This window comes from Hemiscyllium ocellatum, chromosome 21 (assembly GCF_020745735.1).
Source record: "Hemiscyllium ocellatum isolate sHemOce1 chromosome 21, sHemOce1.pat.X.cur, whole genome shotgun sequence".
Taxonomy (NCBI): Eukaryota; Metazoa; Chordata; class Chondrichthyes; order Orectolobiformes; family Hemiscylliidae; genus Hemiscyllium; species Hemiscyllium ocellatum.
Window position 1 is genome coordinate 56,102,223 of NC_083421.1, and position 144,179 is coordinate 56,246,401.

A 144,179-nucleotide genomic window follows, 5' to 3' on the forward strand; every position below is an offset into this window, starting at 1 on the left:
ACCCAGCCCATATCCCTCCAAACCCTCCCTATTCATATACCCATCCAGATGCCTTTTAAATCTTGCAATTGTACCCAGCCTACACCACTTCCTCTGGCAGCTCATTCCATACACATACCACCCTCTACTACTACATGTGTGGAAAAAGTTGCCCCTTAGGTGTCTCAATCTTTCCCCTCGCCCTAAACCTTATGCCCTCTAGTTCTGGACTCCCTGACCCCAGGGAAAATACTTTGTCTATTTACCCTATCCATGCCTGTCATGATTTTATAAATCGAAGGTCACCCCTCAGCCTCCGCTCCAGCCTGTTCAGCCTCTCCCTATAGCTCAAATCCTCCAACCCTGGCAACATTCTTGTAAATGTTTTCTGAACCCTTTCAAGTTTGACAAGATCTTTGTACAATTCTAAATTCATAACTTTTTTCTTTTGGAAAACGACAGCAAATGAATCATGACGCATTGTCCAATATGATACACTATATAAACATCGGATATCTAGCCTTCTACCAAAGGTCCTCAGCATTTTCCAAACCCATGACCACTTTCACCTAAAAGGATAAGGGCAGTAGTTAATGGGAACACCATCACCTTCAGGTTCCCCTCGGTGCCACACTCCATCCTAACTTGGAAACGTATTGCTGTTTCTTCAGTCACTGGGTCAAAACCTTGGCATTTGCTTCCCAATGGCATTGTGGGTCAATCCATAGCTGGTGGACTGCAACAGCTTTACTTCATTATCTGCTGAAAAAAAGACCTTGGAATGCGGGTTCATAGCTCCTTGAAAGTGGAGTTGCAGGTAGATCGGATGAGTGAAGAGGATGTTTGGTATGCTTTCCTTTATTGGTCAGAGTATTGAGTACAGGAGTTGGGAGGTCATATTGCGGCTGTACAAGACATTGGTTAGGCCACTGTTGGAATATTGTGTGCAATTCTGGTCGCCTTATTGGAAAGATGTTGTCAAACTTGAAAGGGTTCAGAAAATACTTAGAAGGATGTTGCCAGGCTTGGAGTTGAGCTAAAGGGAGAGGCTGAACAGGCTGGGGCTGTTTTCCTTGGAGTGTTGGAGACTGAGGGGTGACCTTATCGAGGTTTACAAAATTTGAGGGGCATGGATAGGATAAATAGACAAAGTCTTTTCCCTGGGGTCGGGGAGTCCAGAACTAGAGGGCATGGGTTTAGGGTGAGGGGGAAGATATAAGCGAGACCTAAGGGGCAACTTTTTCATGCAGAGGATGGTATGTGTATGGAATGAGCTGCCAGAGGAAGTGGTGGAGGCTAGTATGGTTACAATATTTAAAAGACATTTGGATGGGTATATGAATAGGAAGGGTTTGGAGGGGGCTAGGTGCTGGCAGGTGGGACTATATGACTACCCCAAGGGCAACACACCACCAATGATTTATGCATACCAATCTCAAGATGGCGTCTAAGGATTGCTGTCCCACTATTGGAAGGAGGTATCTGTTCATTACTGACGGTGGGAAAATGGGAGAGAGGAAGGAGAGGAGTCAAATAGGCCTAAAGCTTCCTTTTCAGAAGAACCAAAGACCAGTGAGCAAACCTACATCCAGAACCATAAATGTTTGTCTGGCTCCTGATCGGGATCAGTCAATTCCTCAACTCTTTTTTTCCAAAAAGATGTATGTTCTTAATGTAAATGATATTTTCACACTTACATTTCTTTCATTTCAACAGCAAAAAGGAGCCAGTGAGAACGTGCACAATTCAAACTACAAAAGGGAATAAGCAAATCCTGGCTGACAGTGCAGGAATCTCTCAGGATTTGCCACAACTGAACATACCAACTCTTTCAGGTTAGCTCTAGTAACTTTTCTCTTTTATTCTGTAACAGGATTAGGGTGTCACTGGCTAGGCAGCATTTATTACCCATCCCTAATTGCCCAGAGGGCAGTTGAGTCACCCACTTTGCTATGGGTCTGGAGTCACATGTAGGCCAGACCAGGTAAAGATGGCAGACTTGCTTTCCTAAAGGACATGAGTGAACCAGATGTTTTTCCAACAATTGGCAATGGATTTAGAGTAGTCATTACTCCTTAATTCTCTATTTATTGAACGCAAATGCCACCATCTGCCATGGTGGGATTCTAACCCAGGATCTCTGGGATTAAGTCAGTGACAATACCACTGGGCCATTGCATACCACATAAGGGCTGTTGACTCTCTTTTTTTTATTTTCTAGCACCAATTCAAATTGAATTTGATGTAAGGTCAGAAAATAACTTTATTTTGAACCAAAAACTATCTTGAAGTGTGTAAACTTTTTTTTAAAAAAAATCACAACACTAGCTTGTAGTCCAACAAGTTTGTGTGGAGGCGCTCTTTCGAAGGTTTATTCGTCTCCACATAAACCTGTCATAAACCTGATGTTGTGGTTTTGTTTTAAACTTTGTCCACCCCAATCCAACACCAGCTCATCCACATCATGAAGTGTGTAGGCAGATCTCTAACTTGTGCAGAAAGGTCTCCTTAATATGAAGGGAAGGACGATAGCATAAGTGAGGTTAATAGACTGTAAATCCAGAGGCCTGGACTAATGAGGTGGAGACAGGACTTCACATTGCACAATGTACACTAGGAGAGTTTTTTTGTTTTTCCTAATTTATTAATTGGTAAATGTGAAACAAAATGTCAGCCTCATTGACAATCTTGGTTTCACATTACAAGGACCCAGCTAAGTAGTTTAGCACCGAAAATTTTTCCATCTTTAATATAACCTTGGATCCAAAGCGATGCAATTGTCGAGAGGTCGATTCAGAGTTGGTCAGTTTGTATTGAACGACTCGTACAAGAAATACCTCACCAACACCATCTCCAGAGCGTTTGTGTATGGCTAATGTTCACCTTGCCCATGGTGTGCACATCCTAGGAATGCAAGGAGATACATGAAAACTGTTTAAAAATCTTTATATAACATTTTCAGATTTTGCTCAGGATAAAAGATGGTTTAATAATTGGCAACTTGATTGCAATGTTAGAAATTAAACCAATCACTTTTCAAACTCTTGTAATAACGGTCAGGTGGTTTTAACCTGTTTGCCCTATTTGTTTTAAACAGCAAAAATAAACAGGAATTTTTGTTTTTTTTTGTAGAGCAGCAACCAACACTTTCAGTCATTGGATGTGGCACATGTTGTTCAGAAGAACCAATCAAGTGGTTTACAACACACCCCAGTGCAGATCAAAACCAACAAAATCTTCTGACCACAAGTTCTGAAATGCTTGATCCAGTTTCACAAGATGGGTTTGTGTCTCAGTTGCAACTTTTGGGGAGGAGAGTTTCTCAGTGTTACATCTTCATACATTAACTAAGTACTAATGTATTTTCAGCTCTACAGTGGAAAGACCAAGTCAACCAGGTAATCGGAGTTCTGACATTCCAGATGACTGGAAAGGCATGCAAGGTGAGGTTGCATTATGCTGTGAAATACAGCAAATCAATACTGTTGTAACTGGCAACTTCTTCAGTCATAATTAGACAGTATGGAAACAGACCCTTCTGTCCAACTTCTCCGTGCTGACCAGATCAGCTAGGAAGGATTTGAAGAGTTAAAAGCAAAGAGGACACAAGCAGTTTTTTAGCAAATGGAATAAAGGTGAACCCTAAGCTTTCTATAGGTATGTGAGGAATAAAAGGATGACTAGGGTAGGAGTAGGGCCAGTCAAAGACAGAAGTGGGAAGTTGAGTGTGGACCTTGTGGAGATCAGAGGGGTGCTAAACGAACATTTCTCATCAGTTTTCACTCTGGAAAGAGAATATTGTAGAGGAGAAAGATTAGGTACGAGATATTAGACTCCAAAGGATTGAGGTTAGTTACAAACAAATCAATTCTCGGAGTGAAAGTAGACCAGTCCCCTGGGCCTGATGGGATTTATGAGGATTCTCTGGAAGGTTAAGGAGATAGCAGAGCCTTTGGCTTTGATATTTGAGTCATTGTTGTCTATAGGTTTAGTACCAGAGGATTGCAAATGTTGTGCCCTTGTTCAAGAAGGGCAGTAGAGATGACCCAGATAATTACAGACCAGTGAGCCTGACTTCTGTTGTAGGAAAGGTTTTGGAAAGGATTATAAGAAATAAGATTTATCATCTAGCGAGCAACAATTTGATTTCAGATGGTCAACATGTTTTCATCAAAGGCAGGTCATATCTCTCAAACCTCAGTGTTTTGAGGAGGTGACCAAGCATATAAGATGACGGTAGGGCAGTTGGCATGGTATACGTGGACTTCAGTAAAGCCTTTGATACAAGTTCAACATGGTAGGTCGTTGGAGAAAATTCAAAGGCATGGGATTGAAGGTGGTTTAGCAGTTTGGATTAGAAACTGCCTTTCTGAAAGAAGGCAGCGAGTGGTGGCTGATGGAAAATATTCAGCCTGGAGTCCAGTTACTAGTGGTGTGCCACAAGGATCTGTTTTGGGACCACTGCTGTTTGTCATTTTTATAAATGACTTAGGCACAGGTGGATGGATTAGTAAATTTGCAGACGACACAAGTCGGTGGAGAAGTGGACAGTTTGGAAGAGTGTTACAGGTTGCAGGGGGACCTGGATAAACTGCAGAATTGGGCTGAGGGGTGGCAAATGGAGTTCAATGCAGCTAAATGTGAGGTGATGCACTTTGGGAAGAATAACATGAAGGCAAAGTACTGGGTCAATGGAAAGAATCTTGGTAGTATGGATGCGCAGGAGTCCATGTTCACTGATCCCTAAAGGTTGCCACCCAGGTTGATAGTGCTGTTTAGAAGGCATATGGTGTGTTAGGTTTCACTGGTAGAGGGATTGAGTTTGAGCTGCAATATCCTGCTGCAACTATACAAAATACTAGTGCAGCCACAGTTGGAATATTGTGTACAGTTCTGGTCCCCATATTTCTGGAAGGATGTAGAAGCATCGGAAAAAGCGCAGAGGAGATTTACGAGGATGTTGCCTCGTCTTGAGGAAAGGCTGAGACACTTGGGTCTAAGGGGGGAATTTGATAGAGACATATGATCAGAGGATTAGATAGGGTAGACAGTGAAAGCCTTTTTTTTTCCCTAGGATGACGTCCGCTTGTATGAGGGGACATAACTACAAATTGAGGGCTGATAGATTTAAGACCGATGGCAGAGGCAGATTCTTTACTCAGTGGTAAGGGTGTGGAATGTCCTGCCTGCCAATGTAGTTAACTCAGCCACATTAGGGAGATTTAAACAAAACTTGGATAAACACATGGATGATGGGATAGTGTAGTGGAACGAGCTGAGAATAGTTCAGTTTGGTGCAACATTGAGGGCCGGTTCTGTGCTGTATTGTTCTATGTTCTGTGATATCCTAAATTAATCTAGTTCCATTTGCCAGCATTTGGCCCATATCTGTCTAAACCCTTCCTATTCATGTACCCATCCAGATGCCATTTTAAATGTAACTGTACTTACCTCCTCCCCCTCTGGCAGCTCATTCCATACAAGCACTCCCTCTGCAGGAAAAGTTGCCTCTTGGGTCCTTTTATATCTTTCCCATCTTACTTTAAACCTGTGCTCTCTAGCTTTGTAATCCCCTACCCTGGGAAAAAGACCTTTTTTGCTATTCACCCTCACAATGCCCCTAAATTTTATGAACATCTAAAGGGTCAGCTCTCCAACTCCAATGAAAAAAGCCCCAGCCTATTCAGCCTCACCCTATAGCTCAAACCCTCCAAGTTGCATCCTTTTGTAAATTTTTCTGAACCCCTTCAAATTTTTAACATCTATCCTATAGGAGGGAGATTTAAATTTTAAATACAGTATTCCAAAAGTGGTCTCACCAACATCCTCAGCAGTGCAACATGACCTCCCAACCCCATGCATGTGTGCAAATTGTCACTGTCTGCAAGCTATCAACTTGGGTCAAATCCCATTACGAAGTATGAACTCTATAGCACAACATGTTGCTTCTGCCTTTTTAGCTCATTCTGTCAATTCTCACACTTGAAATAAAATCCCATTCCTCTGACTTCAGTAATGACATTTAACTTTCTCAGTATTTATTTTAACTTATTTGCAGCCAATAATATTTAAGATCTGGAACTTATTTTTTCTGGAGTCAAGATATTATGTGGGATGTCTGTAACTTTAAGTCATAGCATGTCCCTTCACTGAATCTACACTGTCTTAGGTTGCTGTACAGGTATCACTTGCATTTTGTTTAGAAAAATTTAACTCCTTGATGTGAAGTTTATGCCTTAGAAGAAAAAGCATGTTTCCATCTATATCAAAAAATACTTTCAAAGTGAATAATCCTAGTTCTTCTAGCCCCTCATAAGCAAAATCCCTAATTTCTACCAAACTGAATTTTTCCTATCATCTTGATGCACTTTAACAAGTGAACCATATTAAGTATCCAAATGTCACCCTAGCATTTAGAAGCCTTCATTCTTGGAATATCTTTAAAATAAATTCAGCTTTTGAATAATAAGTGAATAACTGACCTCCCCTCTGCATTTAATTCCATCCAAATTCAATTCATTGGAAAAACTAAAATTGCTGGAGAAACTAGTTTGGCAGCATCTGCAGAGAGGAAGCAGAGTTAATGTAGAGTCCAGTAATCCACCTCCAAACCAATGTGGCCAAATTGAGTGGGAGGGAAGATCTTTCCCTGTATTTGACTTTACTATTTATTATGCTGAATATTTGCATATCTGACTCATCATGCAAATATCACTAGGTGTAACAGTTTGTAACTGTAACATGCTTTCCCATCTATTCCCCACCACCCACCCACCACCACCACCATCACTGAAATAACTTGAGTGGAAAGTGGGCTTAACTTTCTACATGACTATCATTACAGACTCTGATAATTCCACCACTGCAAATGAAAGCTCGGAGATTCCAACATCAACTATGGATCAAGACAGTTCAATTCTCACATGTCAGGCTCCTCCTTCAAAAGTAAAGCCTGAATCACAATCATCCCAAGCCCTGGATTTAAATGGGCTGATGACTGAGAAGTCACTGGGAAACTGGCCTGAAGTGGATTTGCCAGTAACAACAAACGAACCATGTCCTGAAGAAGTGGCTATGGTGGACTTGATCTTCTTAAGTTTATAACCAATTTAAACCTGGATTATTTTCAAATATCTTGTCTAATAAGTAGGCATTTCTGGTGCAAATATTACTCCATGTTAGGGAGTTATAACCAAGGGTAATTCTGTTTGTGGAACTAGTTACTGTGCCATAGCCCCACACTTTACTTTTGAAGTAGGCACTAGTTAAGTACGTGCAGCAGCTAACCAGTAGACTGTTTTGAATTAAACTGCTATGGCCTTTGGGGGTCATCGATTCAAATGTTTTTGCAGGAACTCTCTCACTATTTGAACTTGGTTATGAAGTAGTTTTTTTTTGAGCAGAAGTAGTTGTTGTCAAACAGTAAATTCAAATGATTAAATGTCCTCTGTTTACACCATTGAGAATTTTGTTGCCACAATTGCTCTGGTTACTACCATAGGTTTGTAAGTGTTTGTGGAAAATGACTTTTTCAATGCAGTGTATCCTGTTTCCAATAACTTGAATACTTGGGGTAAAATGCTCAAAGCTGTAATAGCTTCAGAAATAATGAAGCAGTTGAACTGAGCTTTCAACTTTATTAAATACTGTACAAATTGAACATAAGCCATTTAAAAATAAATCTGCAAGTTTTGTCACTTTCAGACAACTTAGTATTGTACATTTAAGTAAACTTACTGTGATCCTTCAAGGTAAAGGTGCTGAGTCCAGATGTGTTCCTTACAAAGGGTAAAATCAAAAACAGACTCTTGGTTTTTAAAAAAAAATAATTGCCCACTTTTTAAGATCACACCTTGTGAATGATGAGCTTGAAGCAGGTTAGCAAATGAAAATAGCAATTCTCAATTTAGAACCATAATGCACTAGTGTCTTACAACTGTACAGCTGCATGGCCAGAGAACCCTAAGTTGTTTTTGACTCCTGATACTTAAGTGAAAAATACAATGGATACCATTCAACCTGATTTGAAGTTTGATTTGCTTTTTGCAATGTAACTTGGCTAGGAATGAACCATAAGCTCCTCTGCTCATCCTGCATTCTAATAGAGGCTGGACTTAATAGGTTAGGAACATCACTGTCTACATGGATACAACATGACACAACCAACTGCTCTTTAGTTTTGCTAAATGTTTGTGTAACCCCTAAAAACAAGAATTAGAAAGTGCTTTACAAGTTTTGGTCAACTTCAAACTTAAAATTTCACCTGTTTTCCCTTACTAAGTAGGATTCTAGCTGCTTAAACTATCTAATGGTTGCATAACAATCTGCATTTCCTTTTACCTTCGCTAAGGGAAGAAACATCAACTAGAACCTGCTGAGTTTTTCAAAACTTGAGCAGACTTTGAAAGTCTTTATAATTGAAATTCAATAACTAAAGTGAGTCTCCATACAACTGAGTCCTTAACCTTCACTCTTGCCAAACTTGTGACAAGATCTACACAACCTCAGATATTCAAACAGATTCTGGCTTTCACTTCCATTTTCTTGGGTCAAATTTTGATTTTAAAATCCAGACTGAATCTGCTATGGCTTTATTACAAAGTCAAATATCCATACCTTACTGTCACACTGCAATTTTAAAATGAACTCATGCACCATGTAGGAATGAAAACATCTGCTTCAGGTGACTGATCATTGGTTTTATTTATTGACCCTGAACCAAAGATTTTTTTAAGTTTCAAATAGTTGTAATTTCATTTAAATTGCATAAATATTGGCAGATTTATCATGCCTGCACAGGTGTCAGAATAAATTAGCTTCTTTAAAATAATACTTACCTCTGTGGATCACTTACTCAGCACTGGGTGATAAGGCAGCAGGTTTTAAGGTGGCTCTAAGGTGTTCCTAATATATTGTTCCAACTTTGCAAGAAATGCAACTGCTAGATCTCCATAAATGTTTACATAATGTATAAAATTGCTAGATTACATAATGCACTTATTACAGAAAGTACTCCTGTGTATGCCACTTAATCCACTTGGAATCAAACGATTGTCTTTTTATAAAGAATGCTATTGTAAATGAATAAACTCTTAATTCTGAAGAATTCACCAAATGTGAGACTCGCATTGTGTCATCTTCACTACACCGACTCCACCTCCAAGCCGTCTGTAATTCATACTTCCAAAGAGCCTGAGGGAATAAATAAATTCAAAATTAAAAATTTAAATTGAGTACTGCACAAACTAAATAAATAAACCCATTGAAATCTTGTTTTGTCTATTACTTGAAGGAAAATAGTATTGGAGAGGACAAAATCCTTAAATAACTTGCATGAAAAATAGAAATTGGTAATTCATTCTTGTCTGATTAATTCAGTAAGATTTTAAATTTAAACAGTAGTGAGTGCTAGATTTATGCTCAAAGCATTTGAGATTCCGTTGATTCAACAAGATTGAAAGCAGCTAATACATTGCCAAACTACAGATTTGTAGTTATGTTACAAGCTACCTATGGAATGGGAGTGGTAGAGTAAGTATATGGATACTGTATTGTTTTCCCTTTTGCTGTAATTTATTTTCCCATCAGTTACTGAGATGAATCTGAATAATCTAGACACTTTACTTTGCAATGTACTGGTTGCAGTAGTAGAACCACATTCTTAGTCACGGTGATTTTGGTCATCGACAAGTAGCATGTGGCTTGATGTGACTATCATAACCACCATGTACTGTTCAAATTTTTCACTCTACCATAACGTTGAAGGATTTATTTGTGAACAAACCAAGTAAGGCTGACTTATTCACTGTGGCATAGCTGATAGATATGCTGGTGCCTGTAATATGGGATTCTACTGTTGCACAGCATGTACTAAGTAAGTTGTGTGTTTAAACTAAAAATATTTCCCACAGATGAAAAACAAAATCACTTGTAGCTTCGATGGCACTCTTTGTTTTGGCTGAACAGTTTAAGTTAAACCCAAAAGAACTGCAGATGCTGTAAATCAAATGAAAACAAAAGTTGGTGGAAAAGCTCAAAGTCTGGTAGCATCTGTGAAGGGAAGTCAAAGTTAACATTTTGGGACTAGTGACCCTGCCTCAAAGTTTAATTTACAGAAAGCCGAAATTGCAGAATCTAGGTTTGCAACCCAGCACCATACCAAGGAAATTGAATTGTAGGAGGTGCCATATTTCAGACAGCACATCAAGTGGCACAGTGGTAAGCACTACCACCTCAGCGCCAGTGACTCAGGTTCAATTCCCGCCTCAGGTGACTGACTGTGCAAACTCCACACATTCTCCGTGGGTTTCCTCCCACAGTCCAAAAATGTGCAGGTTAGGTGAATTGACCATGCTAAATTGCCTGTAGTGTTAGGGGCAGGGGTAAGCGTTGGGGAATGTGCTTCGGTGGGTCAGTGTGGACGTGTTGGGCCGTAGGCCCTGTTTCCACACTAAGCAATCTAATCTTAAAAAATCCACATTCCTATACGCGTGGGCAAGTGAAAATGCTCGCAAGTGATCTGATATGACCCTTTTTAGCTAATCACTTGGGCCGCTGTGAAATGGAAGAGATGCTGAAGTTAATTCAAGTTTTTGTGCCTTTTGGATCAATCAAGGACCTCTCTCAAATGAAACTGAAGAATGGTGTTGATTCACAGCAAAGGATTTGAGTTACACACTGGCATTGGAGTCTCAACCTATTGCTACTGTATGTCAATGTACTTCATGAAATTAGAATTTCTGGAAAACTTTTGTTTTTAACAATACTCAGTATTTATTGCTGTAACTGAAGCCATTTGTACTGTATATGTAGTTCTGTCTGTTCCATTCTGCAATTGCTGAACTTCACGAGTTACAAAAGCTAATCAAAAGGCTCAATTTTTCATCTTTTGAAAGTCTAACTTGGTTATTTATAGTTATTTATGCTGAATGGAATCAAAAGGAGGATAACATCTAATAAAAGCAAAATACTATAAATGCTGGAAGTCTGAAACAAACACTGAAAATTCTGAAGAATCTCCAGTCTGGCAGCATCTGTGGAAACAGAAAGCATTAATAGTTCAACTCCAGCTTGACAACTCTTCTGTTCTGAAGAAATCAATGGATTTATTCCTCTCTCCACAGATGCTGCCAGACTTGACATTTCTCCAGCATTTTCTATTTTTGTTTGAAATTAAAGCTCCACTTCTCGGGAGTAGTAAGCATTTGGACGTGTTTGTACCTCCAAGTATTTGCATCAGGATCAAATACTTCAACAGTTTTTAAGTAGGTTGTACCATCAAAACCACCAACTGCCATCAAAAGTCCATTTACAACAGCGAGACCAACCTGTGTAGGGTAAGAAAAAAAATCAATTAAACATTTTTAATTACTTGTTAAGAACCAGGGTGTTGACAGTTCATCAATAAATAAATGTTAATACAAGCAACTTGCTCGTAAAATAATGTTAAAGTATCAGATAATGTGACAAAGGAACAGGATTATCTGAGGGGATAATCAGGCACAAGGAATGAAATAACTTTTTTTCCCTTCAAGGTGGTTGATTGGATTCTATGAGGGAAAACAAAAGTTATTTCATTCCTTGTGCCGGATTGTCAGCAGTTAACTGCTAACACTAGATTGTGGGCATCTATCTGCTCAATAAAGGTCACTGTACAGTGAACAAATGAGACTTTGTCTAAATAGATGAGCTTTGATACCCAGACATCAGCAGCAATGCTACACTCGCAATGTCAGAGTTTTCTACAGTGGGAACAGGAGAGCGGGGTATATGTGTGGGAGTTATGCAGGGATTGGGGGGAATTCAGAATATAAACAGCCCTAGTATAAATTTTGTCAAATCATTTGATGCTTCATAGATGTACAAATTGTATTATTCAATGAGGGTACAGTACATTCATGCCCCATTTTCATTTTTATGAGGCTCCACATCACAACCAGCAGAGATGGAACAGTGTACATTTGTCAGCTTGTGTTAGAATGGCACTCAATAAAAGACATTTATTTTCTTCGGAAGATTGAAGACTTCACATTGGTGCCAAGAGGAAATGCCTTTTCAATTTGATGATGTTGTACAGCATCAGAAATGCAAACAATGCTGGCTGCATTGAAAAAGATGAAACACTAGACATCCAGAAGTTACAACAGATTAATTTCTGGAACAGTAAATGAAATTGCACCCGTCACCCATAGTAGCTGATCTGATGGGGTTATACTCTTATCTGCTGTTCATATTTTATTAGATTCCATCCTGTTTGAAACAAAGCTGCAGTTCTGAGATGGCACTTTCATACTAAGAGTCTGTGGTCTGCTAAATACATTTTCAAAAGCATGTACATGCAACACAACTGAGCTCAGTGCACACTTACCCCACTCCGTCTGGAGGTCATAGCAACCACTGGAGACCACTGATTGGTTCGAAGATTGTATCGCTCAGCACTGCTAAGCTCAGTTGTGTCATCACGTCCTCCGACTGCATAGATCACGTCCTGGAATACAGCACAGCCGAGATGCTTTCGCCTTGTCCCCATGGGCGAACAAGGAGACCAGCGATTCTCCTGAGGAATGAAGCGTTCAACTGAAAAGTATAAACATTCCATAAACCCAACAAGTTAAATCTTGCTGCAGTGTTGGAGTAAAACAAGTTATTGGCGTACTGTAATATTGATATATTTTAAATAACATATGCGATACAAAAAAAGTTACTTTCCTGAGAAAGACTGCAGGCTTTTATTTGCAATAACATTTGGTATACCTGTAGAGGTACTCCCAAGTTCATATAATTAAGATAGGAAGGATATCCACCCATTTCAGTTATAGGAACAGGAGGCGGCTAGTCAGACTCTCAAGGCTGCTGTTATTCAATGAGATCATGGATGATCTGTGGCCTAACTCTACGTACCTGCCTTTGAACCATACTCTTGAATGCCTTTGCTTAATAAAAAAATCTCAGATTTAAAATTAACAACTGACCCAGCAACGCCTGCTGTTTGTGAAGCAAGTTCCAAACCTCTGCCACCCTTTGTATACAGTAACATCTTTCCTGAACAGTCTAGCCCTAAATCTCAGACAATGTCCCCGATTTCTAGAAACCCCAACTAATGGGAATCGCATCTTTATTTATTCTGTATTTTCCCTTTTAAATCTTGAAGACCTCAAATCACATCATTCCTTACCTTTCTAAACTGTAGAAAAAAGGCTAATTTGTATAATCGCTCCTCATACTTGAACTTCAGGAATTAAGTTATCATCCATATAAACCTACATTGTTCTTCCTGAAAGGCCATTGTTTCTTCCTAAGTGTGGCACCCAGATCTGTTCTCAGTTTATAAGTGGGTCTAACCAGGACTGTGTATAACTCCTACATCCTTCTACTCCAGTCCTCTTGATATCAAGGCCAGAATTCCATTAGCTTTCTTGACGTTTTCTGCTTGTGACATGTTAAAGATCTGAACTCCCTAAGTCTCTTTGGACATCCACTGTATTTAACTTCGCACCATCTAGAAAGTGCCCTGATCTATCCTTTTTCAGTCCAAACTAGATGATCCCACACTTGTTTACACAGAACTCCATCCACCACAGTTTTGCCCATTCACTTAATGTGTCCATTTCCCTTTGTAACTTTATGCTATCATCTACACTGTCTCTAATACCATCTAACTGTGTCAACAGCAAATTTGGATATATGACTTGCTCTGCCATTTTCCAAGTCATTAATAAATATGATTATTTGAGGCCTTAACAGATCCTTGTGGGGCAGGATTAGTTACATCCTGCTAATTTGAGCACCTAGCCATTATCCCTATTTTCTGTAGCCTGCCATTTAAATCAATTTCCCAGCAATGTCAGTAGCCTGCCCTCAATTCTGTGGGCTCCTGATGTAGTTGAGTCTTTCATGCAGGATTTTATCAAACATCCTCTCGAAACCCATATATAGACAACATCTATTGATTTTCCCCGGTCAACTAGCTTAGTCACCTCTTCCAAAAATGCAATGAGGTTGGTCAGGCATGACCTAATTGCCACAAATCCATGCTGGCTCACTGTGATCAACTTAAAATTTCCAAGGTGTTCAGTTACCCCATTCTTAATTATATAGACTTCAATAATTTTCCCACCACTGATGTTAAGCTAACTGTCCGTAATTCTCTGGTTTTCCATTTCTGTCCTCCTTAAAAATTGGGTGACACATGCAATGTTCCAATCCAGCGGGTTAGCTCCTGTATCTGGGGAACTCTGAAGATTATAGTTAAAACATCTACAATGTGCTCCATTATTCCCCGTTAACACCCTCGGTTGGAAACAGTGCCGTGCCGGGAATCTGTCATGCTTTAAAATTCCATTAATTTCCTCACTGCTGATGTTTTACTAATGTTAATTTTATTCAGTCTCTTTTCTTGTCAATTTGCTGTATTCTATCATTCAAAATGTCTATAATCACAGATAACCACTTTGACATCTTCTATGAAAGGATAAGGTAAGCGTGAGATTAGAGAGCTGGCACAGTAGGATGTTGTGGTTCTGTTCGCCGAGCTGGGAATTTGTGTTGCAAACGTTTCTTCCCCTGTCTAGGTGACATCCTCAGTACTTGGGAGCCTCCTGTGAAGCGCTTCTGTGATGTTCTTCTCCCAGACTTTGGGCACAGTAGGATGCTAGTTAAGGAGTCAGGTGTGTAATGGAGTGTGTAGGATAGGTCACGGTGGGTGCAAGCAATCGGGCTTGGCAAAGTGTGTGGCGTTTGGCAGGGAGTTCAATCTAAAGGGGGGGCTGTTACCTCCCAGAGGGTTTTGCAGTTCCTGAGGGTGTAAGACATTTGCGGTTCAGTTGGAGGTGTGAGGGGTAGTTGAAGGTCAGTTGAATAGTTTCTCTGGAGTTAGGTTAGGTATTAGGTAGTCTAAATTTTGCCCAAGTTACTACCTACTTATCTGAGCAGAACCCTCAGAATTGTGATTTAAATGAATACTTTGGAGATTTCCAGGCACAGTGGAATAGCTTTGCACAATCTTCAATTTCCCAGGCCATTCCTTTGGAGTCTGCTAAGATGGGGATTCTGTCGAGTTCCTATACACAACACCTATCTACGCTTCAGAAATGATTATCTGGTCATCAGAAATTTCTCCAAGTTGTATTGCTACAATTTAGCTCGAAGCAATACTCCACATTTACATTTTTCATGCTGCTCGCACATTTATGTTCTACTTTTATTGCATCTGCTGTTTTGAGCATACATCTAAGATCTCATGGCAGTATGTGAAGAGTAAAGTAGGTTGCCAGATGTCCTGACTAACATTTATCCTTGGCCCATGACCACAACAACAGTCCACTTAGTCATTCGTCTCATCGCTGTTTCTTCTGTGTAAACTGCCAACACATTTCTTTGTTTCACAGCAGATACCACACTTTAAATAAATTCACTAGCTGTACACACTTCAGGATTCCAGAGATTATAAAAGGCACTACACAAAACGTGAAGGTCCATCTTTCTTGGCAGAAAATAAATTCTTAGTTTGCTTCTTTCCAGACTGAAAGATCCAAGTTTCTAATATTGTAACTACAACTCCATTCTCCATGGGATCACTCTCTGAACTGATTCCAGTGCTCAGGCGGTCCCAAGTATCTTGTTGAACTCACTAGAGGACACAGTGTTCAGAAAAGCATAAAACTGAGTTTCTCTGGACAACTTCTGACTCGCAAAATGTATTCTTTTGGTTACAAGTTCATTGTTGTTGCTATGTGCAATACATTGCATCGGTCTATATTCAATTCTGTTTAGCATTTTCCTACCTATGGTCAAATATCATTCAAATCATCTGACCTCCCTCTCAGCTGCTTGCTCAGAAATTAAGTGACCCTCCTAGTTTGGTATTACGCCCATATATCACCAGACATTTTTAGTTATGAGGTAAGCCTAGACATACCAGCCCTGATTCCTGACAACTCTACTCCATTTGGAGCAACTCCCTACAATTTTACTTCCTTCAGTCCATTTCTAAGCCCAAATCCAAATATTGCTGACATCAAACGGCGGCCTTCAATGCATTGCTTTGTTGGATGTTTTTTGGAAGTCTAGTTGCACTATAATCATAACGCTTTTCACAATGCACAAGTGCATTAACATTAAATTATTAAACCAGGTGATAGAAAGATAATGTTTTTGAAAAGATCACAAAGTAAAATTAGTTTGTTCTTCAGCCTCAAAACACTACAGCTACAGACCATGTTATATTGCATAAATAGTGAACTGGGGAGAAACATGGTCAGTTTTTTTGAAGTGTTAGTTTTAACTTAACATTAGATCAAAATAAAATGATAATTCCTGAGAGGCACCAGTATTCCAAACTAGCCTAATCTCCCCAACTATGAGAAGGATCCAGAGAACAAATTTGAATAGTTTGTACATAGTTATCGATGGATCTCAAACCCAGACACAAAACCAATATGAAATTATGTTAAAAAATTACTACTAAATTACTAATCTCATTTCAGGACGGATGTTGTGGAGAAAGTGAAAGACACAACTACAGTAGCGCTTCAACATACGAACGACCCCGTTCACGTACAAATCGGTTTACGAACAGGATTGTACGTAAAATTTTGCTTCAATGTACGTACGAAATTCAAAGTACGAACAAAGGTACGAACGCAAAAAACCTGTGTGCAACCACATGGTTTCATTGTTCTGCTTTGCTACGCACTTATTGAACGCAACAGCTCTCAGGCCCCGTGTGATCTCATTCAGTTCGTCTTCGGCGCGTGCGCTGTGAACAGCCATCCAAGCATTCTTATGGTATCCGAACAATGGGAAAAATTGATTCATTTTGTGAACTTTTCTGTTCATGAACCGGGTCCCGGAACGGATCAAGTTCGTAAGTCGAGGCGCTACTGTGGTTAAGTTTTAAGGTTACAGAGAATTGGGATGGTAGACAGAAGATTTAAACTCCATCTGACGATTCTTTTTAAAAGAAGAACACATTTTAAAGGACTAGCATCACCACCTCTAATGTTGATGAGGGAAAGATGAAAAGGTAAGATCAGTCTGTAGTAGATCTATTGTTGTGACTAATCTCAATTATTTTGTTTTGACATACATTACCTGTATTCAATGGAGATGTTCCATCTGAGCCCCCAATAGCATAGAGATGTCCACCAAGGACTGCCACAGCCACCCCAAGGCGCCGAGTGCTCATTGGGGCTACTCTCATCCATTTATTTTCCTTAGGATCAAACCTGGCAAAATAATAAATGGGCTACAAATTTGTATCTCTCTAATCCTATGAACGTATTGTTTAAATCAACCCTTTAAGCAGGCAGTGTCACAATAAATGCTGTATGTATATAATAGTCACGTAGAATTCAACTGAGACGCTTCTTTTGGGAAAATGGCATGAGTTGACCTATTCATCGGCAGCGGTTTTGATGGGTTGGCACTTGGACTGAATTTGGTCCCAAAGGGAAATCCAAAAAAAAAGATTGTGACAATCAAAATAAAGTAAAAAAAAATCAAAAGAATTAATGTCAAAAATGTATTCATTTTCCAATATTACAAGGTGCATACGTTTACAAAGAAACAAAATCATTAACATCTCCAAAACTGTACTTTAGTTCTGAAACTGTTGAGTTTTGATCCCTACAAAACCAGAATCAATTTTTATATCAATAATGTTGTTTTCAGGCCAAAAATAAAATAGTGTAGTTGACTTCTACACATGTATTTTCAGTAACTTATTGCCCTCTCCTTACATGCATGTTTTGCCAATGATTTGCTTTCCTCACCACAAGAGAGGATATCTGAAGTTGCTAATGGATTTCTGGTCACTGTCAAAGTGTTTAACTTTTACATATCAATCTGAACAGCAAGTACAACGTGATTCCCCTAGTGTCAGTCATGTCCAATCTGGTTCTCACTCAGCAGTCACACACAATAATGCAGTACGGGTCACTGGGTAGTGAATGATCGGGAGTAGACTCCAGATTTCCTTTTCTTAGCTTCCAGCTCTAGTTAACAATAATGTCCTAGTCTGAGCAAACCGAACCAAATATAGACCAATTCTTGAACTTGTTAATATAGTTATTGATAAGCCAGAGGAACTCTCAGCACTTATTTACCGCAATTAAAATATGGGATTTTATTAAAATATCAGGAGGGGTCTTGACGAGGTAAATGCAGAAAGGATGCTTTCTCTCATTGCAGAATCTTGAACTGGGGCCACAGTTTAAAAATAAAGGGCCTCCTATTTAAGACAAAGATAGGAATTCCTTCCTTCAGAAAATTATTAATGTTTACAATTCTCTTCTATGGAGAATAGTGAAGGTTTGTCCTTCATTAAAATACTGGCCAAATTGGAAAGATTTTTGTTTGTCAAGGGTTAGCAAGGATAGTCAGCAAAGTGAAGTTGAAGCCACAATGAGATCAGCCATGATCTTACGGAATGACAAAGCAGGCTTAAGGCACCAAATGTCCAATTCCTGATCCCAATTCTTTTTGATCTTTCATTCTTAGTCATGTTCAATTGGTTTAAACACCACAGCTGTCAGTTCATCCTGCAAAGTTTGCTTGCTTACTGCCCAAGTACTTGGATGTGCAGATGAACAAAATCCTCTTTGGAAGCTCCGAAATGTGTAAGGGATACTCTTGGAAATTAATAAGGTAAAACCAATGATTGTCCAGCTAGGATCACTGAACTTCAGAATACTCTGGAGTTTAGTGTGATGAAAATAGCATATATCAAAATGCCTACCTCTCCAAATCCGATCAATTAAACAGTTTCTTTTTCGGTGCAATTGTAGCTTGGATTACAAACATGCCACAAATATTTTCATTCATTCACTCTCAGAATTTGGGCATCACTGGTAAGACCAGCCATTTAATGCCCTTCCCTAACTGCCTCAAACAGTGATGGTGTTGAACGGCAGCAATCTATTTGGTGAAGGCGCACCCTTGTTGCTGTTAGGCACCAAGTCAGCACGATATGTGGCTTGGAGGGGAACTTGTTTAAGTAGTGGGGTTCCCATGTTGCCTTTGCCTTTCGAGGTGGTACAAGTTGACTCTGCCCAAATTGTTACTATATCACTTTGCACTCAGAATAACCGAAAAAATTAAACTTACCTTCTCTTTCCCATCCTATAACCTTTAGGCAATTTACATTCATGTCAAATTACTAATTAAAGGTCACATTTCAACCCTTACAAGCTCAACTCATGTACCAGGAAACTATAGGGTGAGCAGCACATCACAACATCAAACATACTGCCAGAAAATACATGGGCAGAATTAACCTATTCAGACCATCAAGGTGGCTCAACCATTTGATTTTGGTTGATACGTTTCTCAACTTCATTCTCCTGCCTTCTCTCCCATAACCCTCGATTTTCTGACTCATCAAGGACCTCTCTCTGTTTTAAATACATTTAATGACTTGGTCTCTGCAGCAATGAAATTAGATTTCCTACAGTATGGAATCAGGCCCTTCGGCCCAACAAGTCCACACCGACCCTCTGAAGAGTAACCCACCCAGACCCATTCCACTACCCTATATTTACCCCTGACTGATGTACCCAACACTATGGGCAACTTAGCATGGCCAGTTCACCTAACCTGCACATCTTTAGATTGTGGGAGGAAACCGGAGCACCCAGAGAAAACCCACACAGACACAGGGAGAATGTGCAAACTCTACTTAGACAGTCACCCGAGGTGGGAATCGAACTTGGGTCCCTGGCACTGTAAGGAGGCAGTGCTAACCACTGATTCACCTCGGATTCACCACTCTCTGGCTGAAGAAATTTTTCCTCATCTCAATAAGCCGCAAGTTTCTTGATAGCACCATAACCTATTAAACGGAGGCTCCATCATTTGGAGCTGCAGAGTTTCAGCAACCTCTTCAATCAATCGTGATCGATACCAAACCACGAATATTTGAGATGATCCAGTCTTCAGGCAGCACCTGTCTTACCAAGACAGTGTTCATTGATTATTTCAGCATGTTAAAAGGATGTGTGCAGGACAGCTTGAAGTATCAACTAAATCTGATATGTGCACGCTGTAAATCAGACCTGCTCTCAACAATTCTGTAAGATATAGAAGTTTTAGTTGACACAGCTGCCCATCTGTCACTCTCCTCGCAGAAGCCAAAGCTCTGACTTTAACCAAAGCTCTGACTTTAACCATCGCCAGCTTTTCCCTTTATATTGTGCATGAAACTCAGGAAACTCTTCTATTGCGTGGTTAGAACAGCTAAATGAGGAAAGAGAACTGAATAGACAGAGGGTTGCTCTGTCTCAAATGTAAGCAAACAACTCATCTCCGTCAGTGACTAAGACATCCTTCAGGACTTACCGTTCCACGATATTAAGGCAGGACACTCCATCCTGACCTCCAACGGCATACAGGTACCCTCCAAGTACAGCTACCCCTACACTTGTTCTGCATGTGCTGGTCGGAGCTACATCACTGCTCCACTGGTTTGTCTTTGGGTCATACCTTAGCAATAGAAGAGAAATAATTGAGGAATTAAAACGCAGGGGATACGCAAGCAAACTGAAAGTTCTAACACTTGTCATTGTTCAGAATGTATATGTAACTATTACCAGGACACCTTTTCTTCATGTTCTGCCTTAGACTGTTATCAGGGAGACTGACAGAGTTAGTCCTGAAGGAATGGAGCTACGGTAGGGAACAAAGTCAGTGGCTTTGGCCTTCCCAATATTTAGAATGGGAAACTGTTGATTATCCAGTACTGCCTGTCAGACAAACATGACTGAAATTCAGAGTCAGAGATGTCAAGGTTAAAGTTGCATTTTGTCAGTGCACGTACAATCTTCACTTCACAATGGACAAAAAAAAGTCAGCAAAAAACAAAAAGGGGGAACTAGAAAAGAATTGGCAAAACATAAAACCAAAATATTGTTCCGTTTCTTTTCTCAGTTGACATTGCCTTGACAAGAAAAATCTTCAAGTATCTAATCAAAACAATCCAAGGGACTAAACAATTACTTTAGAATTGCTCAAGCTATGGATGACAAGAATACATGTGTTAGGGCTGAAATTTAACAGCAACTGCATTACAGAACTGTCCACTCTCTCAGAATCATTAGCATTTCAGCAACTGTTGCAGTTCTTGTTAATAACTGAATGTTGGAGGCATCTTATGAACAAATTGCTCAACTTTCAAAATTTACCATCCCAGCTATCAAATCAAGATTGTCTCCCGAACAGAAACACTGGAGGAAGAATAGCCGCTGTGAAGGATCTGCTGTTCATGGGGACAAATTCAATACATAAACAAGATTTGCTAGTTAATACTTTTTCTCCAAATGTTTTGAGTCATTAGATTTTATTTCCTGATTACACAAGTAAATGCTCACACACAAACAGATTTATGTAACGATTATTTAAAGCAGAAGTCCAGAGGCTGACAAATCTTAGGAGAGATACCACAAAGTGAATTAAAAGGAAGTCACGGGACATGTTTCCCAACTTAAGGAAGTGTGAAAACATTAAGTACACTTATTACCGGTCAGAAAGCATTACTCCTGCAGTAAATTCACAGAAGCACACCAATCTGGGACCAGCTGTTGTTGTTACACATTTTCAAAAACAAAGTGTTATCTGCCCTGGAGGTTCAACGTGGCTAAATGGAAATTAGCCCTTTGGATTAGTTAGGGAGGCAATCCAGAGTGACCCAAGTACACAGTAATAATGAGTTGGTAGTACTTTCTCAGAACATATTCTTTGAAACATTTTAAAATCAAGTTTCCTTTCTATAAAGATGCATTGGAAACTAAAGCTGACATTGAACTACAGTTCTCTGCTTCTCGAATGACAAATTAAGTCAGTCAGTCAAAACGGGTGACAGCTTAAACAAACAGCCGAAAAGTTGTACATTGCCTACTACATATTTCAAGCAGACAACCAATCTGTCAACTGAATCCCAGCACAAGTTACTATTCCCTCAAACCTTTGTTGACACTATTTAGTAAACTGTAGAAAATAGGTGAAATATCAGTCCAAATGACGTACTGTCCTTTATCAAATTCAAAGCTGGTTGGATGAAACCAGATGTTAAGACATGGCAACACTGTTTTACTCAACACCAGCAGTTCATGAGCATTTAACTGCACAGTTTGTACCATTTCAAATGAGCTTTCATTCTGCAGATAACAGCAACTAAATCAATATCTCTATTATTGTCCAAACAACTAGATGAAGGGTACTCAAAAAAAAAGCAAACATTGAGTCACATATTACTTTTGTTCAGAATGTCCTCTCCAAAGAGGAGTCATACAGACTCAATATGAACTGTTTCTCTCTCCACAGATGCTACCAGACCTGCTGAGTTTCTCCAGCACTGTCTGCTTAGATTATAGCTGACAGGTTATGCTGGAATCAATCTTTATTCATTGCAATCTTAAATATTATAAGATTGTTTAACCTGACCACACCACAGTCTCTCTTCACGTGAGCTGAAATGTAATCCCAGTTAACGTCCATCATCTGCAATCAATTAACACGCGATTGACAACTGGCATTTAATGCAAGACAACTTCTGGTCTGCTTCAGCATGTGGTGTTTACACCATTACTGCAGCTATTGCAAAGCCAACCTTTTTACGAGATGCCCTTTGAAGTAATAGAAACTTAGGAACAGAAGTAGAGCATTGTCTCTCAAGCTTCTTCCAGTAATCAATTCTATCGTTGGCTATTTCACCAGTCAGTCATACTCCACAGGGAATGGAAAGCATTCTCAGTTCTGCTTTTCTCAAAGCAGGAGGTGGGTACCAATTAGCATGACTTGAGCACCTTAAAATTTAAATAAACTGCTCTCAAATTCCAATGAACTGTAAATGCACCTCAGTTTTAAACATATATTGTCTTGTACCTTTTGGCTCAGATGCTGGTGCACAACCAAATACAACTCCAGTTTAGTAGTATTTGAAAGATTGGAATTCCTTCTGACACAAGATCAGGTTCAGAAATCAATGTTATGGTGAAAAAATTAATGACTATTTTAAACACTAAACAACACCTGCTAGCTACTCAAATTTCCTCACTATTTTGGGTTGGCAATGTTCCAGCTTTTGGCTTGAAGATTTAAGTTCCCACTCTCATTTCTCCCAAAATGTTTAACTGGAACATACTTCAGGAGGGTTTACTTAATACCTGTTAATACAATGTTAAACCAGTAAGTTTCATTATTGAGCTTAGACAGTAATCTGTAGGGTACTTAGCCCAACTCTGGAGTATGGATCAGAGTTACTGATCAGAAAAAGGAACCCTAGCTGATACTTCCTCCACCACGCCCATGCTATAGTGCCCAACTGATATCCCTACTCTCGCCAGACTGAAATCAACTTACATCGGAATTTTAATCCACACAGCTCAGTCCCAACGAGGCCATACTGCAACTGCTTCATTATTGTAACTCAAGAAACAAGGAACAGACTTTTGTTTCTTCAATAAATAGATTATTTAGCAGAACATTCAAAGTTACCTTTCAACGCTGTTTAAGTAGGAAGATCCATCGTGACCTCCAACAGCATACAAAAGGTCATCCAGAACGGCAACACCAACACCACACCTTCGTTTAGACATTGACGCCATCATCCGCCATTCATGCGCCTGAGGGTCATAGCGTTCGACACTAGAGATTGCATCACCACTGCACCAACCACCAACTGAAAACAAAAAGGCAAAACAAAAAAAGTTAACAAATGCACATTTTAAAACTTCAATATTCAACATGGTCACATCATGGCCTTATCCTTTCCCTTGTCACTATCTATACAAACAATGCAGCTGTTTCTATTGCAGGTAACCTGGGGGGTGATATAAAATAGATCCATATCATTACACAGAAAATAGAAGCAGGATGCCATTCAGCCCTTCCAGGCTTTTCCATCAACTATGTTAGCTCTGCAGTTTTATTCAGCTCAATAAAAGGATTAAAGTTTTATTAGCCATAAATTGACTAGATATTGATACATCAGTACAGGAAACTATTGCGCTCAAACGAACAACTTACAGGAAGTGATTTTGGTACCATTTCCTATTGACTCCACTGTTAACTGTAGTGCAGATACATTTATATGCATGATGACAACACAGCTACTGAACTACAACATACAAAAGTGTCATGAGAATCTGAAATCCGGATAAGATTCACAGAAAGAATTGATAATAACAGCCTGAATTTTCCGTTTGACACTAACAAGACTAGTCGTTAAATGTTATTTCTGCTTAAGAATGACAGTAGCTTCTGTTAATCCCATATAGGTATGAAGTGCAGCAATCCAAGAAGTTGCTGACAGTGATTCCCTGATTTTTCAGAGATACAATCAGAATGCAATCAGTGATTTGACATGAATTTCAACTCCTGTACGATTCTTGCCAGACACTACAATCTGTAAGTTCCCCTCAGAGAAACTCACCATCCTGACTCGGAAATATATTCCTCATTGCAACGGGGTCAAAATCCTGAAATTCCCTCCCAAAGAGCACTATGGGTCTACCGAAAGCACATGGCTGGTCGCCACCATCTTCTCAAGGGCAACTACCCATGTCCCACAAGTGAATTAAAAAAAGCTAAACTGGTCGAGTAAGGTATAACTGAGCTTCTAACAGTGTACCAAATCATAATTACTATTAGGCAACTGCCCTTGTTCTGAAAATCTAGTTTTAGATCACTACCTCGAATGCAAGTAACCTATAAACATAGAACCTATGATATTTCCCATAATCATGTCACAATCTTTATTTTGATTATTTACTGAGAGAAAAAAAATAATGAATGGTAATCAGTACTTTTTATTTTCTGATTTGCTGCTTGTGGCAATTCTTCCATCAGATTAGTTGCTCAAGCAGCTTGATGATCTCATCTCCTCAGTACTGGATGGTGACTGATGCTAGAGGTTAGTAATTCATTGTGGGCAGCTATGAAACAAGCAGGGAGCATCGCTCTTTTGACTACAAAACCATGTCATTAAGTCTTTAAGAACAAGTTAGGCATTTTGAATAAATCACTGTTCTCCCTTACCAGCAAAAAGCACTTCACCACATCGGATGGGCTTGCGAGGTCGTGTCCGGGGGCCCTGCATTAGAGGTCTCTCCTGTGGCAGGAGGAGATAATTTTTTGCCTCGTCCAAGAGATCTCTGAGAAATGAGAAAAATAAAAGTCACCACTGAAAACAATGAATGAAAATTGTTCATTAAGAATTGGAGTGAAGACAGAAAAAAAAATGTGCCACACCCTTTAGTCTTCCCAGTGTCTGTGCGCACCGGTTTCCTCCCACAGTCCAAAGATGTGCAGGTTAGGTGAATTAGCCATGCTAAATTGCTTGTAGTGTTCAGGGATGTGGAAGTTAGGAGCATTAGTCAGGGGTAAATATAGGATAATAGGGTCGGAGAATGGGCCTGGGTAGGTTACTCTTCAGAGGGTCGGTGTGGACCTATTGTCCCCACACTGTAGGGATTCTATGATCTATGAAACAAAAACTATTACTTCAAATGGATCATCTATCTTAGAAAGAGAAATGCTGAAAAGAGATGGGTAAGACTTGGCAGAATTTGTTTGCATTTTGTACCACAACCTGCAAATTTCATCCATGTCAAACATAACTTGACTTTTATCACCACTCCTTCATGGTCACTGGGTCAAAATCCTCGAAATCCCTTTCTAACAGCACTGTGTGTGTCCATATATTCCAAGGATTGCAGTGGTTCAAGAAAGCAAATTGCTACCATCTCCTGAAAGACAATTAGAGGCAAAGCCTACATGCAATGAACTAATAAAAAGTTTAAACATTTAGATCCTCTGGAGTACAATCCAACATTCCTTCACATCAGAAGAAAAAGAGTTTCTGGAGTTAGCATTTGGCAATTAGGACGCAGATGCATATGGGTGAACCTCAGGATCAGCTGCAAAATATTTCCTGGCAGACAGCAGCAGCTAATCAAAATTAAAATACCCTGGTTGCTGGAAACCAGAAATAAAAACAGAAAATCTGTAAAATACTCAACTGCTCCAGCAGCAGCTGTGGAGAAAGAAGGTGACATGACCTTTCACGTTAAGGCTCTTCAAAACTGAAGGAAGGCCAAAATGTAAAATTTTCAGTAAAATGGCAGGGAGACAAAAAGGAAGATTTGTGGTAGGGTACAGAGCAAGAGATAAGGGACAAAATAGCCTTTGGTGGAAAACAAAAAAAAAGGCAGTAACGATTGAAGTTAAGAAGCAAAACAAAAAATGTCCACACTGAATGCGAATGATAGAACATTGAACAGCTGTGCCTGAAAGCAAACAAAAACCAAAATATAAAACCAGCACACGCAGAGAAGACACATAATAGGAATCAGAGCTTATAGTCAGAGTGAAGCATTAGTCGAGCAACATTTTTTTAAAAATGCCAGAAACAGAACTAGACCAATTTCAAAAACTATGACATTACTGCATTTATATGAAGAACCTTCCAATGTGAAATTAGTAAAGAAATAAAGTATCTGAAGTAGTCTTACTTGTGCCTTTCAGCACCCACAAACGGCACTTTTAAATCAAGGGATGCACAGCTTTTGACTTCAATAACTAAAAAGGCAATGATGGGCAAACATTTTGGGTTACACACTATTTATTCAGCGAATTAAATAAAAGTACAAAACTGACAGCTTCTCATATCTTTAAAGGAGGCTTACACTCTCTAATAAATAATTACAACCTCATGATAGCCCTTAAAACAAAATTTGAGAAGAGTCAGAACTAAATTTTAAAACATTCCAAGTCTTGTTCATCTCTTCTCAGGATTTCTTTCTAAGATAGATGGTCTATTTTAAGTAACCAGTTTTTGTTTCACTTCCAAATATCATAGAAATCAATTAGTTATATTCAGAGGTATCTTTCATGGTTTATTCAAGAGGCAAATTGCACATTTTATTAATGCTTGCCTATACTTGCTCTGTGCAAACCTGCCCATAAATCTGCTCCAGTCAGCAACTACTTTGACCATTTGAATACTACTAGGGAAAAGCATGTTCTCCTATTGCACTAATAGCGATCGCAACTAATTGTAAATTTAAAAAGATTTTCACAACACAAGTGTTAAGTGAAGCAGGAGTTTCACAATTTTCTCAAACATTTTGTTCTTTAGTCAGTGGTTCCAGTGTGTACCTTCCTGTCTGTGCGGAGGAGAATGTCTGGGCAGTCACTGCTGGATAAGTTCACTCAAAACAAGACTGCAACAAAATGCGTTAAACTTCAAGGTCTATTATATTCAAATAGAATTCATAAGAATAATTAAAATATTTTGACACAGCAGTAGGTTTATACAAGACAAAAAAATATATTCTGTATAGTAATCTTTAGTTAAACAACAATTCTTTGAGAGGAAAAAACTGCAATAAATTGGTATGTTTAGTACTCACATCTTGGAGATTTATACAATTAGTTTCTCAAGTTAAAGACATATCTTCCATCATAAATGCTCACTGCGGCTTCTAATGTATTTAAATAGAAACCATAAAATGTACATTTACTCTAATGTAGCAATTTGTCAATGAAGAAATGCTGGTGCTGCTGTTCCATTCAAACTGCTTATATAGTTGACAGAACAGCCAGAATGGAATATTTATGCCTTGCCTATAAAAAAAATTGCAATGTGGATAGAGTGACCATGAAAATGGCACCAAAGGTCACATGCCTTAAAAAAAGCTCCAGGCAATTAATACCATGTGGCTTTTGAAACTATATTTGAAGACAAGAAAAGGAAAGGATATATAAATGAAGGAAAGTTTAGAAAATACCAACTTGATAAATGTTGAAACATTTACGGCGGCACGGTGGCACAGTGGTTAGCACTGCTGCCTCACAGCGCCTGTAGACCCGGGTTCAATTCCCGACTCAGGCGACTGACTGTGTGGAGTTTGCACGTTCTCCCCGTGTCTGCGTGGGTTTCCTCCGGGTGCTCCGGTTTCCTCCCACAATCCAAAGATGTGCGGGTCAGGTGAATTGGCCAAGCTAAATTGCCCGTAGTGTTAGGTAAGGGGTAAATGTAGGGGTATGGGTGGGTTGCGCTTCGGCGGGTCGGTGTGGACTTGTTGGACCGAAGGGCCTGTTTCCACACTGTAAGTCTAATCTAATTGTTTTTATGTGGTCAGAGCAATTATAACCAACCATCAAAAAAAAACTTGAACTCAAACATGGGACTGGATTTCATATAAGGTGTTGCAGTGGGAAACTTGATGCTGGCCTTCCTGGTTTTGCAGGGAGACCCCACATCAGTCTCCAGTCAGCGGGAAAACTCAAGTTGGGGAAACATGCCTACTTGCTTTCAGTTTGTCAATAAGGCTCATTATGAAACCTCTTTCAAAAAAAGCACTCAGTGTCCAATTGAGAGACCTAATATTAAGCAAGAACGATGGCTGCTAAAATCAAGTCCCTGCTCTTGCCTTGGACCAACAGTCCCACCTTCTCACTCTCCCATTTTACCCCACTTCCTCCACACCTGAACAAAGACCTTGGAGTGCAGGTTCACTGAACCATAAAAGTGGAGTCACAGGTCAACAAGATAGTGAGGGCAGCATTTGATACGCTTGCTTTTGGTGAGTGCATTGAATATAGGAGTGGGGATGTAATGTTGCAGCTATACATGACATCGGTTAGGCCACTTTTGGAATACTGTATTCAGTTCTGGTCTCCCTGCCATAGGAGGGATGTTGTGAAACTCAAAAGGGTTCAGAAAAGATTTACAAGAATGTTGCCAGGGTTGCAGGGTTTGAGATATAGGGAAAAGTTGAACAGGCTGGGGCCGTTTTCTCTGGAGCGTTAGAGGCTGAGGAGTGATCTTATACAAGTTTATAAAATCATGAGGGGCATGGATAGTGAGCATAGCCAAGGTCTTTTACTACAGGGGGAAGCCCAAAACTAGAAGGCAACAGTTTAAGATGAGCAGGGAAAGATTTTAAAAAGGACCTAATGGGGCAGTTTCACAGAGGGTGCTGCATGTATGGAAGGAGCTGCCAGACGAAGGAGGAGGCGGCAGCTGGTACAATTACAACATTTAAAAAGCACCCTGATGGGTATATGGATAGGAAAGCTTTAGAGGGATATGGGCCAAATGCTGGCAAATGGGACTAGATTGATTTAGGCCATCTAGTCAACATGGACAAGTTGAAACCAAGGGTCTGTTTCATAGAATTTTATAGCGTAGAGGTGGCTATTTGACCAATCATGTCTGTGCCCAAACCAGTTCCCCAGCTAGTCTCATTCTCCAGCCTTATCTCCATAACCATCTAAATTCATCACTTTCAAATAGAAATCCAGCTCTCTTTTGAAACCTCATATGGAATCTGCTTCTACCATTATCCTCGGCAGTGCATTCCAAACCTTCACAACTCTGAGTAAACAAGTTTCTCATCAGCTGACTCCCACACTCTTGCTAATAATTTTGAAACGGTGACCCCACCCACTGACATACCAATTAGTGGAAACAAAATATTCTTCATTACTCTGTCAAAATTGTTCATAAAAGTGAACATCTCAATAAGGTCACCTCAAACTTCTCTGCTCCAAAGACAAATGCCAATGTAAAATGTGTGCGCATGAAGTACGGATGATGTCAACTGACATTTGAAATAGTTAGAGAAAGATTTAAAGTGCAAAAACCAAGACAATTACTGAAAGCTTGCTAAGCAAGAGGAAAACAAAAACCCATCTCTTAAGCAAAACTGCTGCACATCTCGGACTCTGACTTTTCTCCCACAACCTTTTACCCTGATCTCATTCATCTGTGCCCTAGGTCCCTCAGCAATTCTGATGAACCAGTAGCTCTTTGCAGACAGGATTTCCAGAGGAGATATCACAGACGTTGCTCAGAAAATAAAACAGCTTTTTTCCCCCTACTAAGAAAGCTTTTGCTCATCAATCCTAGGGAAGGCTCAAAGCTGGCTACTTAAGTGCTTGACATACCTGAACAGTATGAGTGTATTCCCTCAAAAGAAACCTGGGTTCCACACCAGCAGTCTGTGACTGGTGTGTTGAACTGGGATCAAGCACATTAAATTCTGCCCACAATCTCAACTTGAAAGATGATTTACATGCACAACTATACAAGTGCATGATGTCCGTCAGCAAAGAAATTATTAGTGATGTCTACAGCACAGTCTGCATTTGAAGTAACAAGCTCTCTGGGTGAGCAGCTGGGAGGAATGCACTTCAAATGAAGAAACTAACAATATTCCTCATGTTGTTAGTAGCAAGAACGGTGGAGCAGGAGGGAAAAGGAAAATATTTTAAATTGCTGGAGTCTCTGCTCCATTTTCCATTGGGGAAGAAAATAACACCATATTTAAAAGCTGTATCTTGATTAAAACACATGGTAAAGGAATCATATAAATATCAGGATTCCTTTTGTTTTGATCTATACCCAAATGTAGGGTAAGAGAGCACAGAGAAAGAACAAGGGAGGGAGGGAATCATTTTTCTGTCAGGATGTTATTTACTATATCAATTCTCATGTCTTGAAAAAGTAGATAATTCCAAACGTACATTGATCTTTTAAAAAAAAAATTTTAAACTATTGTTATCGCAGTAAATACACCACCTCCTCATGAAAATGTTACCTCAAGAAGCATTACCCATTGAAAAATGTCTGATTACACACAACAAAATTAAGACAGAAATAATAAAGCTAAGAGCAGCTAGAAATAACTATTAACTACCCAGCTAGTCTCATTCTCCAGCCTTATCTCCAGAGCCATCTGAATTCATCACTCTCAAATAGATATCCAGCTCTCTTTCGGAACTTCATATGGAATCTGCCTGCACCACCCTTCCAGGCAGCACATTCCAAATCCTAACAAGTCTGAGTAAAGACGTTTTTTGTCATCTGACTCCTACTCTCTTGATGATAATCTTGAAACCGTGACCCCACTTACTAACATACCAATTAGTAGAAACAGAACATACTATTTATCCTTTCAAAATTGTTCATAAATGCGAACATCTCAATAACAGGTCATCTCAATCTTCTCTGCTCCAATGACAAATGCCAAATGTAAAATGTGTGTGCATGAAGTACAGATGATGTCAGTAGACATCAGACAGTTAGAGTAGGATTTAAAGTGCAGAAGATCAAGAGGATTACTGAAAGTGTCCTCAGTCAAAGAGAAAAAAAAGTACCCTATTTCTCTTTTAAGCAAAATCTTGCCTTAGAGCAGCGAGCCACTGATAAACATGAAAAAAAGAAACAGAACAGTAGTTCTGGAACAGGAGACTGCAATTTCAGCCCATTTTGTTTTATAACCACCACAGGCTTTACCAATCATAAGGCTATATAGATCAAGCATCTCTAGCAGATCCACCAAAAGCAAACAGCAACCAATATCATTGCTCAGACACAAAAATATGGAACCTGTAGTAGCAAATGGATTTTACTTACATAACACAATTAGACTGAACCCACTATCGTGCATTAATGTTGTATTTTACTGTTATGAAGTATTGACAGTGATCCCAAATGAGACATCATGTTTGACTCAGATATTGCTGTAAATATCTGGAGATTTAGGAGAAATGCAATGAAAAGGTCCGTACACCTAGTTCTGGTTGGAGAAGAAGGAAAGATAATCGAAACTTAATTGGTAAGCAATTTCCCTTTGGAAGAGACTTAAAACTGGCAACAGGAGAATATTAATAAATGCATCTTTACTGGGAAATTATACTTCATGAAAAATAAACTTTGGATCAAATCAGTTGACATCATTTAGAATGTCAGTCAGCAGCTCCATGTATTTAAAAAAAACTTTTAAGTTTCTCAATGCGGAATTATGCTGCTATTTGGAGAGCACAATTTTCCAGCAATGATGTACAGGACAGAGTTTTAAATGAAAACATCAATCCTCAGTGATAAATATCAAACACACTGCTGAAGTACAGAACATCCAGGGTCATATTTCAGCTGAGCAGTTATTTTTCAGAACATATAAACATCGTGTTAACTGCAGGCATGTCAAGTTGTGCTGGAGTTGATGACAGTTCCATTATAAATGGCCCTGGGAGGTATTAACTTTGATTTAGCAATATTAGCATCGTGTTATTTGTATTCTGACCAAATTAGATGATTAAACAAGATGAAATTTTAAGTTATGCTTTTGAAGTTAGTGAACAAGTTTTAAAAATACGGAATGGTAGTCCATTAATGGTTTTTAAATTCCTATCACACATTCAATTCATAAAGTTCAGAAACAAAGTTTAAACGTCATAGTGTTTAAAGTAAAGAAAACAACAAGTACCCGAAATGCTTTATAATCCTATAAACCACTGAAGGACACTTGTAGAAAATCATTATCATACAAGTTTCACAGTTGTTCGTGTCAATAGTTGCTAATGGAAGGTATTTGCGGGTCCCTCAATCTACAGACTTATTTTGAAAAAGAAATTCAAGTAACAAAACAGGTTCAAGTTATGAAAGAACTTCTGAAAAAAAAAGTAACCTCAATATGTATTCTTTTCCAACAGTGTGTTTGGAATTATCAGAAAGTTACTGAGCTGAGCTGATATTAACGGTCAAGATAGGACTCCTAAAATGTAATTGTTAAGCACCAAGTTAAAACAAATTTAGTCAAAAAAAGGCAAATTTTTGAGTTGTTACTCTTTAAATCATTGGAGTTCACCAACTATGAGCTTTTGTAAGCAGGATTACAACTATCAGTTTCTGCTCTAATTCAGAAACCAAAACAAATTGATCCTGCTCTTGAGTTATCATTTTCCAGCAACCAGTCAACACAGTGCCAGGACTATCATTCTAATCTATTAGAACTGAATGGATTGCATGAATTTATCTGATAATTTGAGATTTGATTACTGTGTAGTTAAAATGTCATCGTGGTATGCGTTGTATACCTTTTGCTAAGATGGCAGTGAAGTGGGACACTCCAGCTGGAGATCGCCCACTCTGCCCATGCATTTTCTATTTTCTCTCCCTCTTTTCCTCCCTTATCTTGGCCTCGGCCGCGCGGCAGTCGGCAGCTCTTCCAGCAACCACGAGAGGGGACACCAGAGACCAGTGTCCCGCAGCAGAGCACGGCAGCAGTCAGTGGCCAGACTAGATGGTTGCCCCCTGTACTGGTCTGCTGTGGAGAACCTTTTGAAATAAACTGCCATGTTTATCTTTTTAACTTTTTTACTGACCAATGGTTATGCTGTGTAAAGCTGTAGTGTAACTTTTTTTCATTTCTCTACTCAGTAACAGGGTGGCACTGAGTGTTGGGGACATTGTTACACTAACTAGTCTGCAACTGAAGCAGCTGTACAGAGGTTCCTTTGAATCTAAGATGGTGCTGTAAGTGGAAATGTATCAACTTTGTATATTACTCATTTGGAGTACAAGTGAAAATAAACTAATTTAATTCACATCAATTCAATATTGTCATGGACCTTCATAAAAGCTACTGTCGTCACCAGATGGCTGCAGTTATTAAAGGGCCAGACTAGCTGATGCCAAAAGCCAAGAGTTTAATTTGCCAAGCCAAACTATATCATACAGTCTCAAATCAATATAAGTGCTGAAAGATCATGATAACTAACAGAAAGATGGTAACACGGATCTCTCAGAGTTCAAGAATAACTTGAGTCTATGCCATTATGTTGGGGCTGCACAGTGGCTCAGTGGTTAGCACTACTGCATCACAGCGCCAGGGACCTGGGTTCGATTCCAGCTTCAGGCGACAGTTTGTGTGGAGTTTGCACATTCTCCCCGTGTCTGCGTGCTCCAGTTTCCTCCCGTAATCCAAAGATGTGCAGGTTAGGTGAATTGACCATGCTAAATTGCCCATAGTGTTCAGGGATGTGTAGGTTAGGTGCATTAGTCAGGGATAAATATAGGATAATAGGTTAGGGGAACAGGTCTGGGTGGGTTACTCTTTGGAGGATCAGTGTGGACTTGTTGGGCCGAAGGACCTGTCCCCACACTGTAGGGATTCAATTATTCTGAGGAAAAAGAGTCTAGCACTGAACAATATTATCCTTTACACACTAGACTTCCTGTACTGAAGTTATCATCAGTGAGTAACCCCTGAAATACTGCAAGTTACTCCACAATGCTGTAAATAGTTCACCAAATTGTACAACACAATAAAAGGATGCAAAAAATCCCATTATAATTTTGCAGTGTTTATTCCCATTTTACAAAGTGTACCCGGAGTATTGTACAGGAGTAAAGACGTGCATACTTTGAAATTTGTAAAGAGTGGCCCGCAAAATCTTAGCTGTCTGAGGAAATGTATTCAACACTTATTGTCAAAAACTAGTGTGACAACTCTTCAACAAATACTTGTTCCTTCATTTCATGGGCCAGTGAATTTGCTGTTGTTTCTCCTGAAATCCCTAAATTATACTGACCTTTTTAACAGCTCATTTTATATTCATATTACAAAACAGCAATACAATTGCTGGCATGACAGCAGGCTATTTTTGCCCTTTCGTTATGTTGTACAATTTCAATGGTATATTTACTTTACTTTGGAATAGTACTTCACGGGTTATGAACCATTGTAGTTGATGTTAATGAGACATTTGTAAACTCGAGAAGAGAGATGTCTCTTTCTGCACATTTCTGGCAAACAATAAGCAGGTGACAAACTTTTTTTTTTAAAAAAAGGGAGCTCTTGAAATGTGTTTAAACTTTACTATGATAGTGGAAGGAGTGAGGCTAAGGCAGTGAAGTGTCTGGTCTCAGCTGTGCGCATTCTTCCATTCAACACAAAGATGAGGAAATTACTGTCTTGTGGAAGCAACTACAGACTCAGCTCTGCTCTGTAAATCCACATAGCCAGACAGCTGCACAATGCAGTGACTTGTTCAAAAAAGGTGGAAGTTCTGGTTACTTCAAGAAAGAATGCTGGAGGTCTACACAGTGCTTAGGTATGTTAACATACATTATGTAACACATTAAAGATTCATATCCAAAAAATGTTCATGTTTACTAGAGGAAAAGTTTCATGGAAAGAGCAAGTCAAAAGGGATTAAGGCATTCAGTAGTTGAACCACATAGATCATGAAAGCACAAAGTTCAAAACTCAGTTTAAATGGCATTATCTGACCTTCTTGCCTATGATAGTAAGTCTACTGGTTAGCTTCAGTTCCTGGAGTTAAAGCAGTCTGTCAAGGGCAAGAACAGTTTCCCTAATGTGCTCCATGTCATCAAACAACCACCTGAAACAAGGAGTCAAATGAGCACATGGCTTATTTGGGTGAGGTTTTACAAGGATCTGCAGTTTCTGGAATTTATGAGTCTGATGGTAGAAACATGCACCGTCAGGCAGATTGAAAAGAAGATTTTACTGAAACACCACTGAAAGCACGATAGAATGATAATGCCCAAAAGCATCAACGTGAAAACAATACAATTCCATTATAGGTTTAACCTTCACTTCCCAAAAGAACTAACTTAGACCCAAATAAACATTCAAATCTTATAACAAATTGCTTTGACATATGCACTTTCAATGTGGATAGTTGCAAGGAATTTCTTTGCTAGCTCCCCTCATCCCCAAAACATGGCTACATTTCAATCATAAAATATCTATGACTTCACAAAATATCAATGCCATTTTAAAAAAAGGGACAAAATTATCACTGACTACCATTTTAAGTCATTTTATTATCTAAAGATGAGTTTGTGCTGGTAATAAAAAGCTGAAAATGTGTTGCTGGAAAAACGCAGCCGGTCAGGCAGCATCCAAGGAACATCCTGTTCCTTGGATGCTGCCTGACCTGCTGCACTTTTCCAGCAACACATTTTCAGCTCTGATCTCCAGCATCTGCAGACTTTCTCCTCGCTGGTAATAAAAAGTCAAGACAATTATCTTGACCTACTTAATGAACAGAATAAGATCTAAATAGCTAATCACACAACATACATTTATGTTAAGACCAATTGATTTATAAAGCAGGACTCAGCTATGGTGCAATCCCCTATGCCCACCCAAGTGTAACGTAAATAGCAAATTCTACTCCTTGTTCTATCATAAAAAAAAGAGATAGGTCTTTAAGTGCAACATTTCACTGTTAAAGCCTGATCTATATTAAGAGCAGGCCTTAGACAAGAATGTTCTATGTTGGATACCTAGTCTGTGCAGAGTCAGTAATTTTCAAGTGGATTGATTGATGGTTTTACTATCAGGGTTAGATAGAATAACGGCTGGGGTTCCCTTATTCTGCAACTAAATAGTTGCTTCTGGTGCAAGTGCATGTGAACATGAGATGACGACAAAATTAGGTTTGCCTAACATGGTAGAAAGGCATGATTTACTGATGATTTGCCATTATGATGCTCTGATATTTACATTAGCTCCCATAGTATATGGATGAAGCATGGGTGCCGTAGTACTGAAGAATTCAACAAACGTTTAATACAGCTCCCGATATTCACATGTGTATGCTACAATCAACACTTGTGTGTCGGTGCTCAAGCTAAGCAATTCAGATATACTGCAGCACACAAAATAAGTGAGTAGGAGTAGAACATTTGCCATTGTCCATCCAATATCATTCCTTCAATAACATTTTCCAATCCATCATAGCCAATTGAAGCCTCATACCATCATAGCTTTCCTTATTAATGGTCAGGGCCCTAGCCTCAAAAATCAACTATTTCATTCTTTCCATCGTGATGAAGAATTCTATCGTGTTATAGTTGCTCATCTCCAAGGCGTCTCCCACAACTACATTACTAATATTATTTTCTCATTGTATAATACCCAGTCTAAGCCGGTGTTCTCTAGTTGATTCATTGGTAAAGTAAACCATCCTATATACACTCCTCTACAGTATTGCATCCAAATTGATTTGCCCAACCTATATGCAAGTTAAAGTCACCCATAATTGCAGATGCCCATTACTGCTCATTCCACGGAGATGCTGCTGGAGACCAGTAAAATGGAGACGCAGACCTTTGTACCATTAGATCACATTCCATGACACACTGCTGACGTCAGGAGCATATCTCTTAGAAGTTGCACATCTGTTGTAAGACAATACTACTGGTATTTACTTTGAGAGGTACAGTCCTGTGGAATTTTACAAAACAAATAAACTAGCAGAGACTGTCTGAAAACCTGTGTGTTTTAAAGATCCTCTCATGTACAATATGACCTACAGTGTTGATGATAAACATAGATATTCATAGATACACCACCTGCACATTTCATCACTTTTGATCAAGGTGTCAGTCCCAACCGTGCCAACCAGAAACTTAGGGCTCAACAATGGCAAGCGAACGTGTTGCAAGACCTGGGGAAAATAATCAAAAAGTAGGTACATAAATGAAAAGAAAAGCATTGATCAGCTACAATTTTATTCAATCGCAGGGCAGGCTTGACGGGCTGGATGACCTACTCCTGCTCCTAATACTTGTTATTAAATGCTTTGCATATTCATTGGAGGTACAGGCTAGAAGGCCAAAGGCTGCAAAGTCTGTTCGGATTATTCTACTCGTAGCACAAGACTTTTGCTATCTTCAAATTGAAAGACTATCAGCAGTGAGGAGTGTAAAATTGTTTCAATTTCTGTTGACTTCCTCAACTTGGTCCAGGTTATGTTGGGCAGTGTAAAAAAGCAACTCAAGAACATGCCTCATCGCCAACCTCAGAATATCATTAACATAACCTGTGAATTCTCATATCAATCTCATTCTGCAGAATGCTCTGTAGTGTGGACTTTCCCCATTACAAAATCAAACTTAATTTCAATACTGCAGGCAAAGGGCTAGTTGCAAGATCCATCTGAAATTGTCTTGCACCATGGGTCATGAACAGTACTGCCATGGAAGCAATTCAGATCACTTACTGACCTGCATTAATTAAAGCCAGATGATCTGAATTGTCAACACTCTGGTCTCTTGTGGAACAGACTTGAGGGGCTGAATGGGCTACTCCCTCGTCCTATGTAATCACACATGAACTTGCAAGCTCCTGCATTCAATACCATTTTTGACAGATCATATCCTATTCCTCCTAATCTTTCTGACACACTAATTTTTAAAATGTTCTGTACACTTGCAATTAAACATCTTGGGAATGAGAGTCTTCCCAATCATATTCACTTTACGAATGGTGACAAGTATAAATTGAGCTCAAGTGAGTATCAGTTTAAAATTTGAGTGAAACAGTGAAGGAAAGTTTATTGAAATGAATAGTAGCAGGGTTAGGAAGAGGAGGAGGAAACAGCATGGCATCAGTGAATTGCTCATTTGGAAAGCCCACATAAATGGCCTCCTACAGCTTAACAATTCTATACTTGTGGTATTAGACTGGCTTTCAAAAACTCAAAATTATCCATTGCCAGCTGTATTTTCAATATTACAGTCAATTAATGCAAGACAGTAGATGATAATTTCCACTATTTACGGTCAATTTTCCAAGACATAAAATATCTTACAAACATGTGAGTGATGGATTTATCCAGTTTGACAATTCTATAACCTTTTCACTGGCATGCCAAAGTTCCAAATGCTAATTCCTTAATAGTCATTAATATTTTTCAAATCAGAGGTTTCTTTATAGTTCTAACCAATTTCTCTTTCCTTTTTTTCCCGGTTTTTGTTTGCAAAATGTTAACCAGGGTAAGTAGCATTAATGTTTCCTTGTTGGATATCCAGTATCAATAGTACATACTTTTAACTCTAATTTAGCACAGAATAGAACACCCTTTATCGTATGGTATGACATCTACTTTCCACACCATCTATAAGGGGTTCAGAGCAAGATCATTCCTTAGCGCCAAATTTGATGGTGTTTAAACTCGGACATAGGAACAGAGTGGGAGCGAGACTGGTTAAATGTGCTTCCAATGATGTAGGCATTTGTCCCATTAATCACAGATCAATTCATATCCAGATATCCGAGACAAAAGGACAGCAAGCTTTTCTCCCCATTACCTGGCTTTACCATCCTCTGGTTACCTGAGCAAGTTGTCCTCTCCTTTCCTGAATGTTGTATTTGACCCATGATACAACAGCGCTATAGACCTGCTCCTCACTTCGCACATTCAATTCATCACTGGAAATTATATCAATCATCTGGTTTGCTGGCAGCAGCATAAATTCCTCACTCTCCATTACCTGCACAGAAGGAATGAGAAATCCAAAGTTACCTGGAATCCAACTTCACTTTAAACTGCTATCACAACGTTGCTGCCAAGGCAGTCAAAATTGAGCAAAAATACAACAAGGAATCTTTCAGGCTTGTGCAAAAGGATATTGAATAGAACAACATCTTTTGTATATTCAGATATAGATGTTTATAACAATGTGTACTGAGGTGAGGATTCATAAAACCGCTCTGTGGATTTAGCAGTTAAGTTTTGATTTGTTAGGTTGGGATCTCCATGAAGCTGTCAGAAATTTTCAGCTGACTTCTGAACATGCACACGTATAAATTTGTTATGTTACAATGGTAAGGACAAAACTGGCACAATGCATCATACATTACAACAGAGAGAATTGTTCGTGATTTCATAACCCTTTCCTTCCTTGGGAAAAGGAGAAGCTACACTTCAATTGTGTCACCTTTGGGAAATGGCACGCCCTGAAATTTCAAAGTAATTGTTGTTATTGAAAGTGGTTTGGCAGATGTTGGTAAATCCTTAGCTCCTTTGATTTTGTGGAGATGCCAGGCCCTGATTACCAACTGTGTGTAATAGTCCCCAAGAATGAGGACAATGCTTGCTCTTGACAAGAGTCTGTGATTGAAGATTTTTTTATAAAACCATGGGGAGACTGTTGCACTGCATCCTCTGCACCGTTCTAGCTGATAGGAAACTCTCCAGCTGTTTGATACCTGTCAGAAGCATTTCAAAGGTATTTAGAGATTAATCATCAACGTGTTTGATCAGGTTACAACACATCTCCTACAACCATCAAGTCCCAAAGTGGAACTTGAACCTAGAAATCATGAACAGTTCTCTGTTGTAATGCTCGAGACATCGTGTCAGTTTTGACCTTGCCATTGTAACATAAATTTGTATGCATGCAGTTCATGTTCAGAAGTCAGCTGAAATTTTCTGACAGCTTCACTGAGGTTCCAACCCAGCAAATCAAATTGAAGAAGAACACTATCAGTCAGCCACAAGACCTATTGGCCAGGGCAGCAATTAACCATATATACAAAAGCACATTTTTAGATTAGATTAGATTAGACTTACAGTGTGGAAACAGGCCCTTCGGCCCAACAAGTCCACACCGACCCGCCGAAGTGCAACCCACCCATACCCCTACATTTACCCCTTACCTAACACTACGGGCAATTTAGCATGGTCAATTCACCTGACCCGCACATCTTTGGACTGTGGGAGGAAACCGGAGCACCCGGAGGAAACCCACGCAGACACGGGGAGAACGTGCAAACTCCACACAGTCAGTCGCCTGAGTCGGGAATTGAACCCGGGTCTCCGACGCTGTGAGGCAGCAGTGCTAACCACTGTGCCGCCCACAAATTCTTAAAACTTCAGTAAAGATGCTTAGTCATGACTTGCTCGTGTCTTTACAATAATGATAGCATCTGCACAGTCAAGCATGATGGATGCACTTCAAGTGAAACACAGCTAGCTTCCCAAGGCAGTGCTCACCAAGGGGCTAAGATCAGGAGGATTAATATCATTCTGGTATTACTGAGGTGTAACCAGGCCCACACTTTTAAGTTACAAGAGCTTACTGCCATAACTTTCTGGAGTCAATTACAGGTTAATGCCCATTTTAAATCAAATGTCAATAAGAATGGATTTCCTTTTGCTCATAGCTTTGTTTTAAAATTTAAACAGACAGCAGTTATTGTGATAAACTATCAAGTAGCATTACATCTGATAACAGGAGTTGAGGATGTATTTAAAGTTTACTTGTAACTACTTATATTTGCTCGGTTTGATAAAGATTTAATCAGATGCTGTTAACTCTCCTACATGTCAATTAATATTTTAAACAATTTTTAAAATGCATAAGTGTACCAAATACTACAGTGCGAGATGCAGACTGCAGACATACCAAGCATATCTCCTGGTTTGTCTTGTGTTATGTCAGCCAATTTTAGGAAGACAGCAGGCAAAGGATGCCAAGGGTTCTACGATAGAAGAACTCCACGGTCATTATTCCTAATCCCTGGATAAATTTATCCTTTTAAGCAACATCTGTTCATAAATGCATTTCCAAAGGCCTTTATATATCTAGAGATTTTCAAATTGAACAGCTATTGATGACAGAAAAGAACAGTTATTAGAAGTAAGTTATTCAGTAAGTTATTAGAAAACATAAGTACTTTTCTACATATCTGCTCTCCATATTGTCAGGACAATGTATTAATGTTAAAAAGTAAAGAGAGTTGGAGAAGGTTCCTTGTTTTTAAAAACAATGTGTAAACTGATGGTTAAGGCAGCATCCAAGGAACAGGAAATTTGACGTTTTGGGCAAAAGCCCTTCATCAGGAAAGCTGATTGGCCAGCCACAAAATATTGTAGCTATAAGAACTGATGAAGGGCTTTTGCCCGAAACGTCAAATTTCCTGTTCCTTGGATGCTGCCTGACCTGCTGCGCTTTAACCAGCAACACATTTTCAGCTCTGATCTCCAGCATCTGCAGACCTCACTTTTTACACTAAACTGATGGTTAACACAAGCATGACAGGCTGTTTTGCTGTGCAACAGGCCTTTCCTTCTGGAATTATTCCAACAACGTAAAATTACAATGACAAGATAAAAACCATTACATTTTCATTGGTTTAAAAACCAATCTCAAACAAGAAAGAAAACAATTAACTGCACTCTACAAATTGGAATGTGCACTTTGGAACTTAATGCTGATATTAGCTTTTAAAATTGGCTGCATTATTTCAGTCTTTTAATCTATTATTTGTCGATGAGATATGGGTACTGCTATAAACCAGCATACATTTGCTTCTTTCTCATTGCCTTGGAGAAGCTTGTAGTGAGCTGCTTTCTTGAACCACTGTAGTCCGTAGGGTATACGTACACCCAGTGCTATTAGGAAGTGTGTTCCAGCATTTTGACCTAGCAACAGCCGTATATTTTCAAGTCAGGATGGTGAGTGCCTTGGAGGGGAACTTGCAGGTGGTAGTGGTGTTCCCATGCACCTGCTGCCCATGTCCTTCTGGGTTGGTAGAGGTTAATGGCTCTGAAACTACCACAGGAGTTTGGTGAGTTGTTATAGTGCACCTTGTAAACAACATACACTGCTGCCATTGTGCATCAGTGGCAACAAGGATGGATGTTTAAGAAATGGTGGTGGACGTGGTGTCAATCAAACAGGATGCTTCTTTCTGGATGGTGCCAAACATGAGTGCTGTAGGAGCTACAATCATCCAGCCAAGTGGAAGTGTATTTCATTGCACTCTTGTCATGCCTAGTAGATGGCAGACAAGTACTGGGGAGATAGGAGGCAAGTTACTTGTTGTAGAATTTTTAACCTCTGGCCTGTTCTTACAGCTACAATATTTTGTGACTGGCCAATCAGCTTCCAGTCAATGGTACCCCCAGAATGTTGATAGTGGGTGATTCAGTAATAGTAATGCCATTGATCATCAAAAAACACACCTAGACCCTCTTTATTTTTTTGGAGGCGGTCATTGCCTGATCACTTGCATGGCATAAATTTTATTTGCAACTTATCGGCCCAAGCTGGAGGGTTGTTCCAAGTCTTGTTGCATTTGGACATGACTGCTTCAATATCTAAAGAATTGTGACGGAAGGAATGCCTTTGGTGAAACAGTTGAATATGGTTGGGAATAGAATATTGCAGGAATGCTTCAGTAGTAATGTCCTGGAGCTAGGATGTCTGACCTCTAAGCACCACACCATCTTCCTTTGTACTAGGTACCACTCCAACATGCCAAGAGTTTTCTCTTTCAATGTCTATTGATTAATTTGGCCAAGACTTGTGATGCCATATTCTGTTAGATGCTGACATGTCGTCATGGGCAGCAACTCTCACCTCACTTCTAGAGGTCAGCTCTTTTTTTCATTTTTGAACCAAGGGTGTAATGTGGTCAGATGCTGAGTGGCACTGACAGGACCCAAGCTGAACCGTATTCGACGATGTGAATGTCACATTTATGTTTCTGCAGGATGCCTCGTCATGACGAGTAACTGAAGGTTATTGAGAATGGGCAGGGTTCATTCATAATACTATCAGCAGGAAGTGTCACAAAAAAAAGCAGAAGGACTAATCCCAAATGTTCTCATTCCAAATTGCTCTAATACTGCGGCTCAACTGTTGAGTTTTATGATGACAACTTTGGAGTTTAAGAAAGCCTGATCATTTTTTAAAAAACTGAAGCAACTGAGTCACAGCAGACAAGCAAAGCATACTTTCTTACCTCTTGGAAGTTGTGCTGTGTAAACTTATCTGCCACCCGCAGCAACTCGCGACAGGCGTGAGTGTCAGCAAAAGCCCGAATTCCCAAACAGTTGGACGGATCGAGCTGTCTCTTTAAAAACTCACAGCAGGTTTCCTGGATCTCCATCAACTGCAACAAGCAAGCAGCTGGTAGCAAGGTCTGCACATTGTTCTCCTCCACAATGATCTGCGAGGTGTATGCAAACTCAATCAGTAATTCCATGGCATGCTCATCAATGTCCCTAATCAGAACTTCTGTCTGCCGACTTTCTGCAAGTTCACTGGTGAACATTGCATGGAAATAAGGACTGCAGGCTGCAAGCACCACCCGGTGGGCATAGATTTTCTTCAGCCCAACCACAAGCACAACATCACACAGGCCCTGGTTTCTCCTCAGTTGATTAATGGCATCCAGAGTGAGTCGGGGGTGTTTGTCGGAGACATAATGCATGCGTGCAGGCTGAGGCAGGCCTTCGGGAAGCCGGTTTGGATCACCAGCTGTACATCGGCTGGTCACATCCATTCCGGTCACCACTGGAGACATGCACAGATCTGAAAGAGGAAGCAAAGTAATCAATTCAATATTCGGATAATCCATCCAATATTCATTAATCTCCATCCACTGCCTAGTGTGATAAGACCTCAGGTAGACCTGCTCAGAATAACACATGATATGGCCACAATAGTCCGGCTTTGATGAGAAAGTTAGGGGTTTTGCCTTAAGTTCTGCTCCAAGACAGATTGGAAACTGTAGTGTTTAAAATAGCGATTTGTCCTTCCAGGACAGTTCCTGTCCTTCATAACCAAATAACCAAAATTCCAGTTGCAGGACTTCATTTCAAGTAAAAATGAAGTGTGAATGCCAGATACATGGGCGAACACTAATCTCAGAAACAGATCAAACCAACTTTTTCACTTAAATGTTAAAAAGATTCAGGAAGCTACAACTTCTGCATCAAGCCATGCACTTATTACGTAGCACTATTTCCGCAATAAACTAATCAGCTCAACTGAACAATACCTTTGTCTATGCTATGCATATCAGCCCCCTCTCATAAACCTACTTACAGTCAGAGTCAGATGTACAGCACAGAATCAGACCCTTCGGTGCAACCCATCCATGCCGACCAGATATCCCAACCTAATCTAGTCCCACCTGCCACTACCCGGCCCATATCCCTCCAAACCCTTCTTATTCTCATACCATCCAGATCCCTTTTAAACGTTGCAATTGTACTAGCCTCCACCACTCCCTCTGGAGGCTCATTCCATACACACACCACGCTCTGCATAAAAAGTTCCTTCCCCCTCACACATTATCTGGTTTTACTCTTAGCTCCCACAGTCCAAAGATATGCAGGTTAGGTGGATTAGCCATGCAAAATTCCCCAGTGTCTAGTGTCACAAAGCTGTTCCTTGGCTCAAGGAGACTCTGCCTTGGGTTTTTCTCGGAGGCGTAATAAACCAGCTCCGATCAGTCTGGTTTGGTACAGAGATGAAAAGGATTTTGTCAGGCCTTTTGTTTACATGTAAACAGATGAGACTTCAGGCCAAAGTGGTCATGTTTTAGACGTGAGTTGAATAATGAAAGGGGGAGTGGTCAGCTCTTTAGCGGAGCAGTTTAGTTCAATCCTAAACTGGTTGGGAGTTCAACAGTGAGCTGTGTAAAAACTCTCTCTTTCTGCCCTTCAACTTCAACCTGTAAGCATTTGTTCAATTTATACTGGTTTCTAAAGGGAGCTTGCTTATTGGGACTGCTGTGTATATTTGGAACGATTTGGAGATGCTGGTGTTGGACTGGGGTGTACAAAGTTAAAAATCACACAACACCAGGTTATAGTCCAACAGGAAAGCTGCTTTCCATTAAACCTGTTGGACTATAACCTGGTGTTGTGTGACTTTTAACTTTATATTTGGAACATCATAATTAAGTCTGGTTTGGGTAGATTGATTTCTGTAGGGGTTCTTTATTCTGTTCTTTGTGTTTCATTGTGTAATTTTGTGAATAAATTTTTGTGTGTTTTAAACTTGCTAGTCAACCTCGCTAACTTACACCAGGTAATTTTCACTGTACACTCACTGAAACAAATTGCAAAGTTATGGTCTGGGCTGCCTGCTTAAGAATGTTTTGAGTAGTCTGGCCTAGTCCATAACACTAGAGATGTGTAGAGTGGATTAGCCACGGGAAATGCAGAGTTACAGGGGCAGGAGGGTTGGTTTGAGCTCTCCTGAGGGTCGGCATGGACTCTGATAGGCCAAATGGCCTGCTTCCACATTGTAGGGATTCTATGTATCCATGCCTTAACTGAGATTTGTAATGGTTAATACCAATTCTAATTATGCACTGGGAAGGAATCTTTTCCTGGGTTTCCTAGAATTTATCAGTCATTTATATTATCATTAATGACCCCGAGACTTTCCTCTCTATGACAAGGAAATATCTTCTCTAAAGTAGACTATCACACCCGGCCATCTTAAACAAGCTCCAGTCACCCCCGTGTCTTCTCTTACCCTGAGAAACAAAAATCCCCACCTCTTCTGATCAATTCATCCCCTCTGTGCTAGTATCATCCTCAAGAAACTGTTTTCACACCTTCCTTCAGTGCCTCTGGATCCTGTGCATAACTTGAGGACCAGAACCATGCATAGTACATTCAGTGTAACTTAATGAAGATTATGTACAAGAATAGCATAAAGTCTACGCTTTTCAATACCATCCCTTTAGAATAAATCCCACCATTTGATTTGCTATTTTTCTTTAAAGAATAAGGTCTACTTAGAGAACTGTTAGTACTCCCCCCCATCCCGGTTTCTCCCCCTACTCCATTTAGATTCCTTATTGAAGAAGTATGATCGCCCCATTACAACAATGACACCTCATGCTTATCTCTTTTTAAAATCATTTGGCAATTGCACTCCTGTAGTGATCTTCCTCATTCTCAAATCCACATCCCTGTTAAAGTGTTGTCTGTGAATTTTGAAACTGTACTTCTGATTTCCAAGTGCAAATTATTTCTGTAAATTGTGAACAGTTGTCACAGTACTAATCCTTCTGAAACATCACTTCCCACCTTTGGTATACCTGAATAGCTATTCTCAACTCTGAACTGTTTGCTTTCTATTCTGATGCCAACTTGCTTGCTGTTCTGTCATTTGTCCATATTCCATATGTTGCAGCTAGCTTGTAAAATCAGGAATGTAAATAAAAATCACAAGTTATTCTACTCAAGTACACAAGATAGAATTCTGGGCTCAGGTACAGAAATATATAATTTTACAAACAAATTGATCTAAATATACCTAATCCTCTTAAAATGTCCAGACGTAGAACTAAATTCACTAATGAGGATCTGTGCAATAGATTAACTTAATATTTGAAAGACGGTCTCTAAAAACCTTGCAAAACCTTCAAACAAATAGTTTTCATGCATCAAAAACAAAATCAACTTGTTTTGAAGCCATTAATCGCCGAATGTTCACACTGTTTTTCTCTCTGCAGAGGCTGCCAAGCTGGTCGGAATTTCTCTAACACATGCTTTTATTTGAACATAGGTTTGTCTGTGATAAAATGCTAAAGTGTGCGGACTCAAAATATTTCGCAAATCTTGCCTCCCACAATGACTCATTAATCCCCATCAGTCTCCAGTTTGCCAATTTTTGGAATTTATTGTCACAATGCAGAGATTGCAGACAAAGTGTCTTTTCAAGAAAGAAAGGGTCACGTTGCTCTTGCCCTGAAAATGATAATATTCACTTGAGGGGTGACCAACCCTCCATGACTATTGTGTGTGCGCAAGAGCCTAGGTAGCATTGGCAGGCATAGTAGGCACATGAGCTCAATCAACTGCTCACACCCTTCCCCTCAATGATCAACAAACAGTATGAGTCAAGGGAGACTATTATTCCATTTCTTCCCTACACATTTATAGTATCAATGAAGTAATATAGCATAGAAGAGACCATCGAGTATGCACCAACCTATTTCAGTACTTATCTGTAACCTTGAGTGTTATAACATTTCAAGAGCTTATCCAAGTAATATTTAAAGATTGCAACAGGGCATAATTTTAGGGTGAAGGGCAGGGGATTTAGAGGGATTTGAGGAAAACTCTTTCACCCAGAGGGTGGTGGGAATCTGGAATGCGCTGCCGGAGGGTAGTAGAGGCAGGGAACCCCAGTGCTGTTTTGAAAAAAAAGACATGGATGAGGCACTTGAAACATCGTAACTTTCAAGGCTATGGTTTTGCTAATTTATATTCTGCTTCCAAGTCATTTGTCACTTTCTCCTTTAAGGGAATCTGGTAGCCAATCTATCAGACCTGATAAAGACATTAAGCAACCAGGAAACAGGAACATGCTCTCAACCGCTTTCAGTTTTATTGAAAACTTTAAAAAGTTTTACAGAACAGAATGCAGAATACTGGTCACATAAACAAACACAAGGCTAAACGGGAACTGAAAGAGTGACGGAACAACTTCACACCTGCTGTTTGCACTCCAAACAAAACAACTAAGAAAGTAGCAAAGGAATGCTGAAAGCAGCTGGACAAAAGGTGTAGGTCACAGAAATATGCTGAAAAGCTGAAATACCCTGTTCTTCTGCAGCAAGTTGCTTCAGGCAGTTAAATAAACAGACCACAAAAGATAGCAGGATCAATGTCCATTTTGAACTGGTTCATTCATCTCTGCCAAGTAACATTAAGTCAATCATCTCTGGATGATGGCAATTTGGGCAAAGTACAAAACAACACCTTCAGAAGAGGGTTGTCAAAAAATAAATTAAGCATTGATAACCTGGTTTATGCTTGTCATCTGGACTGCAACACCTCAAAACATCAATGTTCATTTTCCCAACACAACATTTACATAATCCTGATTCAATGCCCTGAACTAAATAAAATACAAGAAGCAAAAGGTTATTTTAAAAATGACTGCACATTGTCAATTTTGGATAAAAGACTCCATAGGAGGTACATAATACTGCTTTGTGCTTAAAATGAACGTGCCATAAGTTCTGAACACAAGCAGCCTAAATCTAAATTATGTCAGGCAGCCTCCAAAGAGCAGGAGAATCGATGTTTCGGGCATGAGCCCTTCTTCAGGCTCATGCCCGAAACGTCGATTCTCCTGTGCTGTCTGACCTGCTGCGCTTTTCCAGCAACATATTTTCAGCTCTGATACTCCAGCATCTGCAGTCCTCACTTTCTCCTCTAAACCTAAATTATGTCTTTGCTTTTCAAAGAGAGGAGGTATGTGGGCAGAGCCACACTGGCACTGAGCAGGTTTAAGTGATGGGGATAGCAATGAGGGTTAGAGAGAGATGATGATGATGCAAACATGCACTGGCTCAGACATCTTCTGCAAAGTAACAACAGCAAGTTAACATTGCTGGCTTTTGTCCTTTTGGAAAATATGGGGACAGGGTGAGAAGGACAAAAAAATGAGAAATAACTTATAACTCATAAACCCTCATAAGCATCAAATCCACACTTGATTTTTAAAGAAAAGCTCAGATGGTATTTATCAGGAGGCACCATCCACAAATGAATGCAAGGCGGCGCAGGAGGAGTCCATTCGGCCCATCGCGCCCCTACTAGCACTGCCGGCGAAGCTGATGATTTTTCTTTCCAAAGTATTTATTCGAGTCTCCTTTGCAATTCCCTTCCCCATCCTCAAGACCACTTCCAGTACAGGCAGAGGTCGGCCTCTGAGAAGACCACTCGCTTATTTTTTTTTATTTTTTAAATTAGAAAGAGACGGTTAAACTTACCCAGAAGGTGGCCTGAGGCCGGACACTACTCACTGGCTCAGCTGCAGCATCCGAGCCTGAGCCTGAGGCAGCGGCCCGGGTCCCCCAGCTCCATCTCCCTGACACTCACACGCCGTGACAGAGTGTCCCAGGCGGACACCGGTGAACAACTTCCCCTCAATCCGCGGGATAACGCCGTCTCTCCATCACGACTCGCCCCCGTCCGCTCCGCTCCCCACCCCTCAGGGCACGCGCGCTCTCCACCCAAGCCCCACCCACCGACCGTCTGCATTGGCTGTCTACGGTACCGGCCTCCTCATCCTGGGTACTGGTTGGACAGGACTGCAGCCACCCAGGGCCCGCCTCCCGTTCTCTAATGGCTCGCCTCAGTGCCCGTTTCCTCAATACGCATTATGATTGGACAATACTCCCGCGGACCGTCCCACCCAGGACCAGACCGCTCACCATCATTGGTGAATATCCCCGCCAGTCTGTCTGTTCTGGGCTTCAATTGGAAGTTGACTTCCGTTGACTCAATCAACACCACCCCGCATTCGGATTGGATGAGGAAACCGTCAATCACGGTTTATAACACGCCCCTCATTCCCATTGCGTACTATCGCTGTCCGTCTCCTCATTCCGCATTGCCATTGGCCATTACAGCCGCCAATCACACAATCACCATTCGGCCTCCTAGTGTCTGGTGACTGTTTCATCATCCCTTCTCCTCCTGGACCAGTTGTTTTGTAGAACGTTGTTGATGTCCTCCAACTCTTCCCATGAGAAAAACATTCATTAAAGTTCATCCAGAATATTATGTACACTTCTGTGTACTGCATTATGGCGTCACAGAGTTGTTACCACACGGAAAAAGGCGCTTAAGCTTGTGGTCTCTGTGCCAGTTCATTAAACATCCAAAAATAAACAAAATGCTCAGTAGGTATGGCAGCGTCTGTGGAGAGAGAAAGCAAAATTCACAATTCTGAGTGTGAATGTGCTACTCCTTTAACAAGATTATGCAGTCCTTGGTTTTCTTTCAGCGAGGTCGTCAAAGCAGTGGCTTGGATGGGTTCTAGGGCCAATTTGATCATAGCTAACAGATACTGCCTCAGACACAAGGCTTTCAAGTTTTAAAAATCTTGTAAAATGAAAGGGGAGTGGCCAGTTCTCCCAGCTCAGGTTTTCTCTGGTTTGGGTAAAAAATGAGGTCTGCAGATGCTGGAGATCACAGTTGAAAATGTGTTGCTGGTTAAAGCACAGCAGGTCAGGCAGCATCCAAGGAATAGAAAATTCGACGTTTCGGGCCTAAGGGCTTATGCCCGAAACGTCGAATTTCCTATTCCTTGGATGCTGCCTGACCTGCTGTGCTTTAACCAGCAACACATTTTCAACTTTTCTCTGGTTTGGTTTGGTTTGCAACCATTAGTGATTTGAGGCTGCTGGTCCAAGAAACAGCTATATGGAAGAGGGTGTTCCGTGCTGCCATGTCTCTCTGACATCTCTCCTGTAAAACCCTGTGTTTGATTTTTCCTTTCGTGCCAAGGATTACTTATGGGGATTGTTGCAGGAATTTAGAACAGCATCATTAAGCTGGGATGATCTATTGGACTTTAAGATAGGTTACGTTATTCGGTATTCTGTTCTCTATTGCTTGTGCTTCATTTGGTAATCTTGTAAATAAATTCTGTTTTGTTTGAAACTGAGTGGTTTGACCAGCTGCACCTCTCCTGAAATATCCAATTTACACCTGCTTAAAACATCTAGCAAAATTAGGGTCTGTGCTGCTTTCTTGAAATGTTTTGAGGGGGTGTTGAGGTTTTCCAGCAATTTTTGTTTTTGTGCCCCGAATAGAGTCATAGAGATCTTTGTTTTATTTTCATGAGACATCTATTTGTTCTAATTCCACTTTGCAACACTTTGCCCTAGATATACAGGAACGATGTGAACATGTTGGCGAGAGTGCAGAGTTGATTTGAAAGAGTGGTCCCACGAATGAGAAATGTCAGTTATGTGGATAGATTGAAGAAGTTGGAATTGTTCCCCTTGGAAAGAAAAAAGGCTAAGTGTGATCTGACCGGGGTTTTCAAAATCATGCGTGCTTGGACAGAGTAGATGGGGAGAAACTATTCTCAGTTGTGAAAGGATGAAGAACTTCCGGTCTCCCTATTGTTGGAAGTATATTGTGAAACTTGTACGTGTTCAGAAAAGATTTATAAGGATGTTGCTAGGGTTGGAGGGTTTGAGCTATAAGGAGAGGCTGAATAGGCTGGGGTTATTTTCCCTGGAGCATCAAAACCTGAGGGGTGACTTATATAGGTTTATAAAATCATGAGAGATATGGATGGGGTGAATAGTCAGGGTCTTTTTCCCGAAGTGGGAGAGTCCAAAACTAGAGGCCATAGGTTTAAGGTGAGAGGGAAAGATTTAACAGAGATCGAAGGGGGCAACCTTTTCACACAGAGGGTGGTGTGTATATGGAATCAGCTGCTAGAGGAAGTGGTGGAGGCTGGTACAATTACAACATTTAAAAGGCATCTGAATCAGTATATGAATAGGAAGGGTTTAAAGGGATATATGCCAAATGCTGGCAAATGGGACTAGATGAATTTAGGATATCTAGTTGGCATGGATGAGTTGGACTGAAGGGTCTGTTTCCATGCTATAACTAGAAGGTGCAGATTTAAAGTGATTGGCAAAAGGAACAAGTGTGCTGCAAGCAGAAACATTTTCACATAGTGAGTGGTTAGGATATGGAAGGCACTGCCTGAATGTGTGGAGGAGGAGGCTCATTCTATTAAGACATTCAAGAAAACATTAAACAATTAATTAAATCCAAATAAGGGGTATAAGGACAAAGCAGGAAATTGACAGTAGGTAATGAAGATCATATGAAGAGCCAGAACAGACGCAGATGGTAAATCTTTTGATGCATAAACTTCTGTGATTCTGCAAAGTTTAGATTGAGATGTGTCAGATGGTCTTAAAAGTAAAGTTGGCCAACTGTGTACAACATAGACATTTTTAAGTCTCATTTGTGAAATGTAAGTTATAACACTTTCAACGTACTTCTGACAGTTATCTCACCTGCCGCATTTAGTCTTATGCCTGTTGGCTGTAATCTCTGCTCCTTCAGCCATGGTAACCAGTCTAAAAGGACAATAATACATTGATCTATTTCAAGCACAAAATCAACTTGATGTCCATGGATGGAGACAAGCTCTGTCCCTTCTGGATTGGCTAGTATCCATAGAAATGCTTCATCAATTGACATATCTCATCAAATAGTAGGATCTTTTCCAATAGTGGTGAATGCACTACTGAGTAGATCTCTTTACATGTGAGATATTGCTGTTTCTACTGTTCTAAAACTGTGCCTTATCCATGCATCTTCTGAAACTGACCTACTGTTTTGCAAGTTAGCATTCCTAACTGATAGCTGAACATTGTCTGCGCCTGTAAGACCTTGTGGTCCCGCAGTGCTGACATTTCTTTTTACATAAAGTGATTGGCTTGTTTCCTAAAAAGGCTTTTCATGTGCCTTGTTATATTGTCCTTATCTAATAAGGTGAACAGACTCTGCTGCTCTCTTAAGATATTGTTGATCTTCTCCTTCCTTTATCTATGAGTCTTACTAGTTTCTCATTCCAGCAAAATTTGAATACATTTAGAAAATTTAAATCTTCCTTTGGGCAGTAAGAAATCTGACAAAGTTTCATTAAGAATTTAAACATCAACTCTATCTCTCATTAAATCAACACTCGATATTCACTTAGAAGCTAAACTCTGTTAAATCTTTCTCATTCAAGAGTTTCATTTGCTCTTAAATTTAAATCATTTTTTCAATAAAATTTTTTTCAAGAGGGTCTACACTTCTTTGATGTTTTTCCTGTTAATAATATTATCTGCATTCATACCCATTGGATATAATAGTGTACGAGTCTTAATTTAGTTTTGAAACAATGTTGTATCATAAGGATTGATGCCTCATTGAAGTCCAATCTTGTGTTCACTATGGTACCTGCCTGCCCTTATATTTACTAGAAAGTATTATCTATTTCTTAATTTCAACATATTGATGAATCTTCTAACTAGAAAGGAATTTTAAATCTGTCTCATATCAATGCTGCTTTAAATGTATGTTCTTTGCTTTTACATCCACCAATGTTTTTTTAAATTGAATGACTGCGGAGCTAGCTAGAATCTGTACTTCAACAACGTTGCAGTATTTCCTTTATTTGCTCAGCCTTCTAAACCTGTTTCTGTAAAACTGTTTTGAATTATTCAATAAAGCTTTCAATTATATTGTTGGTTGCTTTGAAATAATTTACTAATTTCAAGCTTTTTAAAAATCCATCTCTCTGTAATATCGTAACTCTATACTGCTTAGTGGGTTTGCCCACATTTTCAATCATCATTATGATACTTACTTGCTTTTTCTCAGCTATTCCCACTTTCTGGAGCCAAGAGTTTTTCAATTTTTCTTAAGCAAAATGGATGTTTTTCTGCCTTTTACAATCTAAAACAGCAAGTACTTTGTTCTACACGCGTTGTTAAGTAAAATTACTTTGGTGTTGTGTTTATAAATCTTCTTGTTAAAATCACAGTTTAATTCTGGGTCCCAGTCCTTCTAAATCTTTAATTTCTCTTGACTTCACTTCTTCTGCTACCTTGTTTCACTGGATTTCAGGAAATTTGCTCCTTTCCAGCTAAAATAAATCCTGAGACCTTCACAATTCTGTGGTGCTGGTAGAAATTACTTTCTGGCCTTTTCAGTGTCCCTTGCAGCTGTGCCTCATGAAACCTATTCTTGAAAAATCTCTGTTTCCTTCCCTTGCCTTATGTCTCTGACACCTTTACATTCAGCTGTCCCCTTTCCCTTAGGAATATCTAACTTGAACCCCAGAGCCTTATTCCTTCCTTGTTCCTTACAGAGTCTTTTTTGCAAAATCTCGGTCCTTTCATAAGAATGGCTGACCTTTTCTCTCTTTTCCTTGCCCACTGTCTTCTCCCTGAGCTTCTTACCAGCATCTTGCTGAGATTTTTGGCTTTTGAGGGTTCAGCTAGCCTTGTTACTGCTTCCAGGACTGTTGCAGTGTCTTCCTGCAGGTAATTGTTAATTTCTGATTTTTATGAAAAAAATACTTCCTTCTGTATCTACTGGAATTTTCTCCCCTGGTTGTGGATTGCAGTAAAGAGTTCAAAACCACAACACAAGTGCCATGGTTGAGGTAGTTCACTGCCACTAATCCTCCTTCATCTTTATATTCGTATAATCTGTGTCTGGACCCTGTCTAATTTTGAACAGCTGGGGACATACCAGTGGTGAGTCTAAACAGAAGAGACACTTATTTTAGTTAACAGGATGGTTTATCGCATGTTAGCAATAACTATACAATTATAATAACCAAGTTTATAATCTGGCATAATCACTAAGGAACAGTACAGAATGCACCAGTTCCTTGCAAAGGCTAGCAAAGACCTTAACCTCTTCCACCAAAACACTGTAACTTCTTCAGATTTATAGGAACTAATGTGGCTTCAACCTTTACTCTTTTAGAACCATTACCTTATTTCTTGCCACAAACTCATTCTAGGACTGTACCTACTGCACTTATGGTCACAAACAGCAATTGATAGCAGGGTTATCGACAGATATTTAATCAGAAAAGCAATGTTACAACTTATTTGTGATAGCTAGGATCTGAATGGACACTAAAGCCCTTCAACTCCACCTTAGTCACTTAATATCCAAATGATTTGAAAAAATTACCTTTCCATTTTTATATAGAGTCATTGAGATGTTCAGCACAGAAACAGACCCTTCAGTCCAACTCGTCCATGCCGACCAGTTATTGCAACCCAATCTAGGCCCACCTGCCAGCACCTGGCCAACATCCCTCCAAACCCTTCCTATTCATATATCCATTCAGATGCCTTTTAAATGTTGCAGTTGTGTTAGCCTCCACCACTTCCTCTGGCAGCTCACTCTGCGTGAAAAAGTTGCCCCTTAGGTCTCTTTTATATCTTTCCCCTCTCACCCTAAACCTATGCCCTTTGGTTCTGGACTCCCCCACCACAGGGAAAAGACCTGTCTATTTATCCTGTCCATGCCCCTCATGATTTTATAAACCTCTATAAGATCATCCCTCAGCCTCTGCCGCTCCAGGGAAAACAGCCCCAACCTGTTCAGCATCTCCCTATAGCTCAATCCTCCAACCCTGGTCCTATCCTTGTAATTCTTGTCTGAACCCTTTCAAGTTTCACAACATCTTTCCAATAGGAAGGAGACCAGAATTGCATGCAATATTCCAACAGTGGTCTATCCTGATGAAGGGCTTTTGCCCGAAACGTTGATTTTACTGCTCCTCGGATGCTGCCTGAACTGCTGTGCTCTTCCAGAACCTGGTTTCCACATCTGCTGTCATTGTTTTTACCAATGTCCTGTACAGCTGCAACATGACCTCCCAACTCCTGTACTCAATACTCTGACCAATAAAGGAAAACATACCAAACGCCTTCTTCACTATCCTATCTACTGGCGACTCCACTTTCAAGGACCTATGAACCTGCACTCCAAGGTCTCTTTGTTCAGCAACACTCCTTAGGACCTTACCATTAAGTGTATAAGTCCTGCTAAGATTTGCTTTCCCAAAATGCAGCACCTCACATTTATCTAAATTAAACTCTATCTGCCACTTCTCAGCCAATTGGCCCATCTGATCAAGATCTTCTTGTAATCTGAGATAACCTTCTTCGCTGTCCACTACACCTCCAATTTAAATATTATTTATAAACTGGATTTATTCTTGTTTTCATGCATTTTCAAAGTTTTCTAATTAATCTGACCTCCAATGCTATCACACACACCCCTCTGGAACAAGTGAGATTTTAATCCAGACTTTCTGGTCCAGATCTAAGGCCAAAACAATTCCTCTGTAAGTACTACCTTCTGTCACTGATGGACAGAAATGAACAGCTGGCCTGTTCCTAGAGGCATGGCACTCATGCACAGATTCAGTCAATAAGCACATCAACCTGGACCCAATATTACAGCGGACAGCTGGAACTGACAACCGGAAACGGCAGATTCAAACCACTACAAATGCCGGAGGAAAGATCACAGAAGCGCTTCACAGGAGGCTCCCACCAGAGGATGTCACCTAGACAGGGGACGAAACGTCTGCAACACAAATTCCCAGCTCGGTGAACAGAACCACAAGAATATTTGGGGTCCACTGATCCTCTTGTTCCCGATTAGACAACAGCTTCCCACAGGCAAACCAAGCCTTTGCAAGTTGAAACCTGTTGCTTTGTTTCTCACAATGAAAGTGTATTCATAACCATGTTCAGATAATGAAGCACTTCTTGGAGAATACATGAAATGCTCAAAACATTCTTCCAAGGAATCAGAAAGCCACAAGTAACGTGTCTTCAAACTGAACCATGCAGGGTCAGCCGTCTATTCATATTTATCCATTAATGAACAGTATACAAAAGTAAAATAACATCATTAAATAATGAATTAATGATTTTTCAATAGGACTGCGAGGTTCTCTCTTACACAGACCTTCAGTAAGAGATGCTGTAGTAAGAGACCATAAGACCATAAGACATAGGAGTGGAAGTAAGGCCATTCGGCCCATCGAGTCCACTCCGCCATTCAATCATGGCTGATGGGCATTTCAACTCCACTTACCAGCGTTCTCCCCGTAGCCCTTAATTCCTCGAGACAACAAGAATCTATCAATCTCTGCCTTGAAGACATTTAGCGTCCCAGCCTCCACTGCACTCTGTGGCAATGAATTCCACAGGCCCACCACTCTCTGGCTGAAGAAATGTCTCCGCATTTCTGTTCTGAATTGACCCCCTCTAATTTTAAGGCTGTGTCCACAGGTCCTAGTCTCCTCGCCTAATGGAAAGAATTTCCTAGCGTCCACCCTTTCCAAGCCATGTATTATCTTGTACGTCTCTATTAAGTCTCCCCTTAATCTTCTAAACTCCTCTTAATCATCTAAAGAGATGTGAGTTTTGGTTCTTTCATACAGTTTAATGCCTTTACCATATCCATAGATGTAAGATCAGAAGTAGGCCATTCAGCCCTTTATGTCTGCTCCATAAAAGACACTTGGGTAAATACATGAATAGGAAGGGTTTGAAGGGTTATGAACCAAGAGCAATCAGGTGGCAATAGTTTAGTTTGGCATGGACCGGTTGGAATGCAGGGTTGATTTCCATGCTGTATGACTCTAAAACTCAGTCAAGAAGATCATGGCTGCTTTGACAGTCCTTCATTCTGTTTTCTTGCATTTTCCCCAAAACTCATGATTCCTGTACTGATTAAAAATCTATCCTTGTCAGCCTTCCATATATTTGGCAAACTAGCCTTCCATCCCTCTGCGATAAAAAAAATTCCTCAGATTCACTTCCTTCCACGTAAGGAAATTCCTCCTCCAGTGTCTTAATTCTGAGATTATGCCCTTTGGTCCTGCATTCTCCCATAAGGGAAATCAACATCTCAGAATCTATTCTGTCAAGTTCTCCTAAGAATTTATGAATGTTTCATTCTTCTGTATTCCAAAGAGTACAGGCCCAACCTACTCAGCCTTTCCTAATAAGACACACAGTCCATATTTGGACCAACCAAGTCAACCTTCTCTACTCTGTCTCTAATGTTAGTATACATTTCCTTAGATAAAGGGACCAAAACTGATCACAGTAGTTCAGCTGCATTCTCACTAGTGCCATAGACAGTTTTAACCAAACCTCCCTACTTTTATACTCTACTTCCTATAAAATAAAGGTCAATATTCCATCTGCCTTCCCCATGACCTGCTGAACTTGGATATTAGTTTCTTGAGTCATTGACGAGGACTCTAAAACCATTCTGCTTTGTAGCTTTCTGCAGTCTTTCTCTATTTAAATAATATTTAGCACCTCTATTCTTCCTGCCAAAGTGCACATTTCCCCACATTTTATTCCATCTGCCAAGTCTTTGCCCACCTGTTTGACATCTCTATGTCCCTCTGCAGACTCTTGTGTCATCCTCACCACTTGCTGTCTCCTATTTTGTAGACTTGGCTATAATACATGCACTTTCCTCAACTAAGTCATTAACATATATTGTAAATAACTGGCCCCAGGACTGATCCCTGTGGCACACCATTTGTTACAGGCTGCTGGCCTGAAAATGCCCCCTTTCCCCAACTTCCATTCTCTCAATCTTCTATCCATGCTAACATAAAGTATCGAATACCATGGGCTTGTCTATTATCAAGTAGCCTCATGTGCTTCCTGTTTCACTGTGGGTAACACAGTGATCCAGTGGTTAGCATTGCTGCCTCACAGTGCCAGGGACATCGGTTCGATTCCACCCATGGGCAACTGTGTGGAATTTGTGCATTCTCCCCGTATCTGTGTGGATTTCCTCCGGGTGCTCCAGTTCCCTCCCACAATCCAAATATGTACAGGTTAGGTGGATTGGCTGTGCTAAATTGTCAGTAGTATCCAGAATGTGCAGGCTAGGAGGATTTCCTTGGGAAATGCAGGATTACAGGGATGGGGTGGGTCTGGGTGGGATGCCCTTCGAAGGGTTGGTGTGGACTCAGTGGGACAAATGGCCTGCTTCCACAATATAGGGATTCTAAGATTATCAAACACCTTCTGAAAATGCAAATAAATAGTACCCACTGCTTCCCCTTTATCTATCCTGCTTGTTACCTCCTCACAGAATTCTAATAAAGTTATCAGGCATGATTTCCCCTTCATGAAGCCATACTGACTCTGCTTAATCATATTATACATTTCTAAATACACTCTTATTACATCCTTTATAATAGACTGTAACATTTTACCAATAACAGGTGTTAAGCAAACTAGCCTATCGTTAGGAGGAGAAAGTGAGGACTGCAGATGCTGGAGATCAGAGCTGAAAATGTGTTGCTGGAAAAGCACAGCAGATCAGGCAGCATCCAAGGAGCAGGAGAAGCGACGTTTTGGGCATGAGCCCTTCTTCAGGAAACACACTTGTTTTTGTCTCCTTCCCTTTTTAAATAATGCTGTTACATTTGCCAGTTTTTACATCAGGATTAAATGCCACACTGTACATGAACAGTTGTGAAGAAGGGTCACCTGACCCAAAACATGAACTCTGCTTTCTCTCCTCAGATGCTGCCAGACCTGCTGAGTTTCTCCAGCAATTTCTGTACTAGTTTTGCATATTAAAGAATGGTGTTTTATGTAGTGAAGATACTTCAGGGATGGTGTAATCTATCACTGGCAACAAAAAACAGAATACATAGGGATGACATCCTAATGAACAATTAATTATATAAAATCAGGGCTGGTGGCACTGTTCAGATCCCAACACTACACAACTCGATTTGCCATAAACAAAAGTTAACCTATTTCAATCAATAAATCTTGTCTTAGGGCTCGTTAACAGAATATTCTTGATCTTGTCACATCATCATAGAAAAGCCCAACCAAGGGCACTGCTTGTCACTGGCCACTCGGATGTTTCCTTTCTTCCTGGTGGTGGAAATTAAATAAAGATTTGTGCACTTTGTGTCTCTCGCTGTGTCTCACACCTGCGCAGACACACCATGGGTGCTGGGGAAAAAATAAGCACTACCGCAGTTAGGCGGTAGTGTGGGGGTTAATAAGAAAAAAAAGAGAAAAAGAAAAAAAAGAACAAAAAAAAAGAAAAGAAGGAAAAAAAAATAGATACGCCCAACCAGGGCAGCATTTTTCAATTGAAAATAAGCCATTTCAAATACAGTAATTTATCCTATTGATCTCAGGTACCTGAAATGAAACTATTTGGCTTAACAACTATTGAAATTATGATTTATATTAAGTAGTCATTGATAAATATCATCATTGTAGACTCCATTCATTATACATTCTGTAATGAAATAAACGTGATCGTTGTGTTGAATTCCGGTTGTTGTACACAATATTCATTTCGCTCAGGGAATCCTGAATCATTATTGATTTCTATCTAATTAACTTGGCTCTGTAAGTCCTGATATTCGATATTCAAGATTATCCATTGCCTTTTTGGTACTAAATAATTCACCTGGTGCAAGTTTACTTTCAACGACACAACCTGCATGGAGAAGGAATAAACATCTAGTGAAGAAATGTACATTGTAGTTTGTTTCATGTTGTGCAAATTCAGATAAGCGACCAAACGAGAATGGAAATGTTTGCAATTGGACAAAGTCTACCCTGAGTGATATGTTGTCTGTGTTTCACCTGATTCTTGTTCCCTTTCCCAGGTATTTGATCTGTAAGCAAGCTATAGGATTTCATTCCATGACTCTAACGGGGGAATTGGGCTAACCAAACAATATCTTCCTTCATTTTGAAATTGCGCAGTAAAGTTTGGCGCAAGATACCAGACCAACAGATGGAGAGCGGCAAAACCGGATAATCTGTCCATCGTTGAGGCTTTATTCATCTGGAAGGTGATGTGATTGAGCTGACCATGCAGGTGAGCGTGTTGCGATATTTTACCAAGAAGTATTGAATCAGGCGCAACATTAAAAGACTGCAAATTGGACAGGTCAGAATGACTTGCCTCAGAGAGCTGAGGGGGTAGAGGCCTTAAGGCTGAGGTAGATTCTTGATTAGTCAGAGAATCAAGGTTTACAGGAAAAGGGCAGGAAAGTGGACATGAGGAATTCTGGATCAGCCAAGATTCGATCGAACAACTTGAGGGGATGAACAGCCAGCTCCTATTGTTAATTCTTATGGTCTTATGGGACAGTAAACCAACAAAAAATATTACACTATCTTAGCTTGGCAACACCTAAAAATAAGTGAAGAGAATGTTACTCATCCAGTAACTGTACATTTTTACAGTTTTAGTTCCATTGAAGATGTTTGAGAATCAGAGAGGCTCCCAGAGCTAGAAAGATGTCCATTAGTGTTGATGTCAGCTTTACATAGAACATAGTACATAGAACAGTACAGCATAGCACAGGCCCTTCGTCCCTTGATGTTGTGCCGGCCTTTTATCTTAATCTAAGATAAGACTAACTTACATACCCTTCTTTGTACTAGCTTCTAGTGCCTATCCAAGAGTCACTTAAATGTCCCTAATGTATCTGACTCTACTATCACCGCTGGAAGTGCATTCCATGCACCCACCATAAAGAACGTACCTCTGACATCTCCCCTAAACTTTCCACCAATCACCTTAAAATTATGCCTTCTTGCAATAGTCATTTCTGCCCTGGGAAAACATCTCAGGTTATCCACTCTATCTATGCCTCTCAACATCTTGTTATGAAAAAGGGCTAATTAATAATCTTGTTATAACAAAACATTTAGGGATGTGTGATACCAATATGAGAGAATTTTGCATAACTTTTGAAAGCAAGGTTGTTCAATCTGAAGCAAGGATGTTATTTGAATAAGGGAAACTGTGAAGTCATGTGGTAGAAATTGTCTGGGATGGACTAGAAAATAAACTAAAAGGTGTGGCTATTCACAGACAGTAGACCTTTAAAGAACTACTACATAGTTTACAGCAAATGTGTATTGTTTTGAGATGCAAAAACTCAAGAAAGGTCTGTCAACCATGTCTGACAATGAAAGTTCAGGATTGTACGAGATTAACTGAAAAGGCTGATAAATTAGCCAGAAGTAGTAACAAAATCTGAGGATTTGAAAGTTTTTAGAGTACAGAACAAAAAGGACCAATAAACTGATAAGGAAAAAGAGAAAAGACTACAAATGCAATCTAGTTAAAAAAATGAAAGCGGACTGTGGAAATTTCTACAGGCACATAAAAAGAAAATGTCTGACTAAGACAAATACGGATGTCCCCTTGCAGGTAAAGTCTGGAGAATTTATATGGGGATTAGAGCAGTAGCAGAGTAGGTGAATGATTGCTTTGTATCTGTTTTCACTGAGGATGATATGAGAGATGTCCCATAATTAGAGATCCAAGTGACTATAGAGAATGATGTCTTGAAGGGAATAAGTATTACAGCAATAAGAAGGTTGTCCTGGCAAAATTAGGGAGGAAATGACCTAGTGTTATTATCACTAGACTATTAATCCAGAAACCCAGACAACTCAGCTTCAAATCTCACAATAGCAAATGGGGGAATTTGGATTCAATTAAAATCTGAAATTAAAATCTAATGATGACCATGAAACCATTGTCAATTGTCAGTAAAACTCATGTAGTTTCCTGAAAGGAAATCTCCCATCCTTACCTAGTCAGGCCTACATGTGACTCCAGACCCACATTGATTCTTTACTGCTCTCTGGGCAATTAGGGATGACAATAAATGCTGGTCTAGCTAGTGACACTCACATCTAATGAGTAAAAACAATTAATGAAGCTGAAAGTTAATAAGTCCTCAGGACTTGATCAGTTCCATCCCAGAGCACTGAAGGAGGTGGCTGTAGAGATAATGAATGTATTGGTGATGACCTACCAGAATTCTAAATATTGTGGAATGATCCTATGGATCAGAAGTTTGCAAAAGTCATCCTATTATTTAAAAAACGAGTGAGAGAGAAAGTAGAGAACTACAAACCTGTCAATAGTGGGAAAAATGGGAGAATTGATTATAAAGTATGTGATAAATGGACAATTGGATAGCAATGATCTGATTGGGCATAGTCAGCGTGAATTTACAAATGGGAAACTGTATTTGATGAATGCATTGGAGTTTTTTTTGAAAATTTTACTAATAAAATTGCTGAAGGGGAGTTGATGGATGAGGTATTCTGGGATTTTCAGAAGATGTTTTAATAATGTTCACAACTAGAGGTTATTTAGAAGCCATAGAGCTCTTAGGATGGGAGGTCTTGTACTAGCTTAGGCGAAGGATTGACTAACAGGCAGAAAACAGAGTGGGAATAAAACTGGGTAATTTTTATGTTGGCTGGCTATGACTAATGGGTTTCAGCAAGGATCAGTCCTCAGGCACTATTGTACAAAATATTATATCAATGATTTGGAAATGGGGGCCAAATAGTTCCAAATTTGCAGACAATATAAAGTTGAACAGGAATGCGCATTGTGAGGAAGATGTAAATTGACTTCAGAGAGACTTGGACAGGCTTGGTAGTTGGGAAAGAACATGGCAGATGAAATATGATGTGGAAAGATGTGAAATCATTCACTTTGGTTGGAGAAACAGATGTGTGGACTATTTGTTAATTGGTAAGAGGTTGGAAAATATAGATGTAGAAACGGACGTTGGTGTCCTTGTTGCTAAGTTACTGAAGGCTAACATGTAGCAATTTGCAGTAAGCTATTGGGAGGCTAAAGGAATGTTAGCTTTTATCATTATACGATTTGAATACAGGAGTAGTGAAGTCTTGCTTCAATTGTATAGACAGGCAGGAGACTGGAAGAACACAGCAAGCCAGGCAGTATCAGGAGGGTCCTAAAGAAGGGTTACACCTGTAACATCGACTTCTCCACCTCCTGATTTGGATTCCAGCATCTGTAGTTTTTAAAAAAATCTCTAACCTCAATTGTATGGAAGCTTGGATAGACCACAGCCAGAGTATTGAGTGCAATTTTGGGTTCTTTGCATCAGGAAGACTGTTATTACCACAGAGGGAGTGCAATGAAGGTTCACAAGACTTGTTCCCAGATGGCAGGGAGAGCTTGAGCAAACTAGACCTGTATTCTCTTAGAGTTTTGAAGAATGAGTGATCTCATTGAACCCTATATAGTACTTAAGTGCAGGTGTGATCCTTCCTCCGGCTGGGGAGTCTAGAACAAATGATAATAATTTAAAAATAAATGGGAAGCCATTTATCAAGATAACGAGAATATTTTTTACATTGAGGGTTGTGAATCTTTGCAATTCTCTACCCCAGAGGGACAAAAGTGAAAGCTATTCACTTTTAAAGTAGAGATTGATAAATATTAGGTTATCAGTGGCGTACAGTGCTATGAAGATCGAGTGGGTAAAAGGCATTGATATGTTTGATTATTAATGACCATATTAAATGGCAGAGTAGGCCTAATGGGCCTTCTGTTGTTCATACGTTCTGATAAATATCAAACTTAAGAAAACAATATAACTGTGCTGAGATGAATTGAAGTCAAATGATTGGTTAGAATATAAAGAGCAACACAGGATAACTAGAAGGTTATTTAGGTGGTAGAAGTTGGAGTATTAGAGGAAGTTAACTAGGAATATTAAAAACAAATAGCAAGAATTTGTACAGGCACTCAAAAGGAAAAGTGTAAATAAAGTCTATTCGCTAGGGAGTGAGAGCAAATTACTAGTAAATAACAAGAAAATGGTGGAATGAATGAAAAAAATGTTTTGCTTCTGTCTTCTCTGTGACGAATACTTAATGATGCATTTAATGTTAGGGTTCTGGTGAGTGTTGCTGAACAGAGACCTTGGAGTACAGGTTCATAGTTCCTTGAAAGTAGGGTCGCAGGTAGGCAGGGGAGTGAAGAAGGCGATAGTGAGGACTGCAGATGCTGGAGATCAGAGTCAAGATTAGAGTGGTGCTGGAAAAGCACAGCAGATCAGGCAGCATCCGAGGAGCAGGAAAATCGACGTTTCGGGCAAAAGCTGTTCATCAGGAATTTCATCAGGGGAGTGAAGAAGGCATTTGGCATGCTTGCCTTTATTGATCAGTGGGACTATAGGAGTTGGGATGTCAAGTTGCCATTGGACAGGACATTGATTAGGCCACATTTGGAATATTTCATTCAGTTCTGGTCTCCCTGCTATAGGAAAGATGTTGTTAAACTTGAAAGGGTTCAGAAAGGATTTACAAGGATGTTGCCAGGGTTGGAGGGTTTGAGCTTCAGAGAAAGGCTGAATAGACTGGGGCTGTTTTCTCTGGAGCACCAGATGCTGAGGGGTGACTTTATAGAGGTTTATAAAATCATGAGGGGCATGGATAGGGTAAATAGCAGGGTAGGAGATTCCAAACTAGAGGGCATAGGTTTAAGATGAGAGGGGAAGGATTTAAAAGGGATCTAAGGGGCAACTTTTGCATGCAAAGAATGGTGTGTGTATGGAATGAGCTGCCAGAAGACTTGGTGGAGGCTGGTACAATTGCAGCATTTAAAAGGCTTCTGGATGGGAATATGAAGAGGAAGGATTTAGAGGAATATGGGTCAAATGCTGGCAAATGGAACTATATTAATTCAGGATATCTGGTCAGTGTGGACTGAAGGGTTTGTTTCTGTGCTGTATGACTCTATGGCTCTATAGCAAAAACATTCCAGTAATATCTGTATATTAGGAGGTAGCAGGGAGGGAGTAACATTGTGATATTACAATCAGAAGGGAAGTGATGCTAAGCAAACCGTTGGAGTTGGGACTGGAAAGTTTCTGGATCCAGTATGTTGCAAGGAAGACTTCAAGAAGTTGTAGACCAATATGGTTGGATAGGGGAAAAGTCTGGCAGATAGAGTGCAATGTGAGAAAATGTGAAGTTGTTTACTTTGGCAGGAAGATTAAAAGAGCAGAGTGTTACTGATACAGAGAACCCCGGCAAAATTCCGAGTCTGGAGAGATTTAGATTTTCTAGTGCATGCGTCATAAAATGTTAGCATGCCGGAATAGCATATAATCAAGAAGGTTAGTGGGATGCTGTTCTTTATTACAAGAGGAATTTAATATAAATTAAGGGTTAATTTTCCTGTTCGGGAACATTCCTGAAGAAGGGCTTATACCCGAAACATCGAATCTCCTGTTCCTTGGATGCTGCCTGACCTGCTGCGCTTTTCCAGCAACACATTTTCAGCTCTGATAACTCCAGCATCTGCAGACCTCACTTTCTCCTCATCTACAGTGAAAGCAAATTGGTGTTTGTTCTTTCATTGTCTGGAAAGGTGACATAATAATTTGTACATTTGACATAGTAATAAATTTTGAAAATTGAAATAATATTCCATATGAATACAGGATCTGTTTAGTCTTACATTTTCTCTTGCATTAATAAATGGGGAACTGGAGGATGGGGAGCTGGTCAGACAAAGCAAGAGAGATTGGCTGGTATGAATGGGAGGTACTCTTCATAAATGGGGACATTAAAGATCCATTAAATTGCCCATTGTTGATGGCATTGAATTAGAAAATAAAGTTTGAAAATCCTATAGCTTTTGAAAGGACACCCTCATTCCTGAGAAAATATAAAGAAGAAAGGTGAAGATTGAAGCTGGTTAAGAGAAATTATACATAAATTAGGATTTAGAGAAGAAGAAGTGATCCTGTTTAACCCGGGGACTTAACAGGGTAGATGCTGAAAAGGTGACTCCCCTTGTGGGAGAGACTGGAACTAAGAGTTCCTCAGATTAAAAAGAGGGGTTCTCCTAGTTAAGGTAGAAGATCATAAAAAATCAGCTTTGCTGAGCAAAGCTCACCGTGTCGCCTTTTACACATATATGAAGAGAAGTGAGGTTTGCAGATGCTGGAGATCAGAGTCGAGAGTGTGGTGCTGGAAAAGCACAGCAGGTCAGGCAGCATCCAAGGAGCAGGAGAATCGACATTTCAGGCATAAGCCTTTCACCAGGAAAACAAATCAGAAATACACATGTATATTTGGTATTTGTTATTGCTCAGGGTTATCTATAATTGTTTTAACCTTTAATCCTGATGAAGGGCTCTGGCCCGAAACGTCGAATTTCCTGTTCCTTGGATGCTGCCTGACCTGCTATGCTTTAACCAGCAACACATTTTCAGCTCTGATCTCCAGCATCTGCAGACCTCACTTTTTACTCGAAGATTTTAACCTTTAATGCACAATATTAGCAGGAATAAGCACCCAATGGGTGCATAAATGGGTGACAGATATTACGTTGATGAGAAATGAGATTGAATGACAATAAGCAGTATTTTTTAAGAATATTACAAATGGAGTGGGTTTGTTCAGCCTGACGTTCTTTCTCTTGTTTTGTTTTTCTTCAACCAGCTTTTATTCTGTAGGCTTCGTACTCATCAGTGGTGCTTCCTTCTCTTCAATGTGGCTCTGTTCCATGCCTTGCTCTTTGGGGCTGACATTGTGGAAGAGTACCTGCTACAGTCCTCTCCAAACACCTATACAGATGTCCAAACTCTGGACATCCGGGAGAGAGCGAGGAAACTGGACATGGGCCAGGTCAAGGGAAATGCCTCCAGGTATTTTCGCATCAGCAACACAGATGCTTGCAGTCACAGCAACCTCTTTCTCCTGGCTGTTGTTTCCAGCAACGCAGGAAACATGACACGGCGGGAGGTCATCAGGAAGACTTGGGCTAATGTGAGTCAAGTGCAAGGTTATGGTTTGTTAACGTTGTTTGCAATTGGGATCCCTCAAACGCAGGCAACCCAAGAGGAGGTCAACAAAGAGTATGCAAACCACAGGGACATCATCCAAGGCACTTTCCCAGACTCGGCCAACAACGCTGTCCTTAAAACCATTATGATCATGCGTTGGGCAGTGACATTTTGCCCTAAAGCTCTGTTCATTCTGAAATCTGATGAAGAGACTTTCGTCAATTACAGAAGCTTGGTGGAATACCTGCTCAGTTTGAAGAGACATGCGGAGGATCTCTACATTGGGAGAGTCAACCACCAGGTAATGCCCATTCGAGACCCTCTGAGCAAACATCATGTGCCCATCAGCCTGTATTCGGGCAAGTATTACCCCGACTACTGCAGCTCGACGGCCTACGTCATCTCGCAGGATGTTGCCCGTAAGGTTTTTGTCGCTTCTGTGGCGATGAAGACCTCGATGCCTGAAGACATTTATGTCGGAATTTGCGCCAGGAAAGCTGGCGTGGTGCCCATCCACAGTTCCAGGTTTTCTGGGGAGAAGCACATTCGCTTCAATCGCTGCTGCTACAAGTTCATCTTTAGCTCTTTCGGGATGAAAAGCGAGGAGCTGGATGAGGCCTGGGAGGAGATTAATGACAGTAGGCCATGTACTATGTTAGAAATGTATTATGGACTCATCAAGTGCAAGGCATTAACCTATCTGGACAAGCTCACGTCACATGACAGCATGGAGTCAGAGGAGTCGGTCCCTCCAAAACACTAACTATTACGTGATCAGCAGGGGCGGCATGGTGGCTCAGTGGTTAGCACTGCTACCTCACAGCGCTGGGGGGGTCCAATTCGTGCCTTGGGCAACTGTCTGTCTGACGTTTGCACATTCTCCCAGTGTCTGTGTGGGTTTCCTCCGGGTGCTCCGGTTTCCTCCCACAATCCGAAGGTGTGCAGGTTAGGTGAATTGGCCATGTAAAATTGCCCGTAGTGTTAGGTAGGGGAATTAGGGGTAAATGTAGGGGAATGGGTCTGGGTGGGTTGCTCTTCGGAGGGTCGTTGTGGACTTGTTGGGCCGATGGGCCTGTGCCCACACTGTAGGAAATGTAATGTAAAAGAGTAAACCCCATAAGCGTAATTTGAGATACAGCACTCATCTCAGTTGAATGGTCATGGGTTCAAGTCCTACTCTACAGAAACATTTTATTACCCAGCACCTATGGGACCAGGAAAGTGTCAGCTGATCAAATATTCTGCAAATCAAGAGCTGTACATAACCACAGTAAATCCTGTCCAAGTGAAGCTTCAGAACATTAATATCCCTCAAAGAATCATTGTAAAAACATCAACAATTCTCCTAAAATCAATGTAAAAACACACAGGAATAGAAATGTAATGCAGGGGTTATACACATCATTGTTATACTTTATTTACAGCATAAATACTCAGATACTATGGTAGATCACAGTACTTGAGGTAAATAATTTTTGCTGATTTATCGAGAGCGCTGGTTGATAAGGTGACGGTTAAAACCAAGTTTGCTATCTAACTGAGGCTGAAGCTGTCGGTGCAGTACTGAGGGAGTGCTCTGCTGTCAGAGGTGCTGCCTTTCAAGTCAGCTGTTAAATGCTGACCTGTCCACCCTCTCAGGTAGGCCGCAAAAGATTCCCCCACACTATTACAAAGAGCGGGGAGGTTCCACAAGTCACATTGGAATCTGCTCATTATCACATTGCTGTTTGTGGGAGCTTGCTGTGTGCAAATTGGTTTCCACAGGTAGGATCCTCCCATTTGAACCATCAGGTCTGCATGGACCCTCTAAAGAGCACCCCAGCCAGACCCCAACCATGGATAACCCACAGACCCCTGAACACTATGGACAATCCACATAACTTGCACAGGTCTGGACTGTGGGAGGTAACCAGAACACCCCAGAGGAAACCCGCACAGACATATGGAGCATGTGCAAATTCCACACAGGCTGAAATCGTACCTAGGCCCCTGGCACTGTGAGGTAGCAATGCTAATCACTGAGCCACCATGCTGTGCTGGCAAGACTTCCAAAGATTTTATGATTGGCTCTAAGATTATTTAGATTGTTCCTTGGTCATGAAAGGTACTATGTAATACATGCTTTTTTTTTCTCTCTCTCTCATTGTCTCTCTGCCTCCATTTGTAAATTCGCCTGTCTATTTTGAAAATATAATCTCACTTGAAAATTAGGTTTCTTTGTGAAACCTTTCTGTCTGTCCCTGTTTATCTGCAGGTTTTACTTTCCATGAGTAAAGAATACGATGTGAGATCCACCAACCTCACAGGCCTCAGTTGGTGCAACTCTAGAGACAAGCACTAAGATATGTACAACAGTGGCCCCGGAATGGGTCTCTTGCCTCTAATGGGGGAGAATCTGACCTCAGATCATTTGCCTCACTCTGTAGAGCAGCTAACCTGAGCAGGTCAATGGAATGAGCATCTCACATTAATCAATGATTATCAAAGCTGACGTTGCAGTAATGGTCCCAGCAAAACTCCTCCTGGTAAGCAGACATAATCTCTATCAAGATTACTTTCTTTCTAGTTTCCTGTTGAGACATTGAACTGAGGCACTGTATGCTCTCTCTCTCTCTCTCTTTCTCTCTCATGGATGTAAAATAACCCAAGGCAGGATTTTTGGAGAAAACAGGGGACTTCACCCTAGTTTCCTGACAATTATCTGTCTTTCAATCAACATCAGGCAATGAGATTTTTCACTTTCAGTTAGATTTCTGTTTGTTGCTGAGTGCAAATTGCCTACTGTGCTTCCTGTATTACAACCATGAATTCATTGAAAAAGTGCTCCACTAAACTGTAATACACCTTGTGATGTCCAGTCTTTTGAAAGATCCTTTTGAAATGCAGATTTTTCTTTGTTTGTTGTTTTCCCAATGGATGTTGCATTGCTGAAACCATCAGGAATTTCCAGCAAATGCACAATGTCCATATGGTTTTGGTTTAATCTTCTGAAAATTGAAAACAATCTCAATCAAATATACAATTATGATACTTTTGTTGTTGTATTGCAGAACTCCCATTCTAGGATAGGTTATCATTAATCTTCAAACAAAATGTAATATTTGAGGCTCTATCATTGAATATATTATGTTTGCAGTTATGTTGGAAACTATTTTAATTCTTAATTTAAGGGCTGTCCATTGACTGTGTTTAAAGAGTGCAGAGAATAATATTTTGCTAAGGAATCATTTGTAAATATTAAGTTTGACAAAAGTGTCCAAATAGCGCACATGAGGTGTCCAAACAAAGCTTTGAACGTGCAAGTCCTTAGCTGAAACAACAGGTGTTCCAACTCAACAAGGGTGAAAACGTTAACTCAGTTTCCCTTGTCTGATCACTGCCCTGACCTTGCTGGAACTATATTTGTTTGCATGCTTATTTCCTTGCACAAGGACAGTTTCACAAAGTCAGTTTCACCTCCTGCAAGATGAAAGCAGCATGTTGATCCCATCATTAAGTGCAAATAATGATCACTTCAGTAGATAACCTATACTTGAAAAGTCACACATCACTAACATCTGGAGAGATGGTTAGAGGAGAAAACAAAGAGGAAAAATGATCAATTTTCAATATTTTTAAATAATGAAGTGAAAACAAATAAACACTTTTCATTCTTGTCAAAGCAGTGATATAGTATTTTGAGCTGTCAAAGAATTGTTCAGAAGATTTGTAGCCCTCATAACAGCCTTTGTTTTATCCTTATAATGGTTTAGAATTACAACATTTTAAACTTGATGTTTGTTTGGCAAATCTGTGTCTTAGCATCTGTATTGAAGTTTCTGGGTGTGTTTTAACATTTATCTATGGTCACCTGACAAGTAACAGATTAAAATGTAAGAACATGTGATTGCAATCTGAAGCTGAATGAAAGTGTTGCTGTGAATTCTGAATTTAAATTACAATAAAATGTGTTATTTTACATGACCATTTTTATCAAAACATTTATTAGATGTGGAAGAATGATCAAAGGATGTAAAGAGAAGAGCTTCATGAATCACCCAGTGATATCTGGGTAGCTGGTACAGTCGGTCAAATGTGAAAAAAAAAGAAATTTGGAATAAAAAATGTCAACATTGTTGACAGGATTTCTAAATGTTAGCCTGGATAACATGTATCACAAAGAATCATGTTCATGTTGAGACAGCTGTCTTGAAATTTACTAACAACACTAACAGCTGTATAACATTAATATCACAGATTCACACATATAGTATGGGTTTATTAACAATACACAAACTGTATAACAACATTTACACACATAATATGGATTTATTAGCAACAGTAACAACTGTATAAGATCAAAATCACAGATTTACACACATAATACTGGTTTATTAACAACACTAACAACTGTATAACATCAATCTCACAGATTCACACACACAGTACGGGTTTATTATCAACACTTACAAACTATAACATCAATATCCCAGATCAACACACATAGTATGGGTTGTGTATTTGCTGATGCCTTTGCATATCATATACACATAGCTGACTAACTGACTGAAGACATGGTGGCTCAGTGGTTAGCACTGTTGCCTCACAGCACCAGGGTCCCAGGTTCAACTCCGGCCCTGGGTGATTGTCTGTGTAGAGTTTGCACATTCTCCCCGTGTTTGCGTGAGTTTCCTCCCACAGTCACAAAGATGTGCAGGTCAGGTGAATTGGCCATGCTAAACTGCCCATAGTGTTAGGTGCATTAGTCAGAGGGTCTGGGAGGGTTACTCTTCAGAGGGTCAGTGTAGTCCACACTGACCTGCTAATAAATCCGTACTATGTGTGCAAATCTGTGAGATTGATGTTATACAGTTGTTAGTGTTGTCCGATGAGCCTGTTTCCACGCTGTAAGGAATCTAATCTAATCCATGGCACAGTGAGAGTGACTGAAAGCCTTTATACTGGAAGGTCTCATTAGTGGCATCATGTAAATGTCTTAAAGATACAGGTTTGTCTGGTGAGAATCTTTGCCATAATATAACAATTGCACGGAGGGAAAGATTACAAATCAGGTGAAGCAGCTTAAACATGGTTTTTCTTCACTATAATTTCAGATGTTTTCAAGTGTTAATACAAGACCTTAACAACACATTTTTGTTGATCATTGTATTCACGTGCAGGCTGAATTTTCTAACCAATATGTACACCTATCAGCAGTTATTGGTGCAGTCGAGAAAAAATATTTTTTGCAAAAGGATGTATTATGAGGGATTGCGGGTGTTAACTCCATTTATGATTCAGCAGTTGGTTGAACTACGTGAAACATTATTTGCTATTTATTATCACAAACCATGCATTTTTTTCCCCCGGAGAATACCCAGCCCACACCATGCCCACATGGACATGAGAGTCCTGCTTCAGGCTTCACAGACCAGCCCACGCTGTAGCCTCCCTGTCTCTGAAGACACCACCGCTCCAGAGCCTATCAAGGCCTGTTGGTAACTTGAGATCTATGTACACCAATGAGAACGTGGGATTTATTTGTGCCCCGAGATGTTTGCCCTATTATGGGGAACAGAGGTTATCATTGACAGTCAGCATTCGTACAATTATAACTTCTCAGAAATGTTATGATTTGGATATGCCGGTGTTGGACTGGGGTGAACAAAGTTAAAAGTCACACAACACCAGGTTATAGTCCAACCGGCTTAATTGGAAGCACTAGCTTTCGGGTACAACCACCTGATGAAGGAGTGGCGCTCCAAAAGCTGGTGCTTCCAATTAAACCTGTTGGACTATAACCTGGTGTTGTGCGATTTTGAACTCAGAAATCTTAAACCAGCATGCATTGTCCAATAGTCCACCTCATACGGACATTGTGACAGGCCATTTGGCCCCCTGAACTTACTCTGCAATTCCTTTACATAAGGGCGGATCTGATTTGGTTTCAACTCTGCTTTCTTGTCTGCCCCACACCCACCTCCCTAAATCTGTGACTCTCTGGTGTCCCACCAAAAAACCTATCAAACTCAGCCTTGAATAAATGTAAAGATCCAGCCTCCCCCTACCATCTGGGGAGGAGAATTCCACACTTAAATCGCCATCTGAGAGAAAAACACTGTCCCCTCATCGAATCTTAAAAAGGAGACCTCTTATTCTGAAACTGAATCCTCTTGTTTTAGTCTCCCTCACAGGGACAAACATCCTCTAGGTGTCCACCCTATTCAGTCCTGTTAAGATCTTATACATTTCCACAAACCCACTTTATCTGGAGACTGCACCAGTTTTTGATTTGCTATATACAGTGCCACATGGGTGGCACAGTGGCACAGTGGTTAGCACTGCTGTCTCTCAACGCCAGAGACCCGTGTTCAATTCCCGCCTCAGGCGACTGACTGTGTGGAGTTTGCACATCCTCCCCGTGTCTGTGTGGGTTTCCTCCGGGTGCTCTGGTTTCCTCCCACACTCCAAAGATGTGCAGGTCAGGTGAATTGGCCACGCTAAATTACCCGTAATGTTAGATGCAGGGGTATGGGGGGGTTGCACTTTGGCGGGTCGGTGTGGACTTGTTGGGCCGAAGGGCCTGTTTCCACACTGTAAGTAATCTAATCTAAGAGAGCTACAGAGATTTATTTTGGTTTGTTAAAATTATGTGGTGCATTAAAATGATTGGGTAAAGCTGTCACACTCTTGAGTGCTGCCTTTTCACTGAATCATCAAAATGGGGTCCCCATTGATCTATTTTCCCAGGGGGAGCTGCAAAACACCATGGCATTACTTGGGAAGGGTAAGAACATTCTCCTGGTCAACATGTATCCCTCAGCCAACATCAGTAAAATAGGTGATCAGATGATCGTAATGGCGGATGTTTGCTGTGTGCACATTAGCTGCCCTGTTTCTTACAATAAATAAATATAATTATTTCCCTTGACCAAGTGTTGCAGACTGGCACATTCCAAGGTCCAGGACTATGTGCTGAGGGACGCACTGAGCCCTGGTGTAGCTGCCACTAAGGTACAGTGGGGAAAGACCACCATCGGAGACTTTCTACCGAACTTAAATGGGGGTCCGTTCAATTATCAGACCCTCCTGGTGCTTCAAGTATATCTAACTTACAATCCTGTGCAAGTATGAAATGCTTTGGGTTTGTTTGTTGGATAGAGTCAAAATCTCATGTTTGCTTCTTCATATGTCACTGTACAAAACTGAACTGCTTCACATTAGATTACTTACAGTGTGGAAACAGGCCCTTCGGCCCAACAAGCACACACCGACCCGCCGAAGCGCAACCCACCCATACCCCCACGCTTGCCCTTACCTAACACTACGGGCAATTTAGCATGGCCAATTCACCTGACCCGCACGTCTTTGTGACTGTGGGAGGAAACCGGAGCACCCGGAGGAAACCCACGCAGACACGGGGAGAACGTGCAAACTCCACACAGTCAGTCGCCTGAGGCGAGAATTGAACCCGGGTCTCTGGCGCTGTGAGGCAGCAGTGCTAACCACTGTGCCACCGTGCCGCCCAGGTATATACATCAAGATATTGTTATGAATAAAGTATATGTTTGAAATAAATAAACATTGTGGTCATAATGTTGCTACTGAGTTTGAGTCCCACTGTGGAGACGCTGGCAGTTCCAGTTTAATATTGAGGGAGTGCTACCCCCCTCAAGTGGATGCTAATCATTCCAAGGTATTATTTTGAAGATCAGCAAGGGAGTTCTTTCTGGTGGTTTGGTCAATATTTATCCCCCAACTAACATGGCTTTAAAAAAATCTTGATGTGGAGGTGCTGATGTTGGACTGGGGTAGACAAAGTTAAAAATCACACAACACCAGGTTATAATCCAACAGATTTATTTAGAAGTACAAACTTTCAGAGCACTGCTCCTTCATCAGCTCGCTACATGATGAAGGAGCAACGCTCCAAAGGTTTACATTAGTGAGCTGATGAAGGAGCAGTGCTCTTCAAGATAAACCCTGGTGTTGTGTGATTTTGAACAAACACATTTGCAATTTGTGGAAGCTGTTCAAACTGGTTCCTGCGTTTCAATAAAAAATGCCTCAAGGAAATAAGAATTCATGAGTGTAAAAGCACTTCTCAAGGTTGTGAGAGGTGCTGTACAATCCCAGAGGCCACAGTGTCTCTTTCCCGAGGAAGTGCGAATAGTTGCAGCATGATGAGATAACTGAACGAGCGTTCAAAAATCAGAAACTCGGCATTGGGATCAAAGTGTCACAATTAAGTCCTGTCTCCTCAGATGGTGAGATGCACAGTTTCACACATTTGCATCTTCTAATTTACTTAACTCGCTGGAACTAACTTCCCGTTCCAAAGTAACTTCTGCCGAGTCAAAATGCTCAACACTTCAGATAATTGACAGCAAAAAAAAATCAATGATCTTGTCGCTATATGACACAGTGCTACATTATGGAGATGTGGAAAATAGGGACGGGAGTAGGCTATTCAGCCCTTCGCACCCTGCTCTGCCACTGAATCTGATCATGGCTGACCATCCAACTCAGTCCCTTGTTCCCACTTTCTCCCCATACCCTTTGATCCCTTCAGCCCTTATAATGAGATCCAATTCATTCTTGAAATGACAAAGTTACTTTTGCAGTTATAGAGTCATTGACTCATACAGCACAGAAACAGACCCTTCGATCCAACCAGTTTATGCTGAACATCATCCCAAACTAAACTATTCCCACCTGCCTGCTTCTAGCCCATATCCCTCCAAAACCTTTCCTATTCATGTATCCATCCAAATGTCTTTTAAACATTCTGCTCCCAGTTCTTCTACTGCAAAGGAATCACCACAGGAAACATCAGAGACAACGCTATCTGCATTAACTATCTGCATTAACAGCTGAGTGAGAAACAGTGTCAAAGACAGGATTTATTGAGTCATTGCATCACACCTCTGGACGAGAATTTGTGATCACCAGGACTGGTTGGCATTTCCATTTCTTTCACCCTGAGACGAACAATATTTCTTCATTTCTTTGCCAGTGGCCTAGCAGCTAATCAGGAAGGCTAATGGAATGTTGGCCCCTATTTCAAGGTGAGTGGAGTAGGAGAATGGGGAAATCTTACTGCAACCGTACAAGGTGCTGGAGAGAGACCACATCTGGAGTATTGTCTGCAGCCTTGGTCTCCTTATTTAAGGAAAAACATAATTTCATTGGAGGTAGTTCAGGGAAGGTTCACTGCTATGGAGGAATTACCTGATCAGCAAAATCTAAACAGGTCGAATCTCTACTCCCTGGAGTTTAGAAGAATGATAGGTGAACTCACTAAAATATATAGGATTCTCAATGGGCTTGATAGGATCAATGCTGAGAGGAGGTTTCCCCTCATGGGCAGAGTCTAGGACCAGAGGGCATAGTCTCAGAATAAAGGGGAGCCAATTAGGAATGAGCCAAGAAGGAATTTCTCCTCTGAGAGGGTTGAGTCCTTGGTACTCTGTGGCATTGAGAGCTATGGGGACAGAGTCATTGTAGATATTTAAGGCTGAGACAGATAGATTCTTGATCAGTCAGGGATTCAAGGGTTACAGGGAAATTGCAGCAATGAGGACATGACAAATCAGGCATGATCCTATTGAATGGTGGGGCAGACTTAGTGGGCCAAATGGCCACTCCTGTTCCTATTTCTAATGCTTTTATGGTCTTGTGGATCATTCCAAGGAGCTATTGGGGATCTTTCTTTTTTCAGTGGCAACAACTCACATCCTCCTCAGAGAGGTCACTGCTGCTCTCTTCACCAGAGCCAGCCGCCAATCCATCTCGTTCCTCTGGACACGGAGGGTCAGGCAGTGAAGGCAATAGGATTCTCAGTCATTGCTTGTCTCACACAGGGTCTGGGTGTGACCGATGGCACCCACATAGCGATCAGAACCTACCGCCAGCAAGCAGTCTTCATCAAGAGATAAAGATACTACTCCCTTAATGTGCTAACCATTTCTTATCACAACAGCCAGACAATGCAGGGCTGTGCTAGATATCTGAGGAGCTCCTGCTCTGATTTCAGTGCATCGAGTATAGGAGTTGAGGGGCCATGTTGCAGTTGTACAGGGCATTGATTAGGCCACTTTTGGAATACTGCTTGCAATTCGGATCTCCCTCCTATCGGAAGGATGTTGTGAACTTGAACGGGTGCAGCAAAGATTTACAAGGATGTTGCCAGAGTTGGAGGATTTGAGCTATAGGGAGAGGCTGAACAGGCTGGGGCTGTTTTCCCTGGAGCATCAGAGGCTGAGGGGTGACCTTATAGAGGTTTACAAAATCCTGAGAGGCATGGATAGGGTGAATAGACAAGGTATTTTCCCCAGGGTAGGGCAGAAGGGCAGAGGTTTAAGGTGAGAGGGGAAAAGATATAAAAGGGACCTAAGGTGCAACCTTCTCATTCAGAGGATGGCACGTGTATGGAATGAGCTGCCAGAAGAAATGGAGGAGGCTGGTACAATTTAAATATTTAAAAGGCATCTGGATGGGTAAATGAACAGGAAGGGTTTACAGGGGTAGGGGCCAAATGCTGGAAAATGGGGCTGGTTAATTTGGGGTATTGTTGGCATGGACGAGTTGGATGAAGGGTCTGTTTCTGTGCTGCATTATTTCATGGGTCTATGAATAAATGTTTGATCAGAAAAGACATTGAGCATCCTTAGGGGATGTCCAGAAAGATATCAGAATGCTGATTGGCACATGGCTCTCAAACTGTTCAAAGCAGTAAGTGTGATGCCAAAGATTTCCTGTGAAGGATGTGAGACTATGATGGATACGTTTGACATATGGACCATGCTGTATGAGCTGCTGCTCATGATGAATGTTACTACCACTACCCTCTTGAAGTGATGGAAACTAGAGGGTCTGCTCAGTCTAGCACGTAGGAGAGGAGGGCGGGTTTACAGGTTTAGGGTAGGTGGGTGAGTCTGGCTGGGATGCTCTTTGGAGAGATGGTGTGGATTTATTGGGCCAAATGGCCTGTTTCCTCACTGTAGGGATTCTATCAAAACCACTTCCTGGTCCAATGTGAAGAGGCTCTTGTTGTTAGCAAGATGTTGTTTCTTGAATGTTAGCAGCTAGTAATCATTGACATTGATCTGATAGACATTGTTGCAGAGACCTGGAGGAGGACCCGATGTTAAAATATCAGTCCTTCCAGACCTGAAGCTGTTCTGTCTCCAAGTTAGTGGGCGGCACGGTGGCACAGTGGTTAGCACTGCTGCCTCACAGCGCTGGAGACCCGGGTTCAATTCCCGACTCAGGCGACTGACTGTGTGGAGTTTGCACGTTCTCCCCGTGTCAGCGTGGGTTTCCTCCGGGTGCTCCGGTTTCCTCCCACAGTCCAAAGATGTGCGGGTCAGGTGAATTGACCATGCTAAATTGCCCATAGTGTTAGGTAGGGGTAAATGTAGGGGTATGGGTGGGTTTCGCTTCGGCGGGTCGGTGTGGACTTGTTGGGCCGAAGGGCCTGTTTCCACACTGTAAATCTAATCTAATCCTCATGAAGTCATCATAGTGGGCGGTGCTTATTGCACTCCTGAGTTTTAACCCTTTCAGACCCTGTCAGACCACAGTACTGAACATTCTAAAGTACTTTTAGGGTCTTTTTGCATCCTCAGGTTATCTGAAAGTACTCCACAGACAATGGGTTAGGGCTCACGTTTTACTCTCTCCTTAAAATGCTCACCTTTCTGGCCCAGTGCACTTCCTCCTCACTCACTGAGAATGTCTCTCCACCTCCCATGGTTCTCCACGGTCACATGGTTCTCCACGGTCACATGGTTCTCCACTGCTGCTGTACACATTCCCTCACATTCAATCCTTCCGATTCTCTCGTGCCACTTTGAGGACCAGGCCATTGTTGTAGCTGGGGGAGGCCAGGATTACTCCTGTGTAATAAGACCATAAGACATAGGAGTGGAAGTAAGGCCATTCGGCCCATCGAGTCCACTCTGCCATTCAATCATGGCTGATGGGCATTTCAACTCCACTTACCCGTATTCTCCCCTTAGCCCTTAATTCCTTGTGACATCAAGGATTTATCAATCTCTGTCTTGAAGACATTTAGCGTCCTGGCCTCCACTGCATTCTGCGGCAATGAATTCCACAGGCCCACCACTCTCTGGCTGAAGAAATGTCTCCGCATTTCTGTTCTGAATTGACCCCCTCTAATTCTCAGTCTGTGTCCACGGGTCCTAGTCTCCTCGCCTAACGGAAACAATTTCCTAGCGTCCACCCTTCCCAAGCCATGTATTATCTTGTAAGTTTCTATAAAATCTCCCCTTAATCTTCTAAACAATGAATACAATCCCAGGATCCTCAGCCATTCCTCATATGTTAGACCTATCATTCCAGGGATCATCTGTGTGAATCTCCGCTGGACACGCTCCAGTGCCAGTATGTCCTTCCTGAGGTGTGGGGGCCAAAACTGGACACAGTACTCCAAATGGGGCCTAACCAGAGCTTTATAAAGTAATGAGACATATCATTGGGCCAGCAATCCAGGAAGGAATATTGTGTTTTGCTCTTCCCAGGAAGGCAAAAGCCTTGCTCTGCAAAAGCTATTCTGCATCTTCACCAACGAATTCTGTCTTTGCTTTTCTGCATGCAACCGTCTGAGAGCCTGTCAGTGGTACAACTGTTAAACAATTGTACACAATGGTGCCTTTTGCAAATAATTCTTCACTGTTCTAGTTAGTCCCATAGGACTGGAGAATGAAAGATGGACAGTATTTTCAACCAGGAAAGATATGACCTGTAATGCAATGGCCACATCTTGGCTCCTCTCTCATACTCAGCAAAGTGACTACCTTCAGCCAATTCAATACATAGAACATAGAACATAGAAGGATACAGCGCAGTACAGGCCCTTCGGCCCTCGATGTTGCACCGACCGAATCCTACCTAGCCTATACTAGCCCAATAACTTCCAAATGCCTATCCAATGCCCGCTTAAGTGACCATAAAGAAGGAAAACTTAATCTTCTAAACAATGAATACAATCCCAGGATCCTCAGCCGTTCCTCATATGTTAGACCTATCATTCCAGGGATCATCTGTGTGAATCTCCGCTGGACACGCTCCAGTGCCAGTATGTCCTTCCTGAGGTGTGGGGGCCAAAACTGGACACAGTACTCCAAATGGGGCCTAACCAGACTTCATACAATTTTGAGAAATGCCTGAAGGCACTGGATACTGCAAAAGCCAAGGACACCAACAATCTTCCAGCAATAGTACTGAAGAGTTGTGCTCCAGAACTTACTGTACACTTAACCAAGCTGTTCCAAGACAGCTAGAACACTAGCATCTAGTGTATAAGGTGAAAGATTCCCCAGGTGTGTCCTGTATACACAAAGCAGGACAAACTCAATCCAATTAATTACCACCCATTTAGTCTGTTTCAGTCTTCAGTAAAGTAATGGAGGAACAGGAAATTCGACGTTTCGGGCCAGAGCCCTTCATCAGGAATGAGGAAAGTGTGTCCAGCAGGCTAAGATAAAAGGTAGGGAGGAGGGACTTGGGGGAGGGGCGATGGAGATGTGATAGGTAGAAGGAGGTCAAGGTGAGGGTGATAGGCCGGAGTGGGGTGGGGGCGGAGAGGTCAGGAAGAAGATTGCAGGTTAGGAAGGCGGGAATCCCTCGAACTCAGCAATCTTCTTCCTGACCTCTCCGCCCCCACCCCACTCCGGCCTATCACCCTCACCTTGACCTCCTTCCACCTATCACATCTCCATCGCCCCTCCCCCTAGTCCCTCCTCCCTACCTTTTATCTTAGCCTGCTGGACACACTTTCCTCATTCCTGAAGAAGGGCTTATGCCCAAAATGTCGAATTTCCTGTTCCTTGGATGCTGCCTGACCTACTGCGCTTTTCCAGCAACACATTTTCAGCTCTGATCGCCAGCATCTGCAGTCCTCACTTTCTCTTCCCAGTAAAGTAATGGAATCAACTGCGCTATCAATTGGTACTTACAGAGCAATAACCTACTCACTGTTGCTCGGTTTAGATTTCCCATTGACCTCATCACAGCCTTGGTTCAAACACGGACAAAGGAGCTGAATTATAGAAGTGAGGGGAGAGTGACAGCCCTTGACATCCAGGTCACATTTGACTGAATGTGGCATCAAGGACCCCTCGCCAAAATGGAGTCAGTGGGAATTTGAGGAAGAGTCTCGAGTAGTTGGAGATGTGCCTGGCACAAAGAAGGTGGTTGTGATGTTGGAGACCACTGTCTCAACTCCAGGACATCCCTGCAAGAGATCCTCTGAGTGGGGCCAGCCTTCTCCAACTGCTTCATCAATGACCTTCCCTCCATCATAAAGTCAGAAGTGGGGATAATTGCTCAATGTTTAACACCATTCATAACTCTTCAGATACTGAAGCAGTCCATCTGCAAGATCTGGACAATATCCAGGTTTGGGCTGACAAGTGGCAAGTAACATTTGTGCCACATAAATGCCAGGCAATGACTATCTCTAATAAGAGACAATCCAACAATCACCATTGACATTCAATGAATTAACATCACTGACACCCCAATTCCCCCATCATATTCCTAGGGGTTACCATTGACTGTAAACTGAATTGGACTCACCATTTAAATACTGTGGCTACAACAGCAGGTGAAAGATAGGAAATCCTGCAGTGAGTAACTCACCTCTTGAGTCCCCAAAGCCTGTCCACCATCTACAAGGCACAAGTCCAGAGTGTGATGGAATACTGCCCACTTGTCTGGATGGGTGCAGCTCCAACAACACTCAAGAAGCTTGACACCATCCAGGATAAAACAACCCACTTGATTGGCACCACATCCACAAATATTCAGTTCCTCCACCTCCAACACTCAGTAGCAGCAATGTGTACTATCTATAAGATGCACTGCAGAAATTCACCAAAGGTTCTTAGGCAGCTCCTTTCAAACCCATGACCACTTCCATCCAGGAGCAGATACATGGGAACTCCACCCCCTGAAAGTTCCTCTCCAAGCCACTCACCATCCTGACTTGGAAATATCATTTGTCATTCCTTCAGTGTCACTGGAACAAAATCCTGGAAGTTCCTCCCCAATGGCATTGTGGGTCTACCTATATTAAATGGTCTGTAGTGGTTCAAGAAAGCAGCTTACCACCACCTTCTCAAGGGTAACTAGGGATGGGCAATAAATATTGAACCCAGTCACGTCCTCTGCATGATTAAAAAATATGTTGCCTAGCTCATGAATCTCTGTGTGGCTTGTTGCTAAGACTTGAGTAGCAGCCTTGTGTTCTAATGATGTGTATCACTGAACAAGTTTCGTATTTAGGGGGAGGTACTAAGGAGGGAGGAGATTTGTTCCATTGTCTCAGCGCTGGTGACAGACCTTGCTGGACTCCTGCATCTGAATAGTGCCTGTGAGCATTGAACTGACTGAAATGACACAGAGGATGAGCACCAAATGTTACAGGTATGATATTGGCAAAAGCACATTATTAAATGGACTGCTCGATTAGTTAAATGTAAATGTGTAAAATTTGCATTGAAATAACAAATCTTTATATGAAGAGATAAATATTTTTGTTATTCTTAATCACTTAGTTTTCACAATTGATGTGTTGACAATCAAGTTTCATCCTATGTGGGTTAATGGTTAACTGATTGTTCTTTTCCTGAAATATCCATGCATAAAATAAGTGTCATGAAATGCTGGGATTGTGATTGACATAATAGATTTGTTCAACCTAAATTAAATATCCTTTGTATAGATGTCAAAAATATTTTCTTCCCAATTAGCTCCTTGCCATGTGAAGGTTTTATTTGTTGAGGTCTTGCAGTGAGCTCTATTTAAATTCTCCTGACACCACTCGACAGTCGCAACCTATTACTTTTTGGTTCTTCTGTCTAGAGTATGCCTTTGCTTTTCCTGAGCTCGTGCGCCTCACTTTATTCCTGATATTCATTGTGAGCAGGTCGCTTTCCCCATAGCTGTGTGTCAATGGTAGTTTTGATTCAAAGACAGAAAGTTCTGGGAAAACTCAGCAGGTCAGGCAGCGTCTTTGAAGAGAAAAACAGAGTTAATATTTCAAGTTTAGTGACTCTTCATCAGACTGTTTTTCTCTCTCCTGAGATGTTGAATTTCTCCAGTACATTCTATCATTGTTTCAGATCGCCAGCATCCACAGTTCTTTGTTTTATTGTGGTTTTGATTCAGTCGGTGAACTTCCATTTTCGAATCGAAGAATAGAATCCCTACAGTGTGAGAACAGGCCATTTGGCCCAACAAGCCTACCCTGACCCTCAAGCAGCAAAATCTGTGTTTCGGGCAAAAGCCCTTCACTCCTGATGAAAGACTTTTGCCCGAAATGTCAATTTTCCTGTTCCTTGAATGTTGCCTGACCTGCTGTGCTTTTCCAGCACCACACTCTTGGCTCTAATCTCCAGCCTATGCAGTCCTCATTTTCACCCACCCAGACCCTTGTACATCTCTATGGCTCTACTCCTGACTAATGCTCCTAACCTACACATCCCTGAACACTGTGGGCAATTTAGCGTGGCCAATTCACCTAAGCTGCACATCTTTGTGACTGTGGGAGGAAACCGGAGCACACCCACGCAGACACAGGGAGAACGTGCAAACTCCACACAGCTACCTGAGGCTGGAATCGAACCTGGGACCCTGGTGCTCTGAGGCAGCAGTGCTAACCACTGAGCCACCGTGCCACCCAGAATTTCACTCTCTTGCTTTTGAGGAGCACTTGCTAGCTGCCGATGGAATGACTGAGAATACACATTCAGCCCTGCAGGTACTGAGGGTAGAAACCCACCTCCCACCAGGTTGGGACATGGTGTGCCCATATTTTACTTCAATGCTCCACTTGAACTTTTTGCTGCTCTTTGATCCTTGAGATGAACTTTCCCTTGATAATTAAACACATCGCGCTGTTATAACTCATGTTTACAGAGGAACCTTAATTATCTAGCATTCGATGATCTAAACTTCAGATTATCCGAATAAGACTGCAAGGTCCCAATGCTTGGGTAAACTGCGTTATCCGGCATTCGGTTATCTGAACATTCAACTATCTGAACAAAATACACCCTGTCTGTGTCGTTCGGATAATCGAGGTTCCTCTGTACACCTTCTTATTACAAACATTCCACGGGTGATCAGCAAATAGCCTCCGCATGCTGCTCATGACAGGTTTGAATTAATGTTTCAATCCCCTCCATTCCTCCCCTGAAGGCAGCTCACTCACGTCGCCATCCTCAGGCTGTGAGCCCAGAATGTAAATATTTCAAGGGGCTTTCATTTTCAGGGAGCTCGAGAGGCAAACCCAACAATAAAGCAAGGCCACACCCTTGCAACCACGTTCCCCTCCAAGCCTTGGACAGACATCAGTATTCCTTCTTTGACCCTGAGCAGATTCTGGGAATCCCTGAGCAAAGGTCTGGAAAGCATCCTCAACACATGGACTGCAGTCACTGAAGAAGGCACCTGTAATGGCTCTGTCCTCAGGAACCTTCTACCCCTTGACCCCGATATCTGCAGGTTGAGAGTTGGTCTGTACAGTCATCTGAAGGGCAGAAAGCCACAGTTCCTGCCATGGGCAGGACATCCCATGAAATAGTGGGATCTGGTGAGCAGGACTGCCAATGCAATGGCACAGTGGCTCAGTGGTTAGCACTGCTACCTCACAGTGCCAGGGACCAGGGTTCACTTCCAACCTTGGGTGACTGTCTGTGCAGAGTTTGCATATTCTCATTCCTCTGGGTGCTCCGGTTTCCTCTCACAATCCAAAGAGGTGCAGGTTTGGTGGATTGGCTGTGCTAAATATTCTGTAGTGACCAGTGATGTGCAGGCTGGGTGGATTAGCCATGGGAAATACAGGGTTAGATGGCTAGGGTACAGGTCTGGTCTGAGTGGGATATTCTTCAGGGGATCGGTATGGGCTGAATGGCCTGCTTCCACACTGTAGGGGCTCTATGGTTCTTTCTTCTTCTGTCTCCTCATTAAAATGTTGCAGATTAGCTGTGGATTTGTGCATGCTCCAGGCTGGGTTAAGAGCAACTGATGTTCCTGGGAAAGAGGGCTGAGCTGCAATAGGGAATAATGGAGAGTGTGACTAAACCGAAATGATGGACAGAGTGACTCCTGCCTCCCTCTTGACATGCTGAATCTTGACCAGATTAACACTGGGACTGAAAAGTTGCTGCAACATGATGGACTAGTTGCTGTCATTCTGGTGACAAGCCTCCTCAGATAATGGTGCAGAGCTTCAGATTGTATTGAAAGCATTCACCTTTGGCCTTGCCTGAAATTGAGCCATTTGTGAAATGAGGGAACAGGGCTTGGCAGGAGGAGTCTTGTCAGTTCAGTACCACCTCCTCAAGGTCAACTTGGGATGGGCAATAAAAGATGGCTGCCTTATATTGGTACAAGTAACTCCCTCTTAGATGATCACTGCATTAATCACAATATTCCCCTGGCTTGTATGACACAAGGTTAGTTAACACAGCATATGTTGGGGTTCTCTACTCATTTAGTTTAGCTGGGTTCTTAAAAAAAATAGCAAAGGCATCATTAGTTGCAATGAGAAGCCTCATCATTTGTTATAATTGGGGGGAAAGGGGGGGCTGCCTATACTAATACAAATTTATCATTGAGATGATATCAGCATTTCTTTAGGGAGCACGCGCTTTGTTTGATGGAACATGTTTGCATTTATTATTCAAAGGGATAAATTAGTCTGCCTAAAAAAATACAATGGCAGGCTCCTGGTCTTGTGCCATTTGATAGAGCCTGATGTTTCAGATTTCTCCTAACTTGTGAAGCTGCCAGGTGGCGAACACCTTCAGCTGTCAGTTCAGGATCAGCCTGCACGATTTCAAATTCCCATCAAGACATGCAGAGGTGCACTGTACTGTAGCAGCATTTTCAGCAGCTTGTTCAATTATTTATTGTTAGCATTTGCTGTAATGTGACGCACAAATTAGGGATACTGTTTTTAAAGCGCAAACATTTAAAGTTTGTATTGGTTATAACGCGCCATTAGCTTAAATGGTGCTGCTATTATGCAACTTTCTCATAACACAAGATTACACAAGAATGGAACAACAGCATTATTAGCAGAACTTACTGTAAAGGCGTTGGGAGGTCATGTTGTGTCTGTACAGGACATTAGCCACTTTTGGAATACTGCATGCAATTCTGGTCTTGGGGTGACCTTATAGAGGTTTATAAAATCATGAGGGGCATGGAGAGGATAAATAGACAAGGATGAAGAGTGTGCAGCCACTGAGGAGCAGGAGAGTCGACATTTCAGGCATATGCTCTTCAACAGGAATGTGGGGGTGGGGGGGGTCAAAAGTGCTGCGAGATAAATAAGAGGGTGGGGGTGGGGGTAGTGAGGAGGTTGCTGGGAAGGCAATAGGTAGATGCAGATGGGAGCTGATTGTGATAGGTCAGAGGGGAGGGTGGAGCAGCTAGGTGGGAAGGAAAATGATAGGTAGGACAGATCAAGAGGGCGGTGCCGAGTTGGGGGGTTGGATCTTGGGGCTGACTACTTTTACTTCACCTCCCACTCCAGCAAGGACATGCAAGTCCCGGGCCTTCTCCACCGCCAAATCCAAGCCACCCGATGACTGGAGGATAAACGCCTTGGAACCTTCCAACCACACAACATCAACATCGATCTCGCCAGCTTCCTCATCTCCCCTCCCCCCACTCACTCATCCCAGATCCAACCCTCCAACATGGCACCACCCTCTTGAACTAGCCCACCTGTCCATCTTCCTTCCCACCTATCAGCTCCACCCTCCCCTCTGACCTGTCACCATCAACCCCCCCACCTGCATCTACCTATCACCTTCCAACCTACCTTATTCCCACCCCCCACCATCCTATTTATTTCTCAGTCCCCTTGCCCACACCCACATTCTTGATAAAGGGCTTATGCCTGAAATGTCAACTCTCCTGCTCCTCGGATGCTGCCTGACCTGGTGTGCTTTTCCAGCACCATACTTTTCGAATCTGACTCTCCAGCATCTGGGGTCCTCACTTTCTCGAAATACTCAAGGTCTTTTCCCTGGGGTGGGGGAGTCCAAAAACTAGAGGACACAGGATTAAGGTGACGAGGAAAGATTTAAAAGAGACCTAAGAGGCAACTTATTCACGCAGAGTATGTTGTGTGTATGGAATGAGCTGCCAGAGAAAGTGGTGGAGGCTGGTATAATTACAGCATTTAAAAGGCATCTGGATGGGTATATGAATAGGAAAGGTTTAGAAATATGTGCCAAATGGTGGCAAACAGGATTAGATTTAATTTAAGACACCTGGTCAGCTTGGACGAGTTGGACCGAAGGGTCTGTTTCCACGCTGTCCAACTCTATGACTCTATCTAATTTGATGCATTTTATAAACTCTTCAGTCTTCCTGTCCATGTGTCCCATGTCCTGTCTGCCCACCTGCACCACTGTCCATTCAACTGTTAGTGTGTGTGTCCTTGTGCTCATATCTATCAGTCTATGCATGTTCACAAGTACCTAACTGTCTGTCCATGAGTCAAGGTGCAAAATTATATCCACATGTATCCCTCGAGAGATGGTTCAGTGCATGTACATATGTGGATATGTAACCGCTGATTATCTGATTTGGAGATGCCGGTATTGGACTGGGGTGGACAAAGTTAAAAATCACACAACACCAGGTTATAAACCAACAGATTTATTTGGAAGCACTAGCTTTCGAAGCATTGCTCCTTCATCAGGTGGTTGTGGAGTATAAGATTGTAAGACACAGAATTTATAGAAAAAGTTTACAGTGTGATGTAACTCAAATTATATATTGGAAAAGACCTGGATTGTTTGTTATGTCTCTCATCTTTTAGAATGACCATGTTGGTTTTAGTTCTTTCATATGCAAGTCGCAAAACTCTTTTAAAAGTTACATTCTCAAGTGAACTTTAACAATTGGGTGTCGTGTCAGCCCAGATAATGTATTGAAGGTGTTAGCTTCCCTGTGTGAGACTGTCTGTGCCACAATGGTCAGACTGATTTTAATCTAAAAAACGGATTTATAGATCCTTACAAGGATTCATGCAGTTTTTGAGCAAAGTAAAATGTAATTCTGCAAGTACAAATTCACCCCACAAACTTACATGTTGGGTTTGTGTCCACATGAAAGAACTGAAACCAACATTGTCATCTAAAAGATGAGAGACTTAACAAACAATCCAGGTCTTTTTCAATATACAATTTCAGTTACATCATACTGTAAAGTTTTGCTATAAATTCTGAGTCTTACAATGGTGTACTCCACAACCACCTGATGAAGGAGCAGCGCTCCGAAAGCTAGTGCTTCCAATTAAACCTGTTGGACTATAACCTGGTGTTGTGGGATTTTTAACTGATTACCTGATACTTCTGAGAGAAGAGGGGCTGCCAAATTAACAAAGGATGGAATCTTATTGAGGTCTGACTGACACGAGCTTTACTGAGTTGTGAAGGAGAAGTCCAGCAAGATCTATCCCAATGTTAGGAGCAACGTGCTCCATCTTTTATTTTTTATATAAACAGTGTGGTGAGATCCTTGCGGGGCTGTGTCAAAGTGACAATTGACAGGGATTGAAGCTCATTAAATGCCTTGTTGACAGCCCAACTCGCCTCTGTCGTATTTAACCTCACATCTGACCAAACCTGCCAAAGAAGATAGATGCGAGAAAACGCAGCACAGAGATCAGAGCAAGTACCTGGAGACTATAGCTCACCACTTTCTCTGAAGGAGTTCCATGTTAGACACAACATTTCAAGACACACACCATGGGCACTGACCACACATCCACAGATGTTGGCATCCAACATGTGCCAACTCCAAAGTCCTTCATGGCATTCCTCCGATCCACTTACAGTATGCCACATCAATGCCACACCTTGGAATACACTAACAATTACCACTGTAATGTTGCAGCAAAGATGTTGTGTGCTCAAGGACACACACCCTACTCAAGGACTGAGCCAAAGTAGACAAGCAGGAGTCTGGAAGAACTCAATACGTCAGGCAGCATCAGGAGGTGGAAGACTCAACATTTCAGGCGTAGCCCTTCTTCAGGACTAGGCCAGGTTGCACTTCAACCTGGTCACTTGCTTTCTTAACATCCACTCACTCTGAGTTTAACTGCTGGCTCATAGCATCGCGAGCTGGCCTTGCCTTTTATCACTTTGCCCCCTCAGCCAGAGATACTTGCCTTACTATTTAGCGCAGACACAAGGGAAAGGGTCTGTTCATGGTTGTTAGCAGGACCTAGTCAAGTTAAGAGAAAGCAGAGTTAACATTTCAGGTCCAGTGACCCATTCTCAGAACAGATGAAGAAGCATATGAAGACCCTTTGAAAAAGGGTCACTGGACCCGAAAACATTAACTTTGCTTTCTCTCGACAGATGTTTGCCGGACCTGCTGAGCTTTTCCAGCAATTGATGTTGTTGTTTGTGTCTTTCTCATGTGATCTCTAGACAACAGTATTCCTAAGCAGTGGATCCACAATTCTCCTGTTTTGCAATTAACATTTGTTGAATCTTCATATTTATTTTGCTTCACAGTTCACTGAACCCATGTCACAGCCTTCGGGACAAACGTCCCAATGATTATTTCACTAAACTGAATCGGATAAGGCAGCATCTCCAGAGAGAAGATAAGGTGAGAATTGCCCAGAATGGAACTGACAATATTCTCATCTGATAAAACATTGAGAGCTGGAAATCTGAAATATAAATGCAACACTTCCAAAAATAACAGTAATTTAGTCAGCTTCTGGAAGAGTAAGATCATTTAGCATTTCAGGTGCTACACTGAACAGGGTGCCCCAGCTAAAATCCTTTCTCTAATCTTCCTCTTTGTAGTTGACTGACTAACCTATCACAGATTTTTAACAACTTCTGCTCATGAAGCAAAGTCAGATAAGAGACAACTTGGACTTTCCATCCTCTGCATCCACTGGGGATTTTGTGGTGCAGTGGTAGTGTCCATATCTTTAAGCCAGAAAGTTCAGGTTCAAGTTCAACTTAAAAGTTAGATTTACCTGTCATCTCTATCACTCTCTATTCTCTCTAAATATGAGCAGGTCCCTATCTCATTGAAAGGTTGAAGATGCATTTTTTCTTCGCAACAAGGGTAGAAGATCAAGTGCCAGTCATGAATGTGGTTGGGTGGGTTTATAGGCAAGAAGGATAATGAACCTAGTGGAGACTTAAACTCATAACCTTCTGCAGCAAGACGGTTACCACAGAGACACAGCTTCTGACACTGACTGAACACTTCCATGATTAATGAGAATCAAAGGTAGCAAGGGACATTGCTAGCAAGTCCTTCATCTCCAGTTGGGATGGCAACTGTACAATGTACCTCATTTGTAAACATATTGTCTAATATAGTATGCACTTACTTTTTATTCATGGGCTCCTAAAATTGTATATAGCAATAACAATTTGGCCATTTAAGATTTAAAGCACCTTGGCGTACAATCGCAGTTTGTGATTTGTTTGAATATTTTAAGTGAAAGTATGTAAAAGAAAGAGAGATTTGCCATCTTTCTATTTCCCCTCAATGTTACCTGAGAGTTTTGCACACCAACCAAGCTGGCGAGTAAAGCAACCAATGACAATGAGTGTGTGGTTCTCCATCTTGGATTCTCCCCTTCAGTGTGACCTGAGGTGTGAAGTGTGAAGCAAAGAGACCACATTAAGGCCCGAAATTATCACAGTCAGAATAAAATGGATGGAGTGGCTATGGGTGGGAGCAGACATTGGCAAGAGGAATTCTGAAGGAGGGTCACCCTGATATTTCTCTAGCTCTTCAGTCCAGAAGCAGTAATTACAAAGTTGTCCACAATCTTGACCAGGGTTGCCCAACTCTGGTTGAAGGCATTCCAAGAGATTTCATCACATGACCTCCAACTTCCTCATCTCCATCCTCCTGGAATTGGATATTTAACACATTGATCCTTGTGAATCACTTTGTCTCCAAACCAATTGGGAAGTGCATTGCATATGTCAGTTGTTTAGAAATTTCCCAACTATCAGTAAAATCACTCAAAGTTCCCATCTCCAAAATATTTGTAAGCGAAAATAAAAAGTGCTCAAAGAGAGTGAAAAGATAACATTTTCCTTCCCCAATGTTCACAGGAATGCCCAAGAAACTAACCTTTAGTTCCTGGGAGAGTCCTGGAAAATCCTGGACTGCTGGCAACCTGATGAAGGGGCAGTGCTCCGAAAGCTAGTGCTTCCAATTAAACCTGTTGGACTATAACCTGGTATTGTGAGATTTTTAACTTTCTAACCTCAATCCTCATTATCCGTGAGGAATAGGGCATGGACGAACCATTAATACAGAAAATCACAAATACCTTTTGATAAAGGGATGGCGTGGTGGCTCAGTAGTTAGCAGTGCTGCCTCACAGCACCAGCAGATTTGGGTTCGATCCCAGTCTCAGGCAAGTGTGGAGTTTGCACATTCTCCCTGTCTCTGCGTGGATTTGCTCAGGTTTCATCCCCCACCCCAAAGATGTGCAGGTCGGGGTGGATAGGCCATGGGAGATTGACCATAGTGTGCAGGGATATATAGTCTGGGTGAATTAGCCATGGAGAATGCAGGGTTACAATGACAGGTGCTGGGTCTGCTTGGAATGCTCTTTGGAGGGCCACTGTGTGCTGAATGGCCTGCTTCCACTCTGTAGGGATTCTATGATCATCTCTTATGTAGCTCTCCTCATGTACAGTGAAGAACGAGATGACAAGAATAAAAAATGATGGGGTCTTAGGTTTACCTCAGATGCAGGTGTATGTGCAGAAACCAAACCAGTGTACCAGCACCAGTCTGTGAGGCCTCTAATCCTCTGGAGCAGGGATTCCCAAAGTTGTGGTTTAGACCCTCAATGGGGTTGCCAGCTATAGAATCCAGGTTGTGGTAACTGTGGAGCTGAGACCAAGTTACAACTGTGTATTCCTGTTCTAACAAGCCATCACTCTCACTGGCAGTTATGAAAGTGTCTTCAGGTCTTTTAATGGGGTCTCAGTGGGAAAAGGTTTTGGGAAGCTCTGCTCCAGAACCAACAAAGTCACGAGACATGTGTTCCTGACACTGGCCCATTCAGAGAATGAAGTCTCACTGGGAAGCTACTAGCTTGAAGCAAAACAAAACATGTTTATTTCAAAGGAGAATCCTGGCCTCAACGTTTTTGACGAGGGAAAAATCTCTAAGTTTTTAAAGCATCATGAATCCCACCCGTGAAAAGAATCTGCAAATAACTACAGGCTGGCATCTCGATGGTGGAATGGGGCAATAGTGAGTGCCATTTGCTGATACCTTCCCTGTGACTGGGGGAATGATCTATGTTCCCTCAAAGGTCCAAGGCAAGTGTGACCGAGCAATGAATGAAAAGGGCCACATACAACAACTGAACAAATAGAGGCAGAACATTAGAGATGACCAACAGCTATATGAATTGCCTGGAAGACTTTGTTCCATCAGTATCTATTTACAGGCCAGTAAGTACTTCCATTAAGCGTACTCAGCTCCCCAAAGCAGGAGATCTATTGACATTTTACGTTGGAAACTCAAGTGTTACTAATGCGTTGTATATAATTGCATCGATCATAATTTGTGATCTCCATTCATAGGCATCTGATCATTGGCCTGCTCTTGGAGGGAATGTGAGAGCAGTTCACCTGCAGGCCCTCACTTCGAGTACAGATGGGGAAGGTGGACTTTTTCTATTAGAAGATTTAAATGTTTCCAACCTCCATCAGGTAACATATCCTATGTTCCACTTGAGGCCCCTGTCTTTCAACTGACCTATCGCTTAACCTAGTTTCCTGGTTCATTGAGGTCAGATCTGTTATCAGGCCCTCATAATTTTCCTTATTTAAGTTTAAAACACTTGTCTTAGATCCACACTTCTCTTCCTTAAACCGAATGCAAAATCGAATCATATATTGTGATCATTGCTAACCAGGGATACTTTTACTGTGAGGTCATCAGTTAATCTTGTCTCAGAGCAGATTATCCTGCTCTCTGATTGGCTCTAGAACATGCCGTGGTCTTAAAAGTATTCTCTGAACCCATCATGCAGACTGCTGTAAAGATGCAAGAATGGCTCGCACCAAGGCATCAAATTTGGTTAGCAACAGACTGCTGATTGGTTTGTGGAATTGTGACCAGTTGCAAATGCCAATGGTCATCAGCCTGGCAACAACAATCTGATTGGCCAGCTTATTGCTGCAAACAATACTGGCAGAAGTCTTTGAATTGTTGAATGGGCAGGTGGTGTATTGCCATCCTCTAAAAACCCAAAGAAAGCCATTTTATTATCTTCCGCTGGTTCCTGTAAGCCATTAACCAATATGTCAGAGACTGTACTATTCATGAAACAGTTGCTCTGTGCCTCCTATGAAAAAGTTAGAGAGCCAGAAAGAAAAGATCAGCGAACTGAAGAAGTTGGGAGTGAAACAAGATATCGAATCCTGAGGAGTGGCGCTATTAAACTGTCTAAACTCCCTAATATCTTATCCCTCCACCCATAGCACCAATGGTTTTCATCCGTCTGTGTTTATCTGTGTCTGGGCAGGGGGTGGAGGTGTTCAGAAGGGGTGTAGAGTTTTACCTAGCAGACTTGTACGTTGATGGTTCATTGTTATTTACGTAGTTAGAATTTATTTATTTGTAACAGACAGTAGTTCTTGTTAACTACAGAAACGTGGACCATATATTTGTTGACCTAATCTGTAGGGCAGGTAAGTAAGGGACTGGCTTTCCTTTTCTGATGACTCTGGGAAAAGCTGGGCTTGTGTTCACTGCATGACCCCAGGGAGGTGTAATACTACCCTTGACAATCTGATTGGTCCAATATATATGTGGATTAAAATCACTCATAATCATTGTTGTGCCTATCTCACAACCCATACGATTGTTTCTTGCATATTCCATCCTACAGTATGGCTGATGTTAGGGGTCTGTAAACCTCTCTCACAAGGGATTCCTTACCTTTACTAGCTCTTAACAAGTTGGAGATGATGGCCTGGTGGTGTTATCACTGGGCTCTTAATCCAAAAACCCAGACAATGTCCTGGAGACCTTGGTTCAAATCCCACCATGGCTGATGGTAGAACTTGAATTCAATTTTAAAAAAAATCTGAAATCAAGAGTCTAATGATGGCTATGAATCCTTTGTTGGAAAAACCCATTTGGATCACTAAGGTCCTTTAGGGAAGGAAACTGCCATCTTTACCTGGTCTAGATTACATGTGACTCCAGACCCACAGCAATGTGATTGGTTCTTAACTGCCTCCTGAGCAATTACAGATGGGTCACAAATACTGGTCTTGCCAGTAACTGTCTCATCCCATGATTGAATTTTTAAAAAAATCAACCCAAATTGAATCAATATGCTGATCTCCAGAACTAAGATCATCTCCCTCAATTACACCAAAGCCATCCTTTACTAACAGAGCTACCACTCCACCTTTATCTTTATATCATACATTTTTGAATATTATGGTGCCAGTTTTTGGCACCTCATAGCAGTATTGTGTGCAGTTCTGGTCACCCTGTTATAGGAAGGGTATTATTAAACTGGAGAGGGTTCAGAAAAGATTCTCCAGGATGTTGCTGGGAATGGAGAGTTTGAGATATAAAAATAGGCTGTGACTTTTTTCACTGAAGCATAGGAGGTTGAGGGGTGACCTTAACGAGTTTTATAAAATCTGAGGGACATAGATAAGTTGAATAGCAAAGGTTTTCTTCCCCAGAGAATAGGGGAGTTCAAAACTAGGAGGTGTAGTTTTAAAGTGAGAGGAGAAAGATTTAAAAAGGTCATCGGGTAATTTTGTTTTGCACAGAGGGTGGTTGATATGTGTAATGGACTGCCAGAGGAAGTGGTCAGTGCAGGGACAGTTACAATGTTTAAAAGACATTTGGATAAGTACATGAAGTAGGAAAGGTTTGGAGGGATATGAGCCAAGGGCAGGCAGGTGGGACTAGTTTAGCTTGGGAGCACGGTCAGCATGGGCTGGTGGGACCGAAGGGTCTGTGTCCAGCTGTATGATTCTATGACCCTATAACTTGGATTAATATTTTGGATATCTCAAGTCAGATGAATAAAAAAGGAATAGATCTGACATAGAACTACAGAAAAAATACATCCAACATGGCATGGACCATTACCCTCACTATGTCAGTGACTGCAGATGCTGGAAACCAGATGCTGGATTAGTGGTGCTGGAAGAGCACAGCAGTTCAGGCAGCATCCAAAGTGCAGCGAAATCAACGTTTTGGACAAAAGCCCTTTATCAGGAATAAACCTTTATTCCTGATGAAGGGCTTTTGCCCGAAACGTTGATTTCGCTGCACTTTGGATGCTGCCTGAACTGCTGTGCTCTTCCAGCACCACTAATCCAGAATCACTATGTCAGTGGTCTATGTCAGTGTTAACAACACTCCCACTCCTTTTCCTCAACACTTACCAGCTGATTCTTGCTAACATGTTAATTGATCAGTTGTTATGGTAACAGAGTGATTAGGAGAGATGATTGACAATCAGATACAACAGCTGGAGCTGGAAAAAAGCAGCGGTTTCAGGAGTGGGGAAGTTGCAGAGCAAGTTTGAGGAACTTGAAAGCTCCAGTGGACGAACGTCAGAAAGGAATCCGAATAGTTGTTTATTCTGAGGTGCTTCTCCTTCACTTTCCATCTTCCCCTTTGTGTTCAATCATTTCCACCTTCTCTTACTATTTATACTCACTTACGTTACATGTAATGACTGATCCCAAATCTGTATGACCTTGTAAATCTGCACCACTGTCATTACAGCTGGAGAATGGGACCCTTCACAAGCACAGCTCAGGCAATGAGCAAGAGAATGGAAGGTGCCTGCCTCTCATTCCAGCCAAGAGGATGCCTGCCCATCTTAGGTCGAATCTCAACTTCCGACAATCTTCCACACATCTCACTGGATCGATCCACAACTACACTTCATCCAATCACTTTCACAGGTCACTAAGGTTGGCAAGGAAGGCACCTGATCTGGTGACGGAGAGGACAGGGAAGCTATCTTTGATGGAGAAAAAACACTTCAGAAACAAAAAGGTAAAGAAATGCGTTTAATTCATGTTAAGTAACTGTACCTGGAGCAAACACCACAGTCAGTGAGAGGAGAGGATTCACTGTGATCAACAACAATTAATATTCATAAGGCATCATTAAGGTATAAAATGAACTGAAAAGCTTCGCAAAGATAATTGTCAAACAAAATGCAAGCCTGAGCCAGAAAATGAGATATTTTCAGACAGATAACCAAAGAAGTAATTTTTAAGGAGTGTCTTAAACGAGGAGAATGTGGTAGAGAGGAAGTAAGGTTCAGAAGGTTACTCCAACTCCTGGGGCCTTAAGAGCTGAAGGCAATGATGAAGCTTCTAATTTAAGATTTACTTAGGCTTGCCATAAAGAGGACCCTTTTTGATGTGCACTTCATGTTCAGTGTTACTGTTTAAGAGGCTCCATCCATGTGGATGACCAGCAGATACATCTATCAGAGGTTGTAAACACAACCATATCCTTCACAAACATATCTGTAACAACAAATAAGTGACTTTTCAGCAAAAGCAAAATATTGGAGATGCTGGAAATCCAGAATAAAACTAATTCCAAAGGAGAGTCATACTGGACTCAAAATGTTAACAGGTTCTCTCAGCACAACTGCCATGCATTTCTCAAGCACCTTCCATTTTTATTTTATATTGCTTGGTCTGTTTCTGTCCTTTAACTTATAGATAACTCCATGTCGATTTACTTGATAGTGATCAAGAGGATAAGCACTGGCTGAATTTTCACTTCCCTAATCCAGGGCACTGGGGATAATTGTGACATCTCCTCTTCCATCTCCTCACCTCTGGTTCAGCAAATTCTCCCAGACCGAGGGTCAATCCAATGGTTTAAAGAAACCAGTTTTCCATAAGTGCTCAAATTCATCATGTCACTGGAAGATGAGTAGTGCCGATTGTTTTATAACACCCAATCTGAGTGACTCTATTTGTGGTTTCTCCAGATTCAAGTATCCAGCCTTCCACAAAACTTCCAGAAGATTCTACAGGCAGCCAACCATTCTGAAGTTCTTATTACAATGCTGTATCTCGGGAGAGGATTAAAGATTCCCGTTCAGAGTGTCCATCCTCGAGATGAACTGAAGGTCTTTCAGCAAATCTGTGGAGCAGAGAATATTTGTGTGTACAAAGGACACCTTACTCAGAGAGGTAGGAATGGGTCTGCGCCTTCAAGACCACTGGCTCGAGACATGAAGCTTGGCTCGGCTTGATGCCCATTCCCCAAGACATGAAGCTTAGCTCAGCTTAGTGAATTAAGGGTCACACATTTAAGTTTAAGATGAGGAGGAATCTCTTCTCTGAGAGGAGAGTGAATCTGTTCGATTCTCTAATGCAGAGGCATGTCAAGGCTGGATCGTTAGGTACAGAACAAACTCAATTATCCAAAAAAGATGGGCAGGGAGTATTTTGTTCAAATAATTGATTGTTCAGATAACTGATTGTTCGGATAATGTGTTTACTGGAGCTTGAGATCTTGTTCAGATAATCTGAAATTCGTATAATTGATATTTGGATAACTGAGGTTCTTCTCAATGTTCAAGGTTGAGACAGACAGGTTTTTAATCAGTAAAGAAATCAAGAGTAATAAGGAAAGGCAAGAAATTGGAGATGAGGATTATCAGATTAACCATGATCTCATTGATTGGTAGAGTAGTCTTGATGGGTTGAATGGCCTATCCCTGCTCCTACAGCTTATGGTTGAAAGCATTCAGTAAGGTGAGAGAGAGAGGGACAGTGTGAAAAATGGAAAAGGCAAAGTGAGGCAGGAGATATTCAAGCTATTCCCCAGGCAAGGAAAGAATTGTGGCTTGGTGGTTGTTCAGGAGAGCTCATCACTTTCATTTCCCCAATGCAAGTTCTGTATCTTGTTGCATAGCCATACTCTGACCAATAGGGATTGCTTTACTGAGGCTGGGGGTACGTATATCAGCAGGAAAAAGTGGAGAGAGCCTTACACTGCATCCAGTGGATTATCTGAGTTGGAAATACTCGCTACTGACTATAAGTGGCTTAAATACAGAAGCATTATTGCACCAAGACCCATCACCTTGGTAACATCCAATTTTCTCAAGAAGGATAATTTCTAGTTAAAGTGACCCTGCCCAGTTGATATTGCATAAGCAGCAAGTTTATGTTGTAAAGTACTGCACGTTTGGTACCAGACTGGCAGGGTGATATTGGAGGCACAGTGGTAGCATGCCAAGCTCTGAACCAGAAGGACTGGATTCAAGTCTCACCGCTCCAGGAATTGCTCCTCCCAGTACAGGAACAATGGACTGAATGGCCACGTTCTGCACAGTGTCAGTTCTGAGAAGTGTGTAATAACATATCAGAATGAATTACTTAGCAATTATCTAGAACCAGATTGATATTGTATTACTCAGGGGCCTCCCTGGTATACTGTGCATGAGCACGGATAGATGGTGCTAGTTCTGAGGCAGCTTCCCAGGTATTTAGTAAAGCCCTTGAACAGGGTGATGATTAACCAAAGTGAAAAGGGAGTGACAGCTTGGAATTATATCTTTGTTCATTCACTGTTGCAGGGCCAAAATCCTGGAACTCACTTCCTAATAACATGGTGGGTGTTCACCACACCATCTATACTTCAACATGGTGGGTGTTCATCACACCATCAATAACTCAACATGGTGGGTGTTCACCACACCATCTGTAACTCAACATGGTGGGTGTTCACCACACCATCTATACTGCAACATAGTCTTACCAGATCATAACCATCTATACTTCAACATAGTCTTACTAGATCATTACCATCAATAACTCAACATAGTCTTATCAAAGCATAACCATCTATAACTCAACATCGTCTTACCAGATCATAAGGCTGCTCTGTCATTAAAGACAGACAATTGATGGCAGTTTTAACCTGAAGGTCACAGCATCTCAAGCAAAGGGAGTGGTTGAGAAGGAGACCCCCTTCATGGTAACCTTAGCTGGTGCAGGAATTGAGCCCACATTATAGGTATCCCTTTGCGATGCAACCAGCTATCCAGTCAACTGAGCTAACACCACATGGACTGCAGCAGCTCCAGGTAGTAGCTTGTTATCCCCATCTTGTGTGCAATTGGGGAAATGCAATAAATCCTGGCTTAGCCAATGCCCAAATCCTATGATGAAACTATTAGTAAACAGGAATTAAGTGACAAGAGGGGACTGGGTACTGTAATTGTCTCACATGGTTTCGTATACAGGTAACGCCCACTATCCGAAAGTAGAACGTTCCCAAGAAACCTTTTGTAAGCCGAAAACAGTGTAAAATAAAAGTACATGACTTATATGGGAAGAAGTATTGCCATTTTTCGTAAAAGCGAAAATCCTCTTCAGATTCGTGAAAATAGGTATTAATATAAGTCTTTCGTAAAAGCGAAATTCCATAAAGCGAATGCTCGAAAAGTGGGGGATACCTGTATTCACCTTTGGCATCATGTTTGAATCGAACCTGACATTAGAGGTTGCTCCCTCCGTTACCTGGGCCAAGCTGTCTGAAATTCCCAATGACCCAGTGAAATATCTTGCCCACATTAGGGCACCAGTTCTTATGTAATTTGAGAGAAGCTGCATGTTAGATAGAGAAGGAAAGGTGGTGAAATGGCCCCATTGATGCCACAAATGAGGCAAAATGTTGAATATGGAGGTTTCACTCTAACCCTTTTGGATCTGATGGAGAAATGATTGATAGAGATATTGTTTGATCAATGTTGTCAAGTGTTCCATTCTGCAGCATTAACACTCATGAACTTAGTCAATCACAAACTTGACTATCCAATGTCACATGGTATTCCCAGAGCACTGGACTGACACGACTCCGTTCTGCTCTGTGTCCCAGAAAAATTCCAGTTTTCCTCAAGGCGTCACCATGGTTTTCCATTCAGTGCCACGATCTTCATCAATGGGATGGCAGCAGCACGGATCAGCTGGTGTTGCGAGCACAGATATCACGCTGGCTTCCAGCAGGGAAGCAGGAGCTGTTTCCGTGTACTCCGTGTCCATGGAGGAATGCCCTGTTACAGGTAGGATCACTGAATCATCTGGCAAAGAATGGAGACATTCAGCCCATCCCTCCTCATGCTGCCTCTTTGAAAGATATTGTTCCACTCAGTCCTACTCCCTTTCTCTTTCCCCAAGACTTTGCAAATGTTTTTTATTACTTTTCAAATAGTTATTATATTAAATTACATTAAATAAATGGCCTGCGTTGACATTAATGCTCTACATAGGTTACTATTAGTAATGGTGACTATGAAGCTATCATTGATTGTTGTCAAAACTGACCTGGTTAACTAATGCCAGCCTTTCCGACATGTGACTCCAGTTGACTCTCAACTGCCCTCAGAAATGGGTTAGCACGCCTCACGGTTCGGGGAAATTGGCACTGGACAGCACATAACAGACATTGCCAGCAATACCCACATCCAAAGAAAGAATAAATATCCTCCTCCTGTTGTCCGTTTCCAACTCCACTGGTACAATCCTCTCTTCCTTCTTCCCTCATTTGCTCCTCTCCAATCATACCCTGTGTTATTCTCTTTAATTCCCTTTGCACAATTAAAACTGCTTTCAGTACCCTTCTTGGCAGAGTATCCCCACTTATCACATCTCAACTGTGATGGGCAAAGAAACGGATCTTGGGCATGTCGTTCTGTTCCCTGAGATGGCGAGGGTAATCCAGAGTGTGATGACCTAATCACGTGAGGGTCTGAAAATCAGATTGCAGCAATCGAGACAAGCTTTCTCAGTTACAGCCTCCCTGTACAGATGAGCATTCTCAGTTACATCCCGCTGTACAGATTAGCTTTCTCAGTTACACACCCCTGCACAGATGAGTATTCTCAGTTACATCCCCATGTACAGATGAGTTTTCTCAGTTACAGCCTCCCAGTACAGATGAGCATTCACAGTTACAGCCTCCCGTTACAGATGGGTTTTCTCAGTTATACCCTCCCAGTACAGATGAGTATTCTCAGTTACACCCTCCCTGTACAGATGAGCTTTCTCAGTTACACTCTCCCTGTACAGATGAGCTTTCTCAGTTACACCCTCCCTGTATAGATGAGTATTCTCAGTTACACCCTCCCTGTACAGATGAGCTTTCTCAGTTACACCCTCCCTGTATAGATGAGTATTCTCAGTTACACCCTCCCTGTACAGATGAGTTTCCTCAGTTACACCCTCCCTGCACAGATGAGCTTTCTCAGTTACACCCTCCCTGTACAGATGAGCTTTCTCAATTACACCCTCCCGTTACAAATGGATTTTCGCAGTTACACACTCCCTGATGTGTGTAACTCAGTTACAGCTTCCCTCCCCCTCCCCGTACAGATGAGCTTTCTCAGTTACATCCTCATAAGCTGACGAGATTCGAAAGTGCAAGCATTTATTCCTCATTAATTGCACGAGTGGCTGAAATTAACTTCTCTTTGCTAATGACTTTCTGCCTAACTGCAACACTCAACTATTACAGAAATATGACTGCATAATGCAGACGTGGAGCCGGCGACTTGGTCTTTAGACTCCAGTTCAGTTAAACATTCTGCCTTGAGTGAACTGCGGCCAACGTTCATTGTCTTTATCTATGCTGTCGGCGCTACACCTGCAGTCGGTGCATCCAAGAGGACTCGGGCAAAGCGTGTCTCTGAGCATCACAGAATCCAGCTGCGGAACAGCAGTGTTAAAGCATTGCCTCGGAGCCCAGCTCAGTGCAGTCAGGAAGGCAGCAGCTTGTGGCTCAAGAGCAGGGGCCAGTCTCAATGTTAATGGGCTAGCCCCTGTTCGCTGAAGGGCACTAGGTGTTCCTTGTTCAGCCAATACAAACTATTTCACATGTCTTGATTAAGTCGTCCCACAACCTCTTCTGTCCTAATATAAACAACCCGAGCCAATCAATCTTCCTTCAAAGCTCCAATTTTCAAACCCTGACCACAACTTTGTAAATCTCCTGTACGCTCTCTCAAGAGATTCTATGCTTTTTCTGTAACCAGAACTATGCAGATTACTCCAGCTGTGTCCCCCAGTCTCTTGTAGATATTTTGCATTCTTGGGAAAACAACCCATATGCTTTGTTTGACACCTTATCTGCCTAATCCTACCACTTTAGGAAACCTCTGGAAGTCTCTGAGGTCTCTCACTTTCTCTAAACCTTTCTAATACCCTCTCATTCAGTGTCGATTCCCTTGCTTTGTTAGCCCTCTCTAAATTTGTGACGTTACACTTTTCTGAATTAAATTCCTTTAGCCACGTATCTGTCCAGTCACCCCTGAACCATCAATGTCTTCTTGCAGTCAACAACCTCTTCATGACTAACTTTTGCATTGTCTGCAAATTTCCCAATCATCCCTTCCACATTTCAGTCCAAATTATTAACAACAAAGAACACTGAACTCTTTGGAATGCCATTGGCTAACACTTTCCATTGGTGAAAACATCCAATTGACCATTCTCCTTTGGTTTTGATCATTGGCAAATTTCAGATCCTACTTGCCATATTCCCCTATATCCAAGGGGGACCCTTACTTTTCCAGCCAGACCGCAATGTGGAACCTTGTCAGTTGCTTTATGAAAATCCGCAAAGACAGCATCCACTGCACCTCCCTCATCAATCCTCCTTGCTACTTTCTTAAAAAAATAAAGTTAGTAAGACATGGTCATCCCTTAACAAAACCATGCTGACTATCGCTAATTAATCCTTCGCTTTCTAAGTGACAGTTCATTCCAACTCTTTGAATTACTTCTAATAATTTGCCTTCAGATGTGTCGGACATAATGATGTATTTGGCCCATCGTTCACTTGCTTAACCATGTGAAATGTTGAACTGTCCCCTATCAGTGAATAGGAAGCACAGTGCTCTGGGTGGCTGACTAGTTTGGGAAGATGAGCTGGGAGTGAACATTATGTCCAGTAACATATATGTGTAACTGAGGCTTGCAGGCAGTGACTATGAGCCGAGACAGAGTTCGTCTGGTTTTAACAGGTGATTTAAATGCACCAAGATTATAAAAGACGGCTTCTTTATTCCACTGGTAATGAATCTTTACTAACTTTAATGGAAAAAACATAGCTTAGAGAAACAAACTATTTACAGTGGATTATCACTGATCCTCGAAGAGGACCTTCCCGCAACACCTGAACCACAGTGAGTGAAATGTTTCTAGTCTGGCATTGTCAATAGGAGAAAGTGAGGCCTGCAGATGTTGGAGATCAGAGCTGAAAATGTGTTGCTGGAAAAGTGCAGCAGGTCAGGCAGCATCCAAGGAGCAGGAGAATTGACGTTTCGGGCATGAGCCCTTCTTCAGGGCATTGTCAATAGGTTTGGAGTATGTGTGGAAGCCCCTGTCTTGCAGCGAGTGCAGATTATATATGGTGCCAGAAACCCTGGGTTCCAGAAGATTCCACCGGGGGAGTCTCTCCATTGCTCGTTCCACCTAATTCGCCGAGCCACTTGAGCAATATCTCGCTTAGATAGATATTGAGACAAAAAGCATGGAATCGTGTGAGATAACTCAACCTGGGTCATGACAATGACCAACTTCACCTCACTTGGTGCCAAACTTAAATTCCAAAATGGAAAATCCCAGCCATAACATTTCTAGAATTCTGACAACGACAGTGATTTCAAACACAGACAGTATCCTCACATTTTGTTTTTGAAGCATAGCCTCCCTTTCCCTTCACTTGAGCAATTTCTATAGCGAGTTCCATCAACCATTAATGCCTGGAATGGCCATCAACTCTGATTGGATTAATTTCAGTAAGAATTCGACATTGCTCTCCCTTCCAGAGGAGCTGTCAGCTGGGAATGAGGGATGGTTGTCTGGAGGACACAAATGTCTCTTAATTTAGTTTCCAAAAATTTTTCAACATGTATCTTTTTTTTCCTCTCCAAATACCTCTGAATTCCCCTCAATGCCAAGTACTGTAACACTGTACCATTTTCAGACTCTATTTACTGCTTGACTAGACACCGAACTAACATCTTCACATGGATTGTGATGGAACACTCCCCAGTTGCCTGGATGGGTGCAGCTCCAACAATTCTCAAGAAGCTTGACACCATCCAGGACAAACTGCCCACTTGATTGGCACCACATCCACAAACATCCACCCCCTCGGCCACTGACCCTCTGCAGCAGTAGTGTGTACTCTCTACAAGATGCACTGCAGAAATTCTTCAATGATCTTCAGATCAGACCTTCCAAACCACAACCTCTACCATCCAGAAGGACAACGACAGCAGATGCATGGGAACACCACCACTTGCAAGTTCCACTCCAAGCCACTCACCATGCTGAGTTGGAAATATATCACTGTTCCTTCAGTGTCGCTGGTAAATGTACAGGAACTTCCTTCCTAACAGCATTGTCAATGGACTACAAGGTCTGCAGCAGTCCAAGAAGGCAGCTCATCACCATTATCTCTAGGGATGGGCAGGAGATGTTGGTCCAACCAGTGACAAACCAGTCTCTAGGGATGGGCAATAGATGTTAGTCTAAACAGTGATGAACCAAAAAGAAATTGTGTACAATACCTTACGCCATCACATAGTCACCAAAAAGAAAGTTATCCTTGTGTGTTCAACAGGTGTTTAATGGCTCAACAGTACCAAGAGGACAGAAGTAACCAAACAATAGAACAAATATGCCCTGGGAGAAAAGGAGATCGGGACTTCAAGGGCGAAAGTTCAGAAAATGGTGAGAAGCCGATTATTTCCTCACCATATTATTTGACACCTATGTAGGGAGGGGTTAGAAAATGTCACGGACGGGTGAGAAGCACAATCAATTTTTTTTTTGTTTTGTCATTTAGGAACCTAAGTGAGCATCCAGAGCTCATGGAGCAGGATGGGGTGTGGATAATAGGAAAGGGGAAGGATTATTGGGATTAGCTGAACCTAAACCTGGCTTTATAAAAGCCAGCAAGAGGAAAGGAAAGGTTAAGGAGTTAAGGAATGCTCTGAATTGAAGACCTTGGAAAGAAATGAGTATCACAGTGGGATTGATTTTCAGGCCTCAATATTTTACTCTTTAGACACAGCTCTGCCCTACAGTTGGCAATTATCAACCATGGGGCCTGAAAGGGTTAACTTCAAGGCATTGGCACCATTCACTATGATATTGTCATATGGACTTGTGGGCAGATTGGCTTAGAATCTTGAAGGAGTGACACCAAATGTGGGGAAGAGGTGGTCCTTTCCGTAGTCTCTGTTACAATGCCAGTGCTGGCTGTAACTAGTTGCCAACAGGCAATAAACTTTCTTGTTAACGACAGGAGACACTTAGACCAGGAAATGCTTTTCCTCAATCACACTCTGTTACGCAGGCCTGAAGTAGCAGCAAACATCTTCATCAGCAACTGCTCAGACAGCATACTACATATCTGAGCACCAAGCCACAGATTCAACTGTCAGCTGTGGCTCCCTCTCCTTTGAGTAGGAAAGTTCTGTGCGCGCGTCTGTGTGTACCTGTTGAGGACCGGTTGAGGACCTTGGGTTCCTGTCACATTACAGGTGATCACCATTGCACTACACACACACAGATATTCCTACACACACACACACACTCGCACATACACATGGACACGGGTACACACAGACACGCACACAGACACCCACACACACCCTAATAGACATACACACTCCCACACTCTCACATGCATCCCTCACAGACTTAAGACACTCTGCACTCACTACACACACACACACACTTTCTCACACTCACAACCCCCACCCCAGACAGACACAGACAGACAAAGACCCACATGCACACATATATTGTGTGGGGTGAATTTGTACTTGCTCAAAAGCTGCATACATTCATGTAGAACTTTGAGCTCAAAAACTGCAGGAATTTATGTAAAACTCTGTTATCTCACTTTTTAGATTAGAATCAATCTAAACATCAGGTCATAGACAGAGAACACAGGGGGCTAACACTTTCAACATATTGTCTAGCTATCACCATTGTTAACAGCTAACTCGAGAATGCAATTTTAAAAAAAGGCTTTGTGATTTACACATGAAAGAAGTGAAACTATCACTGTATTCTAACAGATGAAAGGCTTAACAGACAATCAATTTTTCAATGTATAATTTCAATTACATCACACTGCAAATTTTTGCTATAAATTCTGTGTTATGATCGAGCCCTCCACAATCACCTGATGAAGGAGTGTCGCTCCGAAAGCTCGTGTGCTTCCAATTAAACCTGTTGGACTATAACCTGGTGTTGTGTGATTTTTAACTATGATTAGATTAGATTCCCTACAGTGTGGAAACAGATCCTTCAGCCCAACAAGTCCACACTGACCCGCCGAAGAGTAACCCACCCAGACCTATTTCCCTCTGATAAATGCACCTAACACTATGGGCAATTTAGCATGGCCAATCCACCTAACCTGCACATCTTTGGACTGTGGAAGGAAACCGGAGCACCTGGAGGGAACCCACACAGACACAGGGAGAATTTGCAAACTCCACACAGACAGCCTGAGGCTGGAATCGAACCTGGGTCTCTGGTGCTGTGAGGCAGCAGTTTTAACCACTGAGCAGATCAATCTTAAACAAAATTGTTCCTTTTTCCTCCCCAGGTTTGATATCAAAGTCATTCAGGAGCAATGGGGAAAGTGAGAGAGATGGAAGGATAGTCATGAATAATGCACCTTCAAGCAACTCTGATCATGAAATGCTGAAAGCCAAGGAAACTCCACTGTGTTCAGGCAAGGACAGAGTTAACACCAACCTGCTGTACGATGGAATGAAGCAGTGCAGACAGCTGAATGATGGATGGGTGTTGAGGGAAACTTTGAAAGTGAACAATAGTCTGGATTCTGACTGTGGAGACACAAGACGTAAGGAACAGGGGTTAATGAGGAGGATGTTTAGGAACAAATTGTGTCCAAGAGCCCAGAACACTGAGGGCAGCGGCCAAGCATCTGCTGGTAACCATGACAAAACTGCATGGGAACTACCTAAACAGGAAGGAGGTTGGAGGAAAGGTTCTTCTGGGACAGATCAGGGCTACATTGATCAGGAAAGTGGAGACAGCAATGACTCTGGCAGAGAGAGGAGGAGGAGGAAAAAGCTAAGGAAGAAGAAAGTAAGGAGGTGGCAGGCAAGAGAGGATGCTGAGGTAGAGAAATTCTCTGATCCAGTGAAGAGGGATGTGAGAAAGAAAACACGGGTGAAAAAGAGAAGGCAGAAGATAAATTATTTGGAAGATGGAGATATGGCATCTGTAACACCGAATGGAGCAGTGGAAGATGGTGAGTGACATGAGTCCTATTTAATTTACAAGTTGTGCAGGTATCCATTGGAATTAGACCAGTGACATGATTGAAGAATTTGACTTTAATAGCATAATGCAGGTAGTAGCAAATCCACAATCTGGTTTCCATCTCCCTCCATTTTTATTTTTATTTTTATTGAAGTCCAAAGATGCCACATTCAGATTACACCATGGGATCGGAACATCGCTGTTAATAATTCAACAGATGACACCATGAAGAAAGGTCCTCCTGGAGACATAACAGGAAGCATGTGCAGTAAGTACTTCAATCCACTTTGTGTCTGAAATGGAAATATGTACCTGACCTAATACTTTACTTTTTAAGTTCCAATTTTTCACTTTGCTTTTCCTTAAGACTTCTGCTGTGGCATCTCCCATTCCCTCGGCGGCATTCTTCGCATGTCATCCTATATAGTATAGACCTTGGTGGCCCATAGGATCTAAGTAGTCACTAGGACACCAGATGGTCAATATGGACCTTCATGATGAGTAGGAGCCTAAATGAACAATGAGGGCATGGATGGACAGTATGCACCTAGATGGACTGTATGGCCTAGACTATTGGCATGATCTAAATGGTGAGCCTGGACTGATATGATGATTAGGAGCATAGATAGATACTATGGGCAAGCCATTCAAATACATCTGGGCTTGTGGGTTCCCCAACCAATATTCACAATCTGAGACACTGGACAGCAACCAGGACAAAGAACCTCGGTTGACCTTTTTATCCTAGTTCGAGATTAATGGAGGGAAATTTTAGCTTGCCAAACACAAGGTAAAATATTCCCATGGAGTTCTCTCATTAGAGAGAGATTACTGGTGTTGAGTGTAAACGGAGGGTTACTATGCCTCAGGTGAGGGGCAACGTTGAGAGGTCAGACCCTCATAGTGACCACTGCAGGTAAAAGAAATGAACTGGCACGACTGGCATCACAAACCAGGCAGCAGAGCCCTTCACTCCCAAGACTGATTGCAGAATGAGGACTAAGCTGGGCACCCTCTGGTACTTGTAGCTTCTGTGTTACGCCAGCATGTGCCTCTGACCACTTTGGCAATGGGAGAGCAAATCTTGTTTAACTGGTGTTACTACCAGGAAAGAAACACTGGCTATGAGTCATAACCATAATTGTGCCATTTGCTTTAACTCCCACTTTCCTTACCTGCCCAAACCTCAGCCTAATTGGTACAAAGTTGGTGATGATGGTGTTTTGGCATTTACGGGAAAGCAAACTGTTGATGTTACTGTCAGGTTTCTGGAGAAATGGAGCTGAAAGCCTTGACAACAATCCCAACAGCGCTGAAGAAAGAACACTGATTGTACAAGACACAGAGAAGGGGCTCGGAGACCTCACTCAGGCAGAGAATTCAACAGCAAATCATGAAAGAGTGGCAATGAAAGAGAAAACTGATATTACACGGCAATTGTCAATCAACAAACCCACAGATGTGAAACAAGACAATGTTGTCAGTGGAGAACTGAAGGAAGGACACACAGAGGTGAAAGTTCAAGGAAGTGATGGTGAACATGCAGAAAGACTCGATGACACAATTAATGAGCCAACAGAAATCCACACTGACGAAGACACAGAGCTCAGACAACATGGTGAGTGGGAATATGCTAGGGATCTACTGCTATTCTTGTTCATAAAGCACTTCAGCCTCCATCATGAACTGGATTAGAATTGAAAGAGCAAAGCCTCTGAAACCTTTTCCCATTGCTACTGTATTCTGATGCTCTAGATTTTGAGTGATTCTGAGTAAAAAGTTGGGGAAAGTAAGAGGGTTATTGAGTCTTACAATAGTTGGACTGAGAAGTTTTGTTAGATTCACCATCACCATCCTCCAGCCTCCTTGCCAGCATGAGTCTAACCTCCTGATACTTGCTGGGGAAGGATGCCCATCAAATCTTTGGCAGAAATGAGCTTTGATGAACAGTAAGTAGGTTTATTCCATATTCCTTAATAGCGAGGTACTTTACATTGGAAATACACAATAGCGGTAAAAACAATGACCGCGGAAGCTGGAAACCAGATTCTGGATTAGAGTGGTGCTGGAAAAGCACAGCAGTTCAGGCAGTATCCGAGGAGCAGGGAACTTGACTTTTTGGGCAAAAGCCCTTCATCACGAAAGAGTTCTCCCTGTCGATTTCCCTGCTCCTTGGATGCTGCCTGAACTGCTGTGCTTTTCCAGCACCACTCTAATCCAGAATACACAGTAGCCTCCAACAAAACCCACCTTAACAGTAAGGACACCTTGAACCAAACTGGTAACTAGACGCACTCAGATCTGTTACAGAACACTGGATAACTGGACAATGCCCTCAGACTCTCCGGTTAGTTCATCTCAGGACCATCCCAGATGGACAGAGCTTTTCTGATGTTCATTAACCGTTTCAGGTACTAATGTCATGTACAACGTTGTGCAGCACATGAGAGAGAAGCAGGAGTGAGGATGGGGTAGGCTTCAGACACGCTGCGCTTTTCCAGCAACACACTTTCAGCTCTGATCTCCAGCATCTGCAGACCTCACTTTCTCCTAGGCTTCAGACAAACAGCCTGTGTAATTATAATTGTGCAGTGCATTTGAAACAGTTAAATACTTATGAAAAGACAACTAATATTTGATATGTTGTAAAACCTACATCTCAAATTGGACTCATGTATAATTAACTCTTTATAATTCTATAAACACTATGATGCTTAGTTAAATAAAATAGTACAAGTTTGGTTTTTGCTTGTAAAGAATAATTAAGTCACTACAAGAGATCCCACTGCCCACAACAGAAAATATTGGTGTGATACACAATCAAAGTGTTGCTCCTCCTCTACATATGTGCCATAGCTCATAAAATTCATTGTAATTTCTAATTTGTACATTTAAAACTGGCTTTGAAGTTAGACTCACTGCGCAGGCTGGCTGTTGCAATGACAATGAAACTGCAGGCATATTGCAGCTGTTGTAACACCCAGGTGATTTTGTGTGTGGTTTGCCATTGAGTAAGTGAGTGTTGGGGAAATGCATTTATCATTTCACAGGCTTTTTCTGTTGCTGGAGCAATTGAGCCCAGCAGGCACCTCGCTGTGATAATGATTGATTGTGAAATCAATGGCGCAGCACAAATTCTAACATGATAACCCTCACATCAACAGATAGGGTGAAATAGGAAACACTGACCTTGTTTTGAAACTGCAGACTTTTTATAAAATTTAAGACCAGAGAAATTAACTATCTTGACAGCTTGACAATTCTAAAGGGAAATGAATGTTGCAAGTTTGACAAAATTATTCCAATGAGTTTATCAATGTAGTACTCCATTCATATCTACCTTTAACAGTACAAAATGGCATTTTACCTCGCCTAACTGGGTCACATGACCTATCTGAAAAGGTAAAAACAAAGACTGCAGATGCTGGAAACCAGATTCTGGATCAGTGGTGCTGGAAGAGCACAGCAGTTCAGGCAGCATCCAAAGTGCAGCAAAATCGACATTTCGGGCAAAAGCCCTTCACATGAAACGTCGATTTCGCTGCACTTTGGATGCTGCCTGAACTGCTGTGCTCTTCCAGCACCACTGATCCTATCTGAAAAGGTCCTATATCTCTTCAAAAGCATTCTCCCTACCTGTCTGGGAACCTTCTTCTGAATCATACAAGATCCCCAAGGAGGTGTAAGGTATGATATTCCTGATGAAGGGCTTATGCCCGAAATGTCGAATCTCCTGCTCCTCGGATGCTGCCTGACCTGCTGAGCTTTTCCAGCATCACACTCTCGACTCTGTCTCTCCAGCATCTGCAGTCCTCACTTTCTCCTAGTAAGGTCTGATGTGTCTGGTTAGCACACAAGATCAGACTTTTCATTATATCTTGGTACATGTGACAATAATATAAGTCAAAATAAATAAAATCAAATCAGTTTCAGAGGAGTATTGATGGCAAATGCTGGTAATTTCTCTATCATTACTACTACACCAGTCAGATTAAAATAAAAGCTATACAGAGTAGACACGGTGAAGGATTGGGGTTTGATGAAGGGAGTTCTACTCTGTTTCTGAACGCGTTAACTCTCAGCCAAGAGTACTTTCTGTGATGGAGGATTGTATCTTGAAGAATAATTTTTGAAACTGAGTAATCACTTTTCGATATCTCTGTGCCTTCAATGTCTCATCTAAATATTTTCCTGATAATGACGTGTATTTTTAATGTCTTTTGGTGTAGAGATGGCACGCAGTGTTCAACAGAAACTGGCTTTGGCTCTTCAATACCCCACTGAATGTGTCTGGTCTGAACCAGAACTTAGTGAGACCAGTGAGACCAGCAAGAGTGAAGAGTGGCAGGAGATTGAGGAAGTGACAAACAGCCTGACACAAGGAGGGATGAGCATTGGTGAGGAAAATAAATAAAACTCCACCAGATCCGAGGTCACTGTACAAATGTATAAATAGTCCAGTCGGCCCATCAAACCTATCCTACACACCAATATGCCTCAGATACTAACTAAACAATTTATCCTCCGACCCCCGCACTCTCCCCACCCATCCTTTCAGCAAGATAGAGAATGCAAGCAGAGAATGCACCAACAAAGGTTAAAATCTACATTGTCCTCTGGAAATAGACCCTTCGGTCCAACTAGTCCATAATCTCAAACTAAACTAGTCCCACCTGCTAGCACTTTACCCATACTCTTCCAAATATTTCTTATTCATGTAATTGCTATTGTTACGACATACCTCTGGACCAGGTGGGACTTGAACCAAGGCTCCTGGTCCAGGAGTAAGGGCATTCCCACTGCACCACAAAGAGCCTATCTCTGGGATTTCTATGCTTCTGCCAATTCCGATCTCTTGTGCATCACAACTTTAATTATTTCATGATTTGGAGATGCCGGTGTTGGACTGGGGTGTACAAAGTTAAAAATCACACAACACCAGGTTATAGTCCAACAGGTTTAATTGGAAGCACACTAGCTTTTGGAGCGACGCTCCTTCATCAGGTGATTGTGGAGGACTTGATCGTAACATAGAATTTATAGCACAAATTTGCAGTGTGGTGTAACTGAAATTATACATTGAAAAATTGATTGTCTGTTAAGTCTTTCATCTGTTAGAATACAGTGATAGTTTAACTTCTTTCATGTGTAAATCACAAAACCCTTTTTTTAAAAGTTGCATTCTCAGGTTAGCTGTTAACAATGGTGATAGCTAAACAATATGTTGAAAGTGTTAGACCCCTGTGTTCTCTGTCTATGACCTGATGTTTAGATTGATTCTAATCTAAAAAGTGAGAAAACAGAGTTTTACATAAATTCATGCAGTTTTTGAGCAAAGTGCAATGTAACTCTGCAATACAAATTCACCCCACAAAATATATGTGTGCATGTGGGTCTGTGTGTGTGTGTGTGTGTGTCTGGGGTGAGGGTTGTGAGTGTGAGAAAGTGTGTGCGTGTGTGTGTGTGTGTGTGTGTCTGGGGGTGAGGGTTGTGAGTGTGAGAAAGTGTGTGTGTGTTTGTGTGTGTGTTTTCGGTACCCATAGGGAGGGCCTCAACCAGGACCTTGGGTTCATGTCACATTACAGGGGACCACCATTGCACTACACACACACACAGATATTCCTACACACACACTCGCACATACACACGGACACAGGTACACACAGAGGCGCACACAGACACCCACATACACCCTTATAGACACACACACTCCCACACGCACCCCCTCACAGACTTAAGACACTCTGCACTCACCACACACACACACACACACACACACCTCCCCAGACACACACACACACACACACACACACCTCCCCAGACACACACACACACACACACACACACACACACACACACACACACAGACAGACAAAAACTCACATGCACACATATATTGTGTGGGGTTAATTTGTACTTGCAGAGTTACATTGCACTTTGCTCAAAAGCTGCATACATTCATGTAGAACTCTGAGCTCAAAAACTGCATGAATTTATGTAAAACTCTGTTATCTCACTCTTTAGCTTAGAATCAATCTAAACATCAGGTCATAGACAGAGAACACAGGGGGCTAACACCTACAACATATTGTCTAGCTATCACCATTGTTAACAGCTAACCAGAGAATGCAACTTTTAAAAAAAAGGGTTTTGTGATTTACACATGAAAGAAGTTAAACTATCACTGTATTCTAACAGATGAAAGGCTTAACAGACAATCAATTTTTCAATGTATAATTTCAGTTACATCACACTGCAAATTTTTGCTATAAATTCTGTGTTATGATCAAGCCCCTCACAATCACCTGATGAAGGAGCGTCGCTCCGAAAGCTAGAGTGCTTCCAATTAAACCTGTTGGACTATAACCTGGTGTTGTGTGATTTTTAATTATTTCATCGATGGTAGGTGCCAATGTCCCAGGTTCTGGAAATACAGAGGACCCTCAAATATCCGGTATTCGATTATCTGTACATTGGATTATCTGACAAGATCGCAAGGTTCCGATGCTTGGCTTAATTATTTTATCTGGCATTCGATTATCCAGACTACGATTAACCAAACAAAATACTCTCCACCCGTGTCCTTCGGATAATCGAGGCTCTTCGGTATTTTCCTCTCCCTCTCCTCCTCTCTCTCTCTCTCTCTCTTCCTCCTCCTTTAAGAAACTCATTAGCACCTCTTTCCTCTTTGGTCAAGGTTTTGATCATCTCACTTCTACTTCCTTCAGTGTTCCATGCCACATTTTATTTGGTGACGTTTCACTGTATTAAGGATGCCACATAAATGCAGATATCTTTGTTTAAACGTTATGTTTCGTGGGGTTTGTGCATCACTGATTACATCAGTATTTGTTATCCAGCCCTAATTGCTATAAAACTGAGCGACTTGTTCGACTCGAATCAACCACATTGCTATTGCTCTGGAGTCACATGTAGACGGATTTCTGATGTCACATGATGGTAGGTGTCCTCCACTAAAGGACATATTCACTGGAGGTTGAGGGGTGACATCATTGAGGTTTATAAAATCATGGAGGGACATAGATAAGGTGAATGGACAGTGTCTTTTCCCTAAGATAGGGAGTTCAAGACCAGGGGGCATATTGTTAAGGTGAGAGGGGAAAGATTTAGAAAAGGCATAAGGGTCTTTTTTTTTTAAACACAGAGAATGGTTCATGTTTGGAATGAATTTCCAGAACATTTGGTGGATGTGGGTACAGTTACACCATTTAAAAGCCATTTAGATAAGTACACGAATAGAAAAGGTTTGGAGGGATTCAGGCCAAGCACAAGCAAGTGGTGCCAGTTTAGTTTGGGCTTATGGTCAGCATGGACTGATTGGAGCCAAGGGTCTGTTTCCGTGCTGTGTGACTCCATGAATCTGATAGTGAACCAACTACAAATTTTCACCACAGTCACCGTTAGGCCTGTTTTACTTTTAAATCCAGAGTCTTATTGAATTCAAATTTCACCATTTGATGCCATGACCTCAGAACATTGAGCTGGGCTTCTGGAATTACAAACCCTATTGTTGTTACTGCTACACCATCACCTCCCCAGCATGATCACCCTTGGCATAAAATGGTTAACTTTAAACTATTTATGCAGCTTCCTCTTCTCTCCTGGTCCCAGAGGTTCAATCAGTTACGAAGAAAATACTGAATTAGACCTGATCTTCTGAAGACATGGAAAACCATATAAACAGGCATCTGAAGGTACTGGGAGAGAACACCAACCTCTTCCTACTGCCGTGGGATATCGTCAGTTTCAGAAACAGAGGCTAGTTATTTTAACATTCAAAAGGATATGTGTGTCACTGGCTAGGCCAGCATTTATTGCCCATCCCTAATTACCCAGAGGGCAATTAAGAGTCAACAACATTGCTGTGGGTCTGGAGTCACGTGTAGGCCAGACCAGATAAGGATGGCAGATTTCCTTCCCTTAAAAGGCCATGGGTTTTTCTGCCAATTGGCAATGGTTTCATGGTCATCATTTGACTCTTCATTCCGGACTTTGTTTTTGAATTGAATTCAAATTGCACCAGCTGCCAGGCCAGGATTCGAACTGGGTTCAAATAGTCTAGCCTCCCCACTGGCCAAATATTTCAATTAATTGCCCAAATTGGGGCCACTACTAGCCATGCTGGATTTTAACCAGCATTGGGATGGACCCTGGCTGTTAATGATGTTATAATGAGATGGCTTCCCTCTGGGTTCAGAGATTGAGGAAGTTGGGGGTGAAGGGAGAGGGAGCTTGCCATAAGGCTGCTATGTAGCCCACAGAATTGCCTCTTAAAGTTGAGCCAATCAATCTAATAGTGAATGGAGCAGATCGTTACTCAGCTCAAGAGTGGTGAGAATGTAGAAATGACTGCCACACAGAGATTGACATCTGCCCAAGGGCAGGTCCTCTGCTAATTTATTTGATGCCTTGCCATCTTGTGTTTTGTCTTCAGTTCATATAATGTTCATATATTCAATTGCTCATCAGAGCCTCCTACTTTCCAGTTCAATGAGAAAGCAGCACCAGGATTTGAGAAAAGAACATCTAAGGTAGTTCCTTATTGCTTTCCTCATGTGTGCTGCCAGGAAAACGCTGTTGATCCTCTCAAAGGATCCCTGACCTGTTAGCAACAAACTTCTTCCTCCTTCATCACTGAATATTCATGGGGTTTTTGTTAGATTAATGAGCGTGTATTTATTAATGACACGATGATGTAACAAGGAGATGTAACATCAGCGGTCACACATGATCAAGAAGAAAGGATGGAATAACCTGAACATGAGCACTGTGTTACCGAGATCAGTCTCAGAAACAGAGAAAGGTGATTGCTGAGGCATTACTGAGTCCAACAATAGCTCCATCTGGTAAAGGAGACACTCAGCGACGCAACACTACAGTCTGAAGGAGCAGACTCTCAGCAGAACTATAAACCTCACAGCAGCCTAACCCATGAGGTCTGAGCATCAAAGAATTGTATCAATAGAGACAGATCAAACCAGTTCTCCGCTGGCCGATGTTTGTCATGCTGAGCATGGACCCCTTCTCTGGTCTTGGGTGAATACCAGGTCAACAATTATTCTGCAAGAATTAGTTGAGGGGAAATGCATTGATGCATTAAGGGCAAGAGGATAATTCCATGAAGGAGAAAGGAATGGAAGGATGTGTGGATCACACGAGATGATAAATGATAGCTGCAGAGTCTCATGGCCAGAAAAACTGGCCCAATCACCTGTTTCTGTGGTGTCCATTCAAAGGCAGTCATCAAATCATAGAGTCATAGAGAGTACAGCATGGAAACAGACCCTTCGGTCCAACTCATCCATATCCCAACCCAATCTAGTCCCACCTGCCAGCACTCGGCCCATATCCCTCCAAACCCTTCTTATTTATATACCCATCCAGATGCCTTTTAAATGTTGCAATTGTACCAGCCCCCACCACTTCCTCTGGCAGCTCATTCCATACATGCACTACCCTCTGTGTGAAAACGTTGCCCCTTAGGTCTCTTTTATATCTTTCCCCTCTCACCCTAAACCTATGGCCTCTCGTTCTGGACACTCCCACCCCAGGGAAAATACTTTGCCTATTTACCTTTTCCATGCCCCTCATAATTTTGTTGACCTCTATAAGGTCACCCCTCAGCCTCTGACGCTCCAGGTAAAACAGCCCCAGCCTGTTCACTCTCTCCCTATAGCTCAGATCCTCCAACCCTGGCAACATGCTTGTGAATCTTTTCTGAACCCTTTCAAGTTTCACAACATCTTTCCGATAGGAAGGAGACCAGAATTGCACACTATATTCCAACAGAGGCCTAACCATTGTCCTGTATAGCCGCAACATGACCTCCCAACTCCTGTACTCAATACTCTGACCAATAAAGGAAAGCGTACCAAACGCAATCTTCACTATCCTATTCACTATCGTGCGATTCCACTTTCAAGGAGCTATGAACCTGCACTCCAAGGTCTCTTTGTTCAGCAACACTCTCTAGGACTTTACTATAAAGTGTATAAGTCCTGCTAAGATTTGCTTTCCCAAAGTGCAGCACTTCGCATTTATTTAAATTGAACTCCATCTGCCACTCCTCAGCCCATTGGCTCATCGGGTCAAGATCCTGTTGTAATCTGAGGTAACCCTCTTCGCTGTCCACTACACCTCCAATTTTGGTGTCATCTGCAAACTTACTAACTACACTTATTATGATCACATCCAAATCATTTTATATAAATGATGAAAAGTATTGGTCCCAGCATCAATCCTTGTGGTACTCTAATGGTCACAGGCCTCCAGTCTGAAAAATATCCCTCCACTACCACCCTCTGTCTTCTACCTCTGAGCCAGTTCTGTATCAAAATGGCTAGTTCTCCCTGTATTGCATGAGATCTAACCTTGCTAACCTGTCTCCCATGGGGAACCTTGTCAAAAGCCTTACTGAAATCTATATAGATCACATCTACTGCTCTGCCCTCATCAGTCCTCTTTATTACTTTGTCAAAAATCTCTATCAAGTTTGTGAGACATGATTTCCCTCACACAAAGCCATGTTGACTATCCCTAATCAGTCCTTGCCTTTCTAAATACATGTACATCCTGTCTCTTAGGATTCTCTCCAACAATTTGCCCACTAGTCTATAGCTCCCTGGCTTGTCCTTACCACCTTTTCCTTAATAGTGGCACTACATTAGCCAGCCTCCAGTCTTCCAGAACCTCAACTGTTTCTACAAATGATACAAATATCTCAATAAGGGGCCAAGCAATCACTTTCCCACAGAGTCCTAGGGTACAACTGATCAGATCCTCATCGAGTCATATCGCACAGAAATAGACGATTCGGTCCAACTAGTCCATGCCATCCATAATCCCAAACTAAACTAGTCCCACCTTCCTGTGCATATCCCTCCAAACATTTCTTTTCATGTACTTACCCAATTGTTTTTTAAACATTGTAACTGTACCCACTTCCTCTAGAAGTTCAATTCTATTTGTAGCTCTTCTTCATTAGGTAACACATGGAGTCTCATGAAAACAAATTAAATATACATTCACTAATGATTCATTCCTTGAATAATTTAAACACATCAAGAAACAAAACACCACTGAACCCGATTTCCACCTTGCCACCCATGCCTTATGCCTTCTGCATGTATCACCTTCACTGCACCTTACACCCACAAGCTCAAACCCACAGCACCGTTCAGATCTGTGATCACTGTCATTTCGGAAGATAGGTTTTACATTAATACCACAGCCAAAATGATTCCTAGTGACTTTAAAAAAAAAACAACTAGTAGTCAGAGATCCCAACTGATTAATTTGTGTACCAGTTCTTGTAAACTTTTAGTGGTGAGTGTTTTTTTAACAAATTCATCAAATGCCTGTTTCTGGGATAATTCAAGAGTTTTTCTGTTTGAATCCAACACCGGTAGCAATAGTAAATTCCTGTGGGAGTCAGCAGCTAAATCAGTAACACTGAAGTCAAGAACAAGAAGCAAATTGCATTTCTGTTGCACCATTCACAATGTAGAGTTGTCATACAGTGCTCTAGAACTTCATCAGCACATCTGACATGTGATCACTGTTGTACTGTAACAGTCAGTTTAGACAATAGACAATAGGTGCAGGAGTAGGCCATTCTGCCCTTCGAGCCTGCACCACCATTCAATATGATCATGGCTGATCATCCTTAATCAGTATCCTGACCAGTGGGATACCATAGGGATCAGTACTGGAACCGTAGCTTTTTACAATATATAAGGCAGGAACAGGATACTGATTAAGGATGGTCAGCCATGATCATATTGAATGATGGTGCAGGCTCAAAGGGCAGAATGGCCTACTCCTGCACCTATTGTCTATTGTTCCTGCCTTATCTCCATAATCCTTGATTCCACTATCCTTGAGAGCTCTATCCAACTCTTTCTTAAATGAATCCAGAGACTGGGCCTCCACTGCCCTCTGGGGCAGAGCATTCCACACACCCACCACTCTCTGGGTGAAGAAGTTTCTCTTCATCTTGTCCTAAATGGTCTACCCCGTATTTTTAAGCTGTGTCCTCTGGTTCAGCACTCACCCATCAGCGGAAACATGTTTCCTGCCTCCAGAGTGTCCAATCGTTTAATAATCTTACATGTCTCAATCAGATCCCCTTTTAGTCTTCTAAACTCAACAGTATACAAGCCCAGTTGCTCCAGTCTTTCAGTGTAAGGTAGTCCCGCCATTCCAGGAATTGATCTCGTGAACCTACACTGCACTCCCTCAATAGCCAGAATGTCTTTCCTCAAATTTGGAGACCAGAACTGCACACAGTACTCCAGGTGCGGTCTCACCAGGGCCCTGTACAGCTGCAGAAGCACCTCTTTGCTTCTATACTCAATCCCTCTTGTTATGAAGGCCAGCATGCTATTAGCCTTCTTCACTACCTGCTGTACCTGCATGCTTACCTTCATTGACTGGTGTACAAGAACACCCAGATCTCTTTGTACCCAGTTTGCTCATAACAAGCTCCTGAAAACAGTAATGGGATAATTGCCAGATGGACTATTAGTGATTTCGATTAAGTAATAAATATCGGGCAGGAGAACTTGGTCACACTTTTTTTAAAAATAGTGGAATGTGACCTGAGAGGGAAGAGGACCCCAAATTTAACATCGCATCAAAATGTCTATATTTCTGACAGCTACACACTCCTTTGATATTACAATGGTGTCAGAATAGATGTCATGTTCAAGTCTCTGCAATGGGACTTGAATCCATAGATTTCATGCCTGAGAAGGGGGAGTGTTTCTATTTGTGGTAGGACATTTGCTTCTGAATGATTCAGTGGTTCAAGTCCCAATCCAGGGCTTCAGCACAAGAACAAGCTGAAACTCTTGTGCTGTACTGAGGGAGCACTATTGGAAATTGTTGAATTTAGAATACAGATGGAGAGTGTGAAGATAAAATCCAATACCAGAGTCCTTTCCTTAAACATGGGAGACTACATTTGGATGAGGGAGGACTTGGCTAAAATAGACTGGAAAGAAAGGTTTTATGGTGGGACTTTTGACGAGCAGTGGGGGACTTTCAAAGTAATTTTTCAAAGTGCTCAGCAAAAGCATATTCTAGTGAGAAGGAGGGATTGGAAGAAGAGGGGTAATCTGCCATGGGTGTCTAAGGAAATGAAGGAGGCTATCAAATTGAAAGAGAGGGCATACAAAGTGGTCAAGATCAGCAGGAAACTAAGATTGAGAAAGCTTTAAAGGTCAACAGAAAGCCACAAAAACAGCTCTGAAGAAGAGTTAGGTAGAACATGGGAACAATCATTATTACGGAAGAACTAGTGTTGGGCAAACTAATTAAGCTAAGGATAGATAAGTCTCCTGGCCCTGATGGAAAGAGATGGTGGAAGAAATAGCAAATGTACTTGTGGTAATTTTCCAAACTTCGCTGGACACTGGGGCAGTTCCAGCAGATTGAAAAACAGCAAGTGTGATCCCACTGTTTAAAAAAGAAGGTAAACAAAAGATGGGGAATTATAGCCAATTAGCTTAATCTCTGTAGTGGGGAAGATGCTTGAGTCTATTATCAAGGAAGAAATAGCAAGGCATCTTGATAGAAATTGTCCCATTGTACAGATGCAGCATGGGCCCATAAAGGGCAAGTCGTGTTAAACTAACCTTTTGCAATTCTATGAAGACATTATGAGCAAGGTGGACAACAGGGACCCAGTGGATGTGGTGTACCTAGATTTCCAAAATGCCTTTAACAAGGTGCCTCACAAGAGGATGCTGCATAAGATAAGAATGCATGATGTTAGGGGTAAAATATTAATTAGTATGGATAGAGGATTAGTTGACTAACAGGAAGCAAAGAGTGGGGATAAATGGCTAGCAATCAGTAACTAATGGTGTGCTTCGGGTATCAGTGCTGGGACCACAATTAGGGCAGCACGGTGGCTCAGTGGTTAGCGCTGCTGTCTCACAGCACCAGGGTCGCAGATTCGATTCTAGCCTCGGGTGACTGACTGTGTGGAGTTTGCACATTTTCCCCGTGTCTGTGTGGGTTTCCTCCGGGTGCTCCAGTTTCCTCCCACAGTCCTAAAATGTGCAGGTCAGGTGAATTGGCCATGCTGAATTGCCCGTAGTGTTAGGTGCATTCAGAGGGAAATGGGTCTGGGTGGGTTACTCTTTAGAGGATCGGCGTGGACTGGTTCGGCTGAAAGGCCTGTTTCCACGCTGTGGGGAATCTAATCTAATTATTCACAATTTACATAGATGATTTGGAGTTGGGGACCACGTGTAGTGTATCAAAGTTTGCAGATGGCACTAAGATGAGTGACAGAGCAAAGTGTGCACAGGACTGTGAAACTTTGCTGAGGTACATAAATACTTTAAGCGGGTGGGCAAAGGTCTGGCAGATGGAATATAATCCTGGATTAGTGGTGCTGGAAGAGCACAGCAGTTCAGGCAGCATCTGAGGAGCAGGAAAATCAATGTTTTTGATGAAGGGCTTTTGCCCGAAACGTCGATTTTACTGCTCCTCAGATGCTGCCTGAACTGCTGTGCTCTTCCAGCACCACTGATCCAGACTCTGGTTTCCAGCATCTGCAGTCATTGTTTTTGCCCAGATGGAAAATAATGTTAATAATGCAGAGGGACCTAGGTGTCCTTGCGCATGAATCCCAGAAGGTTGCTCTGCAGGTATAACAGGTAATTAGGAAGGCAAATGGAATTTTGTCCTTCATTGTTACGGAGGTTGAGTTTAACAGCAGAGAGGTTATGTTACAGCAGTACACGGTGCTGGTGAGGCCACACCTGGAGTACTGTGTGTAGTTTTACTCTCCTCACGTGAGAGAGGATGTACTGGCACTGGAGGGGTGCAGAGGGGATTCACTTGGTTGATAGGGAGTTGAGGGGGTTGGCTTATGAGGAGAGACTGAGTAGGCTGGGATTATATTCATTGGAATTCAGAAGAATGAGGGGTGATCTTAGTGGAATATTTAAAATTATGAGGGAAATCGGTAAGATAGTAGTAGAGAGGATGTTTCGACCGTCAGATGAAGCTAGGACAAGAGGGAAAAGGCTCAAAATTAGAAGGAGCAGATTTAGGATTGAATTGGGGAGGAACTTCTTCAGCCAGAGGGTTGTGAATCGATGGACTTCCATGCCCAGGGAAATTGTTGACGCTACTTCGGTAAGCGTTTTTAAAGCTAAAGGTAGATTTTGTTTGAAAAATATAGGAATTAAAGAGTATGGTGAGAGGGTGGGTAAGTGGAGCTGAGGCCACACGAAGATCGGCCATGATCTTATTGAATGGTGGAGCAGGGTCGAAGGGCCGAACGGCCTGCTCCTGCTCCTCATTCTTATCTTCTTATGTTTGGATGGAATTTAAAGCGAAGATGCTGACTGCCTCTTTAGAGGGATGTGAAAGATCCCGTGACATTATTTTGAAGAAAGAGACCAAAAAAAAACCTGCAGATGCTGGAATCCAAAGTTGACAGGCAGGAGGCTGGAAGAACACAGCAGGCCAGGCAGCATCGGGAGGTGGAGAAGTCAATGTTTCGGGTGTAACCCTTCGTCAGGGCTGGGGGTGGGTGTGGGGGAGCTGCAGGTAAAGGGGGTGGTGGTGGCAGGGTGGTGAGGTGGGGATAGGTGAACACAGGCAGAGGTTATGACCTGGTTGGTCAATGGGGGGAATGAATCTGGTTGGTAGCTGGAAAGAAGAGTCAATCAGAGGAATGGAAGGGAGGGAGGGAGGGGGGCTGGGGTGGGAGTCGGGGGATGGGAAGGGAAGTTATTTGAAATTGGAGAACTCAATATTGAGTCCAACGGGCTGTAGGTCGCCCAGGCGGAGGATGAGGTGTTGTTCCTCCAGTTTGCGGTCTGATTCGCTGTGGCAATGGAGGAGGCCAAGGATGGTCATCTCAGAAAGGGAGTGAGAAGGGGAATTAAAATAGACGGTGACTGGGAGGTCTGGTCTACCCTGCAGGCTAGGCTGAGATGCTCAGTGAAATGTGCCCTGACTTTATGTTTGGTCTTCCTGATGTAGAGAAGACCGTATCGGGAACACTGGATACGGTAAACTAGGTCGAAGGAGAGGCAGGTGAATCTAGGTCTCGCCTGAAAGGACTGTTTGGGGCCCTGGATGGAGGTGAGTGGGGTGACGTGCAAGCTGTCCTGAAAAAGGGTTCCACCTGAAATGTCAACTTCCCCACCTCCTGATGCTGACTGGCCTGCTGTGTTCTTCTAGTGTTCTGCTTGTCTACCTACTATTTTGAAGAAAAGCAGAGGAATTATTCCCTGTCTTGGCCAATATTTATTGCTCAGTCTATTTGGGGCGGCATGTTGGCTCAGGGGTTAGCATTGCTGCCTCACAGCACCAGGGACATTTGAGCCTTGTTCTCCCTCGTTTGTGTGGGTTTACTCTGGATGCTCCAGGTTCCTCCCACAGTCCAAAAATGTGCAGGTTAGGTGAGTTGGTTGTGCTAAATTGCCTGCGGTGTCCAGGGATGTGCAGGTTCGGTGGATTAGCCATGGGAAATGAAATATCCACCCAGGGATAGGGTGGGTTGGGGTTGGGTGGGATGTTCTCCTTCAGTGGGGTAGTGTCGATTTGATGGGCTGAATGGCCTGTTTCCACACTGTAAGGACTCTCACACAAAATAAATTATGTGTTTTGCATTGCAAAGTAAGGGGTTAACTATAACTTTGTTCTAGATTGGGTGTTATTGGAGTCATTCTCAGTCAGGTAAGTGGGCGATATCACAATGAATAATATATAACAAAAGAGGGTGTTATCTCGAATCCAAGAGGATTGACCTGTATTTCATTCAAACTTTGAGTGATGCTTCCACTTACATACATTGAACATAGAACACATCTTTAAGTTTGTTCCTGGCATATCCAGATCCAAGTTAAAGATTTAAAGTTGCACAAGGACTTTATCAACATTTCATGTGTATATGGCATCACTGCTACTAATGCATGTGAAAGATGCATTTGGTTAATATTAAAAGCATAAAAATGGTTGTTCAATATGACAGCCTGTCCTTCACATTATGCAAACGACCTGTCTTCAGCATTCAATGATTCCAAATATAGAAGGCAATTAACAAAATGATGCTCTGTCCATGTGCTAAGGCTGGTTAAAAATACAGTTTGCAACGTGTAAGGGAGCTGTCATTCCAAGTGATCCAGGATGTGAGGCATGAAATACTTGGACTGAGATGAATCGAAAAGTACGTGCATCATTCAAAGATACAGACTGATCGCATGTGGAGTGAACTTGGGTTTCTATAATTTGTCTCAGATTAGCTAAAAGGGGATTCAAAAAAAAAAAATCAGCCAGGGGACCCCAGCTGTAAACAATAGTGACTTCTGTTGGAAATGGAGACTGGATAAAGTTATGAAAAAGTATGGGTATGATTCACTTCAGGCCACACTTTCTGGTTCACAGAATAAGTATTGCTTTTTTTTTAATTACTTGTGGGACACAGGTATAGCTGGATGGCCAGCATTTATCATGTGTCCCTCGTTGCCCCTTGAGAAGATGGTGATGAGCTGCCTTCTTGTACCACTGCAGTCCATGTGGTGTAGATCGACCCACAATGCCCTTAGGGAGGAAATTCTAGGATTTTGACCAGTGACACTCACCTCAGTTTTGAACCTATCTCCTCTCACTCTAGTTCAAGACTGTTCCACAAAGGGGAACACACCTGTTCCACATCCACCTTATCAACCTCCTTTAGCATGTTACATACTCAGTCAGATCCCTCTTCATTCTTCTGAACTCAGAGTGCGTATAAGCCCAAGGTATTCAACTGCTTCTTGTACACCAACAGTCTTTTCATCCTTGGAATCAATCTGGTGCATCTCCTTTGAATTGCCTCCAGGGTCATCACATCTTGTCTCAAGTAAGGAAACCAAAACTGAGACAATACTCCAGATGTGGTCTCATCAACGCCTTACACAGCTGTAACAATAATACTTTTTATAACCCAGTCCCTTTTCAATAAAGGCCAGGATTCCATTTGCCTTCCTTATTATACACTGCACCTACATACCTACTTTCTGCGATTCATGCACAAGGACACTCAGATCCTTCTGCACTCACTGACACACTTTGAATCTGACTCACTTTTTAAAAATTATTTGCTCCTTTAGTTTTCCAGGCAAATTGAACAACCATGCATTCATCCACATTAAACTCCATAGAGTCAGACAGTCACAGAGGTGTACAGCATGAAAACATACCCTTCAGTTCAACCTGTCCGTGCCGATCAGATATCCCAATCCAATCTAGTCCCACCTGCCAGCGCACGGCCCATATCCCTCCAAACCCTTCCTATTCATATACCCATCGAAATGCCTCTTAAGTGTTGCAATTGTACCAGCCTCCGCCACTTCCTCTGGCAGCTCATTCCATACACATACCATCCTCTGTGTGAAAAGGTTGCCCCTTAGGTCTCTTTTACATCTTCCCCTCTCACCCTAAACCTATGCCCTCTAGTTCTTCCCAACCCAGTAAGAAGACTTTCTCTACTTATCCTATCCATATCTCTCTTGATTTTATAAACATTTTTAATGTCACTCCTCAACCTCCAACACTCCAGGGAAAACTATTCAACCTCTCCCTATAGCTCAAGCCCTCCAACCCTGTTAACATCCTTGTAAAACTTTCCTGAGCACTTTCAAGTTTCACAAGTCAGGCAGCATCTGAGGAGCAGGAAAATCAACGTTTCAGGCAAAAGCCCTTCATCAGGAACAGAGGCAGGAAGTCTCCAAGTTGGAGAGATAAATGGGGAAGGGGGCTGGGGAGAAGGTAGCAAAGAGTACAATAGGTAAATGGGGGTGGGAATGGAGGTGATAAGTCAGAGAGGAGGGTGGAGCGGATTGGTGGGAAGGGAGATTGGCAGGTAGGACAGGTCATGAGAACAGTGCTGAGCTGGAAGGTTGGAACTGGGGTAAGGTGTACTCAATACTTTGACCAATAAAGGAAAGCATACCAAATGCCTTCTTCATTATCCTATCTACCTGCGACTCCACTTAGAAGGCGCCATGAACCTACACTCCAAGGTCTCTTTGTTCAGCAGCACTCCCTAGGACCTTACCATTAAGTGTATAAGTCCTGCTAAGATTTGCTTTTCCAAAATGCAGCACCTTGTGTTTATCTAAATTAAACTCCAGCTGCCACTCCTCAGCCCATTGGCCCAGCTGATCAAGATCCTGTTGTAATCTGAGGTAACCTTCTTTGCTGTCCATTATACCTCCAATTTTGGTGTCATCAGCAAATTTATTAACAATACCTCTTATACTCACATCCAAATCATTTATATAAATGATGAAAATAGAGGACCCAGCACCGATCCTTGTGGCACTCCACTGGTCACAGGCTTCCAGTCTGAAAAACAACCCTCCACCACCACCCTCTGTCTTCTACTTTTGAGCTACTCTGTTTTCAAATGGCACTTCTCGCTGTATTCCATGAGATCTAAACTTTCTAAGCAGTCTTCCATGAGGAACCTCGTCAAACACCTTACTGATGTCCATATAGATCAATCCACCGCTCTACCCTCATTAATCCTCTTTGTTACTTCTTCTAAAAACTCAATCAAGTTTGAGAGACATGATTTCGCATGGACAGAGCCATGTTGACTTTCCCTAATCAGTCCTTGCCTTTCCAAATACATGTACATCCTGTCCCTCAGGATTCCCTTCAACAACTTGCCCACCACTGACGTCAGGCTCACTGGTCTATAGTTCCCTGGCTTGTCTTTACTGCCCTTCTTAAACAGTGGCACCACATTTGCCAACCTCCAGTCTTCTGGCACCTCACCTGTGACTATCGATGATACAAATATCTCAGCAAGAGGCCCAGCAATCACTTCCCTGGCTTCCCACAGAGTTCTTGGGTACACCTGATCAGATCCTGGGGATTTATCCACCTTAATGCATTTCAAGACATGCAGTACTTCTTTCTCTGTAATATGGACTCTTTTCAAGATGTCACCATCTATTTCCTTACATTCTATATCTTCCATATCCTTCTCCACATTATAAACTGATGCAAAATACTCATTTAGTATCTCTCCCATCTCCTGTGGCTCCACACAAAGGCCGCCTTGCTGATCTTTGAGGGACCCTATTGTTTCCCTAGTTACCCTTTTGTCCTTAATGTATTTGTAAAAACCTTTTGGACTCCTTCACTCTATTTGCCAAAGCTATCTCATGTCCTCTTTTTGCCCTCCTGATTTTCCTCTTAAGTATACTCCTACTTTCTTTATACTCTTCTAAAGATTCACTCGATCTATCCTGTCTATACCTGACATTTGCTTCCTTCTTTTTCTTAACCAAACCCTCAATTCCTCTAGTCATCCAGCATTCCCTATACCTACCAGGCTTTCCTATCACCCTGACAGGAATATACTTTCTCTGAACTCTCAATCTCATTTCTGAAGGCTTCCCATTTTCCAGCTGTCCCTTTATCTGCAAACATCTGCCCTCAACCAACTTTTTAAAGTTCTTGCCTAATACCGTCAAAATTAGCCTTTCTGCAATTTAGAACTTCAACTTTTAGATCTGGTCTATCCTTTTCCATCACTATTTTAAATCTAACAGAATTATGGTTGCTGGCCCCAAAGTGCTCCCCCACTGACACCTCAGTCACCTGCCCTGCCTTATTTCCCAAGAGTAGGTCAACTTCTCTAGTCGGTACATTCACATATTGAATCAGAAAATTTTCTTGGACACACTTAACAAATTCCTCTCCATCCAAAACCCTTAACACAATGGCAGTCCCAGTCTACATTTGGAAAGTTAAAACCCCCCTACCATAACCACCCTATTATTCTTACGGATAATTGAGCTCTCCTTACAAATTTGTTTCTCAATTTCCTTCTGAGTAATAGGGGAACCAGCTGCCAAATTCCAGCCTATTTAAGCCTATTCTTCTACCCTATCATATCTATTTGTAAACTGTTAAAAATCACACAACACCTGATTATAGTCCAACAGGTTTAATTGGAAGCACACTAGCTTTTGGAGTGACGCTCCTTCATCAGGTGATTGTCTATCTATGACAATCACCCAATGAAGGAGCGTCACTCCGAAAGCTAGTGTGCTTCCAATTAAACCTGCTGGACTATAACCTGGTGTTGTGTGATTTTTAACCTTGTACACCCCAGTCCAACACCGGCATCTCCAAATCATATTTGTAAACTCTTTATCTCCTCATTACATCCTGCTTTTTCAGCTGTTTTAGTATAATTTGTGAATTATGCTCTGTTACACTCTGTCCCTGCTTGCAGATCATTTATAAAGATTGTAAATAGTTGAGGTCTTAGAACTAAGCCCTGTGACACTAGTTACAGTTCACTGTCCAGAGAAAGACCCATTTATCTCGTCCGTCTGCTTCCTGCCTGTTAGCCAATCCTCTAACCAAGCCAATATTCTAACCTTTAACCCTCTGGGATCTAACTTCCTGTCTTGTATGCAGCACCTTGTCAAATGCTTCCTGGAAGTCTAGATATACTACATCCACCAGATCCCCATTATCCATCCTGCTGATTACATCCTCAAAGAACACCAGTAAGTTTGTCAAGCATAACTTGCTCTTCATGCTGACACTGGTGAATTGATTTTCCAAGTGCTCAGCTATCTCCTTCTTTATGATTGACTTCAGCAACTTCCCCACAGCAGAGGCCAAACTAACTGCTCTATAGCTTCCTACTTTTTACCTATCTTCCTTTGTTTGAATAGTGGTGTCACATTAGCATGTTTCCAATCCACTGGTACCTTTCCAGAGTCCAAGAAATTTTGGAATATCATAACTAATGCATCCACTACCTCTTCTGCCACCTCCTTTAATACCCTAGGGTCTCGGCCATCAGACCCCAGGAATTTATCTGTCATCAATCCCATCAGTTTACTTAATACCTCTTCCCTAGTTATTCTAATTTCACCAAGTTCCTCTGTAGCAACTGCAGCTTTTGGGAAGAAATTATTATTTTCTACTGTGAAAAGAGAGACAAAATATTAGTTTAGTGCCTCTCTCATCTCTGAGTTTTCCATTATTACCTTGCCATTTTCATCCTCTGAAGGGCCAACATTTATGTTCACTATGCTCTTCCTGGGTGGCACGGTGGCTCAGTGATTAGCATTGCTACCTCACAGCACCAAGGACCTGGGTTTGATTCCAGCCTTGGGCAGCTGCCTGTGTCAAGTTTGCACGTTCTCCCTGTGTCTGCGTGGTCTTCCTCTAGGTGCTATGGTTTCCTCCCACAATCCAAAGATGTGCAGGTCAGATGAATTTCCCATAGTGTTAGGTGCATGATTCAGAAGGAAGTGAATCTGGGTGGTTTAGTCTTTGGAGGGTCAGTGTGGACTTGTTGGGCCGAAGGGCCTATTTCCACACTATCAGGAATCTAATCATTTTATTTACTTCTGGAAGCTTTTGGTATCAGTGCTTATGTTTTCTGCTCGTTTCCTTTCGTAGTTCATTTTAGCTCTTTTGATTCTGTTTTTTGTAACACTTTGTTGACATTTAAAGTTATCCCAGTCCCAATACGGAAAGTCAGGTCCAGTTTCTGAAGTGCTAACAGCGACCGGCATTAGTGAGACAGTCCCACAGCTTGAATCACCGTCTGTAATCGGGAAGTGGTGGGGATAAGTAGAACAATGTGTGAGTTGGGACATTTTGAAAAGGAAATGACCATTAACTCCTTCATAAATCTGCGATGTAAATTCAGGTGAGTACAATCTCTCATGAGTATGTATTAAAGTCATAGAGATGTACAGCACAGAAACAGACCCTTCAGTCCAACTTGTCCATGCCGACCAGATATTCTTAATTAATCTAGTCCATTTGGCCAGCCTTTGACCCAAATCCCTCTAAACTCTTCCTATTCATATACCCATCAGATGCCTTTTAATTGTACCCACCTCCATCACTTTCACATTCCATAAATACACCACCCTCTATGTGAAAACGTTGCCCCTTACTTCCCTTTTATATCTTTCCCCTCTCACTTTAAAATTATGTTCTCCAGTTTTGGACACACCTACACTGGGGAAAAAACCTTGACCAAAAACCCTATCCATGCCCCTCACAGTTTTGTAAACCTCTATAATGTCACCCCTCAATCTCTGATGCTCCAGGGAAAATAGCCCCAATCTGTTCAGCCTCTCCCTATAGCTCAACCTCTCCAACCCAAGCAACACCTTTGTAAACCTTTTCTGCATCGTTTCAAGTTTAGCAACATCTTTCCTATAGCAAGGAGACAAGAATTCAACGCAGTATTCCCTAAGTGGCCAAACCAATGTCCTGTACAGCTGCAACATGACCTCCCAATTGATGTTAACCTTCCTCAGAGAGTTAGTAATGGGTGCATCATTAAATATGCCAATAATTTATGAAAATATTGATGTTTTTCTCATAATATTTGCAGATGAGACTGATCAGCTCTCACGGTTGAAATGCAACGACCCTGTCTATGCTGATACTGCGTCAGTACCTGGATGGAAAGATGGTGATAGGGTGGAAATGGTGACCAGCGTGCAGCAAACAAAGGCAAATGTCTGCAGTCATACAAACCCACACCATGTGCAAACAACAGGGTGTCTATTGGAAACAAACTCACAGGGTCCAAAAGTTATTGTTGCTGGGTCTTCCACCAACTCCTGGCAGGAAGGGTGTGAGCCTGGTCGCTTATCAGGCATCAGGTCTGACACTAATGGAAAAGAGGACATTGAAGGGGAAACAGTTCCCAATCAGAAAATTCAAGGACCTGCAGAAACTGATCAGCATCACTGTCTAAAGACGCCAACGGAAATGTTTGCAAGTCCAATCGGTGCAATCAAACCCAAGGAAGGTGAAGACAAACAGATGTTGCCCAGCAACCAGTCCAACTTCCAGCTCCTTGACACTTTAATGTGTATTAATGACACAGACAGGGAGCACCATCAGCCTGTGTCTTACAAGATGGAAGCCAGGGATGGTCATGCACCAGCTAGAGATGCAACGTCGAAGGATGAAGATAAAAGCTCAGGCACTGAGCAGCTTCTGGCCAAGCTAACATTGGGAAATAAAGAGGAAGATGAGACCACGCTAATTGTCAGCCCATTGGGTCAGCAAGTGGCAGGGACCCTGAGAAAACAAGTAAATCCCTCACCTATTCACACATTTACTAGAGAGCAGAAGGGTGCATTTGTTCCTGCTGCTGCTGTGTGCAAGTGTAAAAGACGTTAAAGAAATACAATGAGCCAAAATTCAGTATCAGACAGATATGAAAGAGATGCATGTTGAGCAGGAGGAGGTACTGGGTTAGTCTGGTGCATGTATCCAGCACCATTGCTAAATGTAACAAGGTCATTTCGGTACCATATCCCCAGCAGCACTCACCATTCATCAGATACCAAACCATGGGTTGCAGGATGTGATTTTACAGTTGCAAATTCTGAGGCTGCAATGGCAGCCATATTGTTTGGACTGAGTTTTGACAGCTGCTAGGCCCCTTTGATTTCTTTTATCATTGTCACATTTACCAAGATACAGTAAAAGGTATTGTTTTGTGAGCTTACCAGAGTGGCTCAATGGTTAGCACTGGTGCCTCAGAGTGCCAGGGACTCAGGTTCGATTCCATGTTCAGGTGACTGTGTGGAGTCTGCACATTTCTCCCAGTGTCTGCCTGGGTTTGCTCTGGCTTCCTCCCACAGTCCAAAGACGTACAGGTTAGGTGGATTGGCCATGCTGAATGTGGGAGTATAGCTAAATGTGATTCTGGGTTAGATGTTCTTCGGAGGGGTGGTGTTAGCTGAATGGCCTGCTTTCACACTGTAAAGATTCTATGAAATCATCCCTTACATATGTACATCAAGGTAATAGACTGAATATAGCGGTAGAGCTAGAGAGAGAGAGACTGCAGATGCTGGAGATCTTTTTTTATTTAGGAGCAGGCTGAGGCAATGGGTTGGCTGGGACAGTCAGGTTTGACTCTTTCCTGATGAAGGGCTCTCGCCCGAAACGTTGGTTCTCCTGGTCCTTGGATGCTGCCTGATCTGCTGTGCTTTTCCACACACTTGACTCTAACATATGAGATGTCTGTTCGTAAGTCTGAAAAAAGCAGGGAAGAAGCTCTTCTTAAATCTATTGGCACGTGTCTCCAAACATTTATATCTTTTTGCCCAATGGAAGAGAATACAACTGGGGTGGGAAGGGTCTTCGATGATGTTGGCTGTTCTCCCGAGGCAGTGGGAAGAGTAATCGGAGTCAATGGTTGGAAGGCTGGTCTCCGCAATGGAGTGGGGGCTGTGTTCATGACTCCCTCTCATTTCCTGCCATCTTCCTGTCAGTGGGTGTGGTAACTGTTCTCTGCTGCTCCTGTAAAAAGGTAGAGCATTGCTTTTCCCATCAGCTTCAGACCATCCTCATCCCTCAGAGCTCCCCAATGCCCCAATCCTTCCCCCCTCCCCTGTTCGAGCTTGAAGCAGCCCCCTGAATATTTCACCCCGGTGTTACACAAAATTTGAGGCATTCAAACGCGGTAAGTTCAGGAAAAAGGTCAGAATAGAAACCTTCGGGAATTCCTATTCTATTCTGTATGCAGCGCTGTTGTTTTTTTTGAAAGGAACTAAAACAAAAAAAACACAAAAATAAAGAAGGAAAGGAAGCCAGTGACTTCTAGTCAAGGGAACTTTTCCACACAGTACACTGGCTGTGTGGCCAGCTAGCTTGGATACAGTGCAACATCATCCATGGCCTGGAAACCATCTGCTTGGAGGTTCTGGAATGAGTGAGCAAAAATTTACTTTAAAACAAAAACACTTGTGCTGTTAGGACAGGAATGTTGCTGCAGCCAAGCCACACTTCACAGAATCGTTACGGTGCAAAAAGAGGCCATTCGGCCCATCGTGCCAGTTTTTGTCCTATTACTGAGTGCCAATCTCCTCCGAGAAAGTGAGGACTGCAGATGCTGGAGATCAGAGTCAAGATTAGAGCGGTGTTGGAAAAGCACAGCAGGTCAGGCAGCATCCAAGGAGCAGGAAATTCGACATTTCAGGCAAAAGGGCTTTTGCCCGAAACGTTAATTTTCCTGATGATGTCCATACTACCAGCAGACAAAGGCAGAATGACGGTCATCCTAGACAGAACAGAGTACATCCAAAAAGTGCAACAACTACTTGCAGATACCAACACCTACCAAAAGAGGGAGTTTGACCCCACCCCTCAGCTCACCAATAGGATAAACAACACACTGAGGAACCTACAAAAAACGGACAGATAACCAGGTTTGACCTACAAAGAATGAAACCTGAAAGCAACAACACCCCCAGATTCTCTGGACTACCTAAAGTGCACAAACCAGACATCCCACTCAGACCCACAGTATCACTACCAGGGACACCATCACACAAACTGGTTAAAGAACTACAGCAGAAACTGAAACACCTGACCAGCGGATCCAGACACTCTATACAGTCAACACAGGAATTCTTGGACATCATCAGAAATGTACACATAGACAAGGAAGAAACCATGGTTTCATTCGATGTAACGGCACTGTTCACCTCTATCGACAAAACCTTAGCCAGAGAAACAATAGCCAACCTGCTGGACATACAGAACAGACAACAGGACAGTGAACCTATCAACAAAGACGGCATACTCAAACTACTGGACCTGTGCCTCACAACACACTTCACATTCAACAACCAAATATATGAACAGATCAACTCATGGGCTCACCCATCTCTGGACTCATAGCGGAAGCTGTAATGCAAAGATTAGAACAAACAATCTTACCGCAAATTCAACCCAAACTATGGGTCAGATATGTGGATGACACCTTTGTAATCATTAAAAACACAGAAATAGAGAACACGCACCGGATCATCAACGCCACACTCAAAGGAATCCGATTCACTAGAGAGGAAGAAAAGGACAACCAACTCCCATTCCTAGACGTGATGGTACAGAGAACACCTAACGGGGAATTCACCACAAAGGTATACAGAAAAGCCACACACACAGACCAAGTCCTGAACTATGAAAGCAACCACCCCAACACACACAAAAGAAGTTGCATCAAGACACTGTTCAAAAGGGCCACAACACACTGCAGCACACCAGAACTGCAAAAAGAGGAAGAAGAACACCTCTACAATGTATTCGCCAAAAACGGATACCCGCACAATTTCATCAACAGATGCCTAAGGGAAAGACAACGGAACGAGGACATGCCGCAACCCAAAGGACTAGCCACACTACCATACATCAGGAGCATTTCCGAACTGACAGCCAGACTACTGTGACCACTAGGACTCATAACAGCACACAAACCAACAGCCACTCTCAGACAACAACTCACCAGGACAAAGGACCCGATACCCAGCATGAGCAAAACCAATGTAGTGTACAAAATCCCATGCAAGGACTGCACAAAACACTACATAGGACAAACAGGAAGACAGCTAACGATCTGCATCCATGAACACCAACTAGCCACGAAATGTCACGACCAGCTATCCTTAGTAGCCATACAATCAGATGACAAGCAACATGAATTCGACTGGGACAACACTATTATTATAGGACAAGCCAAACAGAGAACAGCCAGGGAATTCCTAGAGGCATGGCATTCATCCACAGATTCAATCAATAAGCACATCGACCTGGACCCAATATACCAACCACTGCAGCGGACAGCTGGAACTGACGACCGGAAGCGGCAGAGACAAACAACTATAAATGCCGAAGGAAACATCACAGAAGTGCTTCACAGGAGGCTCCCAAGCATTGAGGATGTCACCTAGACAGGGGACGAAACGTCTACAACACAAATTCCCAGCTCGGCAAATACAACCACAACTTCGGGAGGTTTTGTCTAAAACTATACAAGGCACTGGTTAGACCACAGCTGGAATATCATGAATGGTTTTGGGTCCCTTATCCAGGAAAGCATTGCAGGCAGTCCAGAGAAAGTTCATTACGCTGATACCAAGTATGGAGAGACTGTCTTAAAGGGAGAGATTGAGTCAGTTGGGCCTGCACTCATTGGAATTTTGAAGAATGAGAGGGAACCTTATTGAAAATGTACAAAATTCCAAGGGTATTTGACAGGGTAGATTCCCAAGTGATTTCCCCTTGTGGGAGTGTCTAGGACTAGATGGCATAATCTCAGAGCAAGATATCATCCAGATAGAACAGAGATGAGGGGTTTCTTCTGGATGTAAGTTAGCTCGGTGAGCTGGATTGTTTGTTTTCAGACGTTTCATCACCATACTAGGTAACATCATCAGTGAGCCTCCGGTGAAGCACTGGTGTTAGTGATCAGCTTTCTATTTATGTGTTTAGGTTTCCTTGGATTGCTGATGTAATTTCCTGTGGTGATGTCATTTTCTGTTCTTTTTCTCAGAGGGTGGTAAATGGGGTCCAAGTCGATGTGTTTGTTGATAGAGTTCCGGTTGGAATGCCATGCTTCTAGGAATTCTCGTGCATGTCTCTGTTTGGCTTGTCTTAGGATTCTTGTGTTGTCCCAGTCGAAATGGTGCCCTTCCTCATCTGTATGTGAGGATACTAGTGATAGTGGGTCATGTCTTTTTGTGGCTAGTTGATGTTCATGTATCCTGGTGGCTAGTTTCCTGCCTATTTCTTCTCTCAGAGCTTAGTAATCTATGGAATTCTTTAAGACAGATGGCTATTGAGGTTGTGTCATTCAGTATATTCAAGGCGGAGATAGACAACATTTTGATCAGAAGGTGGTCAAGGGTTATGGGAAAAGGCAGGAAAGTGGAGCTGAGGATTATCAGATCAACCACAACCTTATTGTATGTTGGAACTAACCCAGTGGCCTGAGGGCCTATTTCTGTTCCTACAATTGAGGGCCATTTGGTCTAATTTGCATCCTAAGAAGCAATGCTATGGGATGGTCAGGTAAAGACAGAGCAATTGATCACCCTTCCTGCCCAACTCCAGACTCACCTTCTGACCTCAAACAGTTCCATATCCATTTGGGATTGGGTTGCTGAGTATTTATAACAGTGAGGCTCTAGGATCTAGGTAGAGTGCACACTGGTCATCTCCAGACTGTTGTAAAATAGATATGGGCTACCATAAGGCAAGCACTTTTCACTTTACCATGGTACACATGACAATAAATCAAATCATGATTTTGAAAACCTATATCAAATCTCCTCTCTATCGGATGCACCCACTGTATGGAGAATTGTATCCTCGTATCCTTCTGACACATCCTTCACAACTCCCCCATGCACATATTAAATTGTGAATGACAGGTTGTTTGTTTTGAGGGTGTTGGCTCAATATTGGGACAAGCAGCGAAGCCTATCAATCTCCTTGCATAATTTCTTTCCTAAATATAACTGGTGGTTTCTCTGGAACTCAACATTTGTCTAAATAAATGATCTCATTGGTAGTTAGGAATCCATTTTATTAAAGTCAGCCTTGTTCCTTTCCCCAGCCCCGATCCAACAAGCTGGAATTGTCAGTGTCGGAGTTTTGTTTAATGAATAGCTTGAATGATAAAGCAAACTGAAACAGAATGAATTGGCTGTTCTTTTTCTTATATCTCCATCTGTGTGCGTGAGCTGCAACAAGCAACCAAGTTATTCAAGAGACCACAAGACCTGCAGACTCTCTCATTGTACATCAATTCTACAAAGTTGTATTTCTGTGGCTTTGGGATCCCATCACTAGCAATGCGACTCAGGAATTTGCATACACCCCCAAATGGTTAGTGGACAGAGCATTGTGGGTAATTCCCAATATGCTCACCCACTAACAAACCTTCATGATGTACAAAAGTGAAATACTATCGTTGCTGAAATTTGAAAGAAAAACAGAACATTGCTCGAAATATTTAACAGGTCTTGTAGAATTATTCCCCAGTTCTTGTGGAGAGAGAAGTGGAGTTAATATTGAAGGGTCTTTGACTTAAAACCCTAACCCTGGTACACACCCCATGCACATTTCAGAGAAGTGCTTTTTGTCTCTCTTTGGCACTGACTGGTGTTGTTTTATTCACTCACTTATTAAATGTTAATTTCCCTGGGGAAGAAGTCATTTCTAATCTTCCAGAAGTTACCCCACTGTCTGTTCAGTCAGACGTTGGCAGTTCTTTCCTCTGGAAAGTCTTCACTGGTTTGACCTTGGGATGTTTCTCCACAAGACAGACATTTTGAAGTGCAATGTGTTATTACTTGCATCAGCTGAAACACGAGTTGTTTTCCTCTTCCCCAGCGCTGCTTGGAGAGCCCCTGTAACATGCCCTTGCGAGCCCATCCTAATTTTATAAAATACCATCATCTGAAAATATCTGAAAAGAAGAGGTTAGAACACAGTAACAAGTCTGGAGGTGGCAAGATTTACAAAGGAAAAGATGTAACTCTCCTCTTGACTCCTCAAGTCTGCCCTTTGTCTACAATTGCCCAAGTCAGGAATGTGATAAAATGCTTCCCACTTGCTGATTAGATTAGATTCCCTACAGTGTGGAAACAGGCCCTTCGGCCCAACAAGTTTGGCAGCAAATCTCCTGATGTGCACTACCAGCTGGGTGGACCACTCCAGAAGATTCTAAATCCCTAGTCCAGAAAGACAGTGACCATTCAGCCCAGCTCTTTGAAACAGTTTTCCAATTAGTCCCATCTCCTATTGTTTTTTCATAGCTCTGTATCCTTTTTTCCCTTTTCAAGTATATACTCCATGATAGTGTATGTGGGATTTCTAACTCAATGTGCAACTCTTCACTTCCCCGAAGGCAACTCTTTTTCAAATGGTGTCCATTAGACCTAACTTTGGCAGTATTTGGCAGACAGACAGATGATCTGGTTGTGGATGGTTTGAAAGAGCATGCCACAGCTGAAAGATCTGCAGGAATTAGAGAATAAAATGTCAGTAATGGTATAAGTACCTTCACAATGGGCCAATAGACTGAGGAGTGGCAGATAGAGTTTAATTTGGATAAATGTGAGGTGCTGCTTTTTGCAAAGGTAAATCAGGGCAGGACTTATGCACTTAATGGTCATGTTCTGGGGAGTGTTGCTCAACAAAGAGACCTTGGAGTGCAAGTTCATAGTTCCTTGAAAATGGGGTCGCAGGTAGACAGGATAGTGAAGGCAGCGCTTGGTATGTGTGCCTTTACTGGTCAAAGCATTGAGTATAGGAGTTGGGAGGTCATATTGCAGCTGCACAGGACATTGGTTAGGCCATTTTTGGAATATGGAGTGCAATTCTGGTCTCCCTGCTATAGGAAGGATGTTGTCAAACTTGACTGGCTTTAGAAAAGATTTACAAGGATGTTGCCAGGGTTGGAGGGTTTGAGCTAGAGGGAGAGGCTGAACAGGCTGGAGCTGTTTTCTCTGGAGCATCGGAGGCTGAGGGGTGACCTTATAGAGATTTATAAAATCATGGGGGGCATGGATAGAGTAAATTGGCAAGATCTTTTCCCAAGCTGGGGGAGTCCAAAAGAAGAAGGCATAGGTTTAGGGTGAGCGGGGGGAAGATTTAAGAGGGACTTAAGGGGCAACATTTTCATGCAGAGGGTGGTGCATGTATGGAATGAGCTGCCAGAGGAAGTGGTCTGGTACAATTGCAACATTTAAAAGGCAGTTGAATGGGTATATGAATAGGAAGGGTTTATAGGGATATGGGGCCTCGTGCTGGCAACTGGAACTAGATTAATTGAGGTTGTCTGGTTGGTATGAATGAGTTGGACTGAAGGTTCTGTTTCTGTGCTGTACAGCTCTATGACTCTAATTCAAATCTGACGCTTTTGAATGAATCCCAAGTGTAACAGCACAAGGCAATTCTCATTGCCTGTTGTCCTCCAAGTTGGCTTGAAGCAGAGTTGCAGCGAGCCAAGATGAGACAGCCATTCTGAAGCTAGGGAAATGATGTGGCATTTGTATTGGCTGCTATTTCAAAAATGCTGTAAATTAGAATTCAATTCTATCACAAAGACTGGTTTATAATTCAGAAAAACCAGAAGAAGGCAGATGCTGGAAATCAGAACCAAAAAGAACAATTGCTGGAGAAACTCAGTGGGTCTGGCGGCATCTGTGGAGACAGAAACAGAAGTATTGCTTCAGGTCCAGTGACCCTTCTTCAGCTTTATAATTCAATATTTCCCCTTGCAGGTTATGGACACAGTCACCGTTCTCAAGGCATGTAAATCAGTGGGGCAATTGATTCTGAGGAACACTGGGCTGACTGATGAACTCCTGGAAATGCTCGTCAGCACACTTGTCAGTCATAGTGCATCGGAGGTGGAAACAATTAATCTCAATTTAAATAACCTTGGGCCATTCAGTGCTCAACTTCTGGTGGAGCTTCTCAAAGTCCAGCCTTCAGTGAAGTGCCTGTTGTAAGTAACACCTTGCCAGCTCTATGATGATGGATGGTGAATGTGAGGTGTATTCATTCATTCACAGCTCAAAGTTTTGAAAAGTGTAATAGACCAGACCAAACCCCCTTAAAATATATTAAGAATATAGCCTAGACCCTAACTTTTTCATATTTTAATAAGTAAGTGTAAGGTGTTGCATTCCAGATTCAATTCAATTGCTCAATCGACTCAATGTTAAGCAAAACACACTATTTTTACACTACAGTTAAAATTCAGACAAACTAAAAATAAAACAATGTGCTTAACTGTAACTCTATCAAAATCTTTAACAATACTATATATATTAACTACTAATTAACTGTTCCAATACAGTAACACCCCATAAACACACCCTTGGCAAAGGCAAATTCACTAAAATAGATTGTCTCACATGCAATTCTAGCAGCAGGAAGAGAACCCCAGCTTATAGAGAGAAAGGAATCTGAACTTCCATATCTAACTTCAAGACCCCAGGAACTGCAGAAAGCTATAATTAAAGATTCTGGTTCTGTGGGAGCCTGACCCCACCCATTCAGGCTGCTTTTATTGTTCCAACTAAAAAAAAATCCAAGGCCTCTCAAGTGATTTACTTTATTGGATTTAAGCACTCGGTACCTCTGTCTCAACCTTTCCTCATTATATAAAAAAAGGACAACATATACCCCTTACAGCATAGTATGGTCACAAAAGTTACAACTTTCTTTTCCCCGTTAAAACTTCCCAAAGCAGAGAATCCAATCAACCTGAAATAATTTTCCCTTGAAACAAAGAACCAAGAACTGGGGATATTGGAAATCTGAAATAAGAGTAGAATGTTTCAGAAATTGTCATCAGTTCACATTTAATGATTGCTCCTTGGATCTGTTGATGAACTTGCTTTTCCAAGTAGTATTACAACTAAGAATTTTAAAAGGAGAACTAAACATTTAAAATATATTTTTTTTATTGACACATCTGTGATAATTAATATTTAGCCCTCCTGCCTTTGGGGTTTATCACAATTCTTTACTTAATCCTGTCATGTGACAGGAGGAAGTTGTAAAGGAAATATTGAAGAGATGAAGGAAAATATTATAATCGATTATAAAGCATGTGATTACTGGACGTTCAGATTGTCATATTGGCCAGAGTCAATATGGATTTACGAAAGGGAAATAATGCTTGACAAACCCTGTTAGGTAGTTTTTGAGGATTTTACCAGCAGCTGATAAGAGGGAAACCAGTGAATGTAGTGTTTTCGGATTTTCAGAAGACTTGAGAAACCAACCACACTGAAGATTACTAAACAAAATTAAAGAACATAGAATTAGGGGATAATACGCTTGCATGGATTAAGGATTGGTTAACAGGCAGAAAATAGAGTAGGAAGAAATAGGTCCTTTTCAGATTGACAGATTGTGGTCAGTGGGTATTGCAAACATCAGTGCTCACAATCTATACTAATGCTACAGTTAAAGGGGACAATTGTCAACACATCAGAGCAAAAGATAAGGCTGAAGCATTTGCGAATGGAAATGACACAAACCTTAAACATAAATTCCAATAATAATAATTCCAGAAAAGCATTATAGGCAACCAGTTTAAATAGGTATTGAAAATCTTTTACATCTGTGGTGTAACCTTGGTTGGGGCTTCAAACATAGAATTACTGCATGGCAATAGGCCATTCGGCCCAACTGTTACATGTTGGCAATTACACCACACTTTGCACCAATATGTCCTTCCATCCCTTTCTCCCTCAGGTATTTCTCCAATTTAATCATCAATTTCAACTTGTGGCAATGAGTTTCATATTTTAATCACTCTTTGGATAAAGATGTTCCAACTGTGTTCCCTGTTGAACTTATTAACGTCCTAATGTTTAAGACCGCCATTTTGGAAGAGGTCTTCTGATAGTAATCAAGAATGTCAATTTTAGCTGAATCATACTGGCTACTATCCCTGGATACAAGCCAATGGTAGCATCCTGAAGAATGGATCATGGGCCAAACTTGGGAATTTCATGGTGCCTAGAGGTCAGTGCATACTTCACAACAAATTGCAGGAGAAATATCTTCTCTCAGAGGATAATGAATCTGTGGATTTCTTAATCACAGAGGGCTGTTGAGGCTGAGTCATTAGATAGATTCAAGACTGGGATAGACAGCTTTTCAATCAGTAAAGGGAATCAAGCATATGGGGAAGGGGTGGGAAAGTGGAGTTCAGGATTTCCATATCAGCCATGATCTCACCAGGGGAGCAGACATTAAAGGCCAATGGCCTGCTTCTGCTCCTATGTCTTAGATCTTTTGTAAGTAGCTGACTTTAATTCTATATATTACAAACAGATAGTGAACCAGTACATTTCTCTGCCTTCATGATAATACAAAATTGACCATTCAAACTGATTAGACAATTAAAGTGACAGGATTGGCAAACCAAGCAATTAATAAAGCAGGTAGGATATTAAACTTTATGAATTCAGGTGCAGAATACAAAATGCAGGGAGTTTCACACAGAGGGTGGTGCGTTTGTGGAATGAGCTGCCAGAGAAAGTGGAGGAGACTGGGACAATTGCAGCATTTAAAAAGCTTCTGGGTGGGTATATGAATAGGAAGGGTTTAGAAGGACATGGGCCAAGTGCTGGAATATCGGACTAGACTAGGTTAGGATATCTAGTCAGCAGGGACAAGTTGAACCGAAAGGTCTGTTTCCATGCTGTAACATAGAGATGTAATGTTAAATGTTTATAAAATTAGTTTGGCCCCAGCCTCTTTAGGGAGGAAGCAAAACCTTTGGAAAATGGTTCAGAAGAGAATTACTCGGATCTTTCTGTGGATGAGGGATTGCAATGGTGTGGATAGACTAGGGAAGGTGGGAGGGCTCCCCTTGGAACACAGGAGACTAACAGGAGATTTGAGGGGCATTTCAGAATCATGAAAGCTTTACTTGGAGGAAGTGAAACTGTCTTTAATGGCTTAAGGTTTAATAACCAGTGGTTCAGAGTTACAGTGGTTGACAAAAAGGGAAATGAGGTAAAAAACCTTTTTATGCAAGTTGGTAGAGGGGATTTGGAAGCACTGCTCGATAGATACAGATTCAATAGAAGCCTTCTAAAGGGAATTTGATGAACACTTGAATGAGAAAAAAATATATACAGGGGTACAAGAGAAGAGTGAGGAGGGGGAGGGACTCACTGAATTGTCCTTCAAAAGAGATGATGTAAACACAAAATGCCAATTAGCCTCCTTTTGCGCTGGCCTAATCTAGGATTCCAGCTACTGTAATAACAACATTTTTATTTAGAAATAGCTCAGTTTCTTGGCAAAGTGACAGACTGTTGGTACAGGCAATGACAGATGTATGAGTTTCAGAAACTTATTTATATTGTTTAAAGTGAGGAAATATCAGTGAACTGCATAAAAGTTACATAAAAACAGCTCCAAGCCAAGCTTATTGCTCTAGCTCATCCTTCTATTCTTTTCTTCCTCAAGTGTAAGTAGTAAACCATTCAGTACGTGGAGTCCACTCCACAGTCCAACATCACTTCTCTTGAACAAAATACGTATGCCTTGATTTTTTTTATAATGTCAGTTCAAGCTCATTTCTAGCTGTCTCCTGAACACAGCTGTCCTATTCACCTCGACATAGGGTAGTAACCTCCACTTTTTGGCATCTTGCTACCACAGGGAGGACCAACATCCTTATGGGTTACGAGGACAGATAAAATACATTGAGAAGTTGGGATTACCCTCAAAGGGGAAGAACAAAGGCTTAAAACAAAGGTCACATTCCCATTGAGAAAACAAAAGTTATATTTGTGTCCTTGTTTTGACAATCTTCAGCACGTGGCTCTATATATTTAGTCGGTTTTTAAACATCTTTAGTAGCTGCAATTCACATTCTAACCATTTAGGTGCTTTACATATTCAGATGTTTGACTGATTTCATGACAAGGGATTTAGACACATGGCAGTTATTTCACCTCTGCATTCAGATGAATCACTACATTATGTCAATCAGATCTGATTACAATCCCAATTGTCACTTTCTT

The 144,179-nt window shown here is 41.7% G+C and overlaps 2 protein-coding genes across 4 annotated transcripts; one reads left to right on the forward strand and one right to left on the reverse strand.

Annotated features, from left to right (window-relative positions):
• Nucleotides 1-2,659: 2,659 nt before the first annotated feature.
• Nucleotides 2,660-49,347, reverse strand: LOC132825899 (kelch-like protein 20). 3 transcript variants are annotated; one of them, XM_060841517.1, is made up of 12 exons: nt 49,128-49,347; nt 43,338-43,909; nt 38,918-39,076; nt 37,154-37,248; nt 25,009-25,124; nt 23,467-23,650; nt 20,314-20,457; nt 17,071-17,204; nt 12,347-12,555; nt 11,200-11,306; nt 9,107-9,171; nt 2,660-2,883 (listed from the first exon to the last, which is right to left on the reverse strand). In XM_060841517.1, coding segments are annotated over exons 2-12 (1,779 nt in total). In that variant the 5' UTR covers nt 43,902-43,909; nt 49,128-49,347; the 3' UTR covers nt 2,660-2,881. The 3 variants fall into 3 exon arrangements, with proteins under 3 accessions (XP_060697500.1, XP_060697498.1, XP_060697499.1); XM_060841515.1 differs by having other exon boundaries at nt 9,091-9,171; XM_060841516.1 differs by lacking the exon at nt 2,660-2,883 and having other exon boundaries at nt 7,597-9,171.
• LOC132825900 (beta-1,3-galactosyltransferase 9) lies at nt 44,977-71,265 on the forward strand. The gene is made up of 3 exons (XM_060841519.1): nt 44,977-45,058; nt 60,386-60,600; nt 67,029-71,265. The coding sequence occupies exons 2-3, from the start codon at nt 60,595-60,597 to the stop codon at nt 68,133-68,135; spliced, it is 1,113 nt and encodes a 370-aa protein (XP_060697502.1). The 5' UTR covers nt 44,977-45,058; nt 60,386-60,594; the 3' UTR covers nt 68,136-71,265.
• The last annotated feature ends 72,914 nt before the right edge of the window (nt 71,266-144,179 follow it).

Excerpts from the sequence above, each read along its gene's own strand:
- LOC132825899 (XM_060841515.1), bottom strand. The coding sequence starts at position 43,901 with ATGTCTCCAGTGGTGACCGGAATGGATGTGACCAGCCGATGTACAGCT. Across the intron at positions 12,556-17,070 it reads AACATCTCCATTGAATACAG|TTGAACGCTTCATTCCTCAG; the intron begins GTAATGTATGTC and ends TATACTTTTCAG. Across the intron at positions 9,172-11,199 it reads CCTGATGCAAATACTTGGAG|GCTCTTTGGAAGTATGAATT; the intron begins GTACAAACACGT and ends TTATTCCCTCAG.